Source organism: Leiobunum rupestre, chromosome 10 (assembly GCF_980474605.1).
Source record: "Leiobunum rupestre chromosome 10, qqLeiRupe1.1.hap1, whole genome shotgun sequence".
NCBI lineage: Eukaryota > Metazoa > Arthropoda > Arachnida > Opiliones > Sclerosomatidae > Leiobunum > Leiobunum rupestre.
The window spans coordinates 9,910,995-10,055,173 of record NC_143393.1 but is presented as its reverse complement, the minus strand read 5'-3'; the positions used below and the strand labels follow the sequence as shown (position 1 = coordinate 10,055,173).

At 37.5% G+C, this 144,179-nt stretch overlaps 1 protein-coding gene across 1 annotated transcript; it reads right to left on the bottom strand.

Moving 5' to 3' along the window:
• Window positions 1-26,735: 26,735 nt before the first annotated feature.
• onecut (homeobox protein onecut) lies at window positions 26,736-143,048 on the bottom strand. Its single transcript, XM_090160066.1, has 5 exons — window positions 141,284-143,048; window positions 113,717-113,794; window positions 91,538-91,573; window positions 69,088-69,129; window positions 26,736-27,731 (listed from the first exon to the last, which is right to left on the bottom strand). Exons 1-5 carry the CDS (start codon window positions 142,860-142,862, stop codon window positions 27,409-27,411), a joined length of 2,058 nt encoding a protein of 685 aa, XP_090016192.1. The 5' UTR covers window positions 142,863-143,048; the 3' UTR covers window positions 26,736-27,408.
• Window positions 143,049-144,179: the final 1,131 nt, after the last annotated feature.

Sequence of the window (144,179 nt, the reverse complement as noted above, 5' to 3'; positions counted from 1 at the left end):
AGATCGAAAATACGGATTATGGCGCCAATTACCATAGGCAATTATGGATTTATACCCAAAGCCCATGGACTAATTAACAACTTGAGATAAGAAATTGTATATATAAATGTTGCCTTCGTTATGAATGTTTGCCATATCTTAAATCTTGTACGCAATTTGTGGGAACATCATAATATGCTAGTTGATGGCCGAAATGGCCAAGTATTTTTTACTATAAAATATTAAAATTAAATTAAATGGAAAATTTCTAAATTAAGCTTATATTTAAGTATATATTTTGGTCATAGGTAATTTTGCTTGAGCTGGTGCAGGAAGAAGGGATAAATATCGCCAACATGATTATTGCTTAACATCGAAAGGCTTAATAATCCTACGTAATCATGAAGGGTTAATTTATAAATCTGGGATTGTTGTTAAAATTCTTCAAATAAAGGAAAAATTATAAGGAGTAATTTAAATATCTAAATACAAATTACCACTAAGATACACGTGAACCTGTGCAAAAAAGTATATAAGCAGACAATATTTGCTAAAATATATTTTTTTGGAAAAGATAGAAGGCGCCACCGCCGAAGGATAAAGATTACAGTCATTGAAGGATTTGTCCCGCGAAACCCCGATTTCTGAAGCCGTAATTGTATTTCTAGTTATATATTCCCACCTCAATGACGGCGGCGCGGCAGACTTGTAAATAGTGTATATTTTTAAGAGAGTCCACTGGACCCGGACCCCTCCGCCGACCTATTTTTTCGACGAGTCCAGGACTCTTCCCTCTTTCTTGCCCCCCCCCCCTCATTTAAATTTATATGTTCTTTAATCTCTTTTTATTCCTCCATATTATATTCGAAAATAAATGGCACCTAACCAGGCAAAGCCTATAAAATTTTATGGTAATTAAAACTACAGTAATCGAACTACAGCATTATTTCATTATATATTACCAACATCAAAGTTTACATATTTTCATATTAAAATGCTCGTAAATATGATCACAATTAATTTAACCATTAAAGTCTTCATTCCAAACCCATAGAGCTTAATTTTTTTCTACCTTTATTCATTTTAATAAAGCAAAATTTTGGTCTTCAATGGCACTGTTACAATTACTGTGCCTAATGGAATACAGAGCAAGACAATTAGTTATGGACTAATAATTTCCATACTTCGTTAGTCTTAGCATGGTCTTAGACTAACCATGGACTAATTAACTAATTAATTAGTCCATGGACTAACGAAGTATGGAAATTATTCCCCAAACGGGCCACACCTGTTTAAGTTAAAAGAGGTTTTTCCCTGGTAGGCCCAAGTTTTCAAAATTTTTCATTGGTCATCTACAGATAAGTAGATAGGGGAGCTCTAGCTCCGTTGGGAATCCAAGTCTTTATCCGACTAATATTCGGAGAGCTGAAATAGTGGAGGTCAGTATACACTATACAGATGCCTCAAAGGGAAAAATAATTCAACTTTTTATTTAATTCTCGAAATTTTCCCTCTTTTTACACAGCTAACGATATAATTTGAGGGAGTCCCGTGGACTCTTTACCCCCTTCTAAAGAATTTTTTTTAGGAGTCCCGTGATATAGTTTAATATAGTTTAATTATTAAACTATAAATTTAAACTTTTTTCGTCATTTTTGAAACTTTTTAAGGTGGGTTTTCTTAAGTGGGCTTTATTGTGGGTTTTTTAAGGTGGGTCCAACCCAAAAAAACCCGTGGGTTTTTTTGGGTGGGTTTTTTAAATTCGAATCCCGCAAAAAAATATTTATGAGATATATGTTAACTATCTGAAGGATAGGGTGGCAGTGGTGAGGGCAGGTAGTACCTGTGTACGGAAAGTACTGCCCTCAGGGTTCATGCAGTGGACCTCTGCTATTCAATATGGTAATGGATAGCGCACTGAGGATTAAGTACCCAGAGGATTCTCAAATCCAAGCTTTCGCGGATGACTTGCAGTCATTATTTTGGGGCACGTCCAGGCGTGCTCTCGAAACCACGGGTAAGGTGATCGTGGATAAATTGACTAAGTTTAGCCAAGTCTATAAGCTGAGATTTTCCATAAAAAGGTCGGCGGCAATCACCTTCGCCGCAAAAAGCGTCATGAAAAGACTCCCAATTTATAAGATGGGAATCGTCAACATTGCAAACGTTGACATGTTGCAAGTTGTTGGTGTCACCATCGACAACAAGCTTACCTTTCTTCCTCACCTCGAGGAAGTCAGTGTCCGGGTGACAAAGCTTGTGCAAAACATTGCTTGTTAAGGACTATCTACAATGGATGTATTGTCCGAGTAGTGGCTTACGCTTGCGGTGCTTGGTGGAAGAGCACGCAGAACAGTGTTATGGTTTGGAAGTTAAGCTCAATACAGAGAATTGCTGCCCTTCGTATAACTTTTGCCTACCGGACAGTTTCGAGCGATGCGCTGAGGGTCCTTGCTGGTATACAACCGTTAGACCTGGTGATGAGTCAGGAAGCTGCTGTTTTTAGGTAATTCTCTTTCAGAGAAGACAGCAAGCACTGTGAGGTGGAGTTATGAGGTGGTAACTACCTCTACCCAGGTGACCCATGGGAGGACCACCCGGCGGTCAGGGGCATTATAAACATCAAAGAGCAACTATCCAATGGTAATGGGGTAGAGGTGTTTATTGACGGTTCGTTGTCCAGTAGGGGTGACATTTGCTGTGTACAGGGATGGTGTAGAAGTGTATAACGAGGTCACTCGCATTAATGGTAAGGTGGATGCGTTTTCTCTCGAGCTCTTAGCAATACATGAGAGTATTTGCTGGTTAAGGACGCAAGGTCAACGTCCTGGTGATGGTGCAACGGTTTTTACGGATTGTCTTTTTGCTATTAACGCAATAAGCAATCATAAAAACAGTCATGGCCTATGCCATAAAATCCGTAAGGTGTTGAAATGGATGGTGACTCAGGGCACTTTTACTTGGATAAAGTCACAAACTGGGTGTGCAGGGAATGAAAGGGCTGACTTTCTTGCAAAGTCAGCAACCGATATTCCACAGGAGAAGGAAATGAAGCCAACTAAGTTGGTGATTAAAAGGTGGCTCAACGAGGTGACGACTCAAAGGTGGCAGGAGTCGTGGAGTGTCAGTGAGAAAGGCAAAGTAACTATGAAGTACTTTCCTAAGGTCAAAAGTAGTTTTAACACGAACTACTATTTGACGCAAATCCTAAGTGGACACGGTAAGTTCCCACTCTACCTGTTCAACTTGGGGCATATTGCATCGCCCAAATGCATATGCGGTGCTCTGGAAGCAGACTCAGAGCACTATGTTCGTAATTGTCCCAAAACGAACCATTTGATAAGAAGACCACTCCAAATGGATGGGCTTCGGAATCTGGATAACGAAACGATCAACGATCTTGAACGAGTAATGCGTTATATCGAACTTTGTGAATTTTGACGAACTCACGAGTGAGTCATGAGTAGGTGGTACAAGTATACGGGTGTATATTTGTTTGTGTGAGTTTTTTAGGAAGAGATTCCTAATTTTGTATACAGGTCGACGGCTCGGCCGGGACAAATTATGAAAAACCCCTGAAATGCTTAGGCGGTGCACGGGGTATATAAATACAATAGTCTGATGTCCCCACGTATCCCCCGTTGGCGTGGCCGTTACAAATATCTCACCCTGATTAATCAGTGGACGAGCGGACTGAATTTGTCCCATATGTTACAATCCCGAATAAAAAAAAATATATAAGGAAACGATGTAAAAATTATAGTAAAATGCAAGTATCATTATTTATAAAGCCAAATTTATCAATAACGATGAGGATAAACCAATAGCATCTGCTTAAGCCAAAACAAAGAGTGTGTAGCGATAGTTTTGGTCGCGAATATACCTTCTATTTCATCCATCATAGCCCTCTAAAACGCGTAATTGCGTACCATAAAAGCATAGTGATAAAAGGTCTCTACTATATAGGCGTTTAAATAAAACATCTTCAAGGAAATCGTCAAGAAGTTATATTTTCGAGAACCAGGACCTACAAGTTTCTGTTTGTATAAATAATGAAAACTTTTCACCTTGAAAATGGTGATATTGGCCTTCAAAAAAGCGATTTTCTAAAAAGGATGTAAGGTGATTATGAAAAAGAATTGCGCGCAGAGGCTCACGGGAGTTGTTATTTTTTGACAAAGCGTCGGCTGCTTAAATTAGTCTGCACCTACCGAGGCCCGCGGTCGTCCGCGTTTAGTAAAAAGCACCAACCATGGATTGATTGTTTGAAAAGTTAGTATTTTTCTAAAATTATTAAAAATACATAAAGTTAACAAATTTATTATATATTTTTTTTATTTCTTATAGTTCTAGACCAAGTATTGATAAAGAAACAAGCCCAATTTTAATAGAAGACACAAGGTTATATTTACATACATGCTTCCATTATTCCTGAAAATGAATTAAAATCAATTTGGATAGAATTTAAAAATATTTCATTTAATAAATCAATTACCTTAAATTAACGACTTTGCAAACTTCTCTCAAAACGAAAAACGAAAAATTATTTCGATTGAACAATGAAATAATAGAAATCTCGCTAACCCTTGCCCAACTAGCCAGACGAATTGACAAAAAGGGCCAATTTTGATACTTTCAACTTGGTAGTACTTAACCAAATCACGTGACCACCGATATTTTTCATAATCACCTATTCTTAGAATGATGGAAGAGCATAATACTGCGTTTTTTATCTTCTACCCCCTTTTCCAACGAAACGCTGCAAGAAATGAAATGCTGAATATACCCTTGTTCGGAATTGTGATGTTTTAAAGTCGCGTGGGGAAAACAGTAACTACATCCTGGCAGAAACTGCTGAGACGGCACCGTGACACTGTGGATTCAAACATGGAGGAATAGTAGAGGAGGGGAAAGGAAAGAAGGCGCTAAATCCGACAGCGTAGTGCCAGTTCGAGGCGGGGGAAAAGGGGGGGAAAGTCGAGGTAGACTTTTTAAAGAATTCAAAGTTTCACACCCTAACCGGTAGATCGCGCTGCCTGTGTTGGAATGTATGAAAACATGGAGGAATAGATAAAAGTCTACCTCGACATACCCCCCGTTTCTACATCCCCCTTTACGCGATTTCTGAAGAGGAACGTCAGTGCTTAGCCCAATCAGAACTATCAATACCACTCCAGGCTATTCCTCTATGATTCAAAGGAAGAACTGTAGCAGGTTCTAGTTATAAAGTCCCATTTTAATGCTCGCTGGTAGCGGGTAAAAATCGTCAAAATCCGCTTCAGCTACACACTTTTTCACTTTCCGCGTCGATCTGTTTCAAACAGATATTTTAGGTTTCTTTTCATGCTTGCGAGTGGCGGAAGCGAATTTTGACGATTTTTACCCGCTACCAGCGAGCATGAAAATGGGGCTTAAGGGAGTATACCCTTGGATTAATTAACGCGTAGGCATCGTTGCCAGTTCCCGAAACTCAATTTATCGTACCAGAGCTAAAAAATTATCGATTTCAGAAAAACATTATCGTACGCCTGATATAATTATAATATATAATTTTGTGTGAAATATTGATGTTTATTTTGTCAAATCAAAATATTTAATAACACTTAAAAAGTTTGACCGATTGAAAACTTAAGTTTAAAGTAACTGTTTTAACTGGTTTTCGACAAATTAAAAAATTATCGTACATTATCGTACGCGCAAGCTGAATTATCGAAAAATGTGTACTATATATATCGTACGTCTTAAAAATTAGCTTGAAATTATCGATATGTACGATAATTATCGTACGTCTGGCAACGCTGCCCGGGCGTAGGGATATTCCGGTCTCGTTGAAATTCCCTTTGCTGATGGAAAATCCGCTCTATCAGGAAAGATAGGCGTGACAACGTCTGCGCATGCGCAAAAAATGGGGCACACATTTTTTCTACGTAAATTACGACACCCGTTAATATATCTACTTTCAAATTGGACGCCGAATCTAGTTCAAAAAATAAACGCCAGGTGTCCCTACTTTCTGAATATATTTGTGCTTCGTTTTTCGAGCTTGCGCAGATATAGCTTTGCATTTTCTCGCCGCTAGATCGCCATCAGCATAGGTTTCCAGGTTTTTGCTAGACTGGATTATCCCAATGCGTTAATTAATCGAAGGTCCACCTGTGGCTCTGTCGTGCTACACTATAAGTATGAACTTCAGGGGCACGGTGCAGTTTTATTAACGCCACTTTGGCAGTCTACAAAAGTTGATAAAATAACACATTTATCTACCAAATTTTTGGAAATACTCCTGAATAGTTTTTTATATTTCGATGTCAATCTAAATCGCATTTTATTTTAGCATCCTAAGCTCAGAAGACGCAAAAACGAACTTATTAAACGGCCCGCTGCTGGCAGTATGCACTTCACGCGGAGGCCGGCCGAGTCACCATGGTTACGGGTGGGATTCAGAGGACAATATTTGTTCGACAAAAATTCAAAAGAGGGCGCTGCCATCTCTAAGATGTGAAGAAAATAAAACTTTAAAATAAAAAACAACCGCTTTATATTTTATAACGTGGTTTCCGACGTCAAAGTAAGTTAGATTAAATTAGAGATAGAGAGATAGATTAGGGCCTCTAATGGGCTTAATGCTTGACGGAGCTCAATCGGTCATTTTTAAAGTTGGCGAATAATTAAACTTCAATTCGTTAAAATGTATTTAAAACGATATAATATAAATTTTTGTCCAATTATGGGTGGTCCTCCTGACGCATTGGTAACAAAATCCGAATATTTGTATAATTAGATTTTTTCCAACTCTATCAGAGATAATTAAGATATCTTAATTCTATCTGACTCTCTTCTATCCTGACTAAATTACCAACGCTGTTTTATTATTTAATTTCCATAGACAAAGTAGTGCCATCGTTGAAACAGATTTTGGTCGTATCTACCATCTCTAAGCAAAGTTAATTTTAGCCCATTAGATAGTAGATGTAGGCCCATTGAGCTGGGAATATTAATCTAGAGGTCCAATCAAAACGTCGGATTTCAGTATTTCGCGAAACAAGTTTTAAAAAAAAAAGAATACTGCCGTCTGCTCCCAAATGACGAGAAAACTTTATCATTCTACCCGTGGCGCCGTCTATCTCTCAATGGTTCGTTCAAATTAGACACGTTTTCCGACAAAAAGATTTTTTTTCAAAAATAATGGAAGGCGTCACGGGTCATATGATAACGTTTTCTCGTCATTTTGGAGGAGACGGCACATTCGTAATTTTCAAAAACTTGTTTCGCGGGGAGCAGATTTGATTGGATCTCTAGATTAATATTCCCAACTCAATGTGTAGGTCTACCGTGAACGGCCACTTCGACTACGTAAAAGACTAAATTCAATGGCTTGAAGTGGGTTTAAGACTAGCTATTAAAACAATAGAAATATTACACATTTGAAAGTAGTCGCACGAGCCTAATGTTATCCTAGGTGGATGGCTAGTATTTTTTACTAAAATAGGGTACATGACGACGGAATAGAAATCGCGAACTGCAGTCGTATGAGCTTTTTATTATAATTGTTTTAGCCTCGTCCAAGCATTTTTCATTTCTTCGTGTACCCCGGCTTAGCGCAAAAATACCAAGAGAATGCTTTATCTGTCGGAAGTTCGTAATTCCACGCCAAACCATTGATTTGGGAATATTAATCTAGAGATCCAATCAAATCTGCTCCCCGCGAAACAAGTTTTTGAAAATTATGAATGTGCCGTTTCCTCTAAAATGACGAGAAAACGCTATCATATGACCCGTGGCGCCATCCATTATTTTTGAAAAAACAATCTTTTCGCCGGAAAACGCGTCTTATTTGAACGAACCATTGAGAGATAGACGGCGCCACGGGTAGAATGATAAAGTTTTATCGTCATTTGGGAGTAGACGGCAGTATTCTTTTTTTTTTAAATTTGTTTCGCGAAATACTGAATTCGACGTTTGGATTCAACCTCTAGATTAATATTCCCAAATCAATGCGCCAAACGGAGCCGCCAAACACTCTTCGCGTAGCTTTTTAAACCATAGGCGTTAAAGCAAGTCTGGGCTCCTATTTTAAGGTTACTATCATTGGCGAGCGAGAGATGTCACTAACGTAGAGTTTACTCGAAATTGAAACAAGTTGAGCAAGCAAATTATTCCCTAAAAAGTAGGTGCCTCGACGTACCCCTTCCTTCGATTTTGCGTAATCACGTGCGCAGTAAACTTAGCTTGGATTGGCATTTCTGCAATCACGTGTTTCAAACACGTAATCGTTGACTTTCGAATAAATGACAATACGTTTTTGAAAGTCGATAATAGATGGAAGCACCTTCCCTAAGCAATCATAGCCATCTTCGTTACATAGACCCAATCAAAAATACAGAGGGCAACGATAGACCCGACACTTGCTTTAAAACAAATATTTCCCGTAGATTTATTTTTTATTTTTAGTGAAATAATGAAATCAAAGTCATTTACTATGATATTAAAGGGGAACGGCCAAGTTTTCCAAATAGGGCCTTATTTCCGTATCAAAAGATTAACAAGACGTTCAATATACTAACACGTACCTTTTTTGGTATTGAAAAAATAGCTTTTGACCCAAAAAGTTGAAACGAAAAATAACGCCAGGTGTTTGGGTTTGAATTTTCGCCGCCATCTTAGGGGCTGCCGCCAGCGCCCCTAACCCCGTAAGAGCGATTTGCGAACTATCCTAACTTTTAAAATCGCGCAATTTAGGCTTAGGTCTCTTATAATTAGAACGCGCCGCGGGTGCAAAACAATTTTTTTTGGGTCTTCAGCAGCGCGCGCTTTTACGTTGTTTTTCTGTCTCGCCGACTTCTCACCAGGTGCCGCGGCGGACGCGCGCTTTTCGATTTCCCGAAATTTCTTTATTTTATTTAAAATTAACCAATCAATATTTTTTTATGCGGTTTTCGCCATAAATTTTAGTTTTTAATGGGCTATAGGGCTATCTAACTGGTTAAAGCTTGACCGTTCCCCTTTAATTAGACAGTTGATTGTGAAAAATATATTCCATGAAGTTGGAAATTTTAAGGCTTTAAGTTGGCAAAAATTAATCTTATATCCCCCAAACCTAAGAGCTTCGCTACGCCCCTGCTCAAGTTAATCATGGCTCCTGTGGTTGGATCCAATATCCTTGGATATCTGATAATTGGCTCTCAAGGTATACTTCTTTCTATTAAATTAAACTAAATTAAATGAAATTAACTAAATGAAATTAATGATTCTGGACCAGCTACCAGGGGTCAAAGAAATAATTTCCAAGTAGAAAAAATTGGAAAATTTGGTGAAAAAAGTGTGGATAAAGATGAACGATGAACTAAAAAGTATAAATTCATATAAAGATTTTAAAAATAAAATAAATGTTTTATTATGTAAAAACCCGGAAGTGCTCAATTGAGTTTTAAATTAATGGACGGTGGACCCTTTTGTAAACAAGTGTAAAACTTAAAAGGTGTTCCAATAAAAAGCATTTTATTATTATTATTATTATTATTATTATTATTATTATTATTATTATTATTATTATTATTATTATTATTATTATTATTATTATTATTAAATGAACTAAATGAAATGAAATGAAGTAAATGAAATGAAATGAACTAAATGAAATGAAATGAAGTAAATGAAATGAAATGAACTAAATGAAATGAAATGAAGTAAATGAAATGAAATGAACTAAATGAAATGAAATGAAATGAACTAAATGAAATGAAATGAAATAAATGAAATGAAATGAGCTAAAGGAAATGAAATGAACTAAATGAAATGAAATGAAGTAAATGAAATGAAATGAACTAAATGAAATGAAATGAACTAAGTGAAATGAAATGAACTAAATGAAATGAAATGAACCAAATGAAATGAAACGAACCAAATGAAATGAAAAGAAGTAAATGAAATGAAATGAACTAAATGAAATGAAATGAAGTAAATGAAATGAAATGAACTAAGTGAAATGAAATGAACTAAGTGAAATGAAATTAACTAAGTGAAATGAAATGAACTAAGTGAAATGAAATGAACTAAATGAAATGAAATGAAGTAAGTGAAATGAAATGAACCAAATGAAATGAAACGAACCAAATGAAATGAAAAGAAGTAAATGAAATGAAATGAACTAAATGAAATGAAATGAACTAAATGAAATGAAATGAACTAAATGAAATGAAATGAACTAAATGAAATGAAATGAATTAAATGAAATGAACTAAATGAAAAGAAATGAACTAAATGAAAAGAAATGAACTAAATGAAATGAAATGAACTAAATGAAATGAACTGAACTAAATGAAATGAACTGAACTAAATGAAATGAAATGAACTAAATGAAATGAACTAAATGAAATGAACTAAATGAAATGAACTAAATGAAATGAAATGAACTAAATGAAATGAAATGAACTAAATGAAATGAACTAAATTAAATGAAATGAACTAAATGAAACGAACTAAATGAAATGAACTAAATGAAGTGAAATGAATGAAATGAAATGAACTAAATGAAATGAAATGAACTAAATGAAACGAACTAAATGAAATGATGAAATGAAATGAACTAAATGAAATGAAATGAACTAAATGAAACGAACTAAATGAAATGATGAAATGAAATGAACTAAATGAAACGAACTAAATGAAATGATGAAATGAAATGAACTAAATGAAACGAACTAAATGAAATGATGAAATGAAATGAACGAAATGAAATGAACTAAATGAAATGAAGTAAATGAAATTAAATGAACTAAATGAAATGATGAAATGAAATGAACTAAATGAAACGAACTAAATGAAATGATGAAATGAAATGAACTAAATGAAACGAACTAAATGAAATGATGAAATGAAATGAACGAAATGAAATGAACTAAATGAAATGAAGTAAATGAAATTAAATGAACTAAATGAAATGAAATGAACTAAATAAAATGAAATGAAGTAAATGAAATTAAATGAACTAAATGAAATGAAATGAACTAAATGAAAGAACTAAATGAAATGAAATGAACTAAATGAAAGAACTAAATGAAATGAAATGAACTAAATGAAATGAACTAAATGAAATGAACTTAACTAAATGAAATGAAATGAACTAAATGAAATGAACTAAATGAAATGAACTAAATGAAATGAACTAAATGAAATGAACTAAATGAAATGAACTAAATGAAATGAACTAAATGAAATGAACTAAATGAAATGAGCTAAATGAAATGAACTAAATGAAAGAACTAAATGAAATGAACTTAGTGAAATGAACTTAACTAAATGAAATGAAATGGACTAAATGAAATGAAATTATTTAAATTTAATTAATTATATTAAATGAACTAAATTAAAATAACGATAAATTAAATCAACTAAATTAAATGGCTTTAAAAGTCGATTGTTGACTTAGGCCTAAGGTGGTGCCTTGGGTATTAGCCTAGCTGATTATTATTACTATTAAATGAAATCCACTAGGTCCAGAGCAGCGTTACCATGGCGTAGCAATCTACATGAAGTACACCCATGATCTACAGAAAAATTTAGCTTCAGTCCAAGGCCTATTTGAATTTGAAACACTTTCAAATAAAAATTAATAAATAACACTTAAATTAATAAATTAAATTAAGTCAATTCAAATATATTAAGGAACGTCTTCACGCTGCTAAATTATTAACATTTTTATCGCTTTCATATTAGCATATTGATTATATCATCTTAATTAAATTTTAGCGATGTAATAATAATGTGTTTATTTATATTTTTAGAGAGCTAGCTGAAGTATCCGGTATTTCCTAATATAACCAACTTTTTAATGACAATATTAACCAATTATACGTTGATTACATAATAATTTGCCTTCTATTATACGGCCTAGTGTCTATAGAAGAAGGTTTGTTTAAAAAATGCAATAATTTAAGTTTTTTTCGTGTGTATGCCTAAAGAACTAAGAAACTCGGTCTTTTGGCTAAGATCAAAGTGTAGTATCTTGTATATACCGGATATACCTAATTATTAAATTAATTCAATTGATTAAAATTGTTTTGCAGACCCTAACCGTCGAAAACCAGAGTCAGGGTACCATGAGATAGTATACCAAATGTGGTCGACCTAAGCCTTAAATGTAGATTCCTTTTGACTCTTATATATATATATATATATATATATATATATATATATATATATATATATATATATATATATATATATATATATATACACTCATCTTTATATATTAGATAGACAGGTTAAGCCCGGAGGTTAGGGGGCCCCGTTTGAGATATAAATGTTTTTTCAATTTTTTTTGACATTATTAAAAAAAAGTCAAAAAGTAAGGTCTGAAATAATTTAGGGGCCCCAAATTCTACTTTTCACAGGGCCCCCAATAGTGTTATTCAGCCCTGATCAGGGGAAACTGATATCTGGATATAACTTAACTAATTCAAAGTAAGGTTGTTAATTTTCCGGACAATTTTCCTTAAATCGGAAAAATCAAAAAATTGAAACCTATATTACTTTTTAAGGGTTTTTATTCTAGACTAGTCTAGAGGTTTAGTTTTACTTTTGGGTTCGAAACAATGAGGCGAAAATGCCGCGAAATTTAAATTGGTGAGCAATATTAGACTAATCATAGAATGAACACCTTTTATTTTACATTTTTTCGGACAAATACGGAAACGTTTCCGGGAAAAAATCTTCCGACTTACACACCAAATAATATTTTTAAAATTACCCTCAGGGATCAGGTTATCAGAAAGTAAATAATGAACAAAATAGCTAAACTTTACTCCAAAAACGTATTTCGTCGTTATGTACCCGGACCGGAGAAACAATAATCCAAGTTCTGCGAACGTTCAGGACTATTTATGAGGCAATTTAAATAACCAAATAATTTTTATAAAAAATGTCAGGTAAGTTCCATTTGGTATTTACATAAAGTCAATGTGCAATCTGTATATCTTCAATCATTAAGAATGTTACCGTCAATTTAATTATTAAGATAAAAAAGAGTAAAACTACTTTAGTTACACAGTAAAAACTTTTAATAAAATTTTAAAAATTTTAACGCGCTACAAAGAGCGAACGACTAGTTTCGCCATCGCATACGGAGGCATCATCATACGCATGCCTCCGTATGCGATGGCGAAACTAGTCGTTCGCTCTTTGTAGCGCGTTAAAATTTTTAAAATTTTATTAAAAGTTTTTACTGTGTAACTAAAGTAGTTTTACTCTTTTTTATCTTACATCATACACAGGTGTCATTTGTTAATTTAAACTTTCTTTAGTTTAATTAACCCTCTTATAATTTAATTATTCATTTAATTGATCTACATTTTAGCACGGACAGTGGCAGATACAAATGGGGGCGATAAACTATAATTAAGAGCTCTATCAAAATATTTAGTAGGTATATTGTACTACAGGGTGTTTCAAAAGGTTATGCAAAAATTGAAGGAGTTGTAGGGGGTGAGTTGAGGAGTATGCCTGTTTTTCCCCCATTTTCCTACGATGAGTTAAAGAGCGCCAGAGAGCTTCAAAGTGTGGCCTACTAGCCCCTGGAAGTAGGCTGCAGCAAGTGCAAAACCAAGCTGCAGGAACTTTAAATACTGTTAGTCCTAAGGTGGTGCCTTGGGTATCATCCTAGCTGATTATTATTATTATTAATATGTTTCAGTTTACTTTTTTACGCTGGTTACCTCGATTTGTTTACAAAGTCATTTTTTACTTATCACAGGAACCCAAACCTGAATGTTCGCATTTCTCTGCTGCTTGGTTTAGCGCTTGTTGCAGCCTACTTCCAGGGGATAGTAGGCCACAATTTGAAGCTCTCTGGCGCTCTTTTAACTCATCGTTGGAAAATGGGGAAAACAAGCGTACTTCTCAACTCACCCCCTACAACTCCTTAAATTTTTTGCACTATCTTTTGAAACACCGTGTATAATTTATGTAGTTAAGTAATTTGCGATTAGCAGCTGAATATACCTTATCCCAAAAGGCATTATTTAAAAGCCACTAATGACCCGAAGAATTGTACAACTGACAAGTGTTATTTAAAAAAATCCAAGGTCTGAGACACGAGAATAAACAGAGATCCGATTATTTTGTTGGTTCAGACCCTTTCGAAACCCGCCAACGAAATATATTTTTATTACGATAATATTTTTCTCGAAATTTATCGAAGTATACGCGCGCCGTTTAAAAACCAGGTGCGAGTTGCGAAGGCCAAACTGTATTATAAATACGATCTGTTGGAATTAAGCATTTGTTTTTCCGCTCGAACTACGGCGTGGGACAGTTGCAAAGATGTTTTCCAACGGATTGAAGATAATCATGGTGTTCTTAATAGTTTCGTACTTATTTTCGAGTTCGGACTGTTTCTGCTTCAGAATTTTCAACGCCCTGCGTACCAGAATGCTTAACAATAACCCGGTCGCGTATCCGGCTGGAGGTGGCATAGTCAGTCAAGGTGGACAGTACCTGACCAATCTGAATGTCCGACCTATCAACGGACGTTGATCAGATCATTATCACCTCGTCTTTTATTGTTTTTAATGGTAAAATGTATGTAAAAATTGTTATTGTATTTTATTTCAATAAACTAGACTTTGTAATACCGAAATCTTTCCAAAACCATAAATTAAAGTCGAAAAATGTAATCTAACAAAATTCCTACTTTATATTTAAAGTGAGGAATCTGGAAAATGCGTCCCCATTTGTATGTAACTGGTATTACAATAGCGGAAAGAGGCGAGATTATAAGCACCTACCACCGAAACATTCGCGCATAATTACAACCGTTTAAAGGAGAGCTACGTTGTAGGAGAGACGTTATTTTAAGTTTCGCGACCCGGTTGGCTCTGGAATTTGGCGAAGCTTGTAAGTGAAATGAGGTATGACCCTCGCACCCGACTCCATTCTTGAAAAGGCCCAAAATGTTGAAAACGCGTTCCGGGGGGGGGGGGGGGGAGTTAAATTGAAATAACGCAGTCTCGGAATAAAAGGGGGGTACGATTCCCACCCCCGCCTAAAGTTGAGAGAGAGATAGAGTGTTTCCACGGGTTTCGGGGATTGGGCCTCCACTAGATGGCGCGCGAAGAGTGTCGGGAATGAGGCAAACTCAATTAATCTCGCTTCAATCACGTGGCGCCCTCCCTTCGCGAGAACGGACGGTCGGAAAGGGTCGGATTTTACCGTTAGACTACACCAGGGCGCGTTTTATGATAAACGTTTACTCGCGGGTATGCCAAACGCGCTGCTTTTTACCATCTAGCTCAAACTGAGGCGGAGGAGGTGGCTCGAACGTCTAAAACCTTCGTTCACGGGGTGGTATATTAGCCCGTTCTCCATTACAACTCGCTACATTTACGGCCTCCCCTTAGTCTGCCCCCCCCCCGCCGCTTTTGCCAAAGTATCAAAAGCTCATTTGGGCCAGAAGCTCATTAATTGTGGAATGTCATCGTATGTAGGACGAATTCCAAGCCCAATCATCTGACTGCAGATATTATTGGGCGACCCTTCGAAATATTTTACCAACTCGTTTCTCTCCCCAACCCGCGGGACTAAGTCGGTTCAGACCTGAATTTTATAATTTAGTGGATTTCGAACCCCCCCTCCCCCTTCCGGAATCTCCCCCATTTTGATTCGATAGTCGAATTATATATTCTCTCTCTGTAACCCTCTATACTTAATAACGCGAACAAATTTGTCTCGACTCTTTCGGAGAACTTAAGAGGCAGCGAATTCAATATGAAAATTATATTTTCGGTGACTGGCATTTCGTATTACCATAATCAATTTATATCGTTCAATAAAGCTATCTTTGTAATGACATTTACACTTTGAAATTTGAATTAACTCTTGAAAAATATAATGAGAAAACTATATTTAAAACTATATTTACTTGATCAGGAAAACAAAATTTAAACCTACTTTGGAGTATTGATCAGAAAGCTAATTTAAACCTACTTAGGAGTTTTGATCAACACGTTAATTCATACCTACTTAGGAGTTTTGATCAGAAAGCTAATATAAACCTACTTAGGAGTTTTGATCAGACAGCCAATTTAAACCTACTTACGAATTTTGATCAGAAAGCCAATTTAAACCTACTTAGGAATTTTGATCCGAAAGCCAATTTAAACCTACTTAGGAGTTTTGTTCAGAAAGCTAATTTATACCTACTTAGGAGTTTTAATCAGAAAGATAATTTATACCTACTTAGGAGTTTTGATCAGAAAGCTAATTTATACCTACTTAGGAGTTTTGATCAGAAAGCTAATTTATACCTACTTAGGAGTTTTGATTAGAAAGCTAATTTATACCTACTTAGGAGTTTTGATCAGAAAGCTAATTTATACCTACTTAGGAGTTTTGATCAGAAAGCTAATTTATACCTACTTAGGAGTTTTGATCAGAAAGCTAATTTATACCTACTTAGGAGTTTTGATCAGAATTTCCGTTAAAAATAATGTAAGTATCACATACTTTATTCTGCTTTTTGTTAACATATACAAGAATTTCTTTAAGAAGTTAAAATAAATTAAATAAGTACATTTAAATACATTCTTGATCTAATGTAAGGTGATAATAAAATCCATGTAAATGAACATATTAAAGCTTCTGAGAACCTACGAGATGACCCGTTTACTATTGGAGGACCCACTGAAAATCGCCATTCAATTTGAAACAAAAACGCTATCGGCTGAGGACTGGTTTTAAAATATTTTTCTTCGATGGATTATTCAGAGTATATCAATTACTTTATGATTCATTAAGTTAAATAGTGAAATCCAATCTGAGTTCAGTTGCACAAGCTAAATTAATAATGAAGTAGGCGTTTTATCGAAAGATAAAAATAAATAACCGATACTAGACGCAATACACAAAGGTAAGCTTACCCCACTTGCTGCAGTTCGTTAGCTGCTTAAAGTCAAGTGAAACGCTTGACGAATTCCTATTAAGTACAGTAATGGTGGGGAGCTATAAATCTACTGCAGCGACACCAAGTGTGACCGAAATGAACTAAATCTAACCCGGATTTCACTTTTCCTTGTATTAACCCGTGCTTTTTACTTAGAGCAGTGAGTCCCCTAAATAGATTGTTCGTTCGTGGTTTGAGATAAGCTCTTAGGTAGTAAGCTATCAGTAATCTCACTCAAATATATTTATATTTATAAATTAACTTCCAATTAATCGACACGGTAGGTGTCGCTTAAAACGTAACCGCCGTTGCTGTACGTTAGTAGCCCTTATAAATATGTGCTACTACGGAAAGCAGATTTCGTCTAGATTCTTGGTCATTGCCTATATATACTTGCATATTTGCCATATTTAATCAGAAAATATGACGTCATTGGCACGCATTTAATGTAAGGCCATGTTTAAATATCACCATATGGAACATAATTACCCATACGTATGGCATAAGTAACATAAAACCCATAAGTACGTCAATTAGGAAATATTATCACCGAACTGACATTCAGAGCTATTGCGCCATTATGGTTTAGATCTCAGCACAGAGCCCCCTAGTGTCTAAATATGCCCAAGGTGAAATCTACTACTGCTAAGGACAATAACCCGCAAGTGCCAGTCGAAAAAGGTTCGGTCACGAAATTAGCATTACTTATTAGCATACGTATTGTTATTATGTTACTATCGTATGGTATAATGGTATTTTCTATAATGAAATTTTGATCACGGGATATGACCTAAATTACGTCACTTCCAACTCAGTGACGTCACCTACCTAATAGATTGGAAAATGAAGATAATGTAGCGAATTTTGGTCTCCATGGCAACCTTTTCAGTAATGTTCCACTACATCCACCCCCCCCCCCCCGAGCTACAATTCTTGCTGGTTACCATTCATTCATTCATTGCATACGTCAACTAGTAACTTGTGAAGACAGTTACCGGTGGCCGGGTTACAACGCAAGCCCTTCATGCCACTCGAGCTGCTTTTGTCCCATTGGGTCGATTCTCAATCAACCGAATCCCATTCGACCACCTGTCCCATTCGACCGACATTTTGTTTGCTCCTAAGTGAAACCTAACCTAACCTAACCTAGCCTAACCTTACCTTACCTAACCTAACCTAACCTAACCTAACCTACTTCCATTTGGATCGGTAAAAATATTCTATAAACTTTTTCGAATAAATGGGATTCGACCCAATGGGAGTGCAAAATTAGAATTCGATCAATTGGGTAAGTATGATTTTTGATTCGATCCATTGGGAATTTGACCCAATAGGATTCTATCCAACGGGAATATACCCTCGAGCTAAACAGCTCCCTACACTTACCAAAGAGTATAAAAACTACGTAACCTAGAGATATAATGACGGTCGGAAGCAGTAAAGGAAGTTGTAGCAACCGGGGGGGAAGGCACTCAGTGAATTTGCACTTCAAATTTCGGTATCGCAGCGCCACTACGGCAGTATTTAGTACAATAAATAATTAAACCGGAGAAAAATGGCATTTTGGATATTTAATTGTCTAATATCTGTCAATTCAAAAAAGTTACAGTAATTGGTTACTGTTTCGTGATTTTTTTAGTTAGAATTTGTGTATTCGTTGTTTCGGTGTTTATTTTCAAAAAGTGAAGAATAAGGCGTTTGTTCTCTAACGTTGCCAAGTCCTAAAGGTAGCCAAGTCCTTAAGGAATTTTCAAGAATGTTGAACTAAATCAAAATGATTGCCACTTAAAACTGCCGTAGTGGCGCTGCGGTACCGAAATTTGAAGTGCAAATTCACTGAGTGACTTCCCCCCCGGTTGCTACAACTTCCTTTACTGCTTTCGACCGTCATTATATCTCTAGGTTACGTAGTTTTTATACTCTTTGCACTTACTATAGGCGTTTCAATAAAACATCTTCAAGGAAATCGCCAAGAAGAAATATTTCTGAGAGCCAGGACCCGCAAGGTAGTTTCTTTATAGTGTTTGTTGAAATAATGGAAGCTTCTCACCTGTAAAAAGAACGTCTTGTTTTTGCTAAGCCTTAATATGTAAAAAAATGGTACCTAATTAAAAATAAACACTTGTTGCTTACCGTACAGCTGAAAAGTTACCATTATTTCAACAAACACAATAAAAACAGTAATATGCAGGTCCTGGCTCTCGGAAACATTACTTCTTGGCGATTTCCTTGAAGATGTTTTATGTTAACCTCAGCAAGTTTTTATGGAAAGGGGAAACAGAGCTCGGTAGAAGACCCCTCTAACCAGTAGGGAGATAACTAACAGACTCACCCAGTGTAGAGGTCGGGGACGGTTGATCATTCTCCATGATTAAAGTGAATTTTTTCGGGGGAAAAATGTAAACAAAGAAATTTACCGGTTAATATTTCGGGAAATGATTAAAAAACATGTATTATTCGTAAAATTTTAGCTTTTTATCGAAAAAACGTCGTTTTTCCGATTATTTTTACAAATTTATCAAAAAATTAATTGGATAATACAGAAATATAAATTACGAATAATTTTGAGAGCTTTATGTATTGAATAAAAGTTAACCATCCCCGACCTCTAATCCAGTGCCACAAGCTGGGATCGAACCCAGCCCCTCTCATGTTACATGTGATACGAACAACGTCACAAACCCAAGGCACAATGAAATGTAAATCAATTTTTTTTAACTTAACGCAATGACGACTTTGTAGTGAGAGCCCAAAAATGTGAAGCACAATAGACTCATCAGGGAACACAATAGCCTTATCGAAGTTCCAACGAGGGGGAAAAAAACGCTAGTAAGCGATATACTTTTCAGTTTTATCGCTTCAACAGGCCTATGTTGCTAAAGCCTAAACGACGAGAGCCAAGTCCTAAAAATAGCCCGCGTGAAAGGCAGAGTTGATGAAGAATATGAGGCAGCTTAACGAACGACTGGCGTGGGGGACGCAACGGGAGGGGGATGAACTTGATGCGATGTAACCCCCCAGATACGATAAACAAATGAGACGATAAAAACGGACGGTACTGTTTGCCGCTTTTCACAATGCCAAGGGAGAATTGCGCTTCGTATAGTTCACTGATAGGCCGCTAGGGGAAAGGACGCCAAAAATACTACGCTGCGCCGTTGTTGTTACCGACGAAAAAGGTATATACAGGGCTATTAGGGCCATCCCGGATTTCAATGTAGGTAAGTTAATATAGTATTTCTCCCCAACCTACAAATTGTAAGTAGTATAATGTTATGAGACTACTAAATAAAATAAACATTAAAACTCACACTAATAAAAGTAGTTCAAAGCGAGATGATTCCCATATAAATGATATAAATACGCGTAAACAAGGTACCCTATCCCTTACGACGTAGAATATGCGTCACAAGGTACCCTTATCCCTTACGACGTAGAATATGCGTCCCAAGGTACCCTTATCCCTTACGACGTAGAATATGCGTCACAAGGTACCCTATCCTTTACGACGTAGAATATGCGTCACAAGGTACCCTTATCCCTTACGACGTAGAATATGCGTCACAAGGTACCCTATCCTTTACGACGTAGAATATGCGTCACGAGGTACCCTATCCTTTACAACGTAGAATATGCGTCACAAGGTACCCTATCCTTTGCAACGTAGAATATGCGTCACGAGGTACCCTATCCCTTACGACGTAGAATACGTCACATATACGAGAGTAAATTAATTTTAAATTCGCCTTACGTCTTATATTCCACGTAGTTTTAGCGTCTCCAGCCGCATTTGCAGAAGGGTGACAATGAATCCTTAATCATTCAAAGTGTTTAAAGCAAGTGTAAGCTTGACGTGAAGGAGCTCTTTTTTCAACAGATGTCGCTAGCGTCGAAATCAAAATTAGATACTTAAGCGACTTCATGGACCAAGAATCTAAGGGAACTCGCCGTTCAGGCTTTAAAAATCAAGCGGGAATACTGGGAATAGGAAAATCACGTGTAATTTTAATTCAATGTGGACAAACTTGGCGTCGCTGAAGTAGATTTTCGACGTAGTTTCGTAGAGCGTTCACGTTCAATTTTGACAAAATGGCACCGTCCTTGTCAGTTAAATTATTAGGCTTAGGAAGTTTTAGACCTTTTATTTTTAAATTGTTTTTTTGAATGTTTATATAATGGTGTTAAGTAAAAATGACCAGTTAGCCGCATATGACTGAGGTTTTTTAATCAAATCCACTGGAATCCAATTCATTTATAAACTTGATGAACTAAGCCTAACCTAACTTTATCGCACGTACTGTTGCCTAAGATAATCGTAGTGATAGTTGAACCGAATTCTTGAGGCTCTTCAAAGCGGCTGATGTACCTCGGTAAGCCTTTATTAGACCACGCCTACCGTGTTAAAATATCTGGAGCAATGAGTCCCCTTAGATTCTTGGTCCATGGCTACATTTTGACCTAAAAGGCGGGACCTAAAGCTACCCCTCGCGTTGATTAGCTTGTTTGAAAATTTCACAATAACTTAAATTATAGTAATTTTTAACATTATATTGTATATGGAATATGTAATTAAGGTTAAAGAACACTAACGAGGAGACTACCCGAGGTGTTACACACCGATTTTGTTCAAACTCGAGGCATTGGTAGACCTTCATGTAACTTGAAAAATCCTAAAGGGATTTTATTCAATGGGCAACGGTTTTGCCATGGCAACGAAAAATGTTTTTGACAACTTAAAATGGGAATTTTCCCATTGAAAATAACATGGGATTTTGACCGATTCCTAGGGTCCCCCCTGTGAAACATTTTACAAAATTGAAAAAAAAATTAAAATACCAAAATAATAAAAATTTTTATAAAAATTTACGAAAAAAATCAAAATTGGTCACATTTTTATGAATTTTTTTATTTTTTTTTTCACAGGGAAAACGGTCAAAATTCCATGTTATTTTATGTTGTCAAAAACATTTTACGTTGCCATGGCAAAACCGTTGCCCATCGAATAAAATCCCTTTAGGATTTTTCAAGTTACATGAAGGTCTACCAATCCCCCGAGTTTGAACAAAATCGGTGTTTAACACCTCGGGTAGTCTCCTGGTAAGTAGAGTAAAAGTGGTCTAATTATAATAATTATAAACGGTTCTCTGACTACGTTATCATTTCGCTATTTTGAATTTTAGCTTCCTTTGCCATTAATAGATGGCACCCCGCTCTAAAGTAGTTTTTACGAAAGAAGCGGATAGATTAATTGCCTAGGAAAAATCGCTTATATAAAAATGATGCTACGGCTTTGCAAGGGCCTAATCAGTAGCGGCGCTAAGGGTGGGCTGAAGTGGGCTTTAGCCCCCCTGCATTTCTGAGAGGGGCCACATATTTATATTAAAAGGGCCACATATTCATAATTAAGAGGCCACATATTTTAATTTATTAATTTTCATTATCTCTAGAAATTTGTTTTATTGCCAAAAAAGGTTTTTCTGGAAAAAAATCTTTCAAAATCAATTTGTTTACTCAAAAAGGTAGTAGACCATAAACAGATAGATTCGGGAGGAAGGTAGCGGAAATTGAGAGAAAGTTGAAAAGAAAGGGGCTTATGGGAATTTAGGGAAATATCCCAGGCATGCACGTGTGACGTGTCCCCTCCAGGTCGGATACAAGGCCAGTAGGGGGTCCAGAAAACGCGAAGAGAGCCGCAACAATAAATCGACGGTGCTCTTCTCGCTTCCTGGAAAATTTTGGGTTTTTTCGATTCCACCACTTTTGCGAAATATAGTCGATCCAAGGTTCAAGCTAAGGGCCACAAAATAATTAGCCCACCTGTGAAAAAACCTTAGCGCCGCTACTGGGCCTAATCACAATGTAGGTGGCAATGATAGAGCCGACAGTTGCTTTAACTATATAATTTCCTGTTCTAAGGAATAGTTAATTAATTAGTCTTTATTTTGTCCACTTTACACCCGGGTGGAGCATAGCTTATAGAATTAATTATTAGTATAATCAAGAATGTATTGAAGTGACAAAGAATATTGGACTACAGGATTCTGATTCCCATTCTCGCAGCCTTTGTAGCTTAAATTCGTCTGCTTTCCCATTCAAGTTTGCTATTTGGTATGACCTTGTATGCCCCTTAAATGCAGACGAACTTTCTCCACAAAAGCTGTGAGGATGGTACCAGGGGTTAATGCTAGGCTGAAATATTCTTAGTAACTTCAATACATTCTTGGTATAATATTTTACAAAGTATTTAAGTTAAAAAAAATCAATTTGCTCTGGTGTTCAGGGAGAAGACGCCAGCCAGGGGTAACTAAGTAATTGTGTGTATGTTTAAAAATAAGAAATACCAATAGTATACCATGAGAGAGTTCATACTTTAATTGGTTTTTCATCATTTTCTTTTCATTGAAATGTACACGTATATAAACAAACTAAACAATTCTACAAAAGTAAATTGGAAAAATAATATTTTCTCAAGTAACCCAAAATGAAAATTCGTCCGCTAGTTTTTTTTATAATGCGAATTTGTTTTTGGATAGTAAGCGGTCTTCTATGGGAATGCTTGGTTATATTAAAAGCACGTTGAAAATAAACTAGCGTCTTGTTAATTCAAATCTGATCGAGGCCACAAACCAAATCATCTTTCGCGTTTGTTTTAAGATTTTTATACTATTATACTAAGCTGTTTTTTATTACGTTTGTTTTTCTTATTTAACACTGTATTATGAACGATAATATATCAATTACCGTAAAATGCATAGGGGTTTTGTGTTTATAGACGTAATTATTTACGTCGATGATTTTTTTGGGCCTAAATTTACTGCTGACAACGAACTCTTTTTTATGTTTGTTTCTTCTGTTTATTATAGTCATGGTTCAATAAAAATACAACAACCGATTATGACGCACCCTAGTGTCAGTTTGTTTTAGAATCACGGGTATTTTTTTCATCGTTTTTTACAAATTCCAACACATTTGTCAGATTTTTTTTAATTTTTATGTCTCTAAAAAATAAATATTAAATTCTTTCAAGTATTTTTTTATTCATCTTTTATTATTCTACGAAAAAATCCTGCACCAAAGAACGTGAAAATCATGGTATCTTTCAAAATTTCACTTTGTACATTGTTTTTATTTTTCAAAATTAAGAAATGCTTATTTAAATATTTTTTTTGGAAATGAAATATCACTTGACGAAGATTATAGTGTGCTCCTTGTTTTTTGTTTTCAAAATATTCCTAAGTAGTTTTAATTTTCTACGTCACTCGGTAATTTTTATAATTGACCAATTGAAATGAGGAAAAAATGGTTCGTGGTTTTTCAATATTTTCAAATATTAAAATAAAAACAAAATTAAAATTAAAATTAAAAATATAATTACAACTTCAACAAAGTGAAAAAAAATTAGCACTATGTTAGCTAGTACTATAATAGTAACATTTAATTTAGTTAATTTCGTTTCGATAGTGAGATGAAAATTATTCAATTAATTCGTTAAGGTTGAATAAAAATTACAAGCGGGGTTGTTTTTGTATAATACAAAATGTAAAAATTGAATATTAGTCAATCAGTTCAATTGGTCAACAAAAAAGAAATAAATCTTTTAAAACTAGCTTCGAAGCGGACCATTGATATTTACAAGGAAACCTCAGAATTTGTTCTACTATATAAAGGAAACAGAAACAGCTGGTAAAGTTTCGTTTTGTTAAATACCGTTGAAACTACCACTACCGCAAAAACTACCACCTTTGCGGTAGGTCAGGTAAACGTTCTTGAAACTCTAGTGACGAAACGAAACTATCGCGGAAAGAATAAGACATACTATAGCTTCGAATATTTCAAAAACTTCTTTCATTTAATCTAGAGTATAAAGGTATTGCTTTTGTGAGTTTTTAACAATAAGGAGTATTTAAGCGTCCCGTTCTCATCTCGTATTATACAAACAATATACAAAGACGAATTTGCTCTTCATTTTGGATTTTAAAAGTCTCAATTGACTAACTCAGGCCGCAACTCATCTTAATTATAATTTTATAAGCGAAATTAATAAATTAAGACATTTTTTAAGAAACAATGGATAGTCGACCAATAAAAAAATTCTAATTAAACTAACAAAAATATTTTGTAGTTTTTTCCGCAATATTTGTCTATGAATAAATTTGGTTTTTAAATGCCATTTAATTTAAATGTTTACGAATTTACTTTTTAAACGTAATTTGATTTTACTGATAAAAGAGTAATTAATATAAAGTGTTTTTATATATTTGTCGTTAGAATATGAACTATAATTAACTCAATTTAATTTTTTATTAATTTTTAGTAGCAAATAATAATTCAAATGTTTTCCATAGACAAAATCTATGACTTCCAAGTTATAGATAGTGATGATTTTAAGTTTAAAATATGGCAGTAAGGGTATCACAAATTAAACGACTAGTTAACGTTTACCAAAATATTTGGCATTGAACTTAATAACAAAATGACTAGAAAAAAATACTTTTACTAAATTATTCCAGTCAATAGAAAGTGAACGAAACTAACGGAATTATGGTCGACTAGACGGTACAATTCAATTTAAAATTAAGTATATATCACCAACTAGTTAAAAAAATACAAAATATGGCAAATGGAATGTCTTAAAAAACTTAAGTTTCAGGCATCGTATGTACACCTACATTTTACAAATAAATTAGGTATAAAATAATGAAATATATTAACCATATTTACATTGTGGGACTTTAAATTAACAATTAATAAATTAAGTTTCAACATTAATAATAATGACTTAATGTAAAAAAAATGTTGGAATGTTTTTTGAAAGACCTTTTTAAATATAAAAATCAATAAAAATGTAAAATACTGTTAAATTAATGAAATTAAAACGTGGTTGTAATTAAGTACAATCAGGTGCTTCAGATTTTAATAAAAATATTAATAAGTTAATATACGAATGAATGAATTGAAAAATGATATTTAAGAGCCTTTTCGTCATTTTTATTTTGTTACGGGTGGAGGTGACTGTCTCCAATCTTGAGATTCGCATCAAATATTTTCATTTTCATCTATTTAGAAATAGGCCTAAGTTCCAGAATATATATTTATATATTTCTAACCATCTGGAACTTTTTTAATAAGAAAAAAACAGTTTAAAATAAAAACTTGTATAACTATTGAGCCATTTGTTAAAATTGCCTGATTTTGTTTTTGGTAAGTCTCTCTTGTACCATTATGTACTCCCTACATTTAAGGAATGTTTACTTTTACTCTCTCAAAAAACCACAACTTTTTATACGTTTTCCCACCAAAAGTTCGTATTACAATGTATTTCTGCAGTATAAACTCTACTGGGAGGATTTTCTTAGCGTGTTTTATACCATTCGAATCATTTCCAAAAACTCATATAATTCTTGAAAAACTTCGCGTTTTATTTTTGGGGGAAAAGTGGCGATAATTAAACGAAATAAACCGTTCTTTGTGAAGTTTGTTTTACCTCTGGTACACACAATGTATACACAAAAACTCTACAAGTACCATTATAGTACCATTTGTCCTAATTCTAAATCATGTACTTTTAAATTTTCTTTTTATATTTATATTGGTTTTAATTTCGCGCGGTGAAATAGAGATATACAAATAAATTATGTGGATACTTTTCTGTTTTTATATATATATTTAGATTTAGGGAAGAAAGTATTAAATTAGTAAACATTTTGGGGGGGATTCCTTGATCATTTTTTTTAAGTTATGAATGGTTAGATTTTTTTTTGACACAGAAGTGCAGAATCAGAAACGAAACCACCGCGGTAAAGTTTTATTACAGGATATTTTGGGGAAGTAGAAGGTGCTACAGTGCGCTCTGGCAAATTGTTTGTTTGACTCATTTTTGTTCACATACACGTTTCAATTAATTAACAATTAATTAATTCGCGTTTTATAATTGATGTGCTGATACTTCATTGTCTTTATTTTATTTTATTTTCAAATTATGAAGTACCGATGAGTGGGGTCAATATATAACACCACCAAATGTTGTCGAGATCCGGTGACATCTTGCAACGGTTTCTCTTTATAATACAAAGTTTCTTATTATTACAAATACACGACCACTTCCGTATTTTTTACTTCTCTTCGATGAAATCCGAAGACGCAAGTTTTGGTTTCATATAATTCAATCCCCCATTTCCACATTGTTTTTTTAATTATATCAATATAAACTATATTATATTATCGGTCCTCTAAAAACGTATTTTGTTTATCTGTACACTATTTTGTTATCAGCCTAATTGGTTTTTTTTTCTTAAAGCGGTTTTTGTTTATGAACGCAAAAATCGAGACCTTTTTTTTTAACTTCCGCGACGACAATGTTGTTTGTTTGTAGTTGTTTATTAGTGCGGTTCGTCCACCAGCGGCGAGGTTAGGTTGGTTGGTTTTTTGTTTGTTTGTTTGAGAGATACAGATACTCGTTGAGGGGGTGGGGAGGGGGGAGGAAGTTGGTCCGGTTAGGACGCGCTGACCACCGTGTTGGACGATCCGCCCTGCGCTGATCCTTTGCCGCTCTTGTCTTCGTCTTGCCATTTGTCCTGCGAACGTCGGCGGGCGTTCATAAAGAAGTTTCCGACTGTGCTGAGCTCGAGGCCTAGCTGCTGAGAGATGGTGATCTGCATCTCCTTCGAGGGCCGCTTCGTCTCCTTAAAAATAGCCTGTAGCGTACGCCGCTGCAGGTCGGTAAAAACAAGACGAGGTTTCTTGGGCGTACTGGAATTCTTTTGCTGGGACGCCGCCGCCGACACCGCCACCGACTGCTCTTCTTTCCGTTTGCACGCTGCACCACCAGCGCGGCCCAACGCACCACACGCATCGGCACGAAGAGACAAGAACGAAAAAAAGAGAAAACAGAAACAAATATACAGTTAGATTGGTTAGTTTCGATTTTAGTTTGCTTAGAAATACTTAGTGTTGTAAGTCGGAAAATGTTCCGGAAAATGACCGAGAAAATGTTTCGTATTTTTCCGAAAAAAAAAGGTCCCATTCCATGATTAGTCTAATATATTGTTTCGAAATTGAAATAAAGCGGCATTTTCGCCTCATTTTTTCGAATCTAAAAGTAAAACTAAACTTCTAGACTAGTTTAAGCTGATTAACAATGTAACGCTATTAATGTTTTGTAGTATGTTTACTGTTATTAGACATTTCATATCGATAAAAAGTTAAAAACATTAAAAACCCTTAAAACGTTATTAATATTTTGATTTTTGATTTTTCTGGAAAATTAACAACACAAGAAATACTGTTAAGGCTGCTTTTCACCAGTGGCATCACTAGGGTATTTTAGGCGGTGCTTGAGCCACCCGAAACATTTCTGAAGCCCCACCTAAAATTTCCTTGATTTGGCCAAACTCTATTGACCTTTCTTATTCATTTAACAAAAAGTTTATTTTTTTTGGGAAGAATTTTCAACTTTCATTTTTTGGTGGTTTCCACCCCCCATCTCCCTAAATGAGACAACCCTGACCCAGAGGCGTAGTGAGGGGGGGAGGGGATCACCAATTTGTGTGTTTTGCTCCGGGTGCCAAATATCCTCGCTACGGCACTGCCCTGACCACGGCTTATGGCACCACCAATTTCGAAATCCTGGCGACGCCAATGGTTTTCACTGTCTAGAGTAAAATGTCGTGACGGTGAGGGTCAACGTAAAAATATTCGCGACCGAAAACTATCGCTACGCCACCTTTGGTACCCCATTGAAACCTAGATAAGTAGCGGCTATTGCCCGATTTCAAAATTACGTTTTTGCGCGTGACAGTACCTTTACATTGTGAGGTATAGCAGGCTTATTTACCCGCTTTTATACCCTAACATGCCGGCGTATTTTCACGTGCCAAATGAATTTTAAGATTCACCAATTAGTTTTTCCTCATCGTAAATTTGACTTTATAAATAATGATACTTGCATTTTAATATAATTTTTGCACCGTTTGCTTATATTTTAATGTTTATTTAAGAAAAAACTTTCTTATGACCCTTAAATTTGTCTATATCAGACGCTAGATCATAGGTGCTACCTCGGAGAAGCTAGCGCAGCTACTCCACCTAGACTCGTTTCAGTCGCGAATATTAGATAAATAATAATAATAATAATAATCAGCTAGGCTAATAATACCCAAGGAACCACCTTAGGCCTAAGTCATCAAGCGACTTTTAAAGCCATTAATTCTGGTGGCCGGGTCACAATGCGTAGGAAGAATATGGTCCATATCATTACTGATTACTGAACAAAAATATCCTACGCGTAACAACGGGTCCCATTTTTCACGGGTTAAAGGTCCTCTTGTAACCCAATACTGCTAACCTTTTCGCGAATTTTGAAGAACCTGGAAAAGGTGACGTAATCCGTAGCCAATGAAATTGGGAACCATTGCTACGTTTAGTCGTTTCTCTCCCTTATGTCTTATGTCCACAATAATCCCACGCCATATTTTAAATGGTTCTAAGTAATAATTAAACAAACACACTTTTGTAAACGTATGGAGTATTTTATGAAATAAGTTGATGGTTAGATTTTATGGACGAAGCATAAATGTACAATTTTGAAAGCTAAAAATGTAGCCAAATATACCTGGTAATCACACGTCACCTATCGCCCAATGTCGGAACTAAATAGTAATTATTCAAAATAAACAAAACTTTTATATTTTACCCACAAACCAACGCGACAAAAACCACCGCAAGGCCGACTCATTATAGATTAGTGTTCGTCAATTTATATATTTCGCAATTTTATCTATAACGACTAGCGTGGGCATTCTCTTGTCAGTTGATTACATCGATGACGTATTAATTGAGGTGCCGGGCATTTGACCAAAAACCCTACGCTATATTCACGTAGGCCACTTTAAGTAATTAACTAAAAATTGACCTTCTTGTAAGTGATTTAGGAGACACCAAATTAAATGGTATTTTTCTCGTTGGGTAAAAATTTACCTTGTAAGCAAGAATCCACACCTTTACTTGGAATGCTTATCCTGGCGTATCGTGTATGGTAAGATCACTCTGACGGCTTTGGCCCCGCCTACGAGATAAATAATCCCCTTTGCGCGTGCTTCCCTCTCACGCTGTTGTTTGTTAAGTTAACAAAAAACCGTCAGCCACATCGAGACGAAAATTGTCGCGATAAGCATTCCAAGTAGAGGTATGGATTCCTGTTGTAAGTGATTTAGAAAACACCAAATTAAATGTTATTTTATCGCTGTATCTTTTGGTTCGGGAGGGGCGGGCACGCAATTGAAAAACAACGGTACAAAACAATTGTATGAAAATAAACATATTTAACTTAAAATAAATAGTCTAATGGATGAGATCAAAAAGTAAACTGACGTTCAATTGCAAATACTTTCGGAGTAGTGAGAAAACAATTAAGTTGAAAAAGTCGATTAATAGTTGCGTTTAACCCCTTCCAAATAGCCCCCCCAAAAAGAAGTAGTTCCAGCAACCAAAAAAAGGTTGAAAATAAGTAATTCCCCGTTCACTGCGAGAGAAGAAAATTTTCCATCAACGTTGTTGAGGCTTTGTACGAAGCCAACTATTTCAATTTTGGGTGCATCGCGTTTTATCACCGTGTCGAAAGCGATGATGAATCGTGGAGCGCGCAACGCCTTCGGGCTCCTCATTTATTTAGTTTCGCCGAATCAAAGGTTTATTTATTGGTTATGATTCCTCTCTCTCTCGCTCATCCCAGCGACCATCTGCTCCCGAGTGCCAACTTTCGCAACGGCCTTCCTTCTAGAGCGCCGGGTTTCCTGACTTACCCGATAGCGAAGGGGAAGCCACGGGCTAGGGTCATTCTTTAGGGTTAGTTAGCGTTATAAGGTACCAGTTGACTAGGACGCCCAGGTTTGGGTTTATCCTACCGCAGTTCCCATTCTGACAACTGTTTTTCAATTATAATTCGGTTCTTTTAAAAGCGTTGACTATTTACCCATTATTACTAGGAGTTTAATTAATTTTCACTTTGTAAATAAACTCTTTCAACAACAAGGTTCGTACAAAATTTCCGGAATTAGATTCCTGGACAATTCCAGGTTTTCCCTGACCAAATTGCCAAATTTTCCCTGACCATTTTCGTAGAATAAACGAATGGTTTGAGGTAAGAATCTTGAAAAAGAATTTATTTGCCTGATTTTTTTGGGGTCATTTTAAAATTCCTTTACTTTTTGGGACCATTTTCAAATTCCCTGACTTCTCCCTGACCTTTTGAAAACATTTTCAAATTCCCTGACTTCTCCCTGACCTTTTGGAAACATTTTCCAAATTCCCTGACTTTTCCTGACCTTTTGAAAACATTTTCAAATTCCCTGACTTTTCCAGGTTTTCCAGGTCATGTACGAACCCTGAACAAATCTATAGTTACATAAAATATTTCGCCTAAGTAAAACTTTAAAGATATAAATTCAATAGATGATTTAATTAAATTTCACTTAGTTTAGAAAAAAGGGAGGTTAAATAAGAAATTATTTCTAATGAAATGGTAGAACATTGTATTTTAATATATTTCTTCAGAAAGAACATCGTTACCGAGTTACCATAGTAATTGTAACTAAAAACATTGTAGTTCTAACTTTATCGTTACCAGAATCTAAAAACATTGTAGTTCTAACTTTATCGTTACCAGAATCTAAAAACAATGTAGTTCTAATTTTATCGTTACCAGAATCTAAAAACATTGTAGTTCTAACTTTCACTTTAGCCGAGTTTAAAACATAGTAATTGTAACTTTATCGTTAGCAGAATCTAAAAACATTGTAGTTATAACTTTATCATCACCCAAGTTTAATCATTTTCTATACACTCTAATTTCAACCTGGTCCCTATATTTTATTATAGATTTTTAAAACTTTAAATTGGAAATGAAAGTTTGGTTTTCAAGTTAGGATGATTTTAATGTAGGGTAACGTCTTTCTCAACTAAGTTAAAGCAAGCGTGAAAATGGCAGAAGAGAATATTCAAGATGGAGATAATTTCACGGGAAGCTAGGGTGTTTAGGTAAAAACGTTGGGAGAAGGTCGTGAAGGCATTCTTGAGATTTCCTTTAAGTTGACGAAATCGAATTATTAATTAGAGAAAGGGGCGAGATTCCGTTGATTGTGTGTGGGCCCCTCTTGAGAACACTTCGTTTGCGTCCCTCACCTAGGGCCATTCAATTTGAGAAGGGGATCAAATACGCTAAACGATACCGGGCTTACCTGCCGTACTATCGCCCAGCTTCCGATGCAAATTTAGCGTATAATTTCGGAATAAGGAAAAACTCCCTCCGCTCAAAAGACGAAGGCATCATCATTTTCGCTTTCCGAAGAAAGGGGCCTCGCTCCGGGGGTTATTTTGTTCGAGAATTTGTCTCGAAACTTGCTGTATAGAGGCGTTATTTTGTCTTTATAATATTTATAAAGAATTATTTCAAATTAATTGAATTGAAATTTGGAAAATAACTAGGAGAAAAAAGAGCATTTGATGTGAACAATATTATCAAATGGGAATAAAATAGAGAACAATGCTAACCAAACTGAAATATTGATTTGAACTATTTTTACCTAAAATTTAATTAAATTTGAATTATCAGATACCAAAAATGAATTTAATTTTGAATTATCAGATACCAAAAATGAATTTAATTTTGAATTACCGGATCTCAAAAATGTATTTAATTTTGAATTACCGGATCTCAAAAATGTATTTAATTTTGAATTACCGGATCTCAAAAATGTATTTAATTTTGAATTACCGGATCTCAAAAATGTATTTAATTTTGAATTACCGGATCTCAAAAATGTATTTAATTTCGAATTACCGGATCTCAAAAATGTATTTAATTTCGAATTACCGGATCTCAAAAATGTATTTAATTTTGAATTACCGGATCTCAAAAATGTATTTAATTTTGAATTACCGGATCTCAAAAATGTATTTAATTTTGAATTACCGGATCTCAAAAATGTATTTAATTTTGAATTACCGGATCTCAAAAATGTATTTAATTTTGAATTACCGGATCTCAAAAATGTATTTAATTTTAAATTACCGGATCTCAAAAATGTATTTAATTTTGAATTACCGGATCTCAAAAATGTATTTAATTTTGAATTACCGGATCTCAAAAATGTATTTAATTTTGAATTACCGGATACCAAAATGTATTTGAGGGGGAAGAACACAGAAAAAGCCTCTTTTTCGTTCTAGCTGAACGTTTCTGTTTTAACCATTACTAATTGAATTATATTTTTCTTATTAGGCTGAACCTTCCTTTAGTGCTTAAAATAATTTTGATAATTTTAATATTAATAGTTAACGAGATATAAGGTCCTAACTAAAGGTTAGTTTGGTTGCTTGTCCAACTTGTTTAGCTCCGGGGGTCCGAATTAAAACGTAATAACTTAATTACTTTTAAATTTAAAATTGTCAAAATTATTTTAAGCCCTAAACAAGAGGCTGTTCTACACTTAAATATTAATTTTATAAGTTAAGATACAAAATTAAAAGAGTTCAGCTTGAAATAGCGCGAAACTAGACAATGGCCACTGTAGTCTTCCCCCTTAATATTTAATTATAAGGTCCCAAAAATGTTAAATTTGAATTATCGGATCCCAAAAATGTATTTAAATTTGAACTATTGGATACCAAAAAGGAATTTAATTTTGTATTAACGGATACCAAAATTTATTTAATATTGAATTACCGGATACCAAAATTTATTTAATATTGAATTACCGGATACCAAAATTTATTTAATATTTATTTATAAGGTCCCAAAAATGTATTTAAATTTAAATTATCGCATTCCAAAAATGTATTTAATTTTTAGATATCGGATCCCAAAAATGTATCTAATTTTGAATTACCGTATACCAAATATGTATTTAATTTTGAATCACCGGATCCCAAAATTTATTAAGTATTTAATTATAAGGTCCCAAAAATGTATTTCAATTTTAATTATCGGATCCCAAAAAAGTATTTAAATTTGAATTATTGGATACCAAAAAGGAATTTAATTTTGAATTACCGGATACCAAAATTTATTTAATATTGAATCACCGGATCCCAAAGTTTATTAAGTATTTAATTATAAGGTCCCAAAAATGTATTTCAATTTGAATTATCGTATCCCAAAAAAGTATTTAATTTTTAGTTATCGTATCCCAAAAAAGTATTTAATTTTTAGTTATCGGATCCCAAAAATGTATCTAATTTTGAATTACCGTATAACAAAAATGTATTTAATTTTGAATCACCGGATCCCAAAATTTATTAGTTTTTCATTAACATCGAAACTGACTAAATTATACCTATAATTACTGACCATTTATAAAAATAGTTTATTAACTGGATAATTTATTAACAAATATTTTTAAAAATATGAACGTTTGGCTATTTTTAGATAATTAGAAACAAATTATTGTTTTTAATTATTACGAGGTGATTAGTAAATATGGGCTAAAACAAATCCACTATCAGTCAAATTAACGCGTTCATTTACATAATTAGGAATTCCAACGAATGTTTTTAGAAACGCTTATAAAAATAAAATCTACCGTTCATTTAAATAAGATTTCTAAATGCACGGCCAATCGGTGCTCGCAGTTATTATCACCAGTGTGAAAAAAAATGACCGCGCGTTATTAGCATAAGTAAATGGATCATCTTCACCGTGGCTTACATAAGTATGATTATATACCATATAGGAGAGATTCAGAAAAAATCTGAGCAAATGTTTTTATAATCCCCGCTAAGTTCCCAAAAACTCCTCGGGTCATACGGGGAGTTTTTCCTTACTAGAACTAACTTTTATTTTATGTTCTACCACTCCACTTTTAGTACGACCAAAAGTATATGATATAATATTAGATAGAAGTATTCACCTTCTTTTACTACTAATTTTATTCGCTCGAAACACGAACATAGAGCTCGGGGAAACGGATAAATTAACCGCTTAAATTTCAATTAATCATAAAAAATCGTTTAACTGTTTATTTATGGATAATATTAACGACTATTATACGATTTAATACGCAACAAATAAGTTTTTATTCGGATAATTTTCGAATATGGATATAAAAGAAATTAACGGAAAATTTTCTATCCGAACGCCGAGCCCTACACGTACCTTCTCAACTTTCACTGAATTTTCAAAATACCATTGTAATTATACCCCTGTAGCGACGGTGGCTGTGCAGTTAGTAGTTTTAGGCAATCGAGTCGGTTATCAAGTATCAATTTTTTTCATCGAGTATTCGAGTCGAGTAATATTGAAGTCGAGTCGAGTAATCGAGTACTTGATTAAGGGGAAACTTTCTCTTATTCGAGTCGAGTAACTAAAAAATAACCTCGAGTACTATATTTAATGAGTCGGGTTATCGAGTACTTGATTAGGAGCTGGTTTTATTCAAGAAATTATTAAATTAAATTTAAAAGGAGTATAAAGTAACTTTCAATGCTGAAAAATATTCCTTTTATTTAAATGAACCACAGTTTCCACAACTTTGTAGGTATCGTTTATTGCTCCCCAAAAAGTTGTATAAACCCCTCTTTGAATTTTGAAGCAACAGTCGAAATGTCCTAGGGTAGTTAGGGTTGGCCGAACTTTAAAGGTTGACTCTCTGCCGACTAAAAATATACCTGTTTCATTTCTTTTATATCCTTATCCGAAAATTATCCAAATAAAAACTTATTTGTTGCATATTCAATCGTATAAAAGTCGCGAACATTATCGATAAACAAACTGTAAATCGATTTTTTTACGGTTAATTGAAATTTTGGCGGTTAATTTATCCGTTTATATTTAATATACTATTGGAGTTACAGTAATATAAACGCGTTACCATCAAAGAAAAGGTTCTTAATAATTAAATAAATTGAAGTCTCAAAGACAAAGTTTCGAGAAACCGTTGCGTTTAAACGCGTCATTTAAATTATTCAAGATTTTGAAAATCGAATTAAAAGCAGCTTTCAACCCGGAACTAAAGTCTTCCGCTTGGAGTTGTTGTCGAGGCTACCTCGCTTTACCAAGAAGCGGGGCTTCAGGGGCGGGTCTCGGCAAAAGAATCGAACTTTTTACGGAGAGTCGGAAAAGGGAAGAGTGAAAATTGACCTAATTTGGTTGAGCCAGAGAGAGAGAAGGAAAAGATATGATCAATATGAGAATCGAAACCACATGGGGACCCTGCTGATCTATAAAACCTCTTGTGCAGCTTAATCCGCGACCGGGGCTCGGGGTTCCAGTCGCGCGGGGGGGGGGGACCACGGGGGCGAAGACTAGAATGCGTAAGCGGGGGGCTGGGGCGACTGCCCTCCCCGTCCAAGACAGTGCACTCCGCTCGTTATATTATAGATCTGGCGGAGGTGGAATAGGCTAAGAAGGAGCGGATATAGACTTTATTGAACGGTGCAAAGGGCGGCTTCCGCCAGATATTTATTTGATTTGGGATTGGTCGAACTTTGCAACGTCATCGGAGAACCAAAATGCGCATGCGCGAGCCGACGATCACTCCAACGATCCGTGAACTGAACCTCACGAGTTGGATCAAAGCGCCCACGCTACGGTCGCCCATTTTCCGTGAGGGGCCCCGCCGGTACGCACCTCGCTGCCCGACGAAAATGTCTCCCGATCACGTGATCACGATCAGAGTACAATTTGGGGTGGTCGGCCATTTGCGGGGAACAAGTGCGTGTGATGCGTGAAGAGGTTGGGTTTGATCACATTTTCAAAAAACAAAAGAAGAGTAACGGAGATGGGGTGGAGGGAAGTGGGTGTTTCCGTTCATTGTTGAAGTTTGTTTTGGTTTAAAGGAGATATGCACTCACTGCCTGTAGGCGCGTCTTCTCTGCTCGGCCCTGTAGGCGGCCTCGCTCGCCGATGCTCTCTGGTTTACATTGCTACGAGAGTGAAAGTCTGCAATGAAACAAGAGAGCACAAGTCTCAGATTCTACAAATCGGAAACTTGCCCGGACATTATAAGTGCATTCCCATGCAAGAACTGGGAGCTACCTTGATATTCCAGTTACCCAAAAAAATTCATTTAAATCAGTTCCCCCTTTTTCCCCCACCAAGGGACCAAAATAAAGTAAAACATTCATTATCGCTACAGACCAGAAATAGTCGGCGTATAAGTCGAATTGAGTTTAAATTTTTCGACAAACTTATCTCCGAACCATATCGGACTAAATCGCCTTCAAAAAACTGTCGACTATTTCTGGCTCTCGTAGGAATTTTAAAGAAAGTGGAATCCTTTTTGTTTGAGAAAAATATAATGGTCTATGCAAAAACCTAATATGAGCCAAACCATCGAAGCATTGGGTGGCGAAGTTCGATCGTAATTCGTTTATAGCGAACTATCTCAAAATGTCTTCGGAATCCACAAAACGCTCCGCCGTGTTCGCTTTTAAAACAACTCAAATCTCGGAAGAATTCGGGTCGGAAAGTTGTTTATCAGCGCTACTGTCAGAACGTCAAAAGGCGAAACTGAAAAGGTGGCGCTTCCAAAAATGGAACAATGGGGGAATCTCCGGGCTGGCTGGTTTTACTTGATTACGGTGGTCGCGCATCTCCGAAATACGAAAAGAAGAAGAAAATTCAATGAAGGAAAAGAAAGCGCTATCTCGTTGTCTACAGAAGCGATCGTCTCCGCGCTTAAGCCTATCCATCTCGGACAAAAACCAGAGATTACGTCACAGATCATTGGCGCGGCAACTTCTTCGGGGTAAAAACATCCCTTCCATTCCGTCGTCTTCGGCGTCGTCACGTACCAATCGTCGTAAGGGCAGACTTCACTCCGTCGCCGACTTCGTCCGCGCTGTCAACTCGAAGGCGGATCCAAAAAATAAAAATGAGAGCGAGGTTTTCCACGGCAGTAATCAATGATTACATTCCAGCGCGTTATAAGTATTCAGCGGGAACTTTTAGCGAAACAACGACGGTGCGTACCGGAATCAGGAGGGGGGTTTCTGGTAGGAGGAGTTCGGAATGGAGATTTCAGGGGCTAAAAAATAAGCGTCCCATCGACTGAAAGGGGCCCGGCCCTCACTGGGGCCCTGCCCTCATTGGAGCACCGTCCGGATGGAGACGCTGGCATCTTCTTAAAGGTCCCGCGAAAGGATCGAAGGAGTACGTCCTACCAAATTGATTCCATCCCGGAGGCAGAGTGGGCAGACGCCTTTCAACAGGGGGGGCACCACGGAGGGAGGGGGGGGGGCGATGGCCGAGGGGTGCGAAAGAAGAAAGAGTCGCGGAGATTTATCCGTCAAGTTTAGCCGAGGTTGCGGGCTGTCATCGATCTGTTTGCGTGGCAACTTTTCCTCCTAGTTCGGGCCAAGGTGGGATGGCGCTGCGAAGAGATGAGAACGTAATAGGAGGTGTTGCCCGGACGGATGCTCGCGGTGCTGGAAGGCGAGAAGGGGCTCCGACCAATCGCGTCTCTTCGCCGAAATCAATGGCTCTTTGGCGAGGCTTCTTCGACCCGAAAGGGCTGGATTTCGGGTGAGTATACGCGCCAAGGAAGGGGTAGGATCGCCGCCGCTCGATCAAAGCGCTCTCGCCGAATATAAAAGACGGAGACGCGCCAGGATCAAGACGCAAACGGAGCCGAGGAGGCTCCGGAGGCGGACCGCGTCGTCCTGGCTTCGCTCTTGGCCACCTCCGCGTCGGGACTTCCGCTTCGTCGGCGCGGGGTTGTTCTCGATCGTTTCGCACTTTCTTCAGGCTTACGTTGAACTATTTATTTGCCTATTTCCAATTGTTGAATACTAAATTCTCCGACTAATAATTCACGAAACAGTCAACGCACCAATAAAGGTTTTCGTCTTAGGTTTGAAATATTTATCCTAAATTGAAATGACAACGTTGTTCTTATTTAATGCAAGTTGAGACTTTCCTGAGAAATATTACAATTTTAATTGTTGGAATAAGCCATTTTTAATTTAGTTATATCTAAGACTTCCGGATCGTCAGAAACTTACAAATAAGACTGAAATTATGTTATGAATATAACGGAAATTCTCCACAAATAAGACTGAAATTATATTATGAATATAACGGAAATTCTCCACAAATAAGACTGAAATCCTCCAAAATAAGAAGAAATAAGACTGAAATTCTCCACAAACAAGTCTGAAATTAAGTAATGAATAAGACGGAAATCCTCCACAAATAAGTCTGAAATTCTCCACAAATAAGAGTGAAATCCTCCACAAATAAGACTGAAATTGTCCACAAACAAGTCTGAAATTAAGTAATGAATAAGACGGAAATCCTCCACAAATAAGTCTGAAATTCTCCACAAATAAGAGTGAAATCCTCCACAAATAAGACTGAAATCCTCCACAAATAAGAGTGAAATCCTCCACAAATAAGAGTGAAATCCTCCACAAATAAGAGTGAAATCCTCCACAAATAAGAGTGAAATCCTCCACAAATAAGAGTGAAATTCTCCACAAATAAGACGGAAATTCTCCACAAAAAGATTAAAATTAAGTAATAAATAAGGCGGAAATTAAGTAATAAATAAGACGGAAATTAAGTAATAAATAAGACGGAAATTAAGTAATAAATAAGACGGAAATTCTCCACAAATAAAGACGAAAATTCTCCACAAAGAAGACTGAAATTCTCAAAAAATTCAATAACTAAAATTTTGTAAGTTCGGACTTTTGCAATAACCATACGTGAAATTGTATTACTTTTATAAACCAATCGTACAAGTAGCATACTTATGTAAAATCCAAGGGAACTTAAAAGCCAGTAATTCAACCGCACTTAAAACGTATCTCAAAAGAGGTAGAAAATCTTCCGAAAGAGAAGCGAGCGGCATAATTTGAACGTGTCAAAAACCCATCCCGAAGTTCGACCGCCTTTAAAATAAGGGAACGCGCCGTTCAAACTTAAAAAACGCTTCAAAAATAACAACTAAGCCAAGTGCGCCCCGTAAAACCGGTCACCAGCAAAGTTCAATCCGATGCACCCCGATAACGGCAGTCTCAAGTGCTCGCGGGGGGTGACGATCCTCAGACAGGATAGAAGGTTCCATCCAGGCGTGAAGCGTCGAAGGGCTAGAAATCTTGACCAGCCATCGCCTTAAAACGTTTCCATTGACCAGTCCACAAAATAGGCGGCCTTGATACGGCGAACCACTCTCTCTCTATCGGTGTGTTCAAAAAGGGGGCTTACTCGGAATATCCAACAACGCCATCCGGATACAAACTTCACCGTACCCGGACGTTATCGTGGTATTATCAACTTAACCATAGGATGGCGACCCCAAATATGGCACCCAGCGGGAAAAACCCCCTTCCAAGAGCGCGAGATGGTGTCAATGCACCACTCAAAAAAAGACGTAGGAGGGGTGCAACGGGTCTTGGCGCGGGAGTGATTTTTGGGCGCGTTTTTGATAACAAAAGCTTTTGGTTTTTGGCAACTCGTCCCCCGGTCGCATTTTCGCACGGGGGGGGGGGGGGACGCGGAGGTGTCCGGCGTCGGCGGGGGGAGGCGGGAAAGGCTACTTTCGGACGTTAAAAGGGAACGTCAAAGAGCTTGTCATCGGACACGTCAATATCGGTTTTGTGTCAAGCGTCCGAATAGTTTTCCTACCACAGGCCGGGGCACTTTCTCCCGCCTCGCCTGACGCATTCTCTTCTCGACCATACTCTCTCGGAATGCAATTTTAGAGGGACCAGATCTCTTGGATTTGCTCCGGAATTATTTCGATAACAACGCGTTCCAAACGCGAAATATATCTTCGAACTAACAATGAAAATGGTGGGGTTATCAATTATTTTAGTTTTTAAGAACGTTTCAATTTTTCCAAAATAATAACTCGAACGAGGTTCGCGTAAAATGGCTGAAACTTACAGCGAAAATAGTGATAGTAGGCTTCTCCCTGCACACCAGTGCGCTGCGCTTAGAACACTTCTACAGGCGTTTAGCCTATTGACGCGAACCAACATTTTTGAGAATCTTTGATGGTCAACAAAGGGCACAAATCGAATTTCTACTTGTGACCAAATTATAAATGGGGCCGACGAGTTATGTTGGCCACCGGTACAATTTACCGGGGCCCAGGCAGACTGGGGGGCCCTGTTTAGAATCTTTTTCTGAGTTTTCCCCTCAGAACGTTAAGATATTTTCGACTTTCTTGGGGGCCGAATTTATTCAATTAGTGGAGTTTTTAAATACAACGGTGGGTAATTACCACCGAGGCTTAGCTAGAATTTTTAAATACTACAATTTGCATCGAATCTTTCAAACGTTTCATGGAGCGAGTGGACGAAAATGCAAAACAAAGTTGGGTAGAAATGTGGGCTCCCGTGAATAATTTATTTTTGCTCACTTCCCTGACGAAAATGATGGATCAAATTTCATTCCAAAATTATATCAAAAATTGAGCAGATCCAAATTCGACGTTGGTGGAAAATAATAATAAAAATTAATTAATTTGATCGAATTATAATGTATGAAATTCAACTTTATTATTCAATATAAATAGAACTGAGTTCGTTCGAAATTTGGACGTTGGGTCAAGTCATTAACGGTTAGTGCAGGGAGCTGTTGACTCGCGTGGCAAGAAGGGCTTGCCACCACCGTCCTACGCGTTGTAAGGATTAAGGACTAGGCCTACTGGACACTGGCATATGGGCCCCCACCACTGATTAAATCAATGGATTTTTCTTCAGGACATTTTTGCGTTTTTATGCTTTCCTTACATAGGCCCCCCACCAAAATCTGCCTTCAGTAAATCCGGTACTGACCCGGCCACCTGTTTAAAGGCATTAAAAGTCGCTAGATGACTTGGTGGTGCCTTGGGTATTAGCCTAGCTGATTATTATTATTATTAAAAGTGGCTAGAGCTTGGAAAGGTCAATTTTCCATTGTTATAGCTTAGATCATTACTTCCGCTGCTTATACGCTTTTGCTTACATATATTTCCCTATATTATACAATTCGTGACCAAAACGAGTGTAGGTGGCGTAACGGTGCTAGCTTCTCCGAGGTAGCTCCTATGATCTAGCGTCTGCTACGGACAAATTGAAAAGTCATAAGAAAATGTTTTTCTTAAATAAACTTATCATAATATAAGCAAAAGATGCAAAAATTATATTAAAATATAATTAAAAATATAAGTTAAAATTACGAATAACGATGAGGAAAAACTAATAGCGTCTGCTTTAGCCGCTACCTATTAAACCTAAATGTATTTCGAGCTGTAGTTTACTTCTGCCCCAATACTAATTTTGGTTGACGTAGAACTGATGAAGACGAGGTTTTATGTTTGATCTATACTAATATTTGTTAATCTTATTGACTGTAGTTTACATCTGCCCCAATACTAGTTTTGGGTTACGTAGGGTACGCGACGATTGTATTAATTGTTGTATACTAGAATATTGATGTTCATATTGATTATATACGTAGCAGCTACAAAAGAGCGAGAAATGGCTTGTTTCAATGCTTGTTAGGTTAAGGTTAGGTTAAGTAAGGTTAGGTTAGGTTAGGGTTAGGTTAGGTTAGGTTAGTAATTTCTGGTTCTTTGTAGCGGATTCGTAATTAATTACCTTGTTTTCCATTGAAACCAGCCATCATTGGCCCTTTGTAGCTTCTCCGAATGCACATTCCCTGTTTTTCATTGTAATAAAAAATTTGTTTCTTTTGTAGTTATTCCGTATTTAATTACTCTGTTTTCTATTGAAACAAGCCATTTCTCGCTCTTTTGTAGCTGCTCCGCATTTAAATACCCTGTTTTCTATTGAAACAAGCCTTAGTTTAGTCTACAACTATTAATCCAATCGTCGCGTACCCTAAGTCACCCAAAACTAGTATTGGGGCAGATGTAAACTACTTCCGTACTTCGGAACCGTACTTTAAATGTAGTTAACCGTAATAACTTGTTGTACGTAGTAAAATCTTACAGCCTTTATCGTAACCAAAACTCCCCCAAGCTATGACCATCCGAAATACAAACGCCGACAAGCGTAACCAGAAAGCGACTAGCTACTTATAGGATACCGTCCCGAACTAGACACGCTAAAGGGGAGTATCATGATGTATAAGCGCTTACTTAGGACTTCAAGAAAGCAAGCTGTCGAGTGAATAGAGCGCGGAAAAGACTAGCGCTTAGAGAGCGGGGGGTGGCGGTGGTGGCGGTGGTGAGGGCGCGTGTGGGAGTATCGAAGTAGCTGTCACTAGCCATCCATCACTCTCGTTTCCGAAACGACCAAAATACTTTGTCTAAAACAAAGTGGCCGACCAGGGGTCATTCCGAAGCGCGCAAGCCGTCGCCGCAGTTCGCCGAAACTATTACCGGGGTCTATAGGCCCCGGCGCCCGCTGACTGCGGAGGCGGACTCGCGGAAAAAGGAACCGAGGTGCCAGATATCGAATCCTCGGGACCAGCCCGGCACGGTACTAGGAAATCTGGAGTAGGCCAAATTTATCCCGGGCGTCGGAGGCCGGCAGCGGGATCGCGTATACGCTGATGGCTCTTTAATTGGCTTAGCCTCGCCGGGGCCACGCTGATCTAGCCTGCCCTCCAACCCCGGAAAACGACGGCAGCTGGCTCCGCTAACGGCCCCCCGAGACGGCCGCCCGCTGACCGTACCTTCTGGCCAGCCTTCGACGCTATTCTTAGGTTAACCAGGGGTGAAATCCCGTACCGGATTACGCCAACTGGCTCGCGATCGCTTTACCAACACGCGATTTAGCTATAAGTACGTATAGAGGCCTACGGTACGGCTGGCTCACTCGACTAAGCCCCGAGAGTTATATCAGGTATAGGCGAGAAGTTTGTTGGTCTATGGAGAAGAAAAAATCTCACCCGCATCTTGGACGTTTTTCCTTCTCGGAGTTTCTATAATGATAATAGCTTGGGAGGTTCATCGATAATGACTCAACCGTCGCGAATACAAACTAATGAAAATAGAAGCCTTAATTTTATTAATTGTATCTTCATTTTTGCTAGTCACTTTGAGGAATGTTTCTTTAAAATTTGGTTACTAAAAAATGTCGTCCAAATATTGACTTTGTCAACTGGACCTCATTTTGGTAATTGACTAAAATTATTACAGGAATAATATTATATTATAAAACTAAACATTGTGCACAATACGTTAAATACATTACTTTCCCGTATAACCACTTATAGTTCAGTTTAAACAAGCTTATTTTTACATAGAAAATAGTGGTTTTGGTAGTGGATTATAAGATAATGAAACTTCTGTTTCAACATAGAAAATAAAATACTTTTGAATTGAATTTTTGAATTGAGGTTGTCATCGTAATTGAGAAATATTTTGGCCTGTAACATTAACAAAATAATTCAAACAAATAATATCGGTTCATATTCTATAAAGTTAATATCATCGGTTTCTGCTAGTAAGGTAGAAATTTAAGGAAATTTTAAGGTATATATTAGCATCGAAATGTTGAAATCCCAGTCGTGTAAAATCCAATCAAAATGGGAAGAAATTTCCAAAAAAACACTTACCCCGAGAGAGACGGAAAACCTATCGCGAAACCGATTTGAATCCAAACGGACGTGTTTAAAACTCAAACAAAAAGCGTCCGATTATCGAAAACTCTTCGAAACATAACGATTAAAAGTGAAATCACGTATCATTCTAAACGGGAACTTCCAATTTCAGAGAATGGTCCTCCGGTTGTTCGGGCCGAGAATCGGGCGAAGAATGAGGCCGGAGAGGCCCAATTGGAAGAATATATCGGGGCAAAAACAGGGAACCATCGCGCACACACGCACTAGCGCTAAATCCATAGAATTGATTCCGGGCCGAATGTGGGGGCTCCGTCGGCGGGGCGCGGGCTTCGGACGGCCGCCGACGGCCCACTCGCCGGCGTCTTCGATTGAAGGGGTCGGCGCCGATCTAAGCCCGAAAGCCCGCCGCGGGAAAGGTGCCGGGACCCCAACCAATCTATATTTATTGAGCATATCCGCTAAATGCCTGCTAGGCTTAGCCCGAAAAGAGGAGCCGTGGAATCGAAAATCTTTATTCACTGTTTTCCTATAATTCATTAGGCTCTCTCTCTGCCTATATATTGAACGCCTTGTCTAGAGCCGTTATCGCTCAAATATCTTTATAGCTAACGCCGACCGACCGCTTATCGAGTGATAATAAACACTAGTTATCATCGGTTTAGCGATATCCGATATCCGGCTGGATTTCAACTGGCCATTCTTCTTACAAAGCGTTATAGGCTTCTCTTCAGTCGCCCGCCGTGTATCGGGGAAAATCTCGTTCCGTATTTACGTATCAACAATGTATCGGCTGTTTATGGACAATTTTTAAGCCTATTTGCCGCGCTTTTTATTGACTTATACGATTTATACGGATTTAACATACTTTGGGTTCATCCTACACAAATATTCAAACTAACAAGGAGAGTACCCGAGGTGTTTATTTCCGATTTTATTCAAAGTCGGACGCGAAATGTAGACCTATATATGAAATATGTAATTTCCCAAAAGGAGACGTTGCACTACCCATTCGATTTGACATGGCAACCGAAAATGTTTTTTCCTTAATTTACCCAAAAAATTTCCCAATTTACCCAAACTTGATGAAATTTACCTAAATGTGGTCCAAATTACCCATTTCGTGATTTTCAAATTTTTTTAAAGGTTTTCGTAGATTTTTTTGTGTTAAGTGGTCAAAAACATTTTCGGTTGCCATGGCAAATCGAATGGGTAGTGCAACTTCTCCTTTCGGGAAATTTCATGTCTCATATAGGTCTACATTACGCGTCCGACTTTGAACAAAATCGGCAATAAAAACCTCGGGTACTCTCCTTGTGAGTACAGCCTTTGGTAATGCTACATCTGTAATGAGTTACGTAATCAGTTTAGTACAGTCGAAGCTTCTCGCTTGTACATCGATTACTGTGATTGATACAAAGACATCGACTTTAGAAATAGCAGAAATAGAAGATGAAATGTTTGGTACTTTCGTGGTGGAACAAGTATTTTACTATCGCGTTAACAGTCTTCCCGAACGTTTTGATCCTTATCATTCTATCGCTCGTCAAGTACCAATGGATTTAGTTAGAATGTACGATAAAGTTAGAGGTCGGGGATGGTTCACTTTTATTCAATAGATAAAGCTCTCAAAATTATTCGTAAAACGTTTTGATCAAGTATTTTATATTTCTGTATTATCCGATTAATTTATTGATAAATTTGTAAAATTAATCGGAAAAACGACGTTTTTTTTTCGATAAAAAGCTAAAATTTTACGAATAATACATGTTTTTAATCATTTTCCGAAATATTAACCGGTAAATTTCTTTGTTTACATTTTTTCCCCGAAAAAAATCAATTTAAACATGGATAATGAGTAACCTTTACCGACCTCTACGATAAAGGCTGTAAGATTGTACTACGGACAACAAGTTATTATAGTTAACCACATTTAAAGTACTTTTCCAAAATAGATTTAGGTTTAATAAACTTGGTTAATGGATAAATGAATAATAATTAGCTAAGCTAATACCCAAGGCACCACCTGTTGAAAATTATATACCCGCTTATCAAGTTTGAAATTAAAAATTTTAAACGGAAGTTATTTTTATGAATAACCAAAGTAAAATGTCAATTCGTTGGTTATACGAAACAACAGGTGAAAATATTTGAAGTTTTATATTATCGTAATAAGACCCTTTTACCATTTTCATTGTTTAATTTCGGTAGTAAATACACTAAATCTGAGTCGTCAATAAAATGGCAATGGTAAGTGTATGTCAGCAAAAATTCAAAACCTTTGTCTAAAAAAATACTTTCAAAATATCAAAATTTTTCACCTCTCGTAGAAAAACGAACCCCCGTACAAAAAAATAAAGATAAGCCTGACAAAAATTAGCATTTAATACTCAACCGTTGAAAAAAAAAACAGTAAAAACCAATTTTAATATCACTTTTTCTTGAAAAAAGGGTCACCTATCTCAGGGACGCAAAAAAAGGTACCACACCTGTTCCCGCCAAAAAACCCTAGTTCCGAGAAGGGAGGCAAAACCCTTCCCGCTTTTTGCGTCGCGGAGACAACGAGAATAAAATCTCCCCTAGAGCTGTTGCTATAATTGAATGACTAATTAAGCCAAGTTAAAGCCCCCGCGCCCGTTTTTTCTCTTCTCCCGCGAGCTCCCGAGCATCGCGGGGCTGCATCCCCGGGACGAGGTGACAAGAGGCCCCGCCAACTCTCGCGGGAGACGCCGTTGCCAGTCGAGGGAAGGCTGCCCGCTGATAAATGTAAATTTAATTCGCTTAGATTTAAGGCTATATCGGAGGGTTATACCCCTTCTGGCGCTTCTCCCTTACTATTAAATACAAATATTTTAGAGCCGGTAGAATTTGGAGCTCGCGCTTAGAGAAACCACCCCTGTTTGCCCCCTATTTAGTGGTTTAGAATTCTACGGGGATTTAATATACAATGAGAGAAGGTAATTCGTCTCGCCAAGATTGCGCCTATTTCGTAATGTTGACTCGTTGCGCGATTTGTATTGCGCGGTTTCGGGTTTGAACGCCCGCGACTAAGATTTCAATGAGATTAGCTTCAATTTCATTTGTTTCTGTACATGCACTTTAAATATTTTAACTATACTCACAAGGAGACACCCCGAAGTGTAACCCACCGATTTTGTTCAAACTCGGGGGATTGGTAGACCTTCGTGTATCATGAAAAATCCTAAAGGGAATTTATTCAATGGGCAACCGTTTTGCCATGGCAACAAAAAATGTTTATCACAAAACAAAATATTAAATTTTCCCATTGAAAATAACATGGGATTTTGATCTCAAATTGATCAAAACTTTCAAGGAAATAAATGATATTCAGAGAATTTGTCATAAATGTAGAGTAAAATTACCTTCAAAAAGTGCCAAAAGAAAATTGAATTCACTGACTTTTTACAAATTCTTAAATTTTTTAAAAATTCCCTGACTTTATAGGCCAATTATTAATTTCCCCGACTTTTCTCTGATTTCCCGGACGTATGGCAACCCTGTAGTACCTTGGGCGGAAAGATACTAGCACGAATTTACGGTTGAATTTTTAAGTAAACCAGAGCGCGTTATATAATTTTGGAAAATACCGTTTTATATTTCAAAGAAATAAATAATTAATTAACATAGATATAGATTTAAAAACATTTGTAAATATTTATTTTTAGTACTACAAGACAGTGGGGCATACCTAAAAAATTCCGTTTGGTGAGTCCAGGGTAAGTATAGAACGGGTAATGCCGAGATTACGTCGTTGATTTTTTAGAATCATAATACTAAAAATACGCTATATAATGAAACTTAAAAATATTAATCTACATTAAATATTTATTGATTAATTTACGCAAAAGATGTTTCTTAAATGGGTTAATATAACACTCGTAGGAAGCTTTAGGCATTCAACAGAAAATAGGCCAAATTCGAAATTCCCGCCGCCGATTTACAGGAAATTCGGGCTAGTATCTTTCCACTAAATGTACTAGATATTTTGTTTTTCTTAACCTGCAACTGAGTATAGCTTAATATTCGAACTGTACAGCGTAGTTTTCGAAATTTAATATATTTTACCTAGAATCTTCATGAACACGTATTATTTTACGAAGTTTACTTATAATACCTCTAAATATTTCCGAGGTGAAATACACCTAGGATGATAATATACTACTCAGTTCCGTTGAGAGTCCAAGTGTCATTGTCGAAAAACGGTTCAGTTAGAAAATTGGCATTAAAACAATAGGAAGTGTCATACTTATTGAAATTATGTTATTTATGATACTAAGCGTGTTATTTTAATAAGATATATTATACACTAGCTAGTAGCTACTGTTAATTGTATCACAGGTATTTAAATTTTCACCAAAAGTTAGAAAAATTCCCAAAAGAATCCAAGAAGAGTCTATAAGAAATATATGACTTTAAAATAACTTCCCCAATACGCCGACAGATGTCACTAGCGAAAGAGAGAAGGTCCAAGAACGACAAAACAAGTGTCTGTCGCATAAACTCCAAGCCGCTGATCTTTTTCGCATTTTTCAGACTTTTCCAACATCGGAATGCGAGCTATAGCGGAACCGCTGATGACAAAACGATATTATATATATAACTACACGCAAAAATATTCAAGTTTCTTCCTGTAAAACATATAGGTAAATCTAGGTTTAAAACACCACCACGGCGCAACTGCTTAACTGGGTCCGCGATATTTGTTACACGCGCGAAGACGCGGACGTTAGGAAGTTGCGGTACGGGATAAAGTCGGGGATAACTTCCAGAGAAGATTCATAGGAAATCGTTGACTACTCTGATTGAATGCAGATTTTGCAACGAACAGGATAAAAAAACCACGTTCTGGCAGTAACAGATTTCTAGGCTGGGAAGCCAGCTACGCCGGGGTTGGGAGAGAATTACCCCTAGGGGTAATTCCAGCTGGAAGGGGGATTCCGCGAGAATCTTGCCATCGGTGTTCCTTAGGATGCGGGGACGGAGGTATTTTATCGAAATTAAAAAAACGGCTCGTGGGTGCGGGGTGACGATTTATGGAAATGAGCTACATCCTAATATTAGGAAAATGCGCTTTGTTTCGAGCTGCGAATAAAATAAAAGTTTGCCCTCACTGGCGCAACTTCTGTACAGAAATTCCATAGAAATCATATAGAGCATCATGTAGGTTTTACGCGGTATTCTATAGATATTGTTTTAAAGAAAAACCGTTTTAAAAAGTGATTACAAAGGTTCTGACGCTTGGAAATTTCGTGTACGGGATGTTGAACTTCAAAGTGATTTCAGAAATAAGAACTGATTTTCGTTCGGATTTCGAGATTTTTAAATTGATTTCGAGATTTCTAAAATTATTTTTTTTCTAGAGTGTATATAGATAATATTTAAGGTATTCTAAAGATAATTTATATTCTAATATCTCTAGAAAAATGATCCATGTCAAGGTAGTCTACAGATGTTTCATGGATATTTTTCTATCCAAAAACTACGAAATAACTTTCAAAATTTTTCTTAGAAACGTTTTTGTACCAGAATGACCATCGTCTTGAAAAATATTTCGTTGACCTTAATTGTTTAATTATGAAATAAGATATTTTATAATCTGAATTGAACCAGGTCTTTTAACAGCCATGTAGATACAATAATAATAATCAGCTAGGCTTATCACCCAAGGCACCACCTTGGGCCTAAGTCATCAAGCGACTTTTGAAGCCATCAATTTAGGTGGCCGGGTTACAACGCGTATGAGGGTGGTGTGAAGCCCTTCATGCCACGCGAGCCAACAGCTCCCTACACTCACTATTACCGTTAACCTAAACAAGTTTTTACGGAAGGGGAAACCGAAGAGTGGGGAGAGAACTTGCAAACTCAACGCGGAAGTTGTTCCGAGTTTTCACCCAGTGCCACAATCTTGAATCGAACCCGGCTCGTATTGCTGCGAGGCGAAAGTGCTAACCACTCCGCCACCCCACAAATGTCCACTAGCTTTAAAACCTACGCAAAGTCTTATGGAAAGGAGAAACGGAAGTACTCGAAGGAAAACCCTTTATAGCAAATGGCGAAATAATTTTCAAATTCAAAAGCTGGATCAAACCCCGGTTCCTCTAAACATAATTGAGGCTGGTTTCATTTCGGTGTAGTAAGTTAATTTTAGTCTATAACTCTTACGAAAATGACTTGATCCAATGTTTAAATAAGGATCGAACTCGAACGAAGTTACCTCCAATTTCAATACAATTCTGCTTGAATCAAATCAGAATAAAGTTGAAAATCGAGGGGCTGATCAATCACCGTATCTTTGACTACACCAAACTGATTACGTATCTGATTACAGATAACATAACCAAAGGCTGTACTCAGTTTAATGTTCTTGTAATCGATGGTAACTTTCAATCAAAGCCGGATTTGCATTTGTTTAATATGGGATATAGTTTAGGAATTTGTTCCAACATTTTCCTTTATTTAAAGAATACATTTATTAGCTATGTTGCTATATAGTATTTATAAGTTTCGTGCTTTATAAATCCCAGAAACTGCCCCCAAAAAAGGTAAATTTTCCATATTTTCAAAAATCGAAAAGTCATTACTGCCTAGTACGAAATCTCTGTCCATCATTCAAACCGATAATAAGACAATGCTAGAAATCGAATTGCTTATAGCGTCTCCTCTAGAAATCGACCCTAACCCTTGTAGATCATAAAAAGTGTGAGCCCGGGATGGGAGAGTCCGAAGAGGGATGCTGGGCTCATCGGGGATTTCGGGCGGCGGTGGCGTCGGAGCGTGACTGGCGCGGTCGAGCATCCTACAAATCCCGGAGCCGTCCCGGAGTAGGGCTCCCGGGGATGGAGCCTCTTCGACGGGGACCCAACGGGACTGGACTCGATAAACCCCCCGGAGAAATACAACCCCCGGAACAAAGGGAAAAAACCTATTCTACATACAACTATAAAATGTTACAAAAAAAAGTTGGAAAAGTTTTTCCTGAAAGTAATAAGGTCCCGATCCTTATAACAAATCGAATTTTTTGATAAAAGGATAGCGTTGTATAAATAGCGAAGAATAATACAAAGCTGATATGGATTTTCTTAAAGCGTCGCGTGTACCCTGTTTTCTTGGGCTATCTTAAAGTTATTAGTTTTAAAGGTATCGCTGCTATATAATGGATTTTTCGAGTATTTATTTTTGCTTCTACTTGGTTCATTCCGCGACTTACTTGGAGGTCTATTTAAAGGTGGGGATGGGAGGTTAAGTTTGCGCCGAAAACGATTCAGTCTGGTTGAGTTAACTATTTCGTCTCTATAACTACAATCAATATTTGGTTTAATGTATAAATACATATTTAAAGCTACTCGCGAATAATGGACTATGGTTATCTGTTACACTGGCGAAAGGACATCTTTTCAAATCACCTTTGATTTACATATTCAAATTTAATTTTTCGTTCCAAATTCGACCCTTGACCGAATTTGCGCTTAAAGAAGTTTTAATTTTTTCAACGCGTAATTTGGTTTGTTATTATATTTTAAATTTATAATAATTTTCATTAGTTAAAGGCGAAATAAAGTTTCCAATACATATATCGTAAGAATTTAGTTAAAGGCGAAATATTTATAACTACTGATGATTTTTTGAAATTATGGGTTAGATTAACTTTGGTATTTCTCATTCGAATTTTAAAGCGTTAGATTTTTATAAATTTCAAACGCCAACTGCTAAATTTTCCTAAATATTCAGTTCATGGTAAAAGCGATAAGCGCAATGTATAATATATATCTCATTCGCATTTTTGCCGTGTCTTAAAGAATATTTATTCATAATGACTAAGAAACGATTTCGGTACAGGGGCGTTACGTAACCCTTATTTCTTGTTTATATTCATGAAAACCAAGCGATGATCGAACGCGGACCCATATTGTCACGAAAACAATGTCAGCACGCGTATATGAAGGGAATCTTTTCAAAAATTAAAGATAATTTTCCCCCAACCCGAATTGCTTATTCGTAGGAAGTCGGAACAGTTCGGTATTTATAGTCCAAAGAGATCAAAAGCAGATTTCCGCGGTTCATTTACAATTCACGACTTCGATATCCGCCTCTTACACCGACCAAAACTTCTTTATTTATTAATGGGCAGAGAATACGAGAAAACATTTTGGGGTAAGATACGCCTCTGTATATAAGCAGTTACCTAAACGTTACTTAAAGTCATAATGAAACGTATTATCGGTAAGGTTAAAGGTTGGACAGAGGTTTAACCCAACTATTACAGTTGCGGGCTCAAAAGGTCAGTCCTTTCGGGCATCTCTTAGAAAAGAAAACTCGGAACAACTCCTCCGCGTTGAGTTCGCGAGTTCCCTCCCCACTGGATAAAGGGGTTTTCCCCCGAGTTCTTTGGTTTCCTTTTCCCATAAAAACTTGTAGAGGTTAACGGTAATAGTTAGTGTAGGGAGCTGTTGGCTCGGGTGGCATGAAGGGCTAGCCACCACCCTCCTACGCGTTGTAACCCGGCTACCTGTTTAAAGGCATTATAGTTCGCTAGGTGACTTGGGCCTAAGGTGGTGCCTAGCTGATTATTATTAGAGTAGGCTTTTATTTAAAGGATTAAAAATATAAACTGTATTTTTTATCTTTTGTCATAGTGATTGTAAATTGATACCTATAAGGGCTTACATTTCCTTTCTTAACCTATTATAAATCCATATAAATCACCCAGTAGGCCAACGCCTGTGAATTAACTTATCCATGGACACCGGGGTGTTGCGCGAGAAATGCTTCTACAGGAGTTATAGTTCGTTTTATATGCTATCTAATACAATATTGGTTGTTTTGGGAATTCAAACGTAAAATAGTTTCTGAAAAACAGTTGTAATAATTTAATTTTCGTACTTCAAGTGAGGCATACCTTAAAAATACCGTTTGCCGAGTCCAGGGTAACTATAGAACGGGTAATGTCGAGATTACCACGTTGATGTACATTTGATGATTGTTTAGGAGCATAATACTAAAATTACACTGGCTGGATTCTGAATTACCTACTAATTTTGACTCAAAAAAAATGTAATCTATTACTATATTGGTTGTTTTGAAAATCCAAACGTAAAATAGTTTCTGAAAAACAAACCTTGAAAAAAAAAGAAAAAATATATCGCGCAATCTCTGCTGGCTGCACGAAATATTCATTTTACAGTAGACTAATCACAATAAAGACAACAGACGTAAATCCCGGCAGAGGGAGACAGAAGCGTATCAATTTGGTCGAGATATGAACGGAGCGAGAGAGTATAACAAAAAGCCGCCTAATAAGCCTTTAGTTTTTACCCTCCACACTTTTTTTCGCGCAAAATTCATTTCCAGCCCAAGCTCCCCTAGTTCCGGTGTTTAAATCTAGATGGGGTTACAAGCGTCTATCCCCTTCAAAAACTAGTAAGAGAATAAAGTATGAAAAGAAGGGGGGTAGAACTGGGGCAAAAAACTAGACGGTAACGAAAAGCTATCCGCACCAAAAACGGACCGGGGGGGGGGGTTGGGGGAGGGGGTCCCGAGGTAATTAAAGGCTGTATAGAGAGCGAGTTTAACCAAGGAAAATTGATTCGGTAATGAGTGGTTTGAATTCCCACCGAGAGAGGGCGGTAGGCGATATAGCCTCCACGGATAGCGAAAAAAAAAGACAGCTCTCTTTCTCTAGTCGACTTTATAACCGGGAGATGGGTGCTTAATTCACTGACTGAGAATCTGGAGTACTTGGGATAATAGATAGACCTCTTTCATCCTATATATCCGACGGTGGCTACGACTATCAACAAAAATCTTAACGATCTGGCGACCCCCGTTTGAAAGATGAGGAAAAGGGGGCTCCGTTCTACCCCAGGATCATTGGATATAGGGAATTAAAAGGGAAGCTAAGGCCCCTTCTATTCCGGCCCTGGATTCCAATGGCGCTTAGAAAAGCAAAGGTTAGGGCTCTCCCGACCGAATGGAAATTCTTCGACGCTAAAAAAGCAGATCGGAATAGGATTTAAATTGGGAATGCCGCCGCAGTTCGATGGGTTCAAAAAAATAAAGGATTTAAGCTTAATTATATTCACGCTATTTAAAAGATCGTTACACGACCATGATGCCGTGATTTTACAAGCTTGCTTCTGGATTAGTTTTATTCGCGTTCTTTTTTGGAATACGCGTTAAAAAGCTTAGAAAAAAATACCTTTTAATATTTAATTTAGATTTTTCCTCGTTGGTCGCGTTCGGTAGGACCATATGTAACATAATGTAAGTATGCCTCTTGCTATCTATCTTCAATAATTATAAGTTTCGTGCGTAGTTTAAACTTTGGTCAGAAGTATCGCCGCCTACCGACTGATTTTTAAATCGAATGTGTGAAAGCTGCCTGCTCATTCAATATTATCCTGATATTCAAGCTGAATGTTTCAGTTACAGAAAGTCTGCTATTTCTTCACACATTTAGTTGACAGGTATTAAAGTAGATGGCGCTATCTTTTCTAAGCTCGAAGCCTATAGCTAGTGACGTAGAAAAAACATTTACAAGTGATTCGTGCTATTCATGCGCAATTGAAAAGGTTGCCATGGGAACAAAATATATAGAATTTCAAAGCCAAAAATGGTTTCCCTTCAAAAATTGATGACCCGTTTTTCGTCACGGAGTTTAAAGTGACGTAATTTACAGCATATCCTGTGAACAAGGTTTCATTAAAGAAAATGCTTTTTTGGCATACTTATGAGTTATTAAATACGAAAAGTAACGTTAAAAGGAACCACCTATGGAGTTATTATGTTGCATATGGTAGGACTCAACGTAGAAAAAACCGTTTACCGAAAAAAAAATTATTCTTTACTCAAATTTTCCATCGAAACAAAAAATTTCGGTAAAATTAGGAAAATTTATTTCATGATTTTCCTCTTAATTACTTTTTGTAAAACAATAGAATTGTAGAACGTGAAAAATTGTACAGTGTGAAACCGGACTACACGATTATTTCAAGGTGTATCCGTTTGAAGTTTACTTGAATGCAGCCAAAATCTAACTTTTTAAGTAAATGAACTAATAGCCGAGATCATTTTAACATATTAATTAGTTAGTTTCTAAAATTCCTTATCGAATATTATTTGAAATTAAGATATGAAATATTTTTTTTAAATTAAGTAAAGTTAAAAATCATAGTTTGTTTCTAAAATTCCTTAAAAATTAAGTGAAAAATCGAGTTAGTTTGAAAGAATGAAATAATAATTAAAGGACCACAGAATCATTTGAAAAATACTTAAAAATTAAGTTAAAAATCGAGTTAGTTCGAAAGAATGAAAAAAATATTTAAAGGACCACAGAATCATTTGAATAAAATTGGTATGAATTTGAAATAGTTCCTCCTCGCGATAACGGATCTTACGCATTTTTCTAGCATTACTTCCAAAATTTAAACGATTCTGCGTCCCTTTAAATATACTTCGAAACAGACATTTAATTTGCATATCTAAATAGCTAGCTAAAACAGAATTATCCGAAACAACTCGAAAACACGTGGTGAAAATGAAGTGATTGAAGAGAGCGAACTCGCCCATCCGGAGCTCGTCTGCTAAATTTCAACAAAGAAATCGGCCCCTTTTAGACAGCGCGCAGGGGGGTGCAGGCTGGGCCGAGGAACAGCGCTCATTTTTAATGATAACCTTCGACGACTCTCCCCCTCCTTACGTGGCGACTCAAATATATCCCAAAAACTCCGGGAAAAGGTTCCGAAAGTGGGTGTCAACTTTTTATACGTATTCTCGGTTTTGGGCAACAATTTGCATGCTCTCTTATTTAAAGCGAAAAGAGCGCGCAGCCATCTGGCGGAAATAAGTGGCCCTACTTTTTTTTTCGGCGGGGAAAGAAAACTGTCAACTCGAGAGATACCCAAATTACAACCTTCTTCGCCGACGGTGTCCGATTTTAATCCGAAACTTTCTTCTACTCTATTTTCCATCCTTTCTTTACGCTCGGTTTGGGTCGTTTTATCCGGATAATCAAAGCAGTTAATACGACCAAATTTAAGTTTTTAAAGTTTGTTGTTAATTTGGAATTCAAAATGCAACAATTGATTGTTTTGAAATGAGGATTGTACGGCGAAAATATCAAAAATTAATAATTCTACGATACCTGAGAGTTTGAAAACTCCTAATTTTAGAAAAAATGGTTTTCATTTTAAATCTACAATTAAGAAAATTTAAAATGAAAGTACACGAAAGGAATGTTAAAATTTCTTAGAAAAAGTCGGTAAATCAGTCAAACTATTGTAAAAAAACTCGAGGATTCTTACTTAAAATTTCATTTGATCTAATAATGTGACTTTGTAAACGGTTTAAATTCAAAATCTAATTGACCGAACTGGAGAGTCTTGCGATTTTTTCCCTAAATGTGTGTACCCCGATAACTGTCCTAGTTTTTAACTATTTTTTTTTAAATTTTCACGATTGAAATGTGGTATTTATTTGTGAAATTTTACTCTCTTGTAATCCTGCTTCTGGGAGCCTGGAATTTAGGAATCGTAAATGCTAATCAGGTCCAGTAACACCTCAATATTTCCCCACTGTTTGGGGAAAGGTGTTTGTCTTGATCTAGGAAGAGTTTAATAGAAAACTATGATTAATCACATAAAACTATTGAAACTATGAAACATGTTCTCATCCTTGTTTATATAGAAAATCCAATGTTACCAATTTCCTTTGAAATATTGCAATTTTTAAATAAATAATACAGATAATTTAAACCGTTTATTATGTATCATTATTAATTTTGGTTTATTCACAATCTAATTAATATTATTTGTTTTTATTTTCATCCTCTGAAACAGTTACTATTGATTTAAAAAATGTTAGTCGAAAAAAGCTAGACTAATAAGAAAAATCTAGAAGCCTCCTCTTGCGTTTACTTGAATAGGCATTTAGAGTGGTGTAGACATTAGTAATATATTTGTTAGAACAAACCTATATAGAATGGGGGTATTTTAAAACGTATACTTCAGACGGTCAAAGTTCTATACCCGCATAGTCATTTTCCCAATCCAAAATGTACAGCTGGTGTCCGAAAGGTTTCGCATTTGTTTCGAGAAATACAGAAGAGCCCCAAATTTCGCCCCAAGCTCCGCGCCTTCTAGTCTCCCCCGAAATGAAAAACGCTATTGACAGAATAAACGCAATTTTTAACCTTAAAAAGGTTTCGATCTGATCGGTAGCGGAGCCACCCCAATTTTTTGTTCGATACTTTAAGATAATATTGGCCAAAGAGCGGTAGAAAAATATGTCCAATGCGGGGGTCCTGACCGTCTACCGGTCACCCTATTATTTATCTCTTCCAGTTCCCGAATTTCAAACCCGCGTTAGAACCCCGCGAAACAAAAATAAGTTAGAGAAGTCTTCGAAAAATAGCCCCACTCGAAAGTAATCTAAGAGATATTAGTTTGATATTATTTGAACAAAGGCCTAAATTTGAGAAAAGGTTTAAAAGTTATTTTCTTTCGAAGAAAAACTATGAAGTCCCGTAGTTCCAGCCCGCGGGAATATAGTTTAATCAAAAGTACGAATTTGGCACCATAGATGGCGTATCTATAGCTTTACCGTAACAATAACGACTTTCTTCTTTCGAGGGGTGAACGTAACGTTATATAAGAAAGGTATAAACGAACGTGGCTCCCCCTGGCTCCATCAATAACGCATCAATCATGGGACGGATTCTTATTAATCTTCTGACCACTAGTGACCCCCCGCCGAATACCACCCCAGCCTCTCGAAATTTCTATACTCTACTTTCTCTTTCGAGTGACCCGCGGAGAGTCGGACAAGGTCCCGGAGTCGAGGCTCGAACGGGGACCCGCCAAAAGTTTTCCTATTAAAAACCAACGAAGGATCGTATATCACATTTTTGATGGCTTCTCCGTCTGAGGCCTCGACTCGCAGTTTCGTATGAATGTCACACAAAGGAGAAAAATGGTTGAGTAACAAAAGAGCATTTAAAGACATCTTGGAAATAAAAACGTGATATTTCACTTCTTTCCGAGTCCGAAAGAAACGCGTTTAAAAACCCGATATTTAGCACCGACTGCGGGAGGGTATATTTTTGCTTGATAAATGATCTCCTGGTATTATATTTTACGACTATTATTCTGGTTATGTAACCAATTTGATTACAAAAAGTAAAACAGTTTGTTATCACCAAGAAGTAAATGTATTCGATTCCATATCTTAGGGTGCCTGTCAATGCGTATATTCTGAAAATTTTAGGCCTATTTCTACGAAGCCATTATTATTATTATTATTATTATTATTATTATTATTATTATTATTATTATTATTATTATTATTATTATTATTATTATTAATTATTTTATTTGTCCAAAAATGTTTTTTTTTTCATTTATCCACTTAAACCTCAGTGGGTTCTTTTAACGGACAAAACATTCCCCCTAGTTAAGCAGTGCTTGTATTTAGGGGGATAATTTACATAGATAATTATTTAACATTTTTCCTTTTTGTTTAATACATTTATTTATTATATTTATATTTGGGACGTCACGCTCCGAATTTCAAGTTAGATTTTATGAAAGACTTCAATTTAGCTTTAAAAGAATTTATCGACAACGTTGATTTTACCTCTGTATCTAACTCATTAAATAATTTTGGCCCTTGGAATATAATACTTCTACGTACTAGAGATAAATTCGCAGAAGGAATATATACATTTTGATTTGCCGCAAAGCGGGTTTTGTAATTAAAATTATTTGACGATAGAGTATTTTTGTCAACATTTTTATAGAACAGTAGAATAACCGACGCGCGAACACTGTGGCTAGGCATTTCACAGGCTAAAATGAAAGGCTGGTGATATGTCACTCGTTAACTGGACTAAGAAAATTACTAATTATTTAGTAATTTACTACTTATTTAGATTTATATATTTTTGGTTCGACGCCTTGGTCATAAAACCAGATATTTCTTCAATTTATGACTAACAATGCCTCAACATTAGTAATTTACTACTTATTTAGATTCATATATTTGGTTCGATGCCTGGGTCATAAAACCAAACAGAAGTGTTACAATGCCTCAAAGTTATCTGAGATGGACAAAAAAGGTATGCTCGTGTAAAAATCCAACAAATAATTGAATCGATTTAAACTAAAACGAGAAACGATTTATGGTACAACATTAATCTGGTCGTAACAACGCGTTTAAAAGCATCCCCGCAGTCAACAGTCAAGAACTGAAACAATGCGGGAAAGGCTTCTTCTTCAAACGGTTTCGATCGTATAGGCGCTCTATCGAGGCGAAAAGGGAGGCCGCCCCACCCGAACGGAACATTCCAGCCATTGCGAGATGGGCCGACGGCAGCGATTCATCTTTGGCCAATCTCGTCTCGTACACCTATCCCGTGATACAATAGCCCCTTCATCCGAGAACAGAGTAATAATAACGGCAAATGCCACGAGAATAAGGAGAACCGTGTTTTTCATCTATCAGTAATATTCAAAAGATCGCGGAGAATGGACGGTGCCGTTGTATATCGAACGAAAAGACTTGATCTATGGCGCGCTTTTATCCTCGAGCGGGAGCCCGTGATACGGAAAAAGAGGGAGCCCACCCCGAAAAGCACAAAAGAATCTTCACCCTCTAGAGAGACGAGGTATCACCCCAAAACTCGGGCAGGGTCTGAGACGCCGGTGGAGGACGAATCTTTAACCGTGATTAAGAAGCCAGGACTGGAACGGAGGCGGCGGGCTAGTCATTTATTAGCCAAAAATCGAATAAAGAGCGATCATTTTCACCTCTTTCGCCTGCTCGCTTTTCTTTTTGCTTTCCACCCAGAACCGAGGCTTAGTTGGCCCAACACCGAGGCTTAGCGTATATCGCGGTCAGACTCGAAATTGGGGTACAGTTTGTTTCGCGTTTGCCCACGTTAGTTCGTTTTAGTCGCGTTTCGGAGGGGTCCGGGTGGCGGGGTTTCTTATCTTCACTGAACCACGCATTTAGGGGCTACCACGGCAGCCAGAAACTCCCGATATTCACCCGCTATTGGATACCCCCTCCCCCCGCCAACGGAGAGAAATTTTTAGTCGTACTCGGGCTCGGGTTTTGATCCCGAACTGATAGATTCTTTCACGCTGTTCGATCACAAACCGCAATGAACGGGCAACATTGTTTTTAAGCTAAGGCAAAGGCCAAAGAGATAGGATGTGCCCGGGATCCAAAACGAGACTTATTTCCAACGCTGGTTCGCCTGCCACCCCTTTATTGAAAAATTTTCGGGCAGAAATGAAAGAGAGACTCGGGCGACGGTAGTGCGAGGGTGGCGCGAGGGGTGTTCCATCCTCCCGCTCCAAAATGAAAGAGGATCCCAAGGTTAAAGATCAAAAACATTAATCTGAGGGTAGTTTTTGCCGGTGCTATCTTTTTCAATAGCGCCGGGGGATAAGGTGATGAAGCGAGGGGGAGACGCGCTTTTTACCGCCACCTAGTGTCGAATGTGACGCGATATAAAGGGATAATTACCCCGTGTTAATACGTACGTTCACGTGTATGCTAATAAGTCCGTAGGGGTAGCTGTCGGGGCTGGAATTACGTCGTCAGGAAATTTAACATCTTTTACGGGACGTTATGACTAAATTAGCTAACAGGCACCACTTAAGCTATGGATAAATATATACAGATTGAAAGGAAAATTTACCTAGAATAATTTTTCTTTTGGTTTAAATCGTTTAAACGTAATTTTCTGTATTTAAGAAAAATAGGCCAAAACGCCTGTAAAAGTGCTCGACACGCCTTACATTGGTGTACAGGGAGAAGCAAGCTACCAGAGTTTCTATTACGATGATTTTTTAACAAGGACTCCGACGTTTCGGTGCTCGATACCCTTACCCAAAAGCTAATTGGATATTAATACAAACTGAATTTGAGTCAATAATACTACGGCAAGAACCATAACGTATTAATATCGATCAAACAATAGCTTATATCAAAAGTATAACCGTCTCCGTCTCCCTATTTTCATAATTCATATGTACCTTTGCAAGCTTCCAATTATTTAAAAAAATACTTTTCGGAAGAATATTAGTTTGGGGGTAAATATATTATACAGTGATTTCTATAACTATTAAGTTGGAAAAAGACGGTTTACGAATAAGTTAATAATAATAATTAAAAATTTAAAAATTTACTTAGATTCAGAAATAAACTAAGTATTCACAATTCCGTAGTTCTATGCATCCATTGAGTTTAACGGTAATAGTGAGTGTAGGGAGTTGTTGGCTCACGTGGTATAAAGGGCTTGCCACCACCCTCCTACGCATTGTAACCCAGCCACCTGAATTAATGACTTTAAAAGTCACTAGATGACTTGTACTTAAGGTGGTGCCTTGGGTATTAGCTTAGCTGATTATTATTATTAAAACTGGCTAGAGCTTGGGTAACAGTACTAGCTTAATTATATTAAAATGCAAGTATCATTATTTATAAAGTTAAAATTACGAATAATGATGAAGAAAAACTAATAGCATCTACTTTAGCCGCTACCTATCTAGTTTCAATGGCGAACCAAAGAGGGCGTTGCGATAGTGTTCGGTTTCGAATTGACCTTTTAATATTAAAAATATCTTTAAAATATGGTTTGTAAATAAGTAAATACCCTACCTACACAGAGTAATGTTTACATTTTATATCGTTAGGTGGATATATTTCGATCTGTAACGCGGTGCACGCTTTCACATAATAACAATAGGTTTGATTGGTCGAAATTTTCTGCGAACTCATTTTCACAGTTAATGCACTATCAAAGTTTAGTTCAGCACAGATCCTACTAAGGTTTTCAATATGCCAAGGCGAAAATACCGCTACCAAGGTACCCCGTAGCTACAGGGTGTTTCAAAAGGTTATGCAAAATTTTAAGGAGTTATAGGGGGTGAATTGAGTAACTTGTATGCCTATTTTTTTCCCCATTTTCCTACGATGAGTTAAAAGAGCGCCAGAGAGCTTCAAAGTGTAGCCTACTAGCCCCTGGAAGTAGGCTGCAACAAGCGCACAACTAAGCAGCAGGGAAACGCGAACATTAAGGTTTGGGTTCGTGTGATAGGTAAAAAAGTACTTTGTAAACAAATCGAGGTAACCAGCGTAAAAAGTAAACTTAAACAGTATTTAAAGTCCCTGCTGCTTGGTTTTGCGCTTGTTGCAGACTACTTCCAGGGGCTAGTAGGTCACACTTTGATGCTCTCTGGCGCTCTTTTAACTCATCGTAGGAAAATGGGAAAAAACAGGCATACTTCTCAACTCACCCCCTACAACTCCTTAAAATTTTTGCATAACCTTTTGAAACACCCTGTATTTAAGTTTCAATGGCGAATCAAAGAGGGCGTAGCGATAGTTTTCGGTCGCGAGTAGAACTGAAATTATCTACCACAATATTATTTACCGCAATTTCCATATATAAAATACTATTTGAAATTGGTAACCGGTAGATGTAGCCACATTCTGCGATATCTGAACCATATAATACAATTACGAAACTTAAAAGAATAAAGTATCAAATTTTAGTGTTCTATATTTTTCTCTTTATTCGCATTGCGCGTACAAGAAAGCCACTGTACGATACAATACAGTCAAGGTGAAAACTGCGTAGAGGTAAAAATATATCTTAATACTTAGCGAAAAGGAGGCGGAGTTATAACAAACAAAAAATTGCATCTCCCTCCTGTCCCCAGTTCTCCAAGCTATTTCCTCCCCCTCCACACGCTATTTCCACTCTTTGAATTCTGGCTTTTGATACACACAATTCCAGGTAGAGGTACCGTGCATTTTATACGCGTTGCGAGCGGTGTCGAGCTCGGAGACACTCCAATGTTTTGCTGTGGACGTGGTCTCCATAGCAACGAGCGCGAGATTCCAGCTACCACGTGGACTTTCACAGTGGACTAAAGGGGCGTGAGAAACACATAGCCTCGCTTTTACCGACGACAAACTCCGGGGTTCTTTCTAATAAGAACCCCCCCCCCCCATTTCCACTGGTCACTGTTACCCCCCCTCCCACGGCCTTCTCTCCGTGTCCACTTCTGGCTGATATATACACACCGGGACTGGTCGAGAAAGCTTTTAGTTATATCATAAAAATATGACCCCAAATAAAAAAGGGATGAAAACAAAATGCCTAAAAACGTCTTCACGTTTTTCTTTCTCGTTCTCGTAAAAGTCGCTGGTAGGTATAGAGTGGTGACTTTACCGTCATCCCGTCTCTAACTACGTTGTCAATTGGGACATGATTCGACTATAAATCATTTCTTAACGATAAGCACGCGATGTATCTCGATGTACGTGTGTAGCGCCGCCTATTGCTAAGGCTGATCGTATAACTCGTATTTTATAATTCGAAGGGAAACGCGGAATGTTATTTTTTCGGGGATGTTCCGTACGTGTTAACAGCGTATACGTTCATTTCCTACCGAATCAGCGCCCCCTGATTTCCGTTCAACGAACTAATCGAGTCTGACACGATTTTAAACAAATTTAAGAGTATTTTAAACGAAGATACGGTTAATTTAAAAATATATAACTTAATTATGAGAGTATATTATTTTTAATTACCTTCATACAGGTTTATTGACATTAAAATAAAATATTCGGAAATATTCGGAAGTTATTTTAATTAAATTAAATTTAATACTTTCTGATTTTAAAATAAAATATTAGGAAAATAAATATTCTAATGTGAAGTTTTTTTCATTAAATTTCACATGACTATACGATTATTTTATGTTTAATTATTTTAATACCAATATATTAGGACTGATATTAAAATAAAATATTCGGAAAAAAATATTCCAATGTGAAGGCCTTTTCATTAAATATTTTTTGTTATTTAATAGCCTTAGCTCCGGCTGCAATTGATACTTTTTCTTTTTGAAAACGGAACGATGGACTCTCACGCGTTTCTTATTTCGCCCCCAGAGGGCAGAATTAAATAACAAAGTTGAAATCATATATACTATAAATATACCTAGTTATTTTCGGCTCTATTTGAGAGGCCGAAGTAGGGGGCAATTTCGGACGGGGAGGGGTGGAAGTTAATATGACAGAAAAGACAGACGGTGTCTTCTCCGAAAAACAGTAAGGCTAAAAACCTATATCAATACTTTTTATATTAATAACGTGCACTAAAGTATTTTACTTTCATTGTTTTGCTGAAAGACTATATGACTGTAACAGTAATGAAATAAAATTATATGACAAAATGGTAATACAATAAGTTTTTTTTTTAATATTGTTAAGGCTTTTTGAAACTTTTATCTAAGTTTATGTCTTACATATTTAGATTATTTTCTACGGAAGATTCTCAAGATAGTCTTATGTTAAATATTACTTTTTTTTTCCTTTAAATTGTAGGTCTTTTTTTTACCATAAACGTTTTTAGATTGTTTTGTTTTTTTCTAAAAGATTTAATAAAGAAATGAAAACAGTTTCGGACCAAGAATCTAAAAGGGTTTACTGTTCTCTGTAGGCTGGGTCTAAATTGGAATAGAGAATGAAAATAACTCATCCTTGAGGTGGAATCAAACCACGAACCTAAAAAAAATATAATAAGCTTAGCTAATACCCTTGGTGCCCCCTTAGGCCCAAGTCATCTAGCGACTTATAATGCCTTTAAACAGGTGGCCGGGTTACAATTCGTAAAGGAGGGTGGTGGCCAGCCCTTCATGTCACGCGAGCCAACAGCTCCCTACACTAACTATTACCTATTGGTTACCATTCCAACGTCACAATCAATGTTCAGTGGAACTCAGCTAGAGTTCCATTTTTCGGTTAATGCGCCGTAGCATTTCAAAGGAAACCGGTTTAATCAGGTCCTTGATTACCTATTATGACATTATTGAGAAATTATGTCCCAATAAACGCGTTAACTAATTGACGGTTACTAACATAAGTGAGGTGGTTAGGAATCGACGGCAGCGACATCGATTGGGTTCACGATTCCCTAAATTAACACGTGCTTTTGAAAGTAAGGTCCCTTAGATTCTTGGTCGATAAAGTAGCCAAACATTTGAAAATATATCCCCAAAAATAAAAATACAATCTATGAGAAGTAATAATTGTTTTATACCAAATAGAGCGCGTTCACAAAATATTCCCGAGAAAAATCGCTCGTAACATAGCCATCAGATTGGCGCGTAAGAAAATTATGGCTGGTGCTAAAACTCGTCAAAAGGGAAGAGCTCGTCAAAAAGTAGTTTAGCAACAAAGAATCGAAGGTTATGATTAGGGAGTTATCCCACACCCCAAAACAACGCGGCCAACTATCTTCGAAAGACAGCGAAAGGCGATGAAACAAACGCTTTGTTTCACCGGCTGAAAATGTTTTCCGTTCCGCCGAACTCGGGACTCATCAGGCAGGGCAGCGTCGCTTCTTCCGCTCCGTCGCCTCCGAGATCGCGGCCGCCCGCGGGGGACCTCGCTCCCGACTCAGCCTCTGACGATCCCGGCAACCCGAGATCCGTAGCGGGCCCGATCCCCGAAACAGACCCATCACGAGAGTCCCGGAAGAGGGTGCTAAAAAAGCCGCGCAAATTGTTCGGCGGGTGGTATTTTAGGCTTATCCATCATGACCCTTAATTCGGGGGTTCTCGTTTACACCCCGATAGAGGGCCATTTTAGCAAGATATCAAACCCCTCCTGACTTATTTTGACCCTCCCTCAAATATATCGGGATATATATATATATAGAGAGAGAGAATTTCTTCTCCAAAAAATACCCTGTAAACCTTATTTATGATTGTAAGTGGAAAATCCCATCATTCGGTGTATGTAAGATATATTTGAAATGATCCTTTTGTATGTGATTTGTTCTCAGACTCCGTTACTATTCTTGGCGATTGAGGCGCGCAAAATTAACTTAGAGTGGCGTTATTTACCACGTTATTTATACAACTAATTGTTGTATGATGTCATCTTGATAATGCGCGTTTCCCGAGAAGCCCTGCCTTTCCGTGATATGGTCATCTTGACCAAATTGTATATTGTAAATACTAATACCATTACAGAAACAGTAATCCTACCAGTATATACTTTATTCCGGAACCCATTAGCGAATGAAGTTATATCAAAATTCCTTTATTTACTCATTTTATCATTAAAACACGAGATTTTTCTTTAGTATATAATTTAAATGGAATGCAACCGGCAGTATTTTTGTATTTCCCAAAGGGTTTCAGTATTATCCATTCCCTCCTATGGCTGTTGGATATTTTCCATGACTTTTCAATAATCTAAATTAATTTTGTTCCCTTTACTTTTCTAACTATCTAACCCCCTAATATTTCCCGAGCTTTTCTAACATTCTAAATCCCTAATATTTCACTGACTTTTTCAACCATCTAAATCCCTTTTGTTTCCTTGACTTTTCTATCTAACCCCCTAATATTTCCTGAACCTTTCTAATATTCTAAATCAATAATATTTCCCTGACTTTTCTAACATTCTAAATCCCTAATATTTCCCTGAAAATTTTAACATGCTAAATCAATAATATATCCCCGAATTTACTAACATTTAAAATCGCTAAAATTTCCCTTACTTTTGTAACATTCTAAATCCCTAAATTTCCCTTAATTATTTACAATATAAATCCCTAATATTTCCCTGACTTTTTCAACAAACTAAATCCCTAATATTTCCCTGACTTTTTCAACAAACTAAATCCCTAATATTTCCCTGACTTTTTCAACAAACTAAATCTCATTTATTTCCTTTACTGTTATATCTAACCCCTAATATTTCCCTGACTCCTTTAACATTCTAAATCTCTTATATTTCCCTGACTTCTTTAACATTCTAAATCTCTAATATTTCCCTGATTTCTTTAATATTCTAAATCTCTATTATTTCCCTGATTTTTTTCAAAATAATTTAAATCCGTTTTGGTTGTTCGCCTTTCCTAACTATCTAACCCCGGGCTACTATTTCCCTAACTTTTACAACAATATAAATCCCTTATTTTCTCTGACTTTTTCAATAATCTAACTCCCTTATTTTTTCTCTGACTTCTTCAATAATCTAACTCCTTTAAATTTCCTATGGCCTTTCAAAAATATAGTCTTGAAATATTTCGATGACATTAATCCCCAATACTAATCTACCTCCCAATTAATTCCCTCAAGTTTTCAATAATCTAACTACCCATTAATTCACTGAAGTTTTCAATAATCTAACTCCTTATTAATTCACTGAAGTTTTAAATAATCTAACTACCCATTAATTTCCTCATGTTTTCAATAATCTAACTACCCATTAATTTCCTCAAGTTTTCAATAATCTAACTCCCTATTAATTCACTGAAGTTTTAAATAATCTAACTCCCTATTAATTCCCTCAAGTTTTCAATAATCTAACTCCCTATTAATTCCCTCAAGTTTTCAATAATCTAACTCCCTATTAATTCACTGAAGTTTTCAATAATCTAACTCCCTATTAATTCCCTCAAGTTTTCAATAATCTAACTCCCTATTAATTCCCTCAAGTTTTCAATAATCTAACTCCATATTAATTCCCTCAAGTTTTCAATAGTTTTACTCCCCATTAATTCCCTCAAGTTTTCAAAAATCTAACTCCCTGATATTTTTATAACTATTTAAAAAATCTACCTTCCTGATACTTCCTGACTTTTTCAACTTCTTAACTCCTTGTAACTCCTGACTTTTTCAACTTCTTAACTCCTTGTAACTCCTGACTTTTTCAATAATCGAATTCGTATTAATTCACTGACTTTTTCAATAATCTAATTCGTATTAATTCACTGACTTTTTCAATAATCTAATTCGTATTAATTCACTGACTTTTTCAATAATATAACTCCCTGTTAATTAACTGAAGATTTCAATGTTCTAACTCCCTAATATATCGCTAACTTTCTAAACAATCTAACTCCCTGATATATTACCAGTTTTTTCGGGCATACCAAGTTTGGCAATAGGTTACATTGGAATCGTAGGCTTCGAGAAAGGTCGTTGGGAGTGTAACAATTTGAGCCCCCGTCGCGTTAGTCTCTCGTCAAGTGAAACTTGCCAGATAATTAATAACAAATCGAACAGCGTGAAAGCTATAAATGCGCGATTAAGAACAAATTGCCAATTAGATAAACCACCGATACGAAGTCATAATTACTTTACATACAATTAAGGAGTATTGAAATTTGCCAAAAACTATCGACTCGTATTTGGGCAATGTTTGAACTTGGCTAAAAACCGATGCGATCCACGCCACCACGATTAGTTACGTTGATTATTGGGGGATTAACGCCTAAATGACAATAGCATTACGGATATAGTTCCGAGACAGACGTAGAGGACCCCGTCTCAATGCGAATTTAATGGTAAAATGAGTAATTGGAATATAATTAGTTCTAGACGATTCACCTGTCCGACAATTTCTCCCAATTCGCAAACGAGCATTTGACCGATGCCGATCAGTTCCGATGTCGGGCCGCGGTGACCATACATCACGGAGGGGTCATTTGTAACGGATCAAGGTGGACGCGACTCATTAAGGGGATATACGCGTTACGGAGTGGCGTTTGACGCGCCAACGTGGTGTCACTTATTGTATATAAATAGAAGCGTTGGTCATTTACCTGAATTGTCACTTCCTGATATTCCCATTATACCATCGACCCCTGAAATCATTAAATCAACCAGTTAGTCACAAAGGCTTAGCTACGAATCACAATATACAGTATTTTGCACCCCATAAGCTATATCATAAGACTATCAAGTACCGCCTAAGTTTGAAATGAATGGGATATTAACGTTAGGCTAATGACTGGCCAAATTGGCTACATGAATCCACCTGGTGGTGAAAAACTGACACTTATGCACAAATCCCGCAATGCATGCTGGTGGAAACTGCTTCGTAGATGGCAGAGGTGATTGTGATAATTTGCTCTTTTCCTCCGCCAGGTAGCGTAGATCCTAATTTTTGATTTATCCAATTCAAACTTACGGGAACCTTGATAGTCTTATGGCTATATATTAACAAAAGTGTACAATGTATTTCTTACGAGAAAAGCACTGAAAATGGAACATGCAATTTCAAGCGAATAAAATCAGTATTATAGTTAAATCGATACTTTTCTCATAAGATATATATTATTTACTTCTGATTTCACCAAAATCTAATACGTACTAAGCTTAAATTATTTTAAACTAAATCATTATTTAAATAAAAATAATGTTTTAAAATAATTTTAAAATTTAAAAAGGCGTGTGAAAAGTGGTTCTAGAATGGAAAAATTTAATTTAAATGGGCGTTTTTACAGTCACTTACGTCATTGTAGTCAATTAAATCCTAAATTAATTTTGCATTTTGAAGTGTAATTTTTGTTCCTTATCATTACGGTATTTCAAAATCTTAACTATATAATCTGAGAGCAAATATCATGTAAGTCGAGATGAAACAAATATGAAATAAGAACTGGCACAAGTTTTTACATTATATTGGCTCATTAATTAATTTAAATTAATTAATTTTAATAGTGTATCAATATTATATTATTATTGTTATTATTCCTACCAGTTTGGTATCATAACAAATCTCAAATAGATTAAAAGGTTTTTACTAGGAAGAAGATATTACAAAAAATACCGTTTTTGTATCGTAAAGAAATTAAGATAAATTAGACCACTTTGACTAAATCCAAAATACTAAGAAGCAGGTACTAACTAAATGAAATACTAAAAATAAAGGTTTTGTTTAGTAAATGAATCTGAGATAAATCAAACTACTTTGACTAAATCCAAAATACTAAGAAGCAGGTACTAACTAAATGAAATACTAAAAATAAAGGTTTTGTTTAGTAAATGAATCTGAGATAAATCAGACTACTTTGACTAGATTCAAAATACTAAAAAAGCAGGTACTAACTAAATTAAATACTAAAAATACCAGTTTTGTATCGTAAAGAAATCTGAGATTCAGACCGCTTTGACTAAATCCAAAATACTAAGAAGCAGGTACTAACAAAATGAAATACTAAAAATACCGGTTTTGTTTAGTAAATAAATCTGAGATAAATCTGACTACTTTGACTAAATCCAAAATACTAAGAAGCAGGTACTAACTAAATGAAATACTAAAAATAAAGGTTTTGTTTAGTAAATGAATCTGAGATAAATCAGACCGCTTTGACTAAATCAAAAATACTAAAAAAGCCGGTACTAACAAAATGAAATACTAAAAATACCGGTTTTGTATCGTAAAGAAATCTGAGATAAATTAGACTGAATAAATATATCCAGGATATATCAACAAGTTATAATTAACGAGAAGCTGAAGTACTAAAGCGGGCAGGTTTCCTTCAAATTAATTTACGACATCTCGTTATATCAACCCCTTTCGTCAGCCCCCTCTTTGTTGGCACGTACATAAAATCGTAAAAATAAATATATCCCGCCCCAAAAACGAGTGTAGCCGCGTCGAACGACACTTGTTGCTTACAGCTAAGGCTCGTTAAGCTAAATTCAAATGGTCATTGCAAGAAGGAATTCCGCAAAAAAGCCTTCATATCGAAGGCTGAGAAGGGAACGGCACATCCGAATCAAAGAGGAGGGGGGCCTATGCCCTCCCATTCACACGTAAGCGTCGTCATAGGCGGGGTGGGCGCGCTGCCGTTACTTTTCTTCCTGAAGCGTGATCCGCAGTCATTAACGACTCGTTAGAGAAGGTTGCGCTAAACCAGCACGTGCTGAGAATTCGCGATCGAGTCGCCGCGCGCGCCCCAACCGAAAAAATAGCCGACAGACTCGATTACGAACTCGGCCTACGAGATTTACGATCAAAGCTGGCGTTGAGGGTGTAGCTGGGGGCAGGGTGAAGATTGCCTTTCCCGGTGTGGTGTTTAAGGTGCGGTTTAAATCTATCCGCAGAGCGCTTAGGGACGATTTAGAGAAAGGATAGCTTCGCGGTAATGGGGATGATACGGACTTTACCAGAAGTATTAAGTAGTTGATACTGTTCAATTAGAATTGATGTTTGGGGATATGTTTGGGGATTTGTTTATGTAAATATTAATGTTTTCAATAATTTAACTATTTGAAAAAGTGGGCGAGAAAAATATTTATTAAAAATATAAGTAACAATTTAGACCCGACTAGTTTCGGTCGCGTTATTGCACCGCTTTCCCCTGATGCAGGGCTTACCACCACGGTCCTACGCATTGTAACCCGGTCAGAACCGTCCCTTGGGTAGGGCGAAAGGGGCAGGGGCCCAGGGCGCCAAAATGTTAGGGGCGCAAAATCGATGATTTTCATTTAAATTAGATATTGAAAATTTAAAAATTTCTACTTAAGGTTCTGGGGGTGCCATTTTGGTTTTTGGCCCAGGGCGCCATTTGGACTAGGTACGGCTCTGAACCCGGTCACCTGAATTAATGGCTTCAAAAGTCGCTTGATGACTTAGGCCAAGGGTATTAGCCTAGCTGATATTTTTCTTGTGCACTTTTTAAAATCGTTGTCTTGTTTTCTTTTAATTAATGTTCTTAAAATTAATGATAATGTACGCTCCATATTTTTCAACTTACTAATAAAGTACAATTGAGATTAGAATAATTGAGACCTCTAACGACATATCAACTAATTTATAGAATAACAAACCACAATTCTCAAAGCCATGATTTTGGAACATTTTGGGTTAAAGATTAAATGCCTTTTAATATTTTCAATTATTCGAAGGAATTAGAAAAGATATAAAATAAATTGTATCATCTGAGCAGTAGTAAAAATGGTAATGCAATTGAAGAACCATCACTCACGCGATGAAAAAGATATTATTTTCTTAATTCACTTCCTTAGTTTTCCTAGAGGGACTACAAACGCGATTTAAATGAAGCGCCGGAGAGGAACTGGAAATGCAAACACTTGAAAAAGAAGCAATTTTTCAAACGGGGTAAAGACGGTTCGTTCCGCAAAACGGCAGAGCGAGATCCCCCGCAGCGCGCGGGATCAAAAAAGAGCTCGGATTTCAACGCCATCCCGCGGAGGACAGGGATCTCCATCTCTCTTTTATCATTCTTCGCAGCCATCATTCAAGTGGCGCTCTTTCATTCCTCTTCGTCCAGAAGAACATCCATCCTCCAGACTTTACTATATGACCTGGCATCGCTTTCTTTCTCACTGTCTCTATCATCCCAACAGGCCGGAGTACCGTCCTTTGGTCTTTCGCGACAGTGTCATTCCCGTCGGATGGTTCAGAGTTAACAAATGAAGAATTCGCGACAGAAAGTCCCTTCCCTTTTTGACAAAGTGATTTTAACGCGCAGGTTTGCCAGTCCCTTTGCAAGAGAGCCCAATTGGGCGGTTTCTCCATTGGAATTTGGCGGGACAAATCAAACGTTACGAACTATAAAAGGCCTAGGATTTCTTCTGCCTGTTTTCCTTTAAGTTTACTTCCCCCCGCGCAAATATGCTGGTGGTAGGCCAACGTGTTCTGCGGTTGGCCTACCACCAGGATATTTGCGCGGCGGGAAGAAAACTTTAAGGAAAACAGGCGGAAGAAATCCTAGGCCTTTAAATTTATAATTATTATTGACAGATTTTGAAATGACGTTTTAGCGCGCGACACTACAGTTACATGTCTTGGGCACACAGCCTTCTTTGCGTGCTTTTTTGAATTTAACATGTAGAGGTATTTTCACGCGCAAAATGAATTTTAAAAGCCGTCAAGTAAGAAAATAGGCGCTAGCATAATTTCTTCGTGTCTTGTTCTACTTTTTAAAATGTTCCACGCGCTCTTTAATATTTTAGCGTAAAAGTATTTTTTATTTTATTTCAGGGAGCACGAGCGAAATCACTCGAGCCCATTTACGCTAAAATATCAAGACGCGCGTGGAACTTTTTAACAAATTGAATAAGACATAAAAAGAGTTTATACTAGCGTCTATTGGCACTGTCAGCTAGGAGCAACAAACACAAGGAGAACGCAGCTAGCCTTTAAACACGCTAACGAAGGGTTGTGTACGAATTTCATTGGACGAGCGTCACGAGCCTTTACGCTGAACGTTTTACGGGCGGGGGGCTTGAGACAATTTCCAAATTTTCCCCTTCCGACGGCAGCAGGCGCTAAAGCGTCTAGCCAATGAAAAACGAACACAAGAAATTCCACGACTTTGGACGGGTTGCGTTCTCCTTGTGTGGGGTGTTGTGTTTGTTGCTCCTAGCTGTCAGGAATCCATACCTCTACTTGGAATGCTTATCGCGGCAGATTTCCGTCTCGATGTGGCTGATGGTTTTTTTTGACGTCACTATGATAACTTAACAAACAAGCACGTGAGAGGGGAGCGCGCGCAAAGGGAATTTTTTCAGCCGTCAGAGTGATCTTACCATACGCGATACGGCGGGATAAGCATTCCAAGTAGAGGTATGGATTCCTGGCGTTGTTTATTAAAATATTACTAGCGTAATCATAATTTGTTAATTTAATTTGGAAAATAATAATAATTATCACTATTTAGGCCCAAATCATCTAGCGACTTTTAATGCCAATAAATCAGGTGGCCGTGTTACAATGGGTATAGGAGGGTGGTGGCAAGCCCTTCATGCCACGCGAGCCAACTATTACCGTTAACCTCGACAAGTTATTTATGGAAAGGGTAAACTAAAGAACCCCTTTAATCAGTGGGGAGATAACTTGCAAAATCCAACAGAGATAGTAAATACGTGTAATAACGTATTTATTATCTCTGACTCAATGCGGAAGGAGTGGTTCTAAGTTTTAACCCGGTGCCACGTACTATCGAACCCGGCTCCTCTCACTGCGATTCAAAAGTGCTAACCACTCCGCCACCCCACTTAATAATTACGATTCAATTTATTATTCGAAAAGCGATCAAAAAAATGTATAATAAAATACGGAAAATATTGGGCTGGAAATAACTCCTTTGAAATCGGGCAACCACGCTACGCGGCAGTCCTTTTTTAGTAATGGCTTTTTCATTGTCCGTTCCTTTGGCCAAGTTCGCCACGTCCGAGTACCGGCACCTTTAAAGTCTATCAAAAGGAGATTACTCAAGAGCGGGCGATCCCGACGGACGCCTTAGAAGAGCTAACATATTCCAGAAAGACAGGGGTCAAAAGTCGCGTCTCGACTGACCCGCATTAGCATGCGCCGTGATCCTCCGATCCTCTTTCCTCAGGGAACTCGACAAGAACTGATGGCTGAATGATGGCCGCTTCTTTCGGGGGGAAATAAAGCCGGCGACAATAGTGAATTCTTAACGCGTTACCGGAGCTATTTCTCCTGGCTTGGAATCGTTCAAATAACGTTTTAGATGGGAACAAAAGGAAGTACCCCCTTGTCTTGTATTTTTTTTGTTCCGCATCTGTTACCCGCACCGATATTTCTTGCTTTTCTTTTCGCCGTCTGCTAGAGCCATTCTTTTAAATATTCATCTTTCTAAACTTTTACTCGATTTCTTGAGCTTTCGGAATATAGTAAACTATAACTATCTTATCGTTTTGGTGATGAGAAAATTTGACAGTTATATACCAATTTTATTAATTTTAAACTTTGAACGCCTAAATGTTTCTACTTTAAATGTTAATAGGTGTAATTATACACAGTTAGCGACTTGCGAAAAATTAATCTTAAAAAGAGAGTTTAGACTACGATTTTGTCTTATGCGCGAGATTTTATTTAATATTTAATTAAATTCTAAATAAAATCTCGCGCCCAAGACCAAGAATGTATTTATTTATACCTAGGGAGAATGTCTATGTCGAGACGGTTTTTAGCCTTTCTCTCAATCCACCCGTTGGTCCCCCCAGTACGCTCCTCCGCTTAAAATAAAACGCATAGTCCCAGTATTTCATTGGTTTCTTAAAATTTACGTTACCTAACGCGATGGAAATCAAACGCCGGTGACGTTTTGTCTCCCCCCCCCCCCCCCGCGTTCAACGTGCCCGGCGATTGTCGCAACATAATCATTCTTCCTAAATATAAATAAATACATTCTTGCCAAGACTAAGTCGTAGTCTAAACTGTCTTTTTAAGATTAATAGGTGTACTTTGATTTAGTTAGGTGCGATTTTACGCTTAGGACCTCATTTTGGACACTCTATGGCGGGGCGGTTGTGTAACGTAACATTGTAACGTTTTGTATTAGGCCAAGAGGGTGTGCAAAATGGGCCCATTTGATTTAGTTACGATAATGGGCGGCTTAATTATTTTAGAAAATTAATTTTAACAAAGAAAAATGCTGAATTTCTCGATTTGGACAAAAGTCAAAAAAACGTAAGTAAAAATGGAAAAACTAGATTCTGGCTAAAAAGAAAAACAAAGGCTATTGTTAGAGAGTGTCGTTTTGTGGCGCTAGCTTATAATACAAATTTGGATTGTCTTTTCCATCGATTGAACTGATATTTTTGTAAGTAATGGAGACGGTAAACCCCGATACTCGCAGCGTAGCGTCGGACAATGGAATGTCCGCGAATTCGGGGCCCAAACTCCCCGAGGACTCGCGGAGGGGATCAAAGAACTCGGTACCCCTGAAAACAGTTTTTGCCGCAACGCCATACGCGCGCCTCACTGTTCTTTTGCGGGAAATCGTCATCTGCGGATGACAAGGGATGAATAAGGCCAGGGTTCACTGCCAGAGGGCTCCACCGGCGTCGCTTCCGCTTAAATTCCCTCTTGACCGCTTGATAAAGGGGCCCCTACGTTTCCTCTTCGCCTCGCCTCTTTACGGCTGGACACGGGGGCTAGTTCACTTGACCCCCATCAGTCAGACCTCCCCGAACCCTTCCATCCATTCAATCACTTCTTTTTTTTGTGTCCCAAGCCGGATGCCAATTTGACAACGATACTTGTAAAAGATCTCGCTTTCCAAGAAACCTTGCCAATTAAACAAAACCTAGATTTTACCTGACTCAAACGAAAACAAAGTTTTCAGAATTTCAACTTTAAAAAAATGCATTGTTTCTAAGAATTATTCTACGGCTAATGACTTTTATTGATCTGGGTTACGTATTGGACAAATTAACATTAAAATTTACATCATTTTATAGCAGGATAAACCGGAACCAATCAGAAGCTATTTACTACAAAACGTCCCTCAGTATTGTGGTGTGGCTCCATCTATTTAAGTTTCGTAGAACCGACAGAAAAAAGAAATTACATAATAAGCATTTCTCTTTCCTGATAGTAGGTGGAGCATCAAATTATTGAAGTGGTGTATTGTTATTACTTCCCCAAAATAGCAAATGTACCAATAGTTTACAGAGTAGTTAAATTGAAAAATGAAAAATTGAAAGAAATAAAAATTTACTTTTTGCAATAAATGAATAATTTACACCTAATTTATTCGGGAACGAAACGAGTGTATAGGTGGCATAACGGTGCTAGCTTCTCCGAGGTAGCGCCTACGACCTAGCGTCTGCTACAGACAAATTAAAAAGTCTTAAGAACGTTTTTTCTGAAATAAACTTATCAAAATATAAGCGAACGGTGCAAAAATTATATTATTTTGGAAGTATCATTATTTATTAAGTAAAATTTACGAATAACCATGAGGAAAAACTAATAATCTAGTTTTTAATGGCGAACCAAAGAGGGCGTAGCGATAGTTTTCAGTTGCGAATTGACTTTTTAAAACTATAAATATCGTTAAAATATAGTTTATAAATAAGTAAATACCCTACACAGAGTAATATTTACATTTTATATCATTAGGTGCATATATTTCGATCCGTAACGCGGTGCACGCTTTCACGGTTTGGAATCATAAGTAATATAACACCTATAAAGTTGAATGGTAGAAATTATCCGCGAACTCATTTTCACAGTTAATGCACTATCAAAGTTTAGTTCATCACAGAGCCCACTAAGGTTTTTAATATGCTCAAGGCGAAAATACCGTTACCAAGGTACCCGGTACCTACAGGGTGTTTCAAAAGGTTACGCAAAAATATTAAGGAGTTGTGGGGGAGAGTTGAGAAGTATGCCTGTTTTTCCCCCATTTTACTACCATGAGTTAAAAGAGCGCCAGAGAGCTTCAAAGTGTGGCATACTAGCCCCTGGAAGTAGGCTGCAGCAAGCGCAAAACCAAGCAGCAGGGAAATGCGAACATTAGGGTTTGGGTTCGTGTGGTAGGTAAAATAGGACTTTGTTAACAAATCGATGTAACCAGCGTAAAAAGTAAACTTAAACAGTATTTAAAATCCCTGCTGCTTGGTTTTGCACTTGTTGTAGCCTACTTCCAGGGGCTAGTAGGCCACACTTTGAAGCTCTCTGGCGCTTTTTTAACTCATCGTAGGAAAATGGAAAAAAAAACAGGCATACTTTTCAACTACTAAGCGCATTTACGAGCTGGGTGAGAGTATTGAAAAAAGGTTCGGTTACTAAATTTGTAGTAAAACAAAAGGATACTTATGGTATAAATGTAAGTATTGTAATATACCTCGAGACTGCAATCCATTTTAAATTTTTACAGCCTATTGATGGATACTAACCTTACCTAACCTTTTAAAGAAAAATTCTTTAATATTCTTCTGGTTAAACCTATAAAATAAATAGTTTCGTAGTATTGAATAAGAGTCTTTCGGGTCATTTGTCCCTATTGAATAACAGCGCGCCGAACGAATCGCGAAATTCCAACGAGTTAAAAATTAGCGTACAATTCTCGAAACAGCTTCGAATTAATCAAAGGCTTAATGACGTCGCGTTAACCGTTCCAAACCGTTTTGGGAAAATAAAAGTGATAAGTTTCCTTTTAGTCTCGTTGAAGAAAAGAGGCGCTTCCAGGAGAGGGGGTAGTGGGGGGCAGGGCGGCCCGAGGAGGGGGCGCAGAGGGGCGCGCTGCACTAATGACCTTTCCTTCCTTAGGCCTGTTTGCCCTTCGTGTGTCAACACAGTGTATATTCTCCTAATTGGCATCAGGGCCAGGGGTTAAACCCCCTTCATTTCATTCCCACCTACCGTACCCCCCCTCGGAGAAGGAGACCCCTTTTATATCATTTTCTCCTTTAAAGAGAGCGCGGCGGAGGAGGTCAGAGGGGCACCGTGGCCCCCCTGAATCCGTGATTTGATTAAAGGAACCTTTTCCGGTCTGTATTAGAGAAGTGGCTTGAGCAGTACGATTGGAAGTAGTTTTGCTTTTGTTTCGTTGGTTTAGCTTTTTTTATATACTAATAATGTCGGTAATACCACGAGTAACATAATAGAAATCATAAGTGTGACACGAAACGATAAGGGTTACCGAAGGCTTGTCACGGAAAAGTTGCGATTAGATTAGTTTTAAAATTAAGATATAACTAATAAAATAAATAAAACAACATGAATAATTCCGTAAGTAAAGACACTTAATTGTGAATAGCTCTCAGTAAAACTTTTGCATGTGAAGAATAGGAAGTGTCACACTTATGTAAAATATTATACACTTATGGTATGACGTAGGGAACTAATTTCTAATTTTCAGAAAATTTATTTGGTGACCGGTGGATGATAGACGAAAACCTTCAATAAGAAAGTTGTTTTGGTCAAACAAAATAGCGATTCTCTGAAAATTAGAAATTGTAATGTTCCCTACGTCATACCATATGTAGCATAATTACTCATAAGTGTGCCTCTGTTTAACATCACTGTATTAGAAAAATTAAATGAGACCTTGTTTCACAGCCACCAAAGAAAATATGAACTAACGTCGTGTAAAACTGATTTTAACTTCCTTCCCTTCCCTCCCCGCCAGAACTAGTTTTGATGACGATAAAACCGTCATCGTCTGGGAAGTGACGTCAATTACGTCATATCCTTGCAACAAGGTGTCATTGAGAAAAGTTCTTTCTGGCACACTTATGAGTAATTATGTTACATATGGTCATACGTATGCCTTGAAAACTTAAAAACTCTACCAGAGTTCATTGATTAAAAACCGCTGTTTTCTAAAATTTGTAATCGCTGAGCTGAGAATGTAAATATTTATGCTTAAAGAGAATGACTATTCTTAGACCATTTTATCCCGGCACCTGAGGGGGGGAGGAAAATCTTCACAGGTGAGTGCTTCGGGGTAGGTACATTTGTTTGAATTTCAATCATCCGAACGGTGGAACGAATGTTCGAATTTCATTCGTCCGAACCGCCGAAATAAAAAATGTTTCAATTGTTCGAATTGGACAACTTGTTTGTTTCATTCGTCCGAATCGGTAGCATCACTTGTCCGAATTCTGTCGCTAAATTAGTATTTCTTATTGCTGTCCTATTATGTCCATTTTTCCTTTGGCCGATATAGTAAGTTGGAATTGCGTTGAATGTTGTGGATATTTTAGGTTAGGTTAGGTTAGGTTTGGTTCACGTTAATGTTACTATTTTCTTATATTAACAATATTTAAAAAAAAAACAACCAATTCCTAATGTTCGAAAAAACGCCAGTAAAGTTAACATAAATTGAACGACTAAATCACCAACAAAAGTTGTGATAAATTTTTCGGGCAAGTTAAATACGTTTTCGGACATACGATCCTGTTTTCCGGCACTCGGACAAATGATCATTCGGACATTTGTACCACCGTTCGGACGAATGAAATTCGAACAAACGTACCCAAATCAGTGCTTCAGTTTATTTGTTTTTATGTTAGGGGGAAGGAGGTTTGGAGCCAACGCTCAAAAGCCTCACATCATAGTCAAATAAATAAATTTTTGGTAGTGAATTGTGCAAATAGCAACGTAGGGCGCCATTTTTAATAGCGAACGAGGGAACGAAGTCGCTTATTATCTCTACACGGTTCTTTAGGAGCAGACGACGGGTAACGTGCAAGTCTGAAAACGGGCACGTGCGCCAGTTCACAAAGAGAATGAAAAAGAAACGTGTAGAGGGAGCCACGGGCGCTGGGAGAGCGGAGAGAGAAGGGAAAGCTGCAGCCTTTCGCACCTTCGTACTAGAACACGAAATGTCCGGGAAAAAGCGCCTAAGTATAGCTCGAAGGAAAAAACGCGTTCGACGCCCTCTAGTGAAGGTGGTTAGAAAAAGTCTTGTTCTCAAACAAATTAGGTTTTGATTACCAATTGCTTTCATATCGCCGTGTTGATGTGTTTGTTCCGTCGAGCGACGGGAGATAGATTACTTTTACGTTCATTTCGCGAGATTGACGTATCGCGTCAATGATTGGACGTGATTAGTAAAACGGACTGCCAGTTGTGAAAACGTCGGATGAAAACGTTTCGTGAATATTAATGAGCTACAAAAATATGCTTATAAAATGTAAAGTATTACTCTCGTATGTTCATAGTATTTAATTAATTTTAGCAATAAATTTGCCTCTAGATCAAAAATTTTCAAATTAAAGCAATGATTGAATTTGTCAATGCTAATTTATAATAATAATCAGCTTGGCTAATACCCACCTTTGGCCCAAGTCATCGAGACTTTAAATGCCCTAAATTAAGGTGGCCGGGTTACAACGCGTAGGAGGGTGGTGGCAAGCCCTTCATACCACGTGAGCCAACTCGAGGGAAAAGCCCTTTAATCAGTGGGGAGAGGACCTGCAAACTCAACGCCGAAGGAGTTGTTCCGAGTTTTCACCCAGTGCCACAAGCTGTTAACCACTCCGCCACCATAATAATTATTTACAATAAATTCTTCTTTTTTAAATAAAGGAATATTCATTAGAAAAATAATTGTCGAACACAAATAAAATCTCCCAATGTGTTGGTCACACAAACGCTTTGTATTTTTATGACCGAGGCTTAATTACAAATATTTAAATCGAACACCTTTCATACACATCCTTTTTATTGAATAAAACTAAATTAAAATAGTAATCTTGGCAACCTTTATTTATGACAATTGACATATTTTGTTGTAATAGGGGTGTTTGTTTGATAATTTCGAGTAATTTTCACACAGAATCGTAGAAATATTACTATTTTCCGTCGCCAGTCTACTAGAATAGGGCGGGGAAAACACCCAATTATGATTGGTCGGATCTGCTATCACGAGGTACTACTTGAAATTCAAATGATCTGTGTTTCTTAAACTCGTGAAATCTCAACACCTTTTCGTGGAGAATGTTAACGAAAATGCAACAGAGCTCACCAACAAAGTTGCGTAAAGCACTCAAATAAAGTGTCGAACTAATATTAAATAAAGAAATAAAATTAAAAATTGACTTTCCTACTCTCGGCACAATTAATCATTGTGGTTTTCATCCAGTAATTTTCCCGTTAATTAGGTGCGAACACAGATATTACAAAAGTAACAGAAAGAAGAAAAAGTTGATAGTAGTGGCCCAAAACTACGGCCAAGCAAAAAAACCGTGAAAAGAAAAAAAAATACTCCTAGCAAGTTCCCTCTTTCTGCCAGACACACCGAGCTCAGGCGACCATACAGCTACACTAAACGCCACGCGGCTCTTACCCAATCCCCGCCTTTAACGGTACTAACCAGTAACGCTGTCCTCGAATAAAGTAGTACCAACGGCAACGTCCCCCCAAAATGTGGGTCCGCGCCTGGGCTTAATTACGGAAGGGTGCCGCTGGTGGAGGGTCGGTGGGGCCCTGAGAAGGGGTGGGCTGCCAACGGCTGACGGCGTTCCCACCACCGGGATACGGTACGGGTGTTACAAACGAAGGGAGAGTTTGGAAGAAAAATAGAGTCTCCCCCGCACTCTTCACCCTCCGACTGAATCGCGTACAAACTCTAGATATAGTGTCATGTTTATAGATATGGAAGTTGGGGTGGGGAGATGATTGGTATGGGCCACCCACGCCACCCCACTCTCTCCTACACGATTCCCATTTAACACCGCTCACCCCATTTTTACTATTTTTCTATTTATCTAGGGCAGAAAAACGCCTAAAAAATACCGAATCTAGATCGTATTCGTTTCATTAGGCAGTTTATGGGTTGTAAGGATTAGGATTCCCGATAAGCGTATTTAAATTTTTGGCGTTGGTAATAATTCGGGTATGGGTTATTGAATTGGAAAAAGGTTTAGGGTTTTATTTCATACCATATATTATTTTAGACAGTAATCCATACCTCTACTTGGAATGCTTATCCAGCCGTATCGCGTATGGTAAGATTAGAGGTCGGCGGAACAAATAAATTAACCGCAAAAATGTCAATTAATCATTAAAATTAGTATTATTTGTTTTATACGAATAAATTATACGAATGAACAACGATTTAATATGCAAAATTAATAATTTTTTTCGAATATTTCTGAATAATTCTCGGTTATGGATAAATATAAACAATCGTATAATTTCTTATTCAAACTCCGACGGCTTTGGCCCCGCCTACGACAGAATAAAAAATCCCCGCTGCGCCCGCTCCCCTCTCACGTTGTTGTTTTTTTAAGTTAACATAGTGACGTCAAAAAAAACCGTCAGCCACTTCGAGACGAAAATCTGCCGCGATAAGCATTCCAAGTAGAGGTATGGATTCCTGTCTTACAATATATTTACTCTGGAAATAAGAATTAATTTATGTTTTGTTAGGATTATGAATCGCGACAGTCGTACTTACTTTGTACTGGCCAGAGCGAGGGGCTAACCACTCTTAGAAAGTCTGTACACCGGATTACGCTTAGATTAGCATTGAAAAAGGCAGGGACTTCAAAGATTACGCGTAATCCCATTAGTACAGTCAAAGGTACGGCTTTGTACACCGATTACGCGGGGTGATCAGCCCCTCGGGCCAGAGCTCTAGTATGGGTTGTTGATGTTAGTTTGTAGGTGGAGCAGATCGATAGGTTTAAGATTAACTAAGAGATTATACTTGGAAAGTCTTAAGATTCTTTGACACCGTGTTGCGAATGCGCCTGGAGTAACGCGCGTTGATTAAACTACAGTAACTATTTCAAAATTCAAATGTAAGATTCATTATCTGGTCGCTGTCGAGAGTGAAAATCTTGGCTTTAAACCACGCCCGTTTCAAAGGGAATCATTAGCCATTCCAGGTTTGCCTTTAATGGATTAGAAGGATAATTGACGACTTTCATAGAAGCCAGACGCGAGCAAGCCATTATGGGTAGTCGCTTTGGAAGAGTGGCTGGTAGCCCTGTTAGAGCAAGGTTTTATTTATCAGTGTGATAAATAAGGCACTATCACAGGCCAATCACCAGTTTAAAAATTAGCTGGTCCAGTTTAAAAATTAAATGCTTGGGGTGTTTGTGGCTCTGTTGACCACTTAATTTGTTTTTTCCCTTCAAGATTTTAGTTCATTAACCCCTAAAATTGTTTGGTCTTTGCTTCTAGCACATATTGTCAAGAATAGATAATTTGACCATAAATTATGAAAGCCTGATTTTGAAGGTTAAAAATGGTAAGTGGCCAGTGGCCAGTTTTTTAATTAAACTACCTAGGCTCTACTGGCCACAGGTCCAGTTTAAAAAAATTCCTTATTTCTCAGCCTGTTATTTATCATTGTCGGGCTGTCGGCTGCTGCAGTAGCTGCATCGCAAAGAAGTGAAATTATGGATCATCTGTTTGAAATAAGGTATATATTTTTCACATCTTATATATTTTTAAATTTATCTTGCTTAATTGTTGTGATTTAAATTAAAATATCTGTAAAAATTAATATATTTTATCAAAATTTATCTTGCTTGGGTTGTGACTTATAATTGAAACCTAAGCCTAATATTTTCATAGGACACAGCTGGACACGCAAGTTCGGCCGTCAAAAGCAGGCTTGGAAATAAGGTTTATTTCTAAACTGGTCTATTTGGCCAGTGACTCCCAACTCTTGAATTAATTAAGTGGACACGTAGACCAGTTGGTTAATAATACGGTAGATAATTTTGAATTAATAAACTGGACACTGGACCAGTTAACCCCTAGCTCTTGAATAAAAAAAACCGGTCCGAGCAATTAATAAACTGGTCTTTGACCCATCACGGCTTATTTCCAAGCCTGGTCAAAAGTGAATAACCATAATGCCCGCGTTGCCAGACGTACGATAATTATCGCAGAGTGCGATAATTTCATCGACATGCTTAGGGCGTACTATAATTTTCCTGGCGTACGATATCGTACCATTATTTCGATAATTCTGCCTCATCGTACGATAATGTAATATAATTTTTAGGTTTTTTGAAAAGGCTACGAACGATTTAAATTTTATTATTCATTTATATAACTTGTACTTCAAAATGAATGATATACATTTTCTGCCGGATGTGCTGCGTAGTCCTGAGTGTAAGTTTATTACTCCTAGCTGTTACCGCTGTAACCGCTGCTCTTCGTGAAACTCACGGAGTTGACGTTTATATGTAAAAATCTTCAAACATTTTTTTATACAGTTTTAAACATATTAAGTTCAGTTAATAATGATAATAGGCATTTTGTTTATTTAAAAAGAAATGTGCGATAATTTGCCTAAAGATACGATAATTTAAGATTTTTGATCTGGCAACACTGCATAATGCCTGGGGAGGGTCAAAATTCTAATAATTCTTCCCTTGATAGTGAGAATTCCCACTTCTCAAAATTTTGACGGTCCTTCTCACAGGAAGTGACGTAATCTCTTCTCGCGAGTTATCTTGAGAAGAGTGAGAATGGCTCCGAGCATTCTCACTCGGTCAAAAAGGAGTGGTAATTATAAATAAAAATGGCAGCTAATATTCTAATCAGTTTACTTGATGCGGAAGAAAATAAACAGTATGATGTTTTGTGGACGAAAATGAATTTAAGAGAAAACCGAATGTTAAGTTAATTTTTAATGAAATATTTCCTTTTAAATTATAAATAAGTTGTTTTCTTCCTTCATATATTGTCGTGAAATAATAATATATAATAAATAATATTTAATGTCAAAGGCTTAGATTACAACATTCGAGGCATTCTCGTTCACCGCCATCTTTAGAAGAACGTTTTACATTTAACGCTTTTTAGCGAGCTCTCACGGGGAGAAATATTTTCACGAAGAACTCTTCTCAAGAGAAGAATTCCTTCTTCGAATTTGGACGCACCCCTGACAGAACTGCTGACTCCGTTGCAAAACGCTTATTCTTTCGCAAGATTTATATTCTTCATACGATTATTACCGATATTTAAAAGGGGCAAATATTCAGCTATCGGAGATAATCTCCACGAAATAAACTCGGGAAATAGTCAATAAAACTACTCGAAGTAAGTATATTTAAACGGAGCCCTCAAAGGTGGCATCCGTCATCGATATTCCGCTCTCGATCTGTCTATCCGTGACTAATGAGGGAGGCAGCGCCACTCAAACGGATACCTTTTATCAAAGAGGAAACTTTTAGGCAATTGCTTAAAGAGGCACGAGCGTTTCGAGTGGGACCGACGAGAACCGGAAAAGTAAAAGCAACTTTTGAAGAGCTGCCGAATCACCTAACAGCGCCGTCAAAGGTCAGAGGGAAGGCGCAGTCACCCCTTCCGAAATAGAAGTGATCCGGCTCAGTCGCCGACAGACGATCAGTCTCTCCTTCGCATCATGGTCATCCTCTCCGCGCGCGATCTCGTGTTTGAGATTGGCTTCTTCGCCATCTCGAGCTCTCTCAGTCCATCCCGAAGATATCCCGGAGAGTCTGGGCGCGATGGGAGAAAAACCAGCGGGGATTTTGAGGGTCAGCCAACACCGAAAGCTACTTGAGGTTCCTGCCATTTGCGGTAAAGGATAAAAGAGCTTAATTACCGCCGAGCGAGAGATAATTAAAAGATCTAGACCGACGAGTCTTTGTACATACTTTTTATCTCACAGACACTGGTGTATTGAAAGCCAAAGGTGGTTATGAACATTCGACCATGTAATTCAACCTTTTGCCTTCATTCTCGCGTTAGATTAGGTCTAAGAATTGAGCTTACAGCTTAATACATCCCGTATAAACACTTTCTATCCAACCTCTATGAAATCGTTTAGAGCTCTATAGAGGGTGAATGGGGTTTCATTATAGAAAATCCGGTAGAAAGGTGGTTATAAAATTTCTACTAAGTATTAGTTTAAATTGGAAATGAAATGAAATTCCATTAAATTCTTAAAGATATGTTAAGAAAAAAGTACTTTAGAAATTAAGAAAAAAGTACTTGAGAAATTAAGAAAAAAGTACTTGAGAAATTAAGAAAAAAGTACTTGAGAAATTAAGAAAAGAGTACTTGAGAAATTAAGAAAAAAGTACTTGAGAAATTAAGAAAAAAGTACTTGAGAAATTAAAAAAAAAGTACTTTAGAAATTAAGAAGAAAGTTTTTTAGAAATTAAGAAAAGAGTACTTTAGAAATTAAGAAAAAAGTACTTTAGAAATTAAGAAATAACCTTTAAGAAGTTTCAAGATAATCCCCTAAAGGTTTATAGAAACTGGTCTTTACGAAAAATTTCAAGGTTTTTATAGAAACTATTCTATAGAATTTATAAAAACATCATCAACCCATTTGCTAAAGACAATCTTTGAAATCTTTACTAAATATTCTTAAGACCTTTTCCACAATTTATCTACTAACATTCTATAAAACCGCTTCATAGAAATGTCTATAGAAACGTTTTGTAAGGAAAGTTGCAGTTCCAAACCAAAATGTGGTTTTATAGAAAATGTCAATACATTAGCTTCTAATTTCAATTTAAGCGTTTCAATAGGCTTCGAGGCAGTATATTTGGGTTGCAAAAAAAGTACTATTTCATTATATATTTTTTAACACGGCGTGTGTAGGTAATGGATTATCTAGACGAGATAATTTAGGCTTGATTAGTTTTTGCTTAATAGGTTTGGGTATTATTCTGAAGTAGTTTTTGAAACAAATGGATTTCGTTTTGAAAAATATAAAATAATTTGAATAATTCGTTGATTCATTTTAAAATGTGTTAGGAAATATCTTCAAAAACCTAAAAGAAAAATTAAATAACTATTATCTATATAATATCCCCATTTAAACATAAGTATGCCATAGAGGATTTTTTTGCAATGAAACTTCGTTCACCGGATATGACGTAAATTACGTACTTTCCAACTCCGTGGCGGAAAACGCGTCATCAACTTCACAGATCTATATACTTTTTTTTAAATTTAAGACCGACTTGGTTGAAAATTTTATTTTTGGTTAGTACTGATCATTTGTGAACTACGTTTTCGGTCGCATTAAGAAATTTTAATTTTAAGTGAGATTTCTGGCCAATTCGAGGGGACCCCACAACCCGCGTACGCACTATTGCCATATTTGAATTTTGTGTCAATTGATACAGGCGCCATCGAACTCGTTCGCGTTTCGCTACCTTATTTCCAAAACCAGGTAACTTTAAAAATTCATTTTCGATAAAATTCACCTTGGCTTTATTAAGTTAACGTACAAGACGATTGGAAATTTGTTAAAATTTTAATTTTATATTTAAAATATAGTTAATATATCGGGGGGATTGTGTGTACCGTGACATCTTCCCAATCTGTCATTGGTTAACAATCCTCTAGAAACCCTAAGTAAATTTTCAACCAAAAGGCCTTAGTATTCATATAGAAACATAATTTAACTTAAAGGGGAACGGCCAAGCTATTCCAAATATCGCCTTTTTTGCATATCAACAGATTAACAAGACGTTCAATATACTTACACGTATACCTTATTTTGTCTTGAAAAAATAGTTTTTGGCCTAAAAAGTTGAAACGCAAAATAATGCCAAGTATTTGGGTTTGAATTTTCGCCGCCATCTTAAGGTGTAACGCGAGCGCCAGCAGCACCTTAGTGAATGATTTGCGAACAATCCTAACTTTTAAAATCTCGCAATTTAGGCTTAGGTCTCGTATAACTGGAACGCGCCGCGCGTGCAAAACAAATCTTTCGCGTCTTCAGCAGCACGCGCTTCTACGTTGTTTTTCTGTTTCACCAATTTCTCACCAGGTGTCGCGGCGGACGCGCGCTTTTCAATTTCCCGAAATTTCTTTATTTTATTAAAAACTAACCGCTTAATATTTTTAAATGCGGTTTTCGCCATAAATTTTAGTTTTTAACGGGCTATAGGGCTATCTAACTGGTTTAAGCTTGACCGTTCCCCTTTAATCTTAACCTAAACTTAACTTAACCTTAATTAAACTAAGCCTATCCATCAGTTCGTGATTGTTGAACTGTTTCTACGTGTAGTCGATGTTTTTAAAAATAAAATTATGTTCCGTACGAAGTTAAAAATTGTCAATTGCTGATAACTTAGCAACATTTATTAGAGCATTTAAGAGCAAACGTTCTTCGTGGTCTGGCAATCACGAGTAACCGACAAAGGATGAGAATAGTCAGTAGAGCGTCTGTCACGTGGAAGAATTCTTAGAAATAGGAGCGAGTCAGAAAGGGAAAGTCATCGTCTGCCGCGAAGGTGTATTTGTTCTCGAGGCCTTAACGCGATTAAAAGGCCCAAGACTGTTGACTCGGTGGGCGCGTTTAACCGCGTTAAGACGGAGAATACCCTTCAGCCCACTTCCGCCCGGGCTCCTCGCCGTCTTTGTATTCGCTGGCCTAGCAGCCGAATCTTTTCCCGTCCTAACGAAATACTGGGCCAACAAAGAGGCTAATTCGGTTATCAGCTTCGCCCCGGACCCCATCAGCTATAGTCCGACGTAGCCACCGTACCCCGCAGCTTTTCTCTCTCTTCCTGATGGACCCTTAACCCCACCGCCTATTTCCGGTAGTTTCGGTACCATCTAACGGTATAAAGCGGGACCCCAATGGCCACTGAGAGAAACAAGATGGACGTGATTGAAATAGACCAACGACCAAATATTGTCCGTCAATATTTCGAGAACTGCTAAAGGGGGAAACGTATAGACCATTGGGGGGCCCGATAAGTCCCAAAACATTTTAAGGAATTGATAAGCAAAAAACATTTTATAAAAGCTTCGGTCATGCTTATTTTCTTCTTCTTCCTGGGGGGCTCCCTGCCCCCCCCCCCCCCAAGGGTGCGCCACTGGTGTACAGGGTGTTTCAAAAGGTTATGCAAAACATTTAAGGAGTTGTAGGGCAGCGGTTCCCAAAAGGTGTTCCGCGGAAGGGTCACAGGGGTTCCGAGAATTCGCAGCGCGGTCATCTTTGTTTGTGTCAAGAGTATTTTAAGATATGTAAAAAAATGAGTTGGGGTTCCGCCAGAATTTGGTGGATAATTTAGGGTTCCATAACAAAAAAAAATTGGGAACCGCTGTTGTAGGGGGTGATTTGAGAAGTATGCCTGTTTTGCCCCATTTTCTACGATGAGTGAAAAGAGCGCCAGAGAGCTTCAAAGTGTGGACTACTAGCCCCTGGAAGTAGGCTGCAATAAGCACAAAAACAAGCAGCAGGGACTTTAAATACTGTTTAAGTTTACATTTTACGCTGGTTACCTCAATTTGTTTACCAAGTACTTTTTTACCTATCACCCGAACCAAAACCTTAATGTTCGCATTTCCCTGCTGCATGAATGAATGAATATTTATTTTCCCTTTGAAATACCAATCCCTTAAAATTATAACAGGGAGGAAACCATTTACGGGTTTCGCGGGTTAATAAACATAAAACGAAGTACGATAGTACTTTAAAACAATTATAAAACAATGAAATTAAATAAAAAAATAAAAAAAATAAAAGTATGATATATACAACCAATATACTGACTATGTACAATCAACACAAACCGAAATGTCAAGAGATCAATTTGCCCTTTTTAACCGTAAGCCCCCCCCCCCCCCCCCCCAACGCCCAAGAAACCTTTTGGTAACAAGAACATCCTGCCATCCGGCACATCCAGTCCCCAAGCCCAGTAGAAAAGATACACAGTCATCCGACTTATCCAACTCATCGGCGTGTATATATTCCGCATACTTCACAACTCACCCCTACAACTCCTTAAACTATTTGCACAACCTTTTGAAACACCCTGTAGACTATTTAAGAGTATTACTTCATTTCTAGAAGTAAGATTCAATTCCCGGTAACAAACACAGCAACGAGTGTGAAAATGAATAAGTTTCACTTGCCTAGTCTAAATATTGTGATAAGAGCAAAAGCGACTTTTATTCGAGATGAGTTATGGAGAAATCATTCCCCCCTCCTTTTTCGCGGGGGGTACTGATCCGTCGGATCTGAAGGCATAAAAAACTAAGGGAGGGAGAAATCCCTGAACCTGATTCAATCTCGCAGTGTGAGGCGCGACCCCGAAGAGAGGAGGCTGACAACGGATAAACAAGGAGGGGAAAGTGGCCCGTCTGGCTCTGCGCGCGTCCCTTTCCGCGATTCATAAACAAACCGAAAGAGACGCAAATCCTTCGACCCTAGACGCTCTTGAATTTAAATCGACTGGGATGACGATCGAGGCTTAGCAATGTAGGGAGTATATTTGGTGTAAATTTAGATTAAACTGTCAAAGTTTGTACAGCCGAAATGGCAAACGTAATTTTTAATGGGAACACTTGTTGCAATTGGTTATTATCTACATTAAATCAGATTTGTTTACGTTGCTCAATGACGTTGTATTTAAATACACAGGGTGTTTCAAGTGGTTATGCAAATTTTAGGGTGAGTTGAAAAGTATGCCAGAGAGCTTCAAAGTGCGGCCTACTAGCCCCTGGAAGTAGGCTGCAACAAGCGCAAAACCAAGCAGCGGGGAAATGCGAACATTAAGGTTTGGGTTCGTGTGATAGGTACAAAAGGACTTTGTAAACAAATCGAGGTAACCAGCGTAAAAAAGTAAACTTAAACAGTATTTAAAGTCCCTGCTGCTTGCTTTTGCACTTGCTGCAGCCTACTTCCAGGGGCTAGTAGGCCACACTTTGAAGCTCTCTTGCGCTCTTTTAACTCATCGTAGGAAAATGGGAAAGTACAGGCATACTTATCAACCCACCCCCCTACAAAAATTTTGCATAACCTTTTGAAACACCATGTATAACCGCAAGAAAACTACTTGAAAATATTGCTTAAAATTTTGTAAAATATTTGGGATAAAAAAAACTTAAGAAAACTCTTGATTTTACAATTAAATTATATAAAATTGCCCTGTTCGTTCTTGTAACTAAATATCGCGAAAATATGGTGCAAATGCAAAATAATAATTTTATATTTCTAACGTGATTTCTAAACTACTTCTAAACGTTTCCCACAAAATAGTTAATTGAGAAAAATCAACGGCAAAACTCACCAAATCCATCCGACACGTAGCCTGACTGAAATTTACCTGTAAAATAAATATAGAACAATTGGAATACGCACAATTAAATCTAAAATTATCTCGCCACATTCAAAGTCCATAAACGTATAGATTGAAAAACACACAAAATAATCTACTTTCTACAATGTGCTAATGAAAAATGCCACAAAATCGGTGCTGGGTTTAAAAGTTTCGTTTTGTTTCGACAGAAAGTTATACGAGAAAAGGTTATAATATATATAATATTCTGGTCGAATCCCGATACCATACGATGCAAAATGGGCAAAAGAACTGGTGGCAGGTTAGAGATTAGAGTACCTGAGGGGATCGCGGCACAAAAGGACCAAAAGACGATTCCCTCTCTATCAACTTCCGTACCCCCACAAAGAGAAACCCCAATTCCCAAAAAAAGGTAAAGGAATTCATTCTACAGGGAAATGAAGCTCGATTTTGAGACGTCCAGCGTCCGCGATGGTTCGGGGAGCCCACCCCGAAAGTATGAAAGCGAAATTCATTCCAAAGTCCGATTTCTTCTCTCAATACATTTCCAATACGCGTAATCTGGCTACCGAATCCGAGGTCTACTCTACTGACGGTTCCGCGGAAGTGAGGGAAACGGTACAGTCTGTAAGGCTACGTACGCACGCGGAGAAGTCAGAACGGGGAAAGAGCTCGAACGTATAAATAGGCATCAAATGCAAAAAGGCGCGCAAACAAAGTTATAAGGCATCTGTTATGGAGGTTAGACGGACTTGCGGGAATTGCGAAGGGAGGCGGCGCTGGTTGGAGTGGTATAACAAGCCCGTATACCCCTTCAACCGCGCTGGCCGAGTTTATCTGGACCCTCGGGACGGGATCCCAATTTCACACATGGTCGAAAGTGACCCCCTCCCTCTTTTTTGGACGCATCCTTCCCCTCCTAGGGCACCACCCGCGTAGGTGGGCCTATACTCCGCCGCCTTTCACTCAGCCAAGCGGCTCTGGGTTCTCTCGGCTATTACAGGATGCCATTCTTATAAAGAAGAAGCGATTGGCGAGGGTGCCTATTGATTTGCAATACCTACGGAGTGAGAGATAAAGCCTTATACCCTCTCTCTCTCTCCCTACTCTTCCACCTCTAAATCCGCCCACGCAGACACCCCTGATAGAGGTAGTTAGCTGGATGAGATATTATTAGGCAGTCAGCCAGAAATGCCTATATTTTATTTTCAAGTCAAATGGAACCTTTTACAAGTAAATATTTACGAAATTTTTAGGAAGATAATTTGAGAGTAAACTGACAAGTGTGAGTAGCTAGTAATCGTTGTAGGACTATAAATATAATTGTTTAAAATTTCAATAAGTTGCCCCGGTTCTGCTTTGGATGAATTTGAACCGCACGTTTCTCCGAGATTAGTGCAACTTTTCAACGCGTAGGACTACGAAGTCCAGTGGCGGATACATACGGGGGGCACGCCCCCCTTGACGCTTATACTTTACATGTGACTTGATGATTTGTCATTACACCCATAGCTCAAGATGTCTTTTAGCGCCTCCCTTTTTTTCTGTATCCGCCACTGACGAAGACAAAATATTTTCCAGAATATAAATCGTAGTTGCAGTTAGATCTAAACCCATCCGTACGAATGAAGCGATGTCTTCCAACATGACATGTCACTGGTCAGATTTAGCTGGGCGAAGTGGGCCGTTAGAAGTCTATGCATAGCTTGTCAAATATTGGGCCTGGCCCTCGCCATGGCCAGGGCCAGGGCGCGCGAGTGGGCGGCTGGGATAGCGTTGCCCGCTCAAACACAGCTGGGTCTTCTCGGCTAGAATCATCCACTCGCTTCTCATTGCGAGTCTCTCTCTTACAGACAATTCTCTCCGCCATCCATTCTCTCGCCGCAAGAACTTTCGCCCTCTGCCCCTCTCTTTGGCCCCCTAGTATTATTTTTTCCTTCTCCGTCTCGGGTTACGCTTGTATTTTCTCTTCCTCTCTTTCTAAGATTTCTTTCCCACTTCACCGTGGAGCGTGTAGATGTTGATAGCGTTTCTTTTCTGGGTAAAACTTTGATAACTTTTTTTATGTCGTGTGAGGAAACAGCCCACGGCGTATAGTTTGGCTTACAGGTGGAGGAAAAGACCCTCCGATGAATTGAGTTGGATATAACTTGTCCCGATAAAATGAGATTTATTTTATAACGCGATTGAAACATTGGTCGGTGTCTCAAACCATTGAGAGAGTACCCGAGTTATTACTACTGTAGACTTCAATTATTACTCATTATTTGTACGTAAGCGTATTTAAAGGGGAACGGCCAAGCTTTTCCAAATATGGCCTTATTTCCGTATCAAAAGATTAACAAGACGTTCAATATATTAACACGTACCTTTTTTTGTCATGAAAAAATAGCTTTTGGCCCAAAAAGTTGAAACGAAAAATAACGCCAGGTGTTTGGGTTTGAATTTTCGCCGCCATCTTAGGGGCTGCCGTCAGCGCCCCTAACCCCGTATGAGCGATTTGCGAACTATCCTAACTTTTAAAAATCGCGCAATTTAGGCTTAGTTGTCGTATAACTGGAACGCGCCGCGCGTGCGAAACAAATTTTTTGCGTCTTCAGCAGCGCGCGCTTTTACGTTGTTTTTCTGTCTCACCGACTTCTCACCGGGTGTCGCGGCGGACGCGCGCTTTTCGATTTCCCGAAATTTCTTTATTTTATTAAAAATTAATCACTCAATATTTTTTTATGCGGTTTTCGCCATAAATTTTAGTTTTTAATGGGCTATAGGGCTATCTAACTGATTTCAGCTTGACCGTTCCCCTTTAAAAGCACTATATAAATGTAAATGGATATATGCTGATAAATTCCTAAACCGTATTATTTAATATATTTTTTGTCAACTACATTGTGGTCAGTTGTATCCTAACTAAACTTTTCCTCAAATACAAATATGGCATAAAATTATCCTATTTAACAACAAGTTGGTAGAACACTCACCTGTTGTGCAGGAGGGTTTGGGTTCAAATCCCGCCCGATACTAACGCAAATTTAAAAAATATATACTACACCCAATGACGAAAAGAGGGCTGTTTTGGAAAAAGCTTTTCCCCGAAAATGCGTACGCAGCCCAGACAGACAGACCCACACACACCCACACACCCACAGACAGACACGGTGATTGTAAAACCCCTCGGAGAGGTAAAAAGAAACTAAACTTTTCCTCAAATACAAATATGGCATTATATAAATTGAATTTTATGTCCATGGTCAAAATGATAACAATATTTAAAATAACACGACTGATTTAGTGCTTGACAAGGGGTCACGAACAAGAAAGTTAGCAAATTTTAACGTTTTTAAAAATTATAACATTAAAATAATGTTTTTAAAACCATGTTATTTAGCTATTGTTACAAATAAGGCATACAAGCTAAATAATAAATTTAAGCTAAAACACGCCTTTCAGGCTTTCTGATAGCTTTTATAAGTGCATAAAACACCTTCGAAACAACACGTTCAAGTATAAACCTAGCTGCTACCCCACCCAGTTCTTTAAAACGGCTCTTTCCCCCTACACTGCGGGGGGGATAGCTTATAATTACTTCAGCAACCCACCCTCCTGTAGAATACATCCAAACCCCCTTTCACATTCTCAATGCGACCAGGCCCTTCTCTTCGTAAGCGAAATAATTAAAAAACATGTCAACGGTAACGGCGGAAAACGCCTCGCAAATAATAATAAACTTCGTTTTTCTTTTTTCCGCGTTGCTAAACGAATAATACCAATTCTCTTTCGTTTTTCTCTCTCGTTATGGCTCTTCGTTCTTTATATTTCAACGCTCATCGTTGCGTAAATTTGTCGACCACGAAGTGAGGAACCCACGCAGGAATCAGTCCCTCCACGTGAACTACTGGTAAGAACTACGGGCAAAAGAGTGGAGTAAACTTGGCAGAGTACAATAGTGGCTGGAAAACTGAATGCCGCTGAGCCGGCCCCGACTAATGGGCTCTACAGCCATTGCTATGACAACGCGCTTCCAAAACAGACGCCAAAAACCCCCACCAGCTGCGTTTAATTCCAAGGGTGGAGGGTGGAACTTAATACCACCCTAGCCCCCCCTTTCTAACTATTCACGGTGTATAGCAAAGGCCTTTCAAAAACCAAACGGGATAAGAACCGGGGGGGGGGGATAAAATACACACGCGTTCTCTATCAGCGCCCAAAAAATAAAAGGGGGTGATGTAAATAAAATAATGCATTCTATATTTTATTACGCCCCCCCCCCTCCACGTTACCGGTACTACTCTCGCGAGTTGAAGGATTATACAAGCGACTTAAAAATTTTACGCGACTACATGGTAAAATTTTAGGTCGTGGATAAGGACCGAATGTATGCTAAAAATGGTCGTGGCTTGGAAATTTACGGACTATGCAATTTGCTAGGAAAATTAAGGACTGAATAAAGAGCATTTTCGATTTTACGTCAAAGTTTCTAACGCAAAAATAATCCCACGCGTTAGTATTAGTATCTAAAAACCTTTCAACAAATTATTTTATTTTGCGAATACCATAAGAAAGTTCTAATTAGCTTCCCAAACGACATATATAGATTAAAATTTATATAACTGAATAGTTAAGATTGATTAAAAGTTTAATAAAACCACTAAACTTTTCCCATAAATTCGTTACGACTGCCCAGCTTGTTCTTGAAATTGCGCAGTCAAACCTATGGACGAGTTCATTAGCTCTCTTTAGTGGGGGAGCTGAGGAAGCATTGTAGAAGTCAGAAAAAAAACAGGGAACAAGAAGGCCACGTTAATTTATAGAAGACCTTGTGCTTAATGGAATCGCTACCATTCTAAAATTTAAAACTGTGTAGGAGAAAAGATAATACGAAACTGATGAAACTAAGATTACTCGAGGGGACGTTACATCAAAGTCCGAATACGATTATATTCTACGTCACCTTTACACGGGCGAATTTTTAAAACTGTATACAGATTACAGAAAGATTGTAGAGGCTACCAAGTCCCCCCCCCCCCCCCTGGCGTCCGTTCCTCTCCCCTTCCCCCCTCGCTCTGTGAAACTCGCTGCACGCAATTTATTTTTTGTTTGCTTTCTGACGGCTATTACGAAGTTGGGAGGATTTAAATAAGAAAAATAAACTTTGTATCTTTCCTTTCTACGCGACTTCCATGTTCCCTTTATTATATATTTGCTTTCAAACGTGTTTTTTTTTGTTATATATTTTGGCCAAATACTGGTTACATTGTATAATTTCCTATTAATAATTTATCATTAGAGTCCCTCCTTGTCATTAGTAATTTATGCGAAGGCTTTGTCTGTGAAAGTTAAAGGTTATGAATACCTAAGTTATCAGTTTAAAATAAGCTAATAATATTGTGACGTTTTATTGTCAAATTAAATAATAAGTCTTTCAGTAGATCAAAAATAGGTCAAGCGCCTGTAGAAGTGTTCCACACGCGCAACAGCGGCGTACAGGGAGAAGCTACCCACCAGTCGTAAACTCGTAATATGATCAAAATGCGTTATTCACGTGAAAGTTTAATAAAGCTTTGAAATAACTAACTATAGTATCTAATAGTCAAAGAACTACTAAGAAATCATAGTATACAAACATAAATACTAAAAAAATAGCTTTTTTTTAAATATAGAGCCAATATTTAGGTACTCATGTCTCAAATAAATCTACAAAAACCTTAAATTAGAAACAATTAAGTTATTCCACTAAAATGTTAACATATATATTTTACGCTGGAGTAAATTTGTGTAACATTTTTTATAGTAAGAAATTAGAATTTAAAACATACCTAGCTATTAAAAAAGCTATGCCACAGTTTTTTCTCATTCAAATTCCCTGACTTTTCCAGGTTTTCCCTGACTATCTCCATAGATTTTCCCTGACTTATTTTGCGGCAAAATTTTGTATTTGTTTACCCTAAATTTTAGTAAAGGTTTCCTATTGTTTTATTTTCGCTATCTGACGTAACAAAAAATGTTTATTTGTAAAATCTGAAAGAGTACTATAAGTCGCAAGATAACTTGGCCCTCTGAAGCTTAAACATAAACTTAAGAAAAATAAAAACATTTATAAATTGGATTTGAATTTGAGTATTTTGCCTAATAAGTTTGTTATTGAAAAAAGGAATTTATCGGTATATAAGGTTGTCAGTCGGCTGGAAAGAAAAATGATCAGGAAAAACGTTAGGTCGCGTGTCATAAAGGCGCAGAGACATCTAGGGGTAGAAAGGTGTAGTGAAAAAAGGCTGACATCTTAACGAAATAAGAAGTAGGCTCTTTCTTTCTAAGTTAAGCCGAGGTACACTCGCCAATATAAAGACGGAATTTTTTCCTATAACTATATATTATTTTACTCGTCAACTTTTCGGGTTCTGGCTGGGGCGTAGGACCCTTCTAGCGCCGCGAAAGGACGTTTGTTTGTAAGCGTTTCAAAGTTTATAGGGGCTCAAGGCAAACCCGGGGAAAAAGTTCTCGCCAAATCCTCGGCTTAACTACAAAAGTCCCCCAAGGCTCCCGAGCCCCACACCTGCGACATTGGGATCTCTAGCGCCCCCCCCCCACACCACCTTCCCGATGGAGAGCCCCCCCCCCCCCCCGCTTCCAAAGCATCATAACTGCGGTCCCCTCTCTACTCCATTTGCCTCCTCTCTCTCTCCTCTTAGAATCCCCATCCCTTCATCCTCGTATTCATCCCTGCATTCTCTCGCCATCTAGGAGCCCCGCATCTAACTAAAACGAATGCACTAAGTAGCGCCATCGCTTGTGGAAAACCGGATTTCACGTAATGTTTATTTTTAAACGATAAGTACTTTATCTCAACAAAATTTAAGTTGGTTCGATTACTCGCGAATTGGCTTACAACGTTATTACGTTTATAACATTATTAAAATATAATTAATATAAAAATTATTATCGGGGTTACTTTTTAGAGCTGAACATACGTATTAGAGAAATTGTATTTTTTATAAATCTAATAAATTCATAAAAATGTTAATTGTTGTTATATATTAAACTTATTATTTACCATGGTGAATATTAGTAGAAATTATGTTTAATTCAGAGAAAACGGCATGGTATTAGAAGATAAAACTTATTTTATACAAGACGTTTCGAGCCGAGGCTCTTCTTCAGTCGTTCGTTAGTTTTAATTTAAATTAAAACTAACGAACGACTGAAGAAGAGCCTCGGCTCGAAACGTCTTGTATAAAATAAGTTTTATCTTCTAATACCATGCCGTTTTCTCTGAATTAAACATAATTTCTACTAATTGTTGTTAATTTCACGTGATGGGAATTTAAATAAAATTGTAACACGCGAAATGCTTTCCTACGATTGGTTAAAACGCATCCAAGGTTAATCCCTGCCAACCAATAACGAATCTTAAAATCAAAGATTGGTCTATAATTACGCAATGTTTATTTTTAAACGTTAAGTACTTATTCTCAACAAAAGATTACTCGAAAATTGGCTTGCAACGTAATCACGTTTATAACATTATTAAGATAATATATGAATTTAATATATGAAAAATTTATTTTTACAAATCTAATAAATTCCTAAAAATGTTAATTGTTGTTAATTTCACGTGATGGAAAATTAAATAAAATTGTAACACGCGAAACGGTTTCCCATACCAACCAATAAGGAATCTTTAAATCAAAGATTGGTCTATAATTACGCAAAAAATAAGTTACAACGACGTAAAAACACTCGGAGCGAGCCAATTAGAAGAGAGAAAGTTTCTTATTATTATGAATAAGTGCCGGTACTCGAAATGAAAAAAGCACACACATCTAGGAATAAAAATTGTGACGCCAGATTTAGTGAGCCACGGGGGAGAGGGGTTTGAGTCGCTAGTGCCTACGTAATTTGGAGTTTTTTGAATGGCCTACGTGGTCGAGTGTCCCTTTACATTTTTTGGCGCTGCCCCGTTTTCGACATAGATGGCAGTGTTGGCGTATGGACAAAGAAAGTCGAGAAACAGAAATCTTTTTTTTTCTGCAAAACTTGAAAAAGGGGGGCTGCCAATTTATTCGAGCAATTTAAGGCGATTTCGAGATAAAAGGGGGCGCTCGCGACGAAAGAAGAGCTTTCTATTTTCATTCAATGGATACGAGCAAAAATAAAAAAACGAATGGAGAGTGTAAGACTTTGTTAGGGGAGAAAAAAATTGCCAAAGAGTTTACGCTACTCCATAACGTATTCAACTTAAGCTCACGAAAGGTAGAACGCTCAGGATACGTAGTTTTTACGAAAGGATAGCGGTATAAAAAAACGCTAGCACTTCTGCATATTTTTAACGGGTTAGAAACAATTTCGAATTACTTATTTCATTACATTTACCATATCGAAATAACTACTAGCATAAGTAATATTAAATAATCATAAGTATGACACTTCTTATTGTTTCAATGCTAATTTTCTACCCGAACCTATTTTCAAACACTGACCATGTTATTAATGTTATTAGTAAGTCTGCCATAAAGGTATTTTCTTTAATTACTTCATTTCCATCTCATTGACGCAAAACGTGTTATCACCTTTTTAAAAGGGTTTCGGAAGTTAGTGATGCGAATTTCCTAGCTTTGGTAATTTATAGTTTAGCTCGCGTTTTGCAATCAAGATATTTAGTTACTATGGTAACCGTTTCTGTAGCGTCAAAAATATAAGAATTTTACATTTACAGTCCACCCTTAAGAAAATGGTTGATCAAATTTTCAAAAGCAGAGGTGTTTGATTGTAATATAATTTAATCAAATATTGTTTATTAATTTTTTTATCCGAATTTTATCAAATCTTACTTGATAAAATATCATATGATCCAAATATGATAAATTTAATGTGATCAAACACAATTTGATCAAAGTTTATTTGATCAAATATAATTTGATCAGAATTTGATAGAATTCTATTTGATCAGATTTTACTAATCTTTTACTTGCTAAATTAACATATCAGAATTTGATAAAATTTTACTTTTACTGATATTAAAATTTCATTAGAAATATATCCCTTGGTTGATCGAAAGATAATTTAATCAAATATTTTTGTTCAAACTTTGATCCTAATTTGATCAAATCTTGCAGTTCAGATTCGATCAAATTTTGATAAAAAATATTTGATTAATTGAAAACCATTAAACAAAAACCAACCACACGTTACGGTTGACACCGTTGACAGTCCAATAATTGTATGTTTTGTGTGAAACCATGGAAATGTTATACAGTGACATACTTATGAACTTATGATTTACTTATGCAACAAACAAATAGCTAAAAATGTATACTGGGTAATTTTTGGATAATAGTTATAATTTTCAACTATAAAATATTTTAATTTTGGATAAATAATACCGCATTTAAAGGGATTAGAGTTAAATTAGGATAGCATATTAAATTCAAGAATATGATACACCTTTTTTAAATTCTAAAATAAATGTATTGGAATTGTAGTGCTAATTTGGTCAGTTAAAAATAACCCACTTGAAAAATCAGTGAGACAATATGAGCTCCAAATAGTGAGCCGTAGCGCAGCGTTGCCAGGTCCCTAAACTGAAATTATAGTATCGAAGCCGAAAAATTATCGAAATTTCTAGAAAATTGTAGTACACAAGTACGGCCAACTTTGATTACTCGCTAGAGCGTGGTAGCACTTTATCATAGTTGGCCGTTACTAACATATTTAATTTTCGTGAGGCTACAACACGCTTGATTAGTCAAGTCAGCCGTATTTTCGAGTACAAACCTAACACTCCAAGGAGTATAATATTTCAATTCTTAGCCTACTAGGAGTAACAAAAGAAACTGAAAACGCCGTTCTTATGTTAACAGATAGAAACTTTCTAAATTATCGCACAAATATCGGAAATGTAGTAAAATTATAGTACACTTATCGCAAAAAGCGTACTATATGGTACGCGATTGAAATTATAGTACGGAAAAATTCCAAAGGTAAAATTATCGAAATGTATTATAGTACGGTTGGTAGCGTAAACATTTATGTCGCTATAAAAGTAACAAACAAGATGAAGGTAAAATAAAAATAGTATTCTTACTTTAACATTTCTAGCACGTGGGGCAGTATTAAACTGTACCCCCCCCCCCATTCTTTCTCGAAGCCCGAGAAAAACTAGCGGAATAAGTCAACCCGATGGCTTAGTTTACAATTGAAGCCGTATCTGTACAGCTACCTGGAAGCGAGCGGACGTCCAGCCAAGTCAGCCCGCGAGTAAAAAAAATATCCTTTTCCCTGCCTTTATATAAAAGACACACTTTAAATCGTCCAAACTAAAAAAGAGGGGGCCTAACGAAGGTCCAGTCACCCATAACGCGAAACAAAGAGCAAACTTCCACTCGTACTGTTGCCCAAGGAAGACTCAACACAAAAAAAAACGATAGAGATGCTAAACAAGTTAGACGAGTAATAAAAGGATTTACTCACGCTTTTATAAATAATTGTCAGGAAATTTAAAACAGAGTTTAATCGTAGTTAATTAGCTTGTCGCCATCATGATAATATAGTGTTGTAAGTCGGAAAATTTTCCGGAAAATTACCGAATCCTTTTTTCCGGAATATTTTCCGTATTTTCCCGAAAAAAATAAAAAAGGTTTTAATTCCATGATTAGTCTAATATATTGTTTGCAAATTTAAATAAAGCGGTATTTTCGCCTCATTTCTTCAAATCTAAAAGTAAAACTAAACCTCTAGACTAGCTTTAAACTGATTAACAATGTTTTGTAGTATGTTTTTAGACATTTTAAATCGAAAAAAAAGATAAAAACATTAAAAACCTTTAAAAAGTAAAATTATGTTTAAATTTTTTATTTGAAAGCAATAAAAGTCACTATCTGACTTTGGACTAAGGTGTTGCCTTTAAGTATTAGCTTAACTTATTATTATTATTATTAAATCGCGGGGTTCGTACTAAATTTTAGGATTTCAAATCCAAGTTATCCCCGACCTTTTGGTAACATTCATAGTAATTTTCATGATTTCATAAATAAAAGTACAAAGTTAAACAATTTTTTTTAAATATCACAAACTCTAATTATATTTTATAACAGCATACTGAGAGCGTCTCTCTCCTCTCTCGGGAAAAGGTGCCAGATTTTTGCGCCCAAGAAAAGATACTTCATTTTGTGGCCGATGCAAAGTTTGGTGTCTAAGAAAATCTCTGACTTTTTACGATATTATTTAAATCCCTGACTTATCCCTGACTTTTTACGATATTATTTAAATCCCTGACTTATCCCTGACTTTTTACGATATTATTTAAATCCCTGACTTATCCCTAACGTTTTACGATATTATTTAAATCCCTGACTTATCCCAGACTTTTTACGATATTATTTAAATCCCTGACTTATCCCTGACTTTTTACGATATTATTTAAATCCCTGACTTATCCCAGACTTTTTACGATATTATTTAAATCCCTGACTTATCCCTGACTTTTTACGATATTATTTAAATCCCTGACTTATCCCTAACTTTTTACGATATTATTTAAATCCCTGACTTATCCCTGACTTTTTACGATATTATTTAAATCCCTGACTTATCCCTAACTTTTTACGATATTATTTAAATCCCAGACTTATCCCTGACTTTTTACGATATTATTTAAATCCCTGACTTATCTCGGACCTTTTGCCCTAATTTGAAAATGCCTGACTTATCCCGGACTTTTTCACCTAATTTGAAAATCTCTGACTTATCCCGGACTTTTTCACCTAATTTGAAAATCTCTGACTTATCCCGGACTTTTTCCCCTAATTTGAAAATCCCTGACTTATCCCTGACATTTTCCCCTAATTTGAAAATCCCTGACTTATCCCTGACTTTGTACGATATTATTTAAATCCCAGACTTATCCCTGACTTTTTACGATATTATTTAAATCCCAGACTTATCCCTGACTTTTTACGATATTATTTAAATCCCAGACTTATCCCTGACTTTTTACGATATTATTTAAATCCCTGACTTATCCCTAACTTTTTACGATATTATTTAAATCCTAGACTTATCCCTGACTTTTTACGATATTATTTAAATCCCTGACTTATCCCGGACCTTTTGCCCTAATTTGAAAATCCCTGACTTATCCCGGACTTTTTCACCTAATTTGAAAATCTCTGACTTATCCCGGACTTTTTCCCCTAATTTGAAAATCTCTGACTTATCCCGGACTTTTTCCCCTAATTTGAAAATCCCTGACTTATCCCTGACATTTTCCCCTAATTTGAAAATCCCTGACTTATCCCTGACTATTTACGATATTATTTAAATCCCTGACTTATCCCTGACTTTTTACGATATTATTTAAATCCCTGACTTATCCCTAACGTTTTACGATATTATTTAAATCCCTGACTTATCCCTGACTTTTTACGATATTATTTAAATCCCTGACTTATCCCTGACTTTTTACGATATTATTTAAATCCCTGACTTATCCCTGACTTTTTACGATATTATTTAAATCCCTGACTTATCCCTGACTTTTTACGATATTATTTAAATCCCTGACTTATCCCTAACGTGTTACGATATTATTTAAATCCCTAACTTATTCCTGACTTTTTACGATATTATTTAAATCCCTGACTTATCCCTAACTTTTTACGATATTATTTAAATCCCTGACTTATCCCTGACTTTTTACGATATTATTTAAATCCCTGACTTATCCCTAACGTGTTACGATATTATTTAAATCCCTGACTTATTCCTGACTTTTTACGATATTATTTAAATCCCTGACTTATCCCTGACTTTTTACGATATTATTTAAATCCCTGACTTATCCCGGACTTTTCCCCCTAATTTGAAAATCAAAGACTCATCCAGGTTATCCAGGATATCTATTATCGTCACCATGGAACAAAGGCTACAGCCACGACAGGAACGATTTCATAAGGTTCTTCAAATGAATAATTAGGGCAAAAAAGTCATGGAAAATGAAGACGAAGAAGAAAGGCTAGTAGCTATATCATCCTTCCGACTTGGAGTCCCGCAGATCACAGCTGCCACTTGGTCTCTTCCACCGTCGCGATTTCCTTAAAACTCGCCTGGGCCTTTTAAAAGAAATTGGTACCCGAGTAAAGCTTCGCTCGCAGTCCGCGCTTTGGCGGAATCGAGATTAGCCTGATACCCAATTCCGCAATTAACGCGAATAAACTTTACATTCCTCCCCCGCGTTCGTTCAACTGTCATCTAGCAGCCACATCATTCGAAGCGTACTTTTCTCGGGCATAAAAAATATTATCCCGACTTTTCATGTTTCAATAAGCAACGGAAGATTAATAAAAAGATGAGAAATTTTGCCAGAAATTAAAACTAAACGCGTGAATCCCAGAAGAAATTCAGTTCCTTAAAGATTGAATATTATGGTTTTCGTAGGGCTAATGTCCTGGTTCGTTTAACTGGGTAGTTAATAATAAAACTAGCACGTATATAAAGTGAGCCAGGAAAATATATACACTTGGAATGTCTAAGGAAGATTTTTACGGCCGTGATGAAGCTCGTAGAAATGGGCGTGTCTTAAAGCGGGAAAACTCACGAGAAAACCTCTCGCGCCTCGCTACCCTCATTCGACGAAAACTCGTCATTCAGCCTAGTCATTGTTATTATATCATTAGCTTACCTGATTATCTCTTTTATAACCATACAAATACCTGAAATTAGGTATCACTACACTTCTTTCGCGAAGAACGTTATAATTACTTTAAAATATTAAGTACGATAACAAATTGAGGTTTTTAAATCCGTTGTTTTATAAGCCTATTTTGCGCGGGAAGATCACCTATTTGTTACCATGACGACGCGTTCTTTTCGCGTCAAAACTCGAGCCAATGAATTAGAAATGTCGCGTTACGTCTTACACTTGACGTAGTTAAGCCCCGCCTTTTTCTCAACGCGCTTTCGTATCACCGTCTCAATGGAACCGTAGACATTCCAAGTGTATACCTCTATAGTTTCCTGAGTGAGGTGATTTCCAAATATTAAAGGGGAACGGTCAAGCTTTAACGAGTTAGATAGCCCTATAGCCCATTAAAAACTAAAATTTATGGCGAAAACCGCATCAAAAAATATTGAGTGGTTAATTTTTAATAAAATAAAGAAATTTCGGGAAATCGAAAAGCGCGCGTCCGCCGCGACACCTGGTGAGAAGTCGGTGAGACAGAAAAATAACGTAAAAGCGCGCGCTGCTGAAGACGCAAAAAATTTGTTTCGCACGCGCGGCGCGTTCCAGTTATAAGAGATTTAAACCTAAATTGCGCGATTTTAAAAGTTAGGATAGTTCGCAAATCGCTAAGATGGCGGCGAATATTTTTCGCCGCGTTATTTTTTGTTTCAACTTTTTGGGCCAAAAGCTATTTTTTCAAGACAAAAAAGGTACGTGTTAGTATATTGAACGTCTTGTTAATCTTTTGATACGGAAATAAGGCCATATTTGGAAAAGCTTAGCCGTTCCCCTTTAAAATATCTGAAGCGCGTGTCACGACGACCTTCGTCTAAAATAAAATCAACCACGATCAAACAATAAATAAGTCAACAGAAACGTGCGACTAGAAAGTAAACATCGGAAATAAACTTTCCTTTAAATCAATTGATATGTTTAAATCAATGGTGGATTTAAAACATGGCAAAAGAAATAAAAATGCCAAACAAATTTTTGCAAATTAAATCATTAAATTGTATTTAAATATAATTAAGTTTATTTAATATATATGTACACATCAGTTTGGAAGGAAGAGCTATTAATTAAATTAAAAAATAATTAAATTATTATTTGAATTTTATTAAACAAAATACCAAATGAAACGATTTAGGAAATAACTACTTTCAGAAACATTTAAAACACGGTTCTAATTAAAAATAATTATTACTTATTAGACCGGTTAAGCTCGCGCTAGAAAACGTGTACGAGTGTCGATTGTAGACTCAGCTACAAGTTTTCCCGTTCACGGTTTTGAGAGATGGCTAAACACGTCCATTCACATTCCATTCAACGTTTAAAATCTAAGCCCTTCACTTCCCTGAAGTCACACAACGGACTAAGCTACAATTTCCAAAAACTACATCAGTGTAGTCACATGTTTTCTACCGTATTTTCAGATTCAAATCCCCTGACTTTTCCTGGTTTTCCCTGACCATCTACGCAGATTTTCCCCGACTTATTTTGTTCCAAAATTTTATATTTTTAACCAATATTTTAGTTTTTTGCAACCAAAATTAAATTCCCTGACTTTTCCCTGATTTTCACACTAATTTTTAAAATTTCCTGATTTTCAGACTAATTTTTTAATTTCCCTGATTTTTAGACTAATTTTTTAAATTCCCCGACTTTCCCCTGATTTTTAGACTAATTTTTAAAATTCCCTGACTTTTTCCTGATTTTTAAACTAATTTTTAAAACTCCCAGACTTTTCCCTGATTTTCAGCCTAATTTTTAAAATTTCCCGACTTTTACCTGAGTTTTAGACCAATATTCAAATTCCCTGACTTTTCCAGAAATTCCAGATTTCCCATATACTGTGGCTACTTAGTCGTATCATTGTCCAGTTGTCCAGTTGCGTGGAATAGAGAAAGAGATCTGAGAATTTGTCAAGCGAGTAAAGTCAGATAGCCTTGAGACATTTTTAAGTCTATTTTCCTCTCTTCTGGAGCCTTCGTTTTAGCTTTAGCACAAATTGAGAATTTTATACTTTCTTCCTCATTTTTTCGGTTTCTGGGGGGTCGCTTCCCCGCATTTCTAGTCCGGTCTTTCCCAATTATTCGATGTCTTGAGGGCTTTACATTTTCGTTACTTTTTCTCCCCCCAATTTCGAAACATTTTCGGAAGTGGTCACCGTATTCCGCTATACTAAAAACTAAGCTCGGTCGACTGTATCCGTCAAAGCTACGGTGAAGGTTAAGTCAACGTATAATAATACTAAAATATAATACCAATTATTATCACGACTATTGTACTATCAGTTCCGGAGAATTTTTTTACGCGCATAACCAAAAGTATTCTTAATGGTCAGACTTGGGTCAATCATTAAAAACTTTGGTCAAAAATGGTCAGAGGGGAATTTCAACGAACGGTATGGAAAATTATTATTAGGTTTTATATAAAGTACTAGACGCGATCCCATCTCTGATCGTGTTTTGTTTTTACCCCCCTAAAGCGCGCGTGTTATGCGAAAGAGTACAGGTAAGCGTCAGGTAAGCGTACAGGTGAGCGAACAAGGACGTTTTTCTCCGGAGAACGTAAATGAATCGAAAACCTGTGACTATGTCATTCGCGCGGTTTCGGAAAAGGCTTAAGTTAAATTCTTCGACTTTAAATCTTGGATTAATAATAGTAGTTTCTACCTGGATATATCACTTGAAAAACATCTGACCAGCAAATGGCTTTTGCGACTGCAGCGCCGCTTCGGCGAAGGTAACGGATAATCTCCGAAACTCCCGTAACACGTAGCCTTCTACAAGGCAAAACCCGTAACAAACACTTAGCAAATGCACGCGGAACTATAGAGTGATATATCCAGGTAGGAACTACTATTATTTATCCAAGTTTAAATCAACCCATTTTTAAAAATTAAAATAATTAATTTAAGATTAAAGGCATAATATAGTATCAAATGTTTCAGGTATTTGAAAGTATAAAAATAGTCAGATCAGGTTATTAGTCTCACCAGATTCGGTTAGCTGAACAGTTATCTGACTTATACGGTAACGTTAATCAGATACATAACTTGTGGAAAGTAAACTCAAATAAACAGTTAATAAAATTTCAAAATAAATTTATTGGTAAAATATGTAAAATCGATAACTGTGAGGGATTTGAAATCGTCTCACTATCTGTCTGTCGGCTTAGGATGAATTCGGATTAGTTTCGGGTTTAAACTATCTCGTTTGCATTTCGACAATCTGATAATATCTGAGCGTAAATGCGAATAATCTTATATCTGATTGATCACAAGTATTTTTTCGATTTAGATAACGCCATTGGCATCTGAGAATCGGTTGGAAGAACTATTTCTTTTTTAATTATTATAACAGATACAACAAGCCGAAGACTAGGATTAGAGGGGATTTCCACCCAGTTCTCCGGTTTCACCTTTCCATAAAAACGTCTGGAGGTTAACGGTAATAGTGAGTGTAGGGAGCTGTTGCTTCGCGTGGCTTGAAGGGCTTGTCAACACCCTCCTACACAATTTAACCCAGCCACCTAATTTAAATGCATTAATGATAATAGTAATAATAATAATCAGCTAGGCTAATACCCACGGCACCACCTTAGGCCCAAGTCATCAAGTGACTTTTAAAGCCAATAGGCCAAAGCTATTCGCTCGCTTTGGGAGGAAAAGAGTACACCTTTTACCCCAAAGTCCAAACTACCAACTTCTTCCATACAATAACAGCCAAACTGAATTTTGAAGTTGCTCGCTATTTCCTAAAAATTACTACAAAACTACCGAATAGTTTTCACCTATGCGTAGGAGGGTGGTGGCAAGCCCTTCAAGCCACGCGAGCCAACTTTATTTCTAAATTTCCCAACATTTAAAGCGCTATTAAGAACCACCTACGATCAAATTAAAATCCGTTCAACGAGCTAAAAAATATAAATATCAAGGCAACTAAATTGAATATAACGACGAAGAGCCGTACTGTTATTCCCACGCTATAGCCGATACGTATAATCGCCAAGACATTTCGGACACATGCAAAAGAGGGGCTGGCCTTAAAATGGTATTTCCAGAGGACAGAAAAACATAAATAAAGTACTGCGGGGAACTCTACTCTCGCCTGATAGAGAGAATAAAGCAACAATCACGAGTGAGCCGTTTCCATAGCAACCAGCTTCACTTCGGCTAGAGAACTAAAGGGGGGAGGGGGTGAAGTTAAGGTAACGCGGTCGTATGCTCCATTCCACCCCCTTTCTCCCCCCACCCGCGCTACTTCCTGGGAAGCCACCGCCAGCTCGCAGCCTCTTGCCATTATTATAAAAAGCTCGTGGGATTGAGTTGGGGGTATATTAAAGCGGCTTTTTAATGGAAGGAGGGAGGGGGACGGGGGAGGGGCTGAGATGAAGAGCACGTGGGCTGCCTAATCCTAGATATTTTTGTCTCCCTCTCTTTTTCCTCCTCACAGTACTCACAGTACTCACAGTCCTCACACTCGTCGAAAACGAGGCACGCGTGACTTATATTTAATTGGTTGACAAATTAGAAAGTTGGCCAACTGTGGTGGTTAATTAATATGTTGTTTTCAAATATTTTCTTTTTATCCGTGTCGTTGCCAAATTGGTCTTTTCAGATTAAGTAAGACAGGTTCACACTAACCTCTAAAATCGCTTCGTTTAGATAACTGGTTTTCAAAACTAGCCAAGTTATTTCATTAGTTTTCGCTAAGAAACGCTTTCAAAACGATAAGTCACTTGTAATTTTAAAAATAACTCGACTAAAATTCGAAATTACGTCAAATAATATTACTGTATGTATAGTAAACATGATTAACTTAAGTCAGGTTCACACTAACCCCTAAAATCGCTTCGTTTTAGAGAACTAGTTTTCAAAACCAGCGTGAGAAATCGCTTCGTGTTGGTTCGGGAAGCAACTCATCCAAGTCGATTCGCTTAGAATCGCTTTCCAAACGACAAGGCGGGGAAGTCAAATTGCTCGTATTTTACAAAATGATGGGAATAAAATTCTAAATAATCGTCAAATACCATTACTGTATTTATAGTAAACATGATTAACTAAATGTTTTAAGATACATTTTAGTATTTTCAAAATTCGGATCATAATTTGAAATGACGTTAAGCCTTGGCTATAAGCGAACCGGGGTGAAACGATTTCGCAGGTGTGAACCAAGAATTATCGTCGGCGGTCAAAACTGGCATGCAAACCGATCTAAACTGGGTTTTAAGCTCTAGTGTGACCGTGGCTTTGGTTGGCCGCTAGATTTCTCTATATACACTGAAAGGGCTAATTGAAACGTCTCGGAAACACTCAATGGTATTTGTTCTAACCTAAACTAAGGATACATTTATTTATACTAGGGAGATTGACTCTGATGATTCGCCGAGTGTTTTCACGAAAAACGTCACCGATGACGTACGTTTTAGGGAACCAATCAGATACCGGATCGATTTGATTGACTTTAAAGGGGAGGAGCGTCGCTAAAATTTCTGCCAACATATTCATTTTCCCTAAGTGGAAATAAAATCATTGTCGTCTAAATATTTTTATCGTAGTTAAAGAGCTTACAAAATGAAATACGGAGGTTTTAATCTTATCATATGTAACATAATTACTCGTAAGTGTGCCTCTGTGTAATATTTACATAGATACAATTTCAATGAGACCTTGTTTCACACGGACATACAATAAGTGTATCCAAAACTGGAATTTTTTTTTACTCTTTGCGCTGTTGAGAAGGTGAGCATGGAAGCTAAATCAGCCAGAAACAATCACTAACTTTCATTTTCCTTCATAAATTTGAACACGCGTTTTTCGTCACGGAGTTGGTAGTGACGTAATTTATATCATATCCCGTGAACAAAGTTTCATTTAAGAAAAAGCCTTTATGACATACTTATGAGTGATTATGTTACATATGATCTTATCCAATATAATTTTAAGTTATATATTAACTTAAAGGCCTAGGTTTTCTTTTGCCTGTCACCCTTCAAATTTACTTTCCTTCCAAACAAATACCCTGGTGGTAGGCCAACAGCAGAACACGTTGACCTACGTCACCTACCACCAGAAAACGTTGGCCTACCACCAGGGTATTTGTTTGGAAGGAAAGTAAATTTAAAGGGTGACAGGCAAAAGAAAACCTAGGCCTTTAAGTTAATATATAACTTTCTAAGTAATAAACATTTTCTACCGATTACCATATTAAGTGTAAAACCCTAGAATGCTGACTTTAAAGGGGAACGGTCAAGCTTTAACCAGTTAGATAGCCCTATAGCCCATTAAAAATTAAATTTATGGTGAAAACCGCATCAAAAAATTTTGAGTGGTTAATATTTAATAAAATAAAGAAATTTCGGGAAATAGAAAAGCGCGCGTCCGCCGCGACACCTGGTGAGAAGTCGGTGAGACAGAAAAACAACGTAAAAGCGCGCGCTGCTGAAAACGCAAAAAATTTGTTTTGCACGCGCGGCGCGTTCCAGTTATAAGAGATTTAAGCCTAAATTGCGTGATTTTAAAAGTTAGGATAGTTCGCAAATCGGGGTTAGGGGCGCTGGCCTCAGCCCCTAAGATGGCGGCGAAAATTCAAACCCAAACACCTGGCGTTATTTTTCGTTTCAACTTTTTGGGCCAAAAGCTATTTTTTCAAGACAAAAAAAGGTACGTGTTAGTATATTGAACGTCTTGTTAATCTTTTGATACGGAAATAGGGCCATATTTGGAAAAGCTTGGCCGTTCCCCTTTAAAAAGTTTGGTACTCAGAATTTAAAATATATTTTATGAGGCTAGGCTAAAAAGAGACTAAATGAACTAGATATAAATGTGAAGTGTTCTAAAATTCCCAAGAATTGTATAAATATCTGTAGGGGGGAATTTCCCAACTGTTTGCGTAAAAGGTAATATAAATATTGTCGAGTCATTTAGAAAGACTGAACCGAGGAGCAGGCCTCTAAATGGCTGAAGGTCAAATTCTAAAATCTGTCAAATTTAGCTACGTCAAATTGTTTAGCGCAAATATTTGACCAAGAAACTGTTTAAACACGAGAGAATTTTCAACTATTTAAAAATACGCAATTTAAATATTAAATTGTATTCAAAACGTTACACTTAATAAAGTGTCTTAAATGTCATCTTAAAGGGAATTTTACCGAATTATTTTACACTATAAGCAAACTTTTAACTGTTTCGTGCAGTGACTTTACGTAGTACCAGAAGATAATAAGATATCTTTTACGATAGAAGTATTAATCTGGAACGTAAATCCGAATTCATCTTAACCCGACAGATAGATTGGGAGGGTATTTCAGATTCCTTACAGTTCTCAATTTTACATATCCCACAAATTTCTTTAAAAATTTTAATGACTGTGTAAGTATTTACTTTTCAAAAGATTATATTGGTTCACAATGAATTTACTAAAACTATAATTCAGATAACATTTTGACTAACCGAATATGTTGAGTTGAACCCATCGGATAAATCAGATCGGTTACTTGGTAAAATGAATCAGATACAATTTGAGATCAGATTGTAAGGTAATCTGAAAATTAGGACCTGAATAACCTGAACAGTTTGCCATTGGAAGCACTAATGATGTACGTCGCAGTATTTTGAAAATCAGTGGTAGCCTGGGACGGTACAAGTATCAGGCTAATAAACATTGAGTGGCGGTACTAAATTTCCTAACCCCTTCTCGACCCCCTCTTAACATTCGATTTGGGTACATTTGTTCGAATTTCATTCGTCCGAACGGTGGTACAAATGTCCGAATGATCATTTGTCCGAATGTCGGAATTTAACAGGATCGTATGTCCGAAAACGTATTTCATTTGCCCGAAAAATTTATCACAACTTTTGTTGGTGATTTAGTCGTTCAATTTATGTTAACTTTACTGGCGAATTTCATTTGTTCGAATAATCGTTTGTCCGCTTTTCCGAACATTAGGAATTGGTTGTTTTTTTTTAAATATTGTTAAAATAAGAAAATAGTAACATTAACGTGAACCTAACCTAACCTAACCTAAAATATCCACAACATTCAACGCAATTCCCACTTACTATATCGGCGAAAGGAAAAATAGACATAATAGGATACTAATTTAGCGACATAATTCGGACAAGTGATGCTACCGATTCGGACGAATGAAACAAATAAGTTGTCCAATTCGAACAATTGAAACATTTTTTATTTCGGCGGTTCGGACGAATGAAATTCGAACATTTGTTCCACCGTTCGGACGATTAAAATTCGAACAAATGTACCTACCCCTAACATTAACATAGTTCGAACCCCCCCCCACTTGACGAATTTCTGGCTACGCCACTGAATAACACGACCAATAATAATATCGTAAAGGGTTTATTATACACTTCTGGTAGTACTAAAAATGCGTGCAAAGTGAGCGTGCGTTATCCCCCCTGAACCCCAAAGAAAGAAATGTGAACTTACACGTGTCGCTTTGTAAGGAATGTGTTTTCACCGCTTTACAGCTGGGTGCCACGGATCTGCTCATGGCGGCTTCTTTTCCTATACCACCCATAAATAAAAAGGAAGAATTCATTTTAAGTATCACTGTAAGAATAAATTTTTTGAAATTTTAAAAATTAACGAAATTTAACACTCTTTAGAATATTCTCGGAAAGTATCTTTAGAATATTCTTGGAAAGTCTCTTTAGTATATTCTCGGAAAGTCTCTTTAGAATATTCTTGGAAAGTCTCCTCTTTAGAATATTCTTGGAAAGTCTCCTCTTTAGAATATTCTTGGAAAGACTCTTTAGAATATTCTTGGAAAGTCTCTTTAGAATATTCTTGGAAAGTCTCTTTAGAATATTCTCGGAAAGTCTCTTTAGAATATTCTCGGAAAGTCTCTTTAGAATATTCTTGGAAAGTCTCTTTAGAATATTCTCGGAAAGTCTCTTTAGAATATTCTCGGAAAGTCTCTTTAGAATATTCTTGGAAAGTCTCTTTAGAATATTCTTGGAAAGTCTCCTCTTTAGAATATTCTTGGAAAGTCTCTTTAGAATATTCTCGGAAAGTCTCTTTAGAATATTCTCGGAAAGTCTCTTTAGAATATTCTCGGAAAGTCTCTTTAGAATATTCTCGGAAAGTCTCTTTAGAATATTATTGGAAAGTCTCCTCTTTAGAATATTATTGGAAAGTCTCCTCTTTAGAATATTCTTGGAAAGACTCTTTAGAATATTCTTGGAAAGTCTCTTTAGAATATTCTCGGAAAGTCTCTTTAGAATATTCTCGGAAAGTCTCTTTAGAATATTCTTGGAAAGTCTCTTTAGAATATTCTTGGAAAGTCTCCTCTTTAGAATATTCTTGGGTCTTTAGAATATTCTTGGAAAGTCTCTTTAGAATATTCTCGGAAAGTCTCTTTAGAATATTCTCGGAAAGTCTCTTTAGAATATTCTCGGAAAGTCTCTTTAGAATATTCTCGGAAAGTCTCTTTAGAATATTCTCGGAAAGTCTCTTTAGAATATTATTGGAAAGTCTCCTCTTTAGAATATTATTGGAAAGTCTCCTCTTTAGAATATTCTTGGAAAGACTCTTTAGAATATTCTTGGAAAGTCTCTTTAGAATATTCTTGGAAAGTCTCTTTAGAATATTCTCGGAAAGTCTCTTTAGAATATTCTCGGAAAGTCTCTTTAGAATATTCTTGGAAAGTCTCTTTAGAATATTCTCGGAAAGTCTCTTTAGAATATTCTCGGAAAGTCTCTTTAGAATATTCTTGGAAAGTCTCTTTAGAATATTCTTGGAAAGTCTCCTCTTTAGAATATTCTTGGAAAGTCTCTTTAGAATATTCTCGGAAAGTCTCTTTAGAATATTCTCGGAAAGTCTCTTTAGAATATTCTCGGAAAGTCTCTTTAGAATATTCTCGGAAAGTCTCTTTAGAATATTATTGGAAAGTCTCCTCTTTAGAATATTATTGGAAAGTCTCCTCTTTAGAATATTCTTGGAAAGACTCTTTAGAATATTCTTGGAAAGTCTCTTTAGAATATTCTCGGAAAGTCTCTTTAGAATATTCTCGGAAAGTCTCTTTAGAATATTCTTGGAAAGTCTCTTTAGAATATTCTTGGAAAGTCTCCTCTTTAGAATATTCTTGGGTCTTTAGAATATTCTTGGAAAGTCTCTTTAGAATATTCTCGGAAAGTCTCTTTAGAATATTCTCGGAAAGTCTCTTTAGAATATTCTCGGAAAGTCTCTTTAGAATATTCTCGGAAAGTCTCTTTAGAATATTCTCGGAAAGTCTCTTTAGAATATTATTGGAAAGTCTCCTCTTTAGAATATTATTGGAAAGTCTCCTCTTTAGAATATTCTTGGAAAGACTCTTTAGAATATTCTTGGAAAGTCTCTTTAGAATATTCTCGGAAAGTCTCTTTAGAATATTCTCGGAAAGTCTCTTTAGGATCAAACGAAAAATAAAACTTAACGCAGGATCACTCGAAGTAATCTTCAAAATAAAACTTTTAAATTGAAATCCAATTTATAACTAATTCTATTTCAAATATAATAAAATTCAACCCTATTATTTTAAAACTAACTAGATTCTACCAAAAAAATGTATCATGAAATAAAAGCACTAGCTCCTTCCAACTAGGACAGCTTCATAAAAGTTTAAAAATCGGAAAAGTCAAATTTGCAACAACCCATAATCCTTTAAAATTATAAAGCGCGTTAGGTAATAAGTGACATTTTCGGGGAAATCACAATTTGAAAAAAATATATTCTAGGTAGAAACTTAATTCTCAATTTTGAACGGGGGGAGAGCGCGCGCAATAAAGGAGAAAATATTTTTGAAAAACATGGAACGTTGATATCACGAAAGGAATACATTAACGCCCTACACGACATAAACGTCCGATATACGCAGACAGGCTGGCGCAACCCTCGTAATGTTGGAGCGAAAGGGTACAGTTTATTAGTTATTAGAAATATATAAACTAGATTATAGCAACTCTGAAATTGAAACAATATAACGAATTCCCGTTTGTTCAATAATGGAAAGAAAACTCCTAAAATGGAACACATTGTTTGTGTAAATATCCTGCAAATTTCGTGTGCGCTATATATATTTAGGCTAACTACGATTTATATAGGGCGATTTCACTAGTCAGCAAATAAGCGACTACGCAAATAAAAGTGTCACGTAAAATATCGATTTTTATTGTCTTCGAAATTTATTTTCTATAAAGGTATAAACATCAAACTTGCCTTTTCTCTCACGAATTGAAAACTTTACCATATATCAGTTCGGTTTGTATTTAATATTGTATATTTAGGCTAATATCTTTTTAATTTATATATATATATATATATATATTTGTAAATTTTGTGTTGGTCTAAAGTGTTTGGTTTTTAAAACAAGTTTGTTTGTGAGGTGTGAACACTGCTGTATAATTAAAACGTAAAACAATCGAATTAAAAGTCGAAGGTGAATGGTAAAGTTGTCTACCCTGCCAGCCCCTTCCCTTTCGAAACTGGTTTTGCATTTCGAAATAAAGTAGGCTATTGTCCTTGCCATAATGGAAACGTGATGTTTTGAAAGAGTCAAATCCAACTTGGCAATTAATTGGGACACCCGAACGGCCGGTGAAGTCTACGCTGAAGGGGCCGAGAGCTAGTATCGGGTGACGTAGTCTTGGTCGGCGCGTCGTGCCAGTGGGAGAAGACCGACTGACTCATTTCTCTCGGAGAGGATGTTTGCGGTTTCCATGGCAACCGATACTCGTCCCGGCCACACTTGACTCTAGGCGCGAAGGCGACTTCCCGCACTTTCTTAACAATGACAGTTAGGACAGGTGATTTGGTCCGACACCCGAGGCGTTTTCAACTTCTGGAGTCCGTCCGGAATATAAAAGCCAGATAAGGAATGGACGGAGGGGGGTGCAAAATAGTTCTGCCGGGATGGACCAGAGATAGATGCCTATATTTAGAGATGAAGCTTCCGTTTACTAAGGACCTTTCGTTCACCCCTACTGGCCTCCTCTGGTCAAGTGCTGTCTGGGGGGTGTTATTCCAAAAACCGGGGCTACATACAGGTGACCAGCTATTTTACAGGTGCGCAAAACGTATTTATATTCCTCAAACGAGACTAAAACCTCGACCCTGTCATTTCTTAAAGGCCGGCAACATAGTTATTCGATTTACTCTGTCTTTCACTGGAAGTTGGCTGCTTGCATAGCGCATGTGTCTTGCACCGAGCCAGCTTACAGTTAAAGGCAGAGTAAATGGACCCACTATGTAGACTGCCTTTAAACCACTTCTCGAAATGGTCATCCGATAGAATTGTAATTAAATCTAAAGCGCATTACGATAATAAAAGTAATCCAATTAGTAGAACATTAATTATCTTTGAAATCAAAAACTAACTCAAAGTACTAGTTTCAAAATAACCTTATTCAGGGTTGCCACAAAATTTTGAGATTCAAATTAAGAGATTTTCCCAGACTTCTTAAGCCAATTTTTTTTATTTTACTTTTATCAGAAGTTAATAAATTTAAATGGACTTATATTCCAGTAAAAAAAATATTGCAATGTTGAAAAAATTTGCCAAACTTTCAAGGAAATAAATGATAATCAAATTTTGTCATAAATCTAGAGTAAAATTACCTTCAAAAAGTGCCATGATAAAATTTAATTCCCTGAGTTTTCCCTGAAGCTTTACAAATTCTTAAAATTCCCTGACATTTCCCTGACTTCTTAGGCCTATTTTGAAATTCCCTGACTTTTCCAAGATTTCCCTGTTTTCCCTGACGTGGGCAACCCTGTTATTTGCTAATATTTGATAAAGATAAATCTTTTTGATTAACTTCAGCAATTCCACCCAAATTAGCAGAACATTAATTATCTTTGAAATCCAAAACTAACGCGAATTACTAGAATCAAAATAACCCAATTTGCTAATATTTGATGAAACTAAATCTTTTTGATTGACTTCGGCAATCAAACCCAATTAATAATCATTGAAATAAAAAACTAAAGCGAATTAATAGAATCAAAATGACCCTATTAGCTAAGTTTTCTTTTCGGAATGACATAGTACGCGACGCAATAATTTTGATGTTCCCCAAAAGGACCCCAAACCCCACAATCTTCTCTCTCACCCGGCTCCAGGCAGATGCATACCCATCCCAACTACCCTTTATCTTCCAAATAGGCGTCCACCCATACCAAGCCCCAAAACTAGGCGGACGAGTTTACCTTATTACTCACAGGGAGGGCAGCTAAATGCGGAAAACCTAAAAGAGCAAACTGAAATTTAATCCAAGGCTTGAAAAGCTAATTCAGTCAAAGGCTGGGAACGAGTAAAGGCTGCGTACTGTACGACTAAATAAATTATCAGCCAGGATAGTAGAGAAAAAATGATGTTTCTCTAATGAGTATGGTAAGCGCGTAAACAGACCAGTTAGCTAAGAGTCAACAAAAGTAGATAAATTGTAAAAATTAAAAAAAAACCTCCCAAATTTAGTCTGAGTGTAAAGCAGGGTAGGGTGGGGGTAGTTTAACTATATACAAAAGAATCTAAGAGTAGTGGAATGGGGGGAGGAGGGAAGGGTAGTTAGGATTTTCAGGATGCAGAGCGCCATTAATCAAAGACCTTTTGTGTGTCCCTACTATAATTTAGACATTGCAGGCCGCGGAAAAGTTTCTAGCATTTGGTCGCTCCAAACAAAGCCAGAAAAGGGAACGCTGGAGATAAAAATTTAGTAAATCATCAGCACCCGGGACTCAATTTTAAAACTAAAGCTACTCTCGCCTCCGCAGACCAACATTTCAACGGGTTTTTTAGGGGGACGCAAACTGCACCCTGCCCTCCACCCTTCTTAATGAAGTTTAAATTATTTCCGTTGTATATATGACGCGAAAGGGGTTAAAATTTGAGACAGGTTATTAATTATCACCCCTTTCTCAAAAGTGGGGGGACCCTAAAAATATTTTTACTTAAAAAGCACAATTTTTCTTTCAAAGGGGGGAATGGAAGAGGACTAAGCCTGGCTGACATACGATCATTTATTGAACGCGAATCGCCTCAGTTATCTTTTGAGTGGAACTACTTTCATTAGCGTATAAAACTTGACGGGACGAATTACAACCTCAGTTGTAATCTTAGTTAGTTTAGAATTTGACTAGTTCAAATTTCTATTTATTTAATAAATTAATATCCAGATACATAGAGAAGGTAAAATAGTAAACGCGAAATAGTCAAATTTTCGTTTGCTATACTCAGCTACAAAATTAGAAGTTAAAAATGTAAAAGAAAACCATATGATATAAAAAAAACGTTTTATTTATTAGGTCAATTTGGGTCAATTAGGTCCATTCCAAAATAAATAAAAATTAAAACTTTCTTTAAATTTTGTAGTTGAGTATAGTTTTTCTGCAAACGAAAATTTTACTTTTTTTGCGTTATCTATTTTATCTTCTCCGTGTATCTGCATATTTATTTATTTTTATTAAAATGTAACAAATTTATTTACTTAATACGAGAAAACTGAGCATGTATTAGCAAAATTTAGACTATAAATTTAAACTTTACATTAAATAAATTGGATGAAATTAAAACTCCCCCCCCCCCAAAAAAAACACACTCTGCCAAAAGGAACTGACGCTAAGAGAAGAACGTTATCAAGAGATTGAATTTAATTACGTTCTAAAAATAAAATAAGATCTGGCTTTAGGCTGTCATATCAGTAAATCTATGGATTTTGTCATTTTCTCCTAAATTTCTGGACTTAAATACGTTTTTTTTTGGTATCGAGTTTTGATTATAAAATTTCGATTTACCCCCTCTGAGCGCAGTACAGTCAGTGCCTGAAGTTAACTTAGGCCTTGTTCGGGCCTTTGCATTGAGAGGGGGGAGAAGTGGCGTGCACTCGCCTTTTTAATTACCTCTTTTCATATGATTAATTGGCTTCTGTAGCTTTCCCCCTGATATACCTTTTTAAGTGGATTTTTCTTTATTTTTGGACCGTTTTCTCGACTGGGGGGTGTCCCAAAAGGAAATCTTTATTTCTTACCCCCCCCCCCCCCCACTCTTTACTGGGAAAATGATATTTACTGATATTACACGATTTTATTTTTCTTAGAAATATCTCGACATTGGGGAGGATAGCTGGCGAAGTATTTTGTGAAATATACAAAACTAGGAACTAACAATTTATGATACGCAATAAGTCATTTTTAATTCGTAGAATAATAAATACATTTTCCGAAAATTATTTTTTATATAAAATTTTTTCAGAAATTCATATTTTATGAATTAATAGTTTCAGAAAAGGACATTTTTCGATTTAATATTTTTCAGAAAACCACATTTTTGCTCGATTTAATAGTTTCAGAAAATCACTATCATAACAAAAATCACGACGAACTATTTTTGTTCTTTCGAAGTATTATAAAGTCTGGTACTATCGGAGTATGAATAATTATGCACTTTTGGTATTATAATTACATTCCAAATATTACATTTTATTTAATTTCGAGAATGACTACTTGAATTAACAATGTAAGTCATTTTCTCTTTCCCCCGTGTCGTCATAGTGAGCACGTTTGGTGTATGACGTCATTTCAACGTACCTATTTCGACTAACTGCCGCACTTGTATAATATAATTATATACTTATGGTTCTAACACTTCAGAAAAACAAGCAGGGCAAATTTAAACCCTTTTTTAAGACAATTTTAAATTAACGTTTTAATTTAGATAATTAATTTATCCAAACTGACCACATACAGAAAACACACTTAATAATAATTAGGTGAACCGGACAAGCACCACTAACGCGAAAACACAGGTACAAGTACACATTTGGGAGGTGGGAGAATGCAATAGGGATTTCTCTAATAAACCTAATTTAGCACTCGCTAGAGGAGAGAGAGCGAGAAAATGCCAACATTATTTTTTATTTCTTCGTCCATAGAGGGCGGTAATGACGTCGCGTTTAGACCGCGTGCCGAAAAAAGTGGGAAAAACGGGTGCAAGAACGGAAAAACAGCTTTTAACAGTCCCAAACACCTTTACAAGAAAAAACCCCACTCTTTCAGCGAGGAAGAAGGGAAAAGATTCCCCAGCCAAAAAAATAATAAAAAAAATAAAAAAAACGGGGGGTGTCGTGGTCTTCATTTCTCCCCCCCCCTCCACGTCTCTTTTGAACCCTTTAGCCCGTAGCCGAGGCTTAACCGACAGTTTTAATAAAAGCTACAAAACGAGGTACGGTCTATACGGCGGGGTAAGCGGCGACATGTCGAGTGAGGCGAGGCAACCCGTTCGCTGGCACGCTCTCATTCTCGCTATACACAACTTGGGCACGTTCCGCCGCGCGCTCCCCCCTAAACTTGAAAAGACGGAATGGAAGAGTCTATCCCGTCACCGTGGCAACGCTATTTTGAAGGAGAGTAGAAGCACGCGTCACCTACAAAGGCTTAACTCGTACGCTACCCCTATTAAAGGGCTACAGCGCCAGTCTCCCGCAAACTTTTTGCGTCCTTTTTCGCACCAAAATAAAAAAAGAGATTTCCTATCCACCAAATTTTCCCCACTTTAGCGAAGTTACGCGGCCGAGATGAACTAAAGGAAGGAAGAGCGGACGCGGATAGTGACGCAAAAAAATGGGGGGGCTTATAATCTGCATTGACGAAGAAGCGACAAACGGACAAGCGTCGCTTTCATCGAAGCCGACCAAAATGGATTAAACTATTTTTTCGACGCAATTTTCTTTTTCCTGTGGCTCTGGCTCAAAATAACTTTGGAGAAATTTAAATAGCTTCGGAAATTGTTTGGGGACGAGGAGTGATTTCCTTCTTTTTTTGCGTCCCCCATGTTTTGGTTGCGGTTGTCATTTGCAAACGCTTATTTTACCAACGTATTATGGAATAAATATGACGCCGTAAGGAAATACAGGGTGTTTCAAATAATCTGTTCCATGGCGCCGAATCCCATTCGACCGAACCCAATCCCATTCGACCGAAAAAGCCACACTTTGGCGGATTAAGGATTCGGTCTAATGGGATTGTCCCATTCGACCGAAAAACCCGCACTTCTCTGGGTTTAGGATTCGGTTTTATCCTTTTCAGCATCTGTCAGAACAGCATGCAGTGTTACCTAACCTAACCTTACCTAACCTAACCTTACCTAACCTAACCTAATCTAACCTAAAGGAGTAGAAAGAAAAACTATTTTTTTTGCGGTAGCTCAATTGTGAATATTGCGTCGGTCGATTAGAAAAATACAAAACCCGCCTTTGGGCTAATTTCATCAAAAACATTGGCGGAATTCGGTCTAATGGGAATTCGGTCGAATGGGATTCGGCGCAATGGGAAGATACCGTTTCAAAAGGTTATACAAAAAATGTTAATTAGTTGTAGGGGGTGAGTTGAAAAGTACGTCTGTTTTTTTTCCATTTTCCTACGATGAGTTAAAAGAGCGCCAGAGAGCTTCAAAGTGTGACCTACTAGCCCCTGGAAGTAGGCTGCAACCAGAGCATAACCAAGCAGCAGGGAAACGCGAACATTGAGGTTTGGGTTCGTGTGATAGGTAAAAAAGAACATTGTTAACAAATCGAGGTAACCAACGTAAAAAAGTAAACAGAACCTAAAGTCGTGATGGACCGCGATTTATTATCACTTTCAAACTGCAACAATGGAGTTCACTTTGGAAGAACTGGTGTATATTCATTTGTTTTGTTATTTATCTCAATTCCCACGCATTCGCAAATTCATCGTACCCCTGAAATCGCATTTCCCTGCTGCTTGGTTTTGCGCTTTTTGCAGCCTACTTCCAGGGGGCTAGTAGGCCACACTTTGAAGCTCTCTGGCGTAGGGATATGGGACAAAAACAGGCACACTTCTCAACTCACCCCCTACAACAGTACAACTCCTTCAAATGTTTGTATAACCTTTTGAAACACCCTGTATATTTTAACAGTACCAAGTAGCTCTTTATTTATTCGCGACCGAAACGAGTGTAGGTGGCGTAACGGTGCTAGCTTCTCCGAGGTAGCGCCTATGATCTAGCGTCTGCTACAGACAAATTAAAAAGTCATAAGAACGTTTTTTTCTGAAATAAACTTATCAAAATATAAGGAAACGATGCAAAGATTATATTAAAATGCAAGTATACTTTATTTGTAAAGTCAAATTTACGGATAACGTTGAGGAAAAACTAATATTTTGCGTCTCCTATCTAAGTTTCAACGGCGAACCAAAGAGGGCGTAACGATAGATCGCGAATACTTATGAAGAATGACTATGTTAGAGACGATCCTTGTCATAATGGTCGAAGTATTCCCCCTAGTACCAGACGGGGGAAGGAAAAACGTCACCAATGTGCGCATCAATCGCCTCTGAAGACTTTAGTTTGAGGGAAACAATGAGATACCCGGCTGATTTGACTTTTTAAAGGTCGATTACATATAGGGATTGCAATCCAGCAGGGTTTGCAATCCAGCTGGATTTTTGCTGGACCGACATCAATCTCGCTGGATCCAACGCGGATCCAGCAATTTATATATTTTTCAAAAAACAAAAGAATTTTATCAAAAATGCCCAACAAGTTAGAAAGCCCAAATAAACCTCTCCTCGGAAGTTTTCCATGGAGAACTAACCGGAGTTTTTTTGAAAGGAGATGCTAGCGTCACCTGGCTGTCGTACTGTACTAAATAGCGTGACAAATTTAAACTTCTCCTGTTATTCCTCCATGGTATGTCGAAGATATTATTAATTTGCAATTAGAAGACGTGGCAGTCATTGGCTCAGCTGTAAAGGATCAGTGTTCCTAAAAAGCCACCTTTTTGGATTTTTGTCCAGGCGAGGGGAAAATACTAGCAAATAGTGGCTAATAAAGAAAATATGACTTTTGAAAAGAGAATAGGTTGAAAATCCAATTATTAGTTATCAATAATAAACTTTTGGACCAACCCAAATTCTGGCAACTATGTATAGATATTTGTATTTTATAGCCCAAAATGCAAAAACTTCAATATTGAAATCTTAATAAAAGAGTAAAAAATATATTGGCAACTTTTTTCCACTAAATACATTTTTGGCCAGGCCGGTATTTACCACTATTTGCCACATTATTTTCCACCTGGTATTTACCACCCCGGAACCCTAAGATCCACTAGTTAAAAATATAACTCCTGCTCGTTTCCTGTTCGCAACTGTACTTTTATTTATATCAATTAATTTTAAATAATAAAAATCTTGCTGATTAAATTAATATATATAATAAATAATATAAAATAAATGACGTTAATGAGTTCATAAAAACGTAAAGGAAGACGGACTTTTCCCAAAGTTGTTTGTATAAGTATCGTTGCAACATAATTTACCGTAACCCGAAGCACTCGGCCCGTCCCAAAAGTAACAAAAAATATTAGTTGGAGAGAAGAAGACCCATACTTACAGAACATACACAACATTCACCCATGTCTGAACACAAACACGCAGTACACAAAACATTACAAAAGCACGAATTCGAATACAAACGTTCAAAAGCTGGTTTACACTAACAAGTAAGTCAAAACCGTCGTTACGGTGTGCGTTAACGTTAAAAAATGTATCAGATGTAACGAGGAGTTTAGCCGTTACACCTGTTTCGCCCTGTTGAACCTTTTCAAAGTTCATGAAACTGCCAACGCGGTGAATACACTTTGCAAAATTGTAAAAGGATTAAATCAATCACGTTTGTATAATTTGTAACGCACGTGGGTTGGGGGTATCTATCTACACCAACTAGTTAAGGGGATTCTTGTTGACATCTTGGAAGAATAATGCAGACAATTACAATTAAACCAGACTGTATTGTAAATACTGGCATTGATGGGCTTGTCTTACGCAACGTTCACTTTTGTGCCATTCGCGGCGCGCGTATCGCGATTCACGTGCCAATTAATTAAAAGATAATTACTTGCGAATTCGCATCGCTGGATCCAGCACGTGGTGCTGGATCCAGCAGACCAAAAAATGCGCTGGATCCAGCTGGATTGCTGGATGAGGGATCCAGCAATTGCAATCCCTAATTACATATTTATTCGGTTTTGCTCTGTCTTTCACTGGAAGTGGGCTGCTTGCATAGCACATGTGTCTTGCAGCGAGCCAGCTTACAGTGAAAGACAGAGTAAACCGAATAACTATGTAGTTGGCCTTTAATGGCAGAACACGTTGGCCTACCACCAGGATATTTGCGCAGCGGGAAGTAATCTTAAAGGAAAACATGTCTCGAATGTGATGTGGCTTTTAATACCCAAGCTAGGCTAATACCCAAGGCACCACCTTAGGCCAAAGTCATCAAACTACTTTTAAAAGCGCATCATCTCACGGCAAGTAGAGGAAGTTTTAAAGGCACAAAATCGAGCACGTGCGATATTAAAAAAATTATTATAAATGCTGGCTCGCGCACGACCTTTTTATTTTAATTGTCACTCGCTATTTTCTGTTTGCTGTAAAAAAAAAACACTTTTGGAAGACCTTTTTTCGAGGTTGATGCGAGTCCTTCTTGGGGTAGGTGGTCTGTGGCTAGAGGCATGTACATAATGAATATTTAGAAGGGTGAAATGTTCGGCATAGTAACGGTCAAGCTTTTTGAATAAAAGTTAATATTTTCACGTAATTAATTTTTAATAGGCCTTTCTATAAAATAAGCTACGCTTGCTCTACTTGTTTTTACGTAGCTCATTCGTCACGAAATACGTAGAAGTTCGGTTCAGTTTACGCTTAAAGGCCGACTACATAGTTATTCGATTTACTTTCACTGGAAGTTGGCTCGCTGGAAGACACATGTGCTATGCAAGCAGCCTACTGCCAGTAAAAAACAGAGTAAACCGAATAAATATGTAGTCAGCCTTTAAGAACAGGGTGCCTCGTCGAAATTACTCTTATGTCCATGACTTTTCGTAGTAAAACGTCATCGATACGTCACCAGTGACTCAGCAGCAACATCAAAAGCAGAAGGCCAATTTTACTTTATTTATTTCTTAAAGGGAGCGTGAACTTCAATGTTTATCGTGGCTTATTATCTTCCGTTAATGTTACCACTTAAACCTCGTCTATGAAATATAAATAAAGTTATAGTTATCTTTGGCTACGTTCAGCGGGACTCAGCGGACTCAGCGCTGAGCGTTGAGCTTACTGTACGCTCTTTTTAACTTCCGGTTTCTACGTCATGTTGCTCAACGAAGTCAGCGGTCGGAGGAGCAGGTTTTTCCGTTGCTCATCGGTATCGTGACGTCATTCGACAAAGTTAAAGGAGGGGTAGCAGACGATATTTTGTTCGTTAAGTCAGCGAACTAGAAATCGTACAACAACTTTTAGATTTTTGTGACGTAGCGTTGATTAAAAGAACTCAACGTTAACTCAGCGGTTTTTCTCCGTTGATAGTTGTTGAACGCAGCCCTGATTTTTAGATATTGCTTACTACGCATTTTTTTAAGAAAAACGTGAGTTATTATATTCCTTAAAAATAAGCCTATACGATTGTGAAATTTCTTACACTCGTTAGATTCGAAACGTTGTGTCGCCGCGAACGTTATTTATCACATCGCGTGCTTTTAATATTTTGTATTTCCGTAACGTATAAAATTTATAATTACCCTTGTCTTTAAAACCCCCGAAACATATTTTTAAAGAGTTGTTATTCCTCTTTTATATTTTTAATGGTTATTCGTAGCCTAGAAACAATCGAGCCGTAATGAAAACCAGAAATGTAACGCCGAGAAAATATTATAAGTAGCGTCATAAGTGTATTATATTGTTACATAAGTGTGACGATTCCTATTGGCGGAGTGGTTAGCACTTCGCCTCACATCGAGAGGAGCCGCGTTCGACCCAGCTTGTGGCACTTTGTGAAAATTAGCAACAAATCCTTCTGAGTTGGGAAGTTCTCTCGCCACTGCTGGTTTAAGGGATATTCCCCCGAGCTCTTCGGTTTCCCCTTCCATCCAAACTTGCCGAGGTAAACGTGGCATGAAGGGCTTACCACCACCAGCCGCCTTCGCATTATAACCCGGCCACCTGAATTAATGGCTTTAAAAGTCACTCGATGACTTAGGCCTAAGGTGGTGCCAAGGGTATTAGCCTAGCTGATTATTATTATTCTTCACATGCAAAAGCTTTACTGAAAGCTATTCACACGCAGCCTTTGGCAGCGCCTCGCTAGGGGGATATTTTATTCTTGGGATGACGTCACTCCGTTACTAGCTCTTAGTATAATATTCCCCAAAGTGACAAACTTATGGAACAATATTATAGGCTTATGGTAGTACTCAATATTTATTGAGATAAAAACTCTTTTAAACCACCCAGGTTTTCCAAAAACCTATACATTAGGGTTGCCACAATAATCTCAGATTTATATTCCCTGTCTTTTCCCCGGGAACTATTGCAAAATATTTCCCTGGCAAATTTAAGGTAAAAAATATACAATTTAAACATTTATACTTTTCTTCTATAATAATAATAATAATCAGCCAGGCTAATACCTGACGCACCACCTTAGACCTAAGTCATCAAGCAACTTTTAAAGCCATTAATACAGATGGCCGGGTTACAATACGTAGGACGGTGGTGGCCAGACCGTCATACCACGCGAGACAACAGCTCCCTACACTCACTATTACCTAGAAAGTAAAGTATCAAATTCCCTGATTTTTCCCCGGACTTTTTTAAGGCCAAAATTACAAACTTATGATACAATATTATAGACTTATGGTAGCGCGTATAGGCGACCAGTAACTCGGTCAAACTCTGGCGAAGAAGTTTCACCTTCAATTTATCCGCGAAGGTCGTACGGAAAGAGCGGGCTGAGGAATGGTCGGCGCTTGATAAAAGGAGTAATAACCCGGCTATTTACACGCGTCAACGGAGCAAATTGGCTCCGAGCGCGTCTCAGTCATCCTGGGCCGGCCCGTCATCAAGCCCCAAATCCCTTATTCCCCATCCCACACGCCGCAGCCTCTTCCACGGCGAAGACGCCTCGGTTTCAAAGAGGCGAAAGTGTGATATATTGATCAAGGAGGGGTAGCCAACAGGGGGGGGGGAGAAGGAAATAAACTGTGGGGGGGCAATGAGTTTAGAAGGGGTTGCAGTACTGGCAGAGCAGGGAGTGGTGGTACGCGTATCTTGGGGAAATCGATGTACGTTCTAACCACGTGCACTTTTACGCGCCTTTTGGATTTTTACCCACCGAAAACGACTCTGACCACGTGTATTTGTTTTGTTGATGCTTTTTTTTTAAGAGTGAAGATACGGTTAGACGAAAAGCGTACAGAAATTAAAATCCTTATAGGAAAAATAGGATTATTTTTTTCAAATCATAGGATTATACAGGACTCAAAAATGTGACTAAAATTTCTTAGTTTTATGATATTTAAATGGTAAATTTCAGGTTAAGTTACGGAATTGTTTTTAAAAAGTATGCAAATTTTATTTTTAAGAAAAATACTGGAGAGTGAATTTTTTTGTTTCATTGTAAATTCTCACTAAAGATTTCATAACAATAATGTAAATTTCTAATGTTACTAAATATCACAAGACTTACTTTCAAATTTTATTTTCTATGGAAGCAACCCAGAAAATATAAAGTTTTCGTTTGAGAAAATAATTATGTGCATTGAAAACAGATATTACCTCAAATATATAGGACTTTATAGGATATATCAAGACTTTATAGGATATATCAAGAAATTACAGGATAATATAGGATTTGTTGAAAAATATTGAATTTTGTAATAATTAAAGGACCGCTGGACTGACTGCAAATAAAAATTAGCTTAATTTATGTAATTGTAAGCCGTTTCAACACCCGAGTGCCAAGATAAAAAAGTCCAAAATATTTCGATAAAACATGTTTTTAGTTTTATATCTGTAATAATTGCAATAAAAATCTAATAATTGAAATATACTAAAAAGAAGGTCAAAGCAATGTTAAAAATTAAATTATTGGTCAGACTAATAGTAAAAATACACGTGTGGATTCTTAAAATTTTGCTATTTTTGACAGCAACTAAGATTCACCGAATAGGCCCCATCAACTAATTCGAAATTATTTAAGCTGTATCGAGGTACATTATTTATATTAATTATTTAACCTGCTTTGAGGTACATTATTATTAAATATCACCAGTATTGAGGTATATTATTTGTAAATACTTAACAGCCATTGAAATACATTATTTTTAAATATTTAACCTGCATTGAAATACATTATTTATAATTATTTAGCTTGCACTGAGGCTAGTGTTCGTACGGGGACAAAATAAAGTCGGGGTCGGGGTCGGGGTCGGGGTGGGTCTAACCCCGCGAAAAACAAGTCGGGGTCGGGGTCGGGGATGGAAAATTCTTTGAGTTTATTATGAATAGAAAAATTATAAAAATAACCCAATTTTACTGAGCCTAGAGGTCTATAGCTTAGGCAATTGTTTAAGTAAGTTGTTTCATAAATTCACAAGTTATTTACAAACGTTGTAACTCCTTAGCTGAGACTGAGAGAGCCCGAAACAACGGAAATTATGAAAGTGAAACTAAAATTTAAAAAAGCTACTCAAGTCGGAGTTAAGCGTCGAGCGCGAACTATGTCAGCGGCATCAGCCGAAGGTCATTCGGATCATTCTATTGTCGCCCACGAAAAAAGGGAGAGAAGGAACCTATATATTTTATATATTTTTAGGATTTTAGCGGGGTGCGTCGGCGCGAAAATTTAAAATTACACTACAAAAACATAACCCCGAAAAATGGAAAACCCCGACTTAGTTTGCGACAGTCGGGGTCGGGGTCGGGGACGGGGACAAAAGTCGGGGATCCCCGACTTTCGGGGTCGGGGTCGGGGTCCCCGTACGAACACTAACTGAGGCATAATATTTTGTAAATATTTAACTGGCATTGAGGTTCATTATTTGTAAATATTTAACTGGCATTGAGGTTCATTATTTGTAACTATTTAACTGGCATTGAGGTACATTATTTGTAAATATTTAACTGGCATTGAGGTACATTATTTGTAAATATTTAACTGGCATTGAGGTACATTATTTGTAAATATTTAACTGGCATTGTAAATATTTAAATATTACGTATAGTAGGCCTACTTATATTGTACTGAGAGGCTTAGTGCTACAGCCAAAGCATATTTAACACCTATACCTTTAGTTTACTTAAGCCTCCTTAAGCCTAAGGAATGAACTATTTGAATAGTTATAATAAGCTATACAAGATTACGTATAATATTTTGGTCTCTTATAGAAGAACACGTTTTTAAATGGTTTCAAGACTCCATTACGAAGTTTTCCATTTTGATTAATAATAATAATAATCAGCAAGGCTAATACCCAAGGCACCACCTTAGGCCCAAGTCATCTAGTGACTTACATTACTTTTGGTTCCTATAAATTCGATCATAATGTCCACGTATCATCTCAACATAATAATTATCCTTAAGTATTAATAAATACATTATTGATTATATGAGTTAATTTTCCACCCATAGTTTATTACGGTTGTTAGAGTTACCGAAAGTAAATTCAATTAAAAAAATCTTCTTTTTAACTAAACCAACAATCACTATGTTCCTTCTAGAATACAATAATATTATACAAACATTCTTATTTCCTCCAATTTCAACCATATCTAATAAATATAAATGTAATAAAAAATTATATTTAATATTGTATTTATATTTGCACATATTTTAAAAAATGTCCAAATATTAACGAAGTTTTGTTTTGACATCTTTAAAAACGCACTTGGAACTGCTAATAGATTTCTTCCAGAGAAATATTTTATAGTAAACGTTTTATCAATTCAAAAACTACACCCTTTATTCATTTACCGACTGAGCTCCGGGGGAAAGATGAAATATCAATATTTCAACCCTTTTAGAACCTAAGCTATTCATTCATATGGTATAGTAATTTGTAAGATTCTGATACAAAGAATCGGAAGCTCTGTTACGTAATCCAAAAGGACGTCGGAAAGAGAGTTAGAGGAAGTGTTCTAAAAATAGACGTGAAAGTGGACGAAGACATTAGCGACGAGTTGCCATTTATCGTCCTCAACCGTTTCCCCAACCAAGAACGTCGCGTACACTTTGTCCCCGTTAGCAATACAATTCTTAAAGGGACTCAAGAACCCTAAGAAACGAGCCTCGTTGCGGAATATACAAATATATATTACAATATTCTTTATATTTCCCAAACTACCCCCGCGGCGCTCGGCGAATTCCGGTAGATGGAGCTAGGGAGATGATGAACGTAAATCTAGAAGCGGCCCCTGTACGCCTCACAGCTCCCCGTGTTTCGCAATTACACCAAGCTGTTACAGCGCAATTAATCCTACTAAATCATTTCTTTTACCCCTATTTTTACCCCTACGTGTTTCTACTTCAAAATCCGTCTATTTTAGGAAAGAACTAAGCTACGAGGGTTCCGCGAATGCCATAGAAAATAAAGATAATCTGGAAGTTTCTTTCGTAGACAGTCCGAATACATTTATTCATTGCAAAGACAACGTGGTAACGCCGGGTATAAAATGTACCAGAAAAGGAACGAAAAAAAATCGGTTTTAGTTAGCTAAGATTTCGGGGGTAAATGAATAGCTTGTTCCGCATAATTCGGCGATTACAAGAAGTCCCCCACCGTCGTATACAAAATACAGGCCCAAACCTTCCGAAGGGCCACAGTATTATGACGATGAAAAAAAGCCAACAGTGACAACTGCGGCACTGCCTCATGGGATATTCAAAACCTTCCGTAGAGGGTTGAGCCTCCCTGCTCTTATTTTTTGTAAAGCGGGGACTAAAAAAACAGCAACCGCATTTGAATACCGAGTGTCGTTAGAACCCTTTTTCCAGCTAACCCTCGGTCGGGCCTTGGCTCGTATTTTTTAACAGTGTTTTTATACGGTAAAAAAAGAGGGAGCTTCTAGAGATCTAATCCTAGTCATTTCGGGATGTTGGTTCGGGGGTGGATGACGATGGCACGAAGAAAAAGTCGAGTTTTTTTTTCCACGAAGTCCCAGGGCCTAAATGCGCGTGTCAACAAGAGCAAAACGTATTATCCGCCCTCTAGGCTAATGCCAGACTTTTTGGCCCCCTATTTTTCAAGGGATGTTAGTAGTTCCCTCTTTAATTAGCTGGCTTGTAGAAAGAACACCGAAATCGACTATCGTTCGTCGGGGCATTAATTGCCAGAGACCCAGTAAGAGACGGTTCAAAGAAGGCATTTCTTTAACGACCCGCTGCGAGGAAAAATTATATAAAATGTCTTCGTTTTAAATGTCTTCGGATTTACAAATTTCCTACATGTTTTTCGTGTATTTCCCAAGTGTAAAATACGCGTAATTTAAATATATTAGAAGTATATTAGAATGTAACTATAAAGGCGAGCTACGTCAGTGGGTAGGTTTAGATGAAAACTACGGTATTTTTGGCTACCATAACCGTTATTTATGGGTAGGTTTAGATAAAAACTACTATACAATAACCGTATTTAGTACACCAAAACGTCATCATAAATAGACTGATTGATACCGAATTACAAGCGTCTCTTTTACGTCTTGTTCATGAAGAATGTTGAAAATTTCCAAAGCATTGTGTGTCTTTAAAACAGTTATCAAGTACGCAGATTTAGGGTTAAAATGTTTTAGACGCTCCATTGTTAAGCAATAACAAATAATACCTGTTAAGGAAAAGGGCCACCTCCCTAAATTACTTATTATCTTGTAACACTACCGCGGATGTTTTCAAAATATGTTTTGGGAAGATAAAATAGTGCAGGGAGAAATACATAATGTAGTGACTTCTTAAAACTATTGCATCAGGAAAATATGGTTTATGCACCCAAATGGAGTGAAATAGCTACATTCTCCATCGTTAAAGGGAGTATAACCCCTCTTGTTTGCTATGGTGCGCTTAGACTACACCGACTAGCTCCTACAAGCCTTCCTACTACTTCCTTGCCCCCGCTAGGAAGGCTTGTGAAAGCTAGTCGGTGTAGTCTAAGCGCACCCTACCAAACAAGAGGGGTTATACTCCCTTTAAGTCGTTAAGAGTACGCGGTGTACACATCGTGCCCATTGGAAACTGCAATTTTTTTTATCCGAAATCGATACTTTTCTAAATTGAAATGTGTTATATACTTCTGATTACATTGAAAATAGTTAAAATAAAACAAAAAAAATGCAAAAATCAAATTAAAAAATAAACAAACAAAATAATATAAAATGTATTTAAATAACATAAGGCTGGGCGAATAACCGAATTAACCGAATGATTCAGTCGAACATCGAAACGAATAACCGTGTCATCATGATGTCATTAAATAATTCAGTTCTACTATTAAGATATTAAAATTTGAAATATTTTGACTATTAGACCTGTTATTCGACCAATATTTGGGCCTATATTCGACGAATATTCGGGATATTATTCGACGAGTTTTTTTATTTACGTCATAGGTTACCTATGATGTCATTAAATAATTCAGTTCAACTATTTAGATAATAAAATTTAAAATATTTTGACTATTAGACCTGTTATTAGACTAATATTTGGGCCTATATTCGCGCCTATTATTCGACGAACATTGGGCATATTATTTGACGAATATTCGCGCCTATTATTCGACAAATATTCGGGAAATTATTCGATTAATATTCGCGTCTATTATTCGACGAATATTGGGCATATTATTTGACGAATATTCGGGCCTATTATTATTAACGGTAATAGTTAGTGTAGGGAGCTGTTGGCTCGATCTCGTGGCATGCAGGGCTTGCCACCACCCTCCTACGCATTATAACCCGGCCACCTGAATTAAGGCTTCAAAAGTCGCATGATGACTTAGGCCTAAGGTGGTGCCTTGGGTATTAGCCTAGCCTAGCCTAGCTGACAAATATTAGGGAAATTATTCCACGAATATTCGCGTCTATTATTCGACAAATATTAGGGAAATTATTCCACAAATATCCGGCATAATATTCGACGATTATTCACGCCTATTATTCGATAAGATAGTATTTGGATTAAGCCTAACTATTTGGTATTTGGGATCAAAAATTACTATTCATCTCGGTATTCGATTTGAAATTTTTTGGGTATTCGATACTCATCTCGATTGGCTAAAGTGCTATTCGTCCAGCCATAAGCCATACCGTATTTAAAAAATATAAATTATTAAAAAAAAAACCTAAAAGTATAACTGGGGAAGAGGCGAAAATGAAGTTGGTTTTCCGATTGAGAAAGCTCGACCAGCTTTTTTCCGGGAAAGATAAAAGCTAGTGAGAAGAAAAAGGCTGGAATTAAAGGATAGGAAAACTTGCTTTGATGAGGAGAGAGAACACGAGGGGAAAGCCAGCTATCGGGCGCACCGAAGAGAGTAAAAGGAAATATGCCTAATGGACGGTGTCTATTTTTTCAAACTAAACGATTTATCTTATACGCTTCCAGTTAGTCGTTCATCGCGACTGCTTCACCCTGGAAGCTCCTACATATTTCTACTAACCACTAAAAGAATGGCGAAGTTGCGAGAAACGGCAAAAGAGGAAAAAATGTTACCTAATTAGCTAATAAGACGGTAAAAGATTGGGGTTAAGTATAATACTTTACGTATAAGCGCCAATGTTTAGTTTGGATTAAAGTTTAATTATTTTTATCGTTTTATTACTATCCAAAGTGGATAGTGAATTTTTTACGTTATACGTTGAATGGGGCTGGGGGTATTCGGCGCGAACTTGGGCGATGCGCGATTTCGCGCGTAAGCATTGACCCAGAACAGACCAGCTGTGTCCGGATATTAAGGAGGGGACCCTGGCGTTGGATTATTTTCTAAAATATGCCTCGCGTTCACGAAAACGTTCGTGGTCGGTTTCAAATTTGTCAATGAAATCTCACGTTTTGGTTAATTTTTCTTCATAAAAATTAATAAATAATAATCAGCCGGGCTAGTACCCAATTCACCACCTTAGGCCAAAGTCATCGAGAGACTTTTAATGCCTTTACATAACGATTAAATAAGATAATTAAAATTGGGGATGATAAATTACTATTATACTTCCAGATTCTGAACCAACCTTACGGCGCGCAAAATGTAAAATTCAATGCCCGGTAGTAGCTTTGGCCATGGTCGCCATTTTGGGGGTAATTTCTTTATCTAAGGGAAAAACACGGGTGACGTTCTGTGACGTCACAATGTAAGTTTCAATATGATACACTTGACTTTATTTACAAGGAATATTTAAAAAAATTCAAAACCAACTAACGGTTTACTGCAAAAGCTTGATAATATAATAATAATAATAATAATATTCAGCCAAGCTAATACCCAAGGAGAGACACAGGCCTAAGTCAACTAGTCCCTTGAAAAGCCAATTATTATTAATTGTACTTCAATTTATAGCCTTCTGAAGTTGAAACTTACTAACGTTTTTTTTTATATTTACAACGTCGCATATATGCTATACCCTATTCTAAAATAAAACCGCATTTTATTTTCTCTCATCAAATGGTCGGCTCTCAGAATTACAACGGGTGACCATTAGAATTGTGGTGATCTTAGATATCAGCTTCCAGGACTTATCCTTTTAAGAATACCTTTTTTCTGTGTTGATCTTTGTACATAATTTATAGATAAAAAGTTGTTTATATTATAAAACTATCTGTAGTACCAGGTATTTCCCGGAAAAATATGCTTATTTGTAATATTAGGCGTATGGAAATTATAACAAATGTTACGATAATTATTTAACTATCTAGTTAGGATTAAACACTAGTGATGAAATTTCAACACATTCAACACGAAAATAGTACGCTGCCATAACTGTCTCCACGCATGGCACTGTGCCCAATATAACCAACTGGTTAATGACAATATTAACCAATTATACGTTGATTACATAGTAATTTGCCTTCTATTATACGGCCTAGTGTCTATAGAAGAAGGCTTTAAAAAAATGCAATATTTTAAGCTTTTTTCGTGCGTATGCCTAAATAATTAAGAAACTCAGTCTTTTGGCTAAGATCAAAGTGTAGTATCTTGTATATAGCGGATATACCTAATTATTAAAATAACTCAATTAATGAACCGTCGAATACCACAGTCAGGGTACCATGAGATAGTATACCAAATGTGGTCGACCTAAGTTTAAAACTGTAGATTACTATAGCGGACAAACACATATATATATGTATACAAACACTCAACTTTATATATTAGATATATACAAACACTCAACTTTATATATTAGATATATACAAACACTCAACTTTATATATTAGATATAAATGATAATTATTTATTTAATTCCGAGCCAACGGTTTAAATGAACTCCACCTAGTGTAAATAAAAAAAATCAAATAGAAACTCTTATGTTTGTTTTCCCGTAAGCAAATTGCCAATCGTTGTACATAATTTTATCTTTGCAATTATTCAAATCAATTTAAAGAAGGTGAAAATGAATCTAATTCGATACGAAAGTACCGCGGCAACCGCCAACTCCGATTCGGACCGGCCATTGTAGCAAATAAGTGATTAAAAGAGACAGCGGTCGTACATCCGCGCGGTAGGAAATTGGCCGTGCGATGTTTAAGCCTTGGGTACCCTGCTTAGTAAACACGCCGAACCGGGGCAACGACGCGGGGCTGGAAATAAAATCTGTTGAAACATCAAATAAAAGAGGGTGAGAGAGAGTAGACCCTCTCGAAACGCGCCCCAACAGAGGGTCTGCGAACCTACATCATCGCGTGTTTTGGCCCCCCAAGTGGCGACCAAGGTATCGAGGCTGACACCCCCTCAATCCCCGAAAAAAGGTGTATTATAGCATACAACCAAGCAGAGATATGACGGGGGGTACGAAGGTTATTACTTCAGCCAGATGTCCGTCGTGTCGAGTTCCCTCAACACCACCATTTCCACTCTCTCTTTAGATGGCCTCTTCATTGGAACTACGCACCCAACTAAAATATACCACCGATTCCATTCGCTTATATAAAACTTAAAATAAAACAATGAATATTCGCCAGTTTAAATAGCTGAAATAATATTAATTTTAACATAATTTAATTATACTCACAAGGAGACTACCCGAGGTGTTACACACCGATTTCGTTCAAACTCGGGGGATTGGTAGACCTTCATGTAACTGGAAAAATCCTTAAGGGATTTTATTAAATGGGCAACGGTTTTGCCATGGCAACGAAAAATGTTTTTGACAACATAAAATGGAAATTTTCCCATTGAAAATAACATGGGATTTTGACCGATTCCAAGGGTTCCTCCCCCCCCCCCCTGTGAAACATTTTACAAAATTGAAAAAAAATTAAAATACCAAAATTATAAAAAAATGATAAGAATTGACGAAAAAAATCAAAATTGGTCACATTTTGATCAATTTTTTTAATTTTTTTCACAGGGAAATCGGTCAAAATCCCATGTTATTTTATGTTGTCAAAAACATTTTTCGTTGCCATGGCAAACCCGTTGCCCTTTGAATAAAATCCCTTTAGGATTTTTCAAGTTACATGAAGGTCTACCAATCCCCTGAGTTTGAACAAAATCGGTGTGTAACACCTCGGGTAGTCTCCTTGTCAGTAGTAACCTTAGAAAGCGATAATTTTTATATAGAAATAGTTTTAATAATTGACTTATTTAATTTATTTAATTGACCTTTTTAGTTCACATTGAACCATATAATGGTCAATGCGAAAATTACCACAGTTTCGTCTGCTAAGCAGTCGATTTGCTATTATATATCAAAAATGGTTTGTTTTGCCGATGAAACTTAAGCAGTTGATGGTTCTTTATGAATTGAAAAGTCTATTTGAACATTGATAAACAGTAGTCGATTTCGAAATTCCACAAAAAATACATTGATATTTAAGATTGCACTTGCGCATACATATATTCAAGGTTGAAAAATCTTTTAGTATTTCCACGTTGATCATTATTCTCAACTCTTTCAAACTTTTAAATTTGCGTTGAACCAAACAAACCACTAAGTAGCTTTGAAAATGTCAAGAGCCATAAAAGGGAGCTTCCATTATTTGGAACTTTTTAGTTGACCACCGAAATACTAAAGAGTATATTCCCTTTAAAAATGTCTTTAAATCTACTATATTTATTTAATTTCATTTATTTTTTTACTCGAAGATCTATTGGATCCGAGATTCGCGTCTTTTCATTTGCTCGAAGACCTATTGGTACGAGCTATTTGTAAGTTTTTTAATTTCTTCAAATTTGTTTAGGGTTTAGCTTTTTTTTACCCTTTTCAGGGTTCGTACAAAATTTCCAGAATTAAATTCCCTGACATCTCCAGGTGTTCCCTGACCAAATTGACAAATTTTCCCTGACCATTTTTGTAGAATAAATGAATGGTTTGAGATAAAAATCTTGAAAAAATGTTCTTTCAAAAATTAATTTGCATGATTTTTTTAAAATTCCATTACTTTTTGGGACCATTTTCAAATTCCTTGACTTTTCCCTGTCATTTTGGAATAATTTAAATATTTCCTGACTTTTCTCTGACCTGTTTGAAACATTTTAAAATTCCCTGACATTTTAATTTTATTTTTTTCAAATTCCTTGACTTTTCCCTGACCTGTTTGAAACATTTTTAAATTCCCTGAGTTTTCCATGACCTTTTGGAAAAATTTCAAATTCCCCGACTTTTCCAGGTTTTCCAGGTAATGTACGAACCCTGCTTTTCATTATGGACTTTTCTACTTATTCGCGTATTTTATAACTTTTCGCTATGCAGTCCATAGCCGTGGTTCCTTTTAACTTAGAGTCTATTAGATCCATAAAATAAAGATACATTTTATTAAATAGTAATCTGTAATTTTATATATAGGTAATATTCGTAGTATTATCGGCATCATAATTGTATCAAAGCGATAAAATGGACTCCAATCTGAAAACAAACAGTCTCTTCTAGCGAGCTAGGTTTAGCAAAGAGAGATTATGATAGTTAGATGTATATCTTGAATAGAATAGCCGAGAGGCGATGGGGGAAAGCATGGCGGAGGATCTGCCGTAGCACCATCGCGGCTGAAGTGGCGCGAAGGGGACCAAATCCCTCCTAATCCCAGGCCCTACGTAGCACCTGCTACCCCCTCTACAACTAGATAAAGCTTTCACTAGACAGTTAAGTCGCTGCTTATCAGAGTAGGTACAGCCTGCTTTAACGCGTCTACCATTGAGTTGTCTAGTAACCCATACCTAGATATAAAGTATAAAGTAGAATGAAAACGGGAGAGCGAACATTCATTGCTTGAATCTTTTTCTCAAGCGAATCTCTCAGATAATTTTTATCGGTGTGAAGTAGGAAATATTCTGAAATATATTCCACGCATTTTGAACCATCCTAACCTACCATTTCCTTCACCCGGTTTAACATGTCATAGCGCGTGATAGCAGTCGATGTTGAAAAACATAATGTACTTCCTTTAATGAATTAAAATAAACTACTATTTATAAATACAGGGTGTTTCAAAAGGTTATGCAAATATTTGAAGGAGTTGTAGGGGGTGAGTTGAGAAGTATGCCTGTTTTTCCCCTATTTTCCTATGGCGAGTGAAAAGAGCGCCAGAGAGCTTCAAAGTGTGGCCTAGAGCTCGGCGTTTGGATAAGAATTAATCACTTTATTTATTTTTATCCAAAACACACAATTATCCACAAATTATCCGAAAAAATCTATTATTTTTACATGTTAAATTGCATTTTAGTCTGGATAATATCCACGAATAAACAGTTAATCGTAATTTTTATGGTTAATCGAAATTTTCGCGGTTCATTTATCCGTTTCGCCGAGCTCTAGTGTGGCCTACTAGCCCCTGGAAGTAGGCTGCAACCAGCGCAAAACCAAGCAGCAGGGAAATGCGAACATTAAGGTTTGGGTTCGTGTGATAAGTAAAAAATTACTTTGTAAACAAATCGAGGTAACCAGCGTAAAAAGGGGAAACTTCAACAGTATTTAAAGTCCCTGCTGCTTGGTTTTGCGCATGTTGCAGCCTACTTCCAGGGGATAGTAGGCCACACTTTGAAGCTCTCTGGCGCTCTTTTCACTCATCGTAGGAAAATAGAGGAAAAACAGGCATACTGCTCAACTCACCCCCTACAACGAATTAAAATAAACTACTATTTATAAATATAATTTTAATATATTTTGAATGACCAGATTGTAAACAGGCAATGAAGTTTCATTTGGCAGCAGCTGCGATGATCGTCTATTCTTGGTAACTGTTCAAACTTTTATCATAGTCACAGATAGTACTAAGTACTAGGTCATGAATTATGGAAAATGGCCTGATTTTGTAGCTCCGGATGGGGACTTAGGCGCTTACTAACGCGGCTCACGTAACGCGCCACGAAGGTAAAAGTAAAACGAGCCCCTCTCCCAACGCTCATTAGGCGAGAGCGAAGCGAATCTAGGCGTCTCTAGCAGCCCGGTAATCGCTCGGTTTCCTTTTCAACGTGACATCACTGACTACTAAGGGATTTTCCCATTATATTTGAAAGAAGAACGCTGACGTCAGAGGTCGCGGTTTCGGAAAATAAAACACTACGAGAAAAACACGTCGGCTTTTCTTCTCTCGTCTTATCGGAGTGAAGAGACGGGCGATTCAAAAGCGAGCACGTGGGCCAAATCTATACGCGGCGGGGGAGAAAGACCGCTCTTACACGCGCGTCTGCTGATTCGGAATCTGTTGGCCTTATTTCCGGCGAGCGGAGGGGAAACTACAACAGATCGAAGTCAGGAGACACGCGCATCATCCCGTTTCCATCCACGAGGATTCTGGTACACGTGTTCCCTCTCTCTCTCTCCCGAAGTTCTAAGACCTCCGCGCCGAGCGGCCCCCCGTTTTGTTTACGGACGATAACTAGGCCAATATCTCTGGGTCAAACGCGAAGACGGTTCCGCGTCGAATAATATTTTTTAACGGATTTATTTTTGGGGCCGGGGTTAATAAAACAAAATGAAATGGTAAGCGAGAATTATAAATATAAATGATACGAAATTGTCAATTACCTGCTAGTCTGAGCGCGGACATGCGTTGAAATTCGGGTTCTTCGAGCCATTTGTACATTCGCCTGAAGGTTTCCCTTCCGGATTTGAGTTTGCTCCAGGGTTTGGGGTTCCTCAAGAGGTCGGAGAGCGTTCCTTGAGACCTGCACAAGACCCTCTGGGCGAAGATGGCTTGCGGTATGCTGTATCGTTTGAGTTCGGCGCTTATCCGCTGGGCCAGTTCCTTCGTGTTGATTTCCTCGACTTCGTCCGAGGGCGACGAGGCTTCCCCCTGAGAGGAGCTCGAGCTCTGCGGGCCCTTGGAGCCGGATGGCGTCGTCATCTTGACCCCGTGGCTGACCATCATTCCGTGTCCGTTGTTGCCCACATTCATACCCTGATTGCTGGCGGCCGCCACTGCCGCGGCCGCTATCGCGATACTAGATACCGACGAAGCGATACACGTGGTCGCGCTGTGAGCCGGTATCGTGGCTTGTACCGGGGCGTTTGGTTGACTAGGTGGTACCACCGCGGGCGTTGGCGTTGGAGGCGACATGGTGACCGGCGGCAGCGAAGAGGCGACGACCGTTAAGGTGGTGGCCGGCTTGACCTCGTGGCCCGTCGAGCCGGGTGGCGTCGGGGGCGCTTGCAAATGCGCCGAAGGAGGCGAGGTGTGCGGGCTGGCGTTCAAGCCGTTGAGCGTGGGCATCATGGCCGTGGGCGAGTGGAGACTGACCGATGGGCTTTGCGGGGACCCCAGGCCCCTGGTCAAGTCGCTGCGGTGCACGGAAACGTAAGAGTCGTAGCCGCCGGGCGACAGGCTCTTGTCCGGAGAATGGAGTCCGTTTTGCGGGTAGGGAGGCGACGGCATGCCGCCCTGTTGATGTCCTCCCATCATGGAGACAGCCGCGTGGTGTGTGGCGCCCAACGTCGGGCTCATGTTCATGCCGCCCATGTGTCCCAGCTTGTCGTACTGATGGTGGTGGTGGTGATGGTGCGTCGCGTAACTGTTCATACCGTGCATGCCGGCCAAGGCCGCCGCGTTGTTTTGCATCAGAGTGGTGAAGCCGCCGCCGTGCACGTTGCCGTGTCCGTAGTGGCTGAATTTGTCCGACATGGTCGAGATGGGAGGCAAGGGTTGCAGAGGGGTCAGAGTGGCGTAGCTGCTGGACGTCGAGAAGCCCGGGGGCGACATGCGTCCGTTCAAAGTCTGGTAGGTGGGTTCGCCCAAGGCGCGAAAGTCCGAGGCGTCAATCATGCTGGACGGCGAGTCGGACCTGGCGATCTCGGACCCGATGTCCTCGGAGACAATTTCGTGGGACGGTAGCGAGTCCGGCGCTTCGGCCGGTTCGACGCTTCCGACACTGCCGACGCTGTCCGGGTTACTGCCCGTCGGAGAAGGGGGAGCTCTACTGACGACCACGACGATCGCCGGCACCGCGTTGGCCACACGCTCGACGAGGGGGGAGGAACGGGAGGCACCGCTGCTGGCTGCTGCTGACGGATCTGCCACCGTCTCGTCCGAATCCAGCGACTCGACTGGCGCGGGTTCGGGGGGCGCGTCGCCCATTTGTTGGTCGCCCAGGTCCGCCATAGTCTCCATGATTTGCGCGTTTTAATGGCAATCAAAACGCATCGAACGGTTTCGGGCCGCTCCCGCTAAGCCTTCGGATGGATTTTAACGATCGCCGATCGGATTTTCGGGGGCGTTCTTTAGGGCTCGCGGCTGGACGGGAAACGGCGTAAACCCACACTGGCCGCCATCTTGACAAACGCGTATTACGCGCACGGAAACTGGCGCATCGACGCCCGCGCAGATTTTCACCCCGATTTCCAGCCTCCCTCGCTACAACTCACAGTCTGCCGGAGTCGCGCCTGCCTAGTCCCGCTTTTGCCCCCCGCGAGTAGGGCTTCCGCATAGCCTGGCGTCGTCCGCTATCGTATCGCTTCCCCCCCGCGGGCTATTTTTCCCCCGGCCCTTCGTAGTAAGAGGCGGCTTCACCGTAGAGCTCGGGACCAGATCCCTCAGTCTCTCTTTTGCTCTTCTTGCTCCAGCGGCGGTCGGCTCTCTCTCCGCCAGTCGTTCCCCCCCGACGCCCGTTTACAGGGATCCGTTCCCCCTCTCTCTTTCTCTCTCTCTCTCTCTGCTCCCTTTCACGCACAATCTCCCTCTCTCACGTTCGCTCTTCAGGATCCGCAGCGTCGGAAAACCCACAGTAATGGCGTCGCTCGCCTCCGCTCTCGTTGGCTCTCTCTCTCGCCAGCGGCCGTCGTTCCGTTGGCCGGGTTACGAGCCGAGGCTTAACGTCGCTCTGGGAGCCGAGGCCCGATTTTTGTCTCGGAACTTTCTCGAAACGGCGTCGAGGAAGCCGCTCGCGACTAAAGCTAAGAAAACTAAGCCTAAAAACTCACGAGGTTCAGTAGCACGCTGTTTCCATTCTTGACTTTTTCCATCCCCTATTTTGCCGACTGCAGACGAATTTCCGATAAGAGGTGATCGGAGAATCGATATTAATTATCCGAAGCGCGTCTAGTGTCTGCTCGATCCGCGTTGGAGGCCGCGGCGCTGTCATCGACTACCCGACAAAACCGACCGCGTCATCGCGACGTCATTCCGGTCGCCGCGCACCCTGACGAATTTTTTGGGAAACGAAAAATATGAGTAAGTTGTTGATCCGCGGAAGCGCTTTCTGTCTCCGGATATCAAAGTCGTAACTACGGGTTACCGGAGAAAATTGCGGAGCCGCTACAAACGGAACCCTGGTCACCGATGGTTCGTTAATTAAATAGTTTAATTAGGTTTCATTTTGCTCTTTCCCTTTCTCGAGCATTAGAGCTAATGAACCACGTTCTAGCTCTTTGCCCGATTTTCAAATTTACCGTGATACACTTCAATTAAAATCATATACATTGTTTGAGC

Bases quoted from the DNA above. Each gene is read 5' to 3' on its own strand.
- onecut (XM_090160066.1), bottom strand. From the start codon at position 142,862: ATGGAGACTATGGCGGACCTGGGCGACCAACAAATGGGCGACGCGCCC. The intron at 113,795-141,283 runs GTAATTGACAAT...TGGGTGGTATAG, and splicing joins GTCCGCGCTCAGACTAGCAG to GAAAAGAAGCCGCCATGAGC. The intron at 91,574-113,716 runs GTAAGTTCACAT...TTTATTTTACAG, and splicing joins TTCCTTACAAAGCGACACGT to GTAAATTTCAGTCAGGCTAC.